The sequence below is a fragment of the Pseudopipra pipra genome, chromosome 2, assembly GCF_036250125.1.
Source record: "Pseudopipra pipra isolate bDixPip1 chromosome 2, bDixPip1.hap1, whole genome shotgun sequence".
Classification (NCBI taxonomy): domain Eukaryota; kingdom Metazoa; phylum Chordata; class Aves; order Passeriformes; family Pipridae; genus Pseudopipra; species Pseudopipra pipra.
The window spans coordinates 4,443,879-4,585,976 of NC_087550.1; the positions used below are offsets into that span (position 1 = coordinate 4,443,879).

At 47.1% G+C, this 142,098-nt stretch overlaps 4 protein-coding genes and 2 long non-coding RNA genes across 18 annotated transcripts in view; 2 read left to right on the forward strand and 4 right to left on the reverse strand.

Moving 5' to 3' along the window:
- The first annotated feature begins 248 nt into the window (after positions 1 to 248).
- On the forward strand, positions 249 to 9,218 carry LOC135406517 (uncharacterized). Its single transcript, XR_010426315.1, has 3 exons — positions 249 to 350; positions 2,700 to 2,913; positions 8,569 to 9,218. It is a non-coding gene; the product is annotated as an uncharacterized LOC135406517 (long non-coding RNA).
- Positions 9,219 to 19,956: 10,738 nt separating this feature from the next.
- On the reverse strand, positions 19,957 to 33,249 carry CD2 (CD2 molecule). The gene is made up of 5 exons (XM_064643398.1): positions 33,093 to 33,249; positions 29,988 to 30,284; positions 27,409 to 27,651; positions 24,000 to 24,119; positions 19,957 to 21,951 (listed from the first exon to the last, which is right to left on the reverse strand). Exons 1-5 carry the CDS (start codon positions 33,241 to 33,243, stop codon positions 21,743 to 21,745), a joined length of 1,020 nt encoding a protein of 339 aa, XP_064499468.1. The 5' UTR covers positions 33,244 to 33,249; the 3' UTR covers positions 19,957 to 21,742.
- Positions 33,250 to 43,787: 10,538 nt separating this feature from the next.
- On the reverse strand, positions 43,788 to 78,597 carry LOC135408226 (uncharacterized). 2 transcript variants are annotated; one of them, XM_064643506.1, is made up of 6 exons: positions 76,923 to 78,597; positions 54,014 to 54,292; positions 51,792 to 52,040; positions 48,436 to 48,573; positions 47,704 to 47,823; positions 43,788 to 46,343 (listed from the first exon to the last, which is right to left on the reverse strand). In XM_064643506.1, exons 2-6 carry the CDS (start codon positions 54,207 to 54,209, stop codon positions 46,183 to 46,185), a joined length of 864 nt encoding a protein of 287 aa, XP_064499576.1. In that variant the 5' UTR covers positions 54,210 to 54,292; positions 76,923 to 78,597; the 3' UTR covers positions 43,788 to 46,182. The 2 variants fall into 2 exon arrangements, with proteins under 2 accessions (XP_064499576.1, XP_064499574.1); XM_064643504.1 differs by lacking the exon at positions 76,923 to 78,597 and adding an exon at positions 55,133 to 55,255.
- Positions 78,598 to 89,036: 10,439 nt separating this feature from the next.
- On the reverse strand, positions 89,037 to 128,684 carry ILDR2 (immunoglobulin like domain containing receptor 2). Of its 5 annotated transcripts, none has more exons than XM_064643475.1 (10): positions 128,535 to 128,684; positions 119,255 to 119,587; positions 118,053 to 118,172; positions 107,547 to 107,603; positions 103,080 to 103,226; positions 102,159 to 102,335; positions 96,943 to 97,059; positions 95,377 to 95,587; positions 93,744 to 94,434; positions 89,037 to 92,916 (listed from the first exon to the last, which is right to left on the reverse strand). In XM_064643475.1, the coding sequence occupies exons 1-10, from the start codon at positions 128,578 to 128,580 to the stop codon at positions 92,881 to 92,883; spliced, it is 1,935 nt and encodes a 644-aa protein (XP_064499545.1). In that variant the 5' UTR covers positions 128,581 to 128,684; the 3' UTR covers positions 89,037 to 92,880. The 5 variants fall into 5 exon arrangements, with proteins under 5 accessions (XP_064499545.1, XP_064499542.1, XP_064499539.1 ...); XM_064643472.1 differs by lacking the exon at positions 128,535 to 128,684 and adding an exon at positions 126,445 to 126,556 and having other exon boundaries at positions 96,943 to 97,056; XM_064643469.1 differs by lacking the exon at positions 128,535 to 128,684 and adding an exon at positions 126,445 to 126,552.
- Positions 128,685 to 130,024: 1,340 nt separating this feature from the next.
- On the reverse strand, positions 130,025 to 139,844 carry LOC135408312 (uncharacterized). Of its 3 annotated transcripts, none has more exons than XR_010427498.1 (3): positions 137,703 to 139,844; positions 131,379 to 134,296; positions 130,025 to 130,494 (listed from the first exon to the last, which is right to left on the reverse strand). It is a non-coding gene; the product is annotated as an uncharacterized LOC135408312 (long non-coding RNA). The 3 variants fall into 3 exon arrangements; XR_010427493.1 differs by having other exon boundaries at positions 131,379 to 131,488; positions 134,196 to 139,844; XR_010427488.1 differs by having other exon boundaries at positions 131,379 to 139,844.
- The window catches only part of MAEL (maelstrom spermatogenic transposon silencer), a 23,092-nt gene continuing 11,442 nt past the window's right edge, over positions 130,449 to 142,098 (forward strand). For 2 of the 6 annotated variants that reach the window (XM_064643495.1, XM_064643496.1), the window contains exons 1-2: positions 139,624 to 139,770; positions 140,453 to 140,539. In XM_064643495.1, coding sequence (XP_064499565.1) covers positions 139,639 to 139,770; positions 140,453 to 140,539 — 219 coding nt within the window. In that variant the 5' untranslated portion in view covers positions 139,624 to 139,638. Of the gene's footprint in view, positions 130,470 to 139,528; positions 139,771 to 140,329; positions 140,360 to 140,452; positions 140,540 to 142,098 lie in introns of those variants that run through there. The other 4 variants (XM_064643498.1, XM_064643500.1, XM_064643503.1 and 1 more) reach the window with 4 other exon arrangements.

The following is a 142,098-nucleotide window of genomic DNA, read 5'->3' on the forward strand; positions in this document are numbered from 1 at the left end:
CTTTTTGCCCCCCGTTCTTCATCCACAATACTCATGGAACAAGATGATGCCTCCAGCCCATAATCCACCTGCTCCGCTTAGACGGCAGAGAGGTGGTATTTTCAGCAGGGTGGTTTGGTTTTTCTTTTTTTTTTTTTTTTAACCCTGTTCTTTATATAGCCAGCCATTTTGTTCTCTTTGGAGACGGCTGCTGCAGTCTGAGCAGATGTTCCCAGTGAACTGTGTGTGGTGACACCCAGCCTCCCCCCACGGCTGCGGTCGACTGAGGACCCAGCGAGGCGGCGGTGGCACGGACACAGCCTTCTCCACCGTGTTTGTCAACAGCCAGGCTCACCTGCCCCTCACCTTGGGTAAGTCCCACCGGGTGCCTGCGTGCTCTTTTCTATCCTGAATTATTTCATGCCATCTGCAAAAGTTGCTGCTTCACTGCTTCCCCCACTTTTCCAAGTCATTAATAAATATTAAGCACCAGCAGTGCACTCACAGCTCGCTGCCCAGCCTGCTCTCTCCAGCCCTGGAGGGAGAGAGCATCCCTACCTCCCTTGGCACCAATGAGACCCCCAGCATCACCTCCCATCCGTCCCCACCTGGGCTGCAAAGGGATCCAGCCCTCACACTGCAGTTTTGGTGGGCTGGAGGGGTGTTTTGGTCCCTGGTCAGCCAACGTTTCTGAAAGCAGAGCACAGGTTGCCCGACCTCAGCTGACTCACTCGGCTCCTCCACATTGCAAGGCACTCAATAATTCACAATGCTAAATGGCCCCTTTGGTTCAGGCTGAGCTTCCCATCCCATGGGACACCAGACACGGCACTGCCAGCCCCTGTTATCCGTACTGTCCTCCAGCCAGACCAGGAATGCAGCACATGGCAGAGGCCCCCAGACTGAGCTCCCAAAGGTCTCAAGGTACTACCCAGCCCCCTGAGGATGCTCTACTCCTTCCTATGGGGGAAGGAGAATGCATAGGGCTATGGAGGGAAGCAGTCAAGTGGTCCAAAAGTAATGGCTCTAGTAGGGATTTCTGTGCTGACTTCTTTGGAAGGAAAAAGAAGCAGCCTACCCTGGCTGTTGTGGGGCTCTGAAAGGGCCCCCACTTCCCCTCCCCACACACAAACAGACAAAGAGCAGGGTGGGTTTCTTTCTTCTACTCACTGCTCCCCTCCAGTTTCCCCCCTGTTTCTGGTCGTCCCCCCTTGTTGCACTCAGAAATCATTGTGTTGGGTTTGAGCCCCTTCCCCCCCTTTGCCTGGGGGGGCTGGGTGATGGCTGCATGCACAGAGCCTCTTTCTGTGGGGAGCTGGCATCTGACAGCCCATGGGACGCCTGTAGGCTTATAGATTTAATGCCAATAGAGGTGCTGACACACCAGCACTTGGCTTGCACAAAGAAAGATGGGTCTTTGGGGTGCTTTGCCCCTGCAGGGGCAGAGAAGGCAGCCTTGGGGAGATGGGCAGGATGAGAGCAAGGCACTGGGGTGCAGCCTTAGCCCAGCAGCACACCATGGCTCAGGCAAGTGGCTTCTGCCCCACGGCAGCCTCCACATCCAATCCTGCCTTCCATCTCAGAGAACGCACTCATCCCCTTCTGCATCCGTTTCTAGAGTTTTCCCTAGTTTGTGAGGAAGGGAAGGCTTGTTTTACTTTTGTCTCTAAAGAAAAACGGAAAGAAAATAGGAATTTTGTTCTGCAGGTCTCTGAAGCACTGCTGTCTACCAGAAGTAGCTGTTGACATCCTGTCTGTTTGCCCAAGGAGCAGAATATCCCACATGCTTTACCATCTCCCAGAGCTTTGGCTTTTATATCTCTTGTCTACCTCGTCCTACCTTTCACTACCTGAAGGGAGCCTACAAGAAAGATGGAGAGGGACATTTTGCAAGAACATGTAGTGACAGGACAAGGGGGAAGGGATTCAAACTAAAACAAGTAGGTTTAGATCAGATATTAGGAGGAAGTTCTTTGCTGTGAGGATGTTGAGTCACTGGAACAGGTCACGCAGAGAAGCTGTGGATGCCCCATCCCTGGAGGTGTTCACTGTCAGGCTGGATGGGGTTCTGAGCAACCTGGTCTACTGAAAAGTGTCCCAGCCCACAGCAGGGGGTTTGAAACTGGGGGATCTTTAAGGTCCCTTCCAACCCAAACTATTCTATGATTCCATGATTTTCCCTGAAAGGTCTAGGAGAAGAAGCCCTCCAGGACCACTAGCAGCTGTAGGGCTCCTAACACCCCAGGGAAGGGCATCTTCTCCAGCTGTCTTGCCAGCCAGTTCAGCAGCACACTCTTTGCCTTTAACAAGCACCAAGGAGCTGCAGCAAAGTGTCTTCTGCCCCGCTCCGAGCTTTGCAGGGGTTCAGGCCAGGGCTCTGTGTGCATTTTGCACAGCCCACAACACATTTAACCAGACTTGTCACTGTGCAGGGAAATTAGCCACTCATGCAGACTGCGAAGCCTTGTTCAGCTGCTCACTTTGAGAGCTTAGCCACACAAAAAAGTACTGTGCACGCATAGTACATGACTTTAAAGCAATCAAAATGTGCTCAAAAGAAAGTCAACTTTGCAGGCATAAGCTGAGAGAGCTCTTCATAGCAGAGGTTACTTCTCTGCCTAAATTCAGCCTTTCCTTCTTCTGGGTCTTGGCCAAAATACTGCTAAGAACATCACTGCTTCTTCCTAATTAGTCGAACTGCATTTCTTCCCATTTTCCAGAGAAAGCCACCTTTCTGCACGGACCCAGGCTGGAATACTGACTATTGTTTGAAAGGTGAACATTTCGAGCAACTGGGGAACAGGGGACTGGAGAGAAGACAAATGCCCTGGTTGCCCCTCAGCACCCTCCTGCTGCCACGTCCTCACAGCCTGCCTGTCCTGCAGCAGGGCACGTCTCTCCCTCTCCTTGGAAGAACTTTGGCTGCAAGCAATGGTAAAGCCTGTTTTCCTAAATAGAGAAGGGAAACAAAGGAGAGATTTCCCGGTCCCTCTTTCAGGCTCGTTTCTCCTAAAACTCTCTAAAGCAGTGCTACAAGCCCTTCTTTGATGTTTGCTTACATCCTCCTTTATCTGCTTCTGTGACATTTTTGTGGCTTTTCCTGCACAAAATGATACAGCTCCCTCCCTTACTCCACACTGGCCTCCTGTGCTTACACACTGTTACTCTCTTCTCTGGTCACACCTCTCCTGACCCACCGTTTGTACTGCCTGCAATTTGGATAGCAGCTCCTATCATTTCAGCTGTATATTTCATAAAGGGAATGTGTTCAGGGGTTTTTTTATATGTATCTTGAAAGAGAGTAGCTTTTAACAACAGCTCTTGCTGACCTCCCTGCTGCATCCAATTCATTTTCAAATAACTCAACTAGCAGGACTAAAATCTATATGAAATAATGCGTGCTACACATTCCTGAACATTTTTGCCTAAGGTTTTCTGTTGCTTTGAGGTTTTTTTCTCAGGTAGGGCCAGGAATGGAGCTGCCGAGAGGGGGTTTATAGATACTGTATTATTTGCATTATAACTACAAATCAAACAGGAAAAGAAAGAGAATGAGTGAGAACTTTTTCTTTTTTTTTTTTCCCTAAATCAGTTTGTAGTGAAAAGGTATTTATTATTCAGGATAATCTCCTTCTATTAGACATCACTATCTAGCTTTTCTTAGGCACATTTCTCCCCATTTGATTAATGTTCATCAGATTACTACAAATCTGATCACAGGCTTCATAGACTCCTTGAAGAAAGTCATGCTCCCACCCCATGATCCCCTCTTTTCTACTGGTGACAAGCTGATGCTGTACCTGAATACAATTGGTAATAGATGTGATGGTACCAGAATCTTCACAGCCTGCAAAACTATTCATGTTACAAAAAAAAAGAAAGAAAGAAAGAAAAAGAAAAAGGGTGACCAATCAACTCTTCAGGCAGCCAAAAAATTTCATTTCAGTATTGTCAAAATGAAGCATTTGGAACAATTTTTCATTTCTTTCTAAGCCAGAAGGTCTTAAATCCTCATGGATGGAATAAAGAAAGTGAAATACATGGCTTTTCCTCTTTGCTTTGCCATGTTTCAAGTTAGTTCATGTTTTCCTAATTTACTGTCCTGACAGGGTGTTGCCAGGAGTTGCCAGTTGCTGCATCCTGCCGAGTTTCCAGAGCAGAGGAATGAGTTGCTCACAGCTTCGCTACCCATGGGCTCTGCTGCAGCCCACACTGCCCCATCCAGGCAGCCCCCCGGCTTTCTACCAGTGTTTCTGCCCCAAAAGTGCCGTTCTTACTTTTCCACAGATCTTGTGCAGGGCAGCCCTTTAACCAGTGCTGTGCTGAACAAGAAAACTGTTTCCTCGGCGAGGGTATGAGCAATGTAAGCTCCTCTCCTGCATTTTACCAACAGGTTATTCCCACTGGAATGCTATTCTAGCCTAGTAGCTTCACTGGCCTTTCCTCCAGAAACACGGAGCAGTTTGTCAATATGGAGCTGGCTCTGGGATGCCTGAGACACACAGCACCATAGGGGCTGCCTGCAAACCCACCCTCCCTTGCCCACTGCAGCAGAGTCCTCCTCTGCCCCTCTCCATAGCCCATAATCACCAAGCACCACTGCCAGCATCTGAATTGTAAGTTTACAACCCGCCTAAATTGCTTTGCACTCCCCACAGATCTCATTCAGCATTTCCACCGTCACCCTCTCGCTGGGTATCTGTTTCAGATTAATTGCCAAGGATGGGGCAGCCTGCATTTGTCTGGATTGTTTCCTGCCCAAGCTGCTAACCTCAATAGATACAATTTTTTGAAAAGGAGTCCATTGGCAGACCATCAGAAAGGAAAACTCCCTGACGGTGCAATTATAGTTTAATGTGTAATAGCCATCTGGGAGACGCTGGGAAAGCCCAGGCATTTTGGGTGTGTGAAATGCAACTTGCTGCTACACATGGAAAAAACCGAAAAACCCACCAGAGAGGACTTTGCAACAGCCAGAGGTGAACAGATTGTGTGTGAACCAATAGCTCATGTCCATCTCCATCACTGATGCCGTGGGCAGGGAAGGCTCACAAAGAGAAATGTCGGCCAGTGCAAGAGAGGTGGGGACACCTGCGGGCAGGGAGAGCCCTTCCTCTTGGCGACGGGGCTGAGTGAGAAAATAACACCGACTTGCCCTGATCTTCGGTTCGGTGGCATTGATGGAGGGATTAATTCAAACTGATTGACCACAACTTCAGACTTCACGTCGCTGTCACATATGATTAAAGCTGATCAAATTGCTCAGTGCAGATAAATCCCCCGACAAGCGCAGCCCCGTTATCTGTCCCCGAATTATCAGCCGGCAGCCTGTCTGCTCGCGGGCGGGCTCGCTGCTCGAGCGGCTGTGACAAGCGGCTTGCGTGGAGGCATTTTAACATATGGCTTAGTTGGGGGCCTCTTGCTGAAAATATCCTACTCCTCACTCAGCATTTATATTGTGCCATTGGTCATGTAAGTCATCCTGTGTCGCTTCCAGTTAGGCACCGTGCTCCGTGCACGGGAGGAGCGTCCTCTCCTCATCGCGAGTTATTTGCAATCATACCGAATTGTTCCACGAGCCCATTATGCAACTGATAGGGTTCTTCAAGATGGCTTTGGGAACAACACCAGCCTGAGCATTCTGTTGTATTCATTCACATTACTCTAAAGGATAGCTTGCTTTCGTGAACATTTTTCTGGGTAGAAAATTTTTTTTTCAACAGAGTGTTTGGGAATAAAATGGGTCACAATCACTAAGGAAGACAGGCTGCATGTTTTATTCACAAGCACATTTTGTGAACGTTTATTGCTACATACACCCAGCTCTAGTGAAGATGGACATCCCTAGTTTTCCTTCTCCTTTGTTTCTTATTTTTGTCTCCGTGTATTATCTGCAACATATTGACATTTTCAGCTGCCAGCTAGAGGAGAAAAAAAAAAAGAAAAAAAAAAAGAGTTTCTGGGAAACTATGCAAAAGAAAAAGTTTTTTCCCTCCTAAACCTTTTCCTTAAATTCAATTATATCGCTCTCATCCGCAACAGTCTAATGGCCATTTACAGAGTCCATATCAGATGCAGCCACACAGTTTCTGCTGAGAGAAAATTTCTCTGGCAAAATGCCACTTCATTTACTGGTAAGTTGGTTTGCTCAGTGCATCTCAGCTTGAGAGATTTTCACCAGCTACCACACAGGATTGCCAGGATGAATCCCTGGCCCAGTCACAGTGCCGGCCCCATCCTTGATCCTCAGGGGAGTGCCAGGGACCCTCTTCTGTGCTATCAACCCTGGGAGCTCTCCCAGCCATTTGGCTTCCCTGGCCAGGTAGCAGCAGCTGGGTGTTTGTGGAAAATTTCTGTGCTGAGTTCTCACACTTCCAGGTTTCTGTCTTACCCAGCTCTCTTCTCTAAAGGCTGTTCTTTTCATCTTCCTCAGAAAGGTCAGTATGGAAAAGGAAAATTATTTTTTAAAAACAGCTCTAAGATAAAGATGAATTGGCAAAATAAAAAGTCTCACTTAAAAAAAAGGGGGGGAAAAGGAGGTGGAACAGGGAAAAAAATAAATGAATAGCCCCTTGGTTTTTATTTTACTACCCTGCCATCCAAACAGGCCACCCAGCATCTCCTTTCTACCAAGTGCAGGGGAAGAAGACAGACTGGCAATGCTCCTGCCATTGAAAACACAACACACTCCTGCTGCCCCTTCTAGATGAAGGTCTGTGAGCGTTATGGAAATCTTAATTTGTTAAGCAAGGCCCGCAGCTCTTCTTTGAGGTACCGAATTATTATTTCCATTTTACAGGCAGGGGAACAAGAACGGAGCCAGTGAGGGTGTTTGTGCGAGATCCCAGATGTTCTCCATTACGAACCCTTGCGCTTCCTGGCTGCAGCACGACCTGACTGAAGTGCTAAATAACATCCAGCATTTGTTCCTTTCATACATCCACACCAGCCAGTAGCAGGAAGCACAGTTGCAAACTCATGCAAACCTGGGAGGTCTGGGGAAGGGTTTGGGCTCATGAGCACATGTGCCCTGGGACCCAGAGAGCAGAAATGCCAGACAGATTAACCTGCTGTGCGACAAGACACACCTCCTGCCAAGGGGGGGGGCAAGGGCACGACTGCTTCTGGCTAGCAGGAGCATTTGCTTTGTAAAGAAGCAGGTTTCTAAGCACCTTGCTTTACTCCCCTGGCTGCAAAAGGGTGGGAGGAGAGGTGTGCAGGACACTGTCAGAAGAAGGGAGCAGCAGCAGAAAGGCAAAACCACCACCCACGTGAAGCCACAAACAGCAGTGGTGGCCTCCCCACAGCTTCCATGTGTGCTGCCTCACACCACATTCTCTACCACCCTTTCACCACAGGGTCCAAACAGTGTGTGGTGTTTATGCTTCTTTTACTGCACTGACATATAGTCACTGCAGAGGGGGAAAGAGGCAAATATTTACCCAGCCAAAGCAGGGAGAGCACAGCCATGATGACAGGCACAGAGCACACTCCCCCAGACAGATACAGCAGTGAATGATGAAGGTAGAAGAGTTATCCAAGACAAAGTGAGGAATCATGCTTGAAGCAGCACCACCACCCTTCTGGAGGGTGACGTGCACATACAAGAGTCTGTATGTGGTCTTTAAACAAACCAAACTCCTGACTCCTCTTAAATTACCACAAAAGTCCCACTGAACCCCCCAGTAAGCCAAGATTTATTTCCAAAGTTTCTCTACTCAGAAACATGACAATGCCTTGCAGTCTGCCTGTTTCATTTGGGGGTACACTGGGGATTGGAGTAGATGGCCTCCAGAGGGGGGTCCCTTTCAGCCTGAATTAAGCTTTGATCCTTCATTTCTCCAATTTTAAGGGAGATATCTGAGCCAAAGCACCACTCAAGCAACAACACTGGTCTTCACCACATAATCACTTTTATCCTCAGTGCATCTTTGAGGGAATTGTTCTTGGTTTCAGCTTGTAAAAACAACATCCCTGTGGAGATACAGCTGCAGCTGTGTTAATATAGCTGGTCACCCAGAAGCTTCTAAAGGGAAGCTGAACCATTTCAACTCACTTCACTAAGAGGATGCTGCCTCACCCTCTGCTTTTGGCCTCAGAGCCATGGCAGTGGTATGAAGGAGGGCTTTCAGTGTATGAGCCAGATTACCCCACACACACACATGCAGAGCCCAACTGGATTTCATAACAGGCTGAAAAGCTGTGGCCTCCCCATTAGCATCAACAAATCACCCTGCTTAACACACGGTATCTGTAATCACATCCAGTCCAGAGCACAGATTATGTTAGAAATGACCTTTTAAATCCAAATCACCTCCTCAAGATGCAAGGGGTTGTACAGAAGAGATTTTCTCTCCTTGGGTAGCTTGGATGCTTTCCTGTTACACAATGTCAGTCCAGAAGCAAAGGGAGGAGCTGTGCCTTGGGCAGCGTGTGCAGCTGCCCATTCACCAGGTTTTGTGCATGTAGAACTGCAGGTGACAGTAAGCTTGTGCAAAGACCCACCCAATGCTTACAAATAGCAACATGCTGCACTTATCAGGCTCCCGAAGCTGTGGGGTTTCCAACATCCTTTTCCTTTTCTTTCAGCTTGCCTTGGAGGTCACTCCAAAACGTCGCCGAGCACCATTCACCCACATCCAGCCCCAGCCACTCATCTTCTCGGCCACAGGACAAACAGTGTGCTCCAGCCTTGGCTTGCCTTTCCCCTCCACATCATCTGGGCTGACCTCTTGCCTTCCCACGCAGAACAGCTGGCTCCATCCGATCTGACATGTTTCCTGAGGACCTTCTGGGGGCTGCACCAGTTTTCCACTAACACTGTGCTTTGTTTATGCCCAGAGGTCTCCAGGTCAGGAGGCTGCTGGGGGTGGAGAGCCAGAGCCTTTGCTTTACTGTACACACAGGAGGAGAGGCAGAGCAAGACAAGCTGGAGATACTCCCCTCATCGTGGCAGCACCAGCTGCCATCCCCTGACGGAGCAGATGAGAGAGCTCGCTGAGAAAAAAAACAGCTTACACAAAACCTGGCTCTGTTAGACATACATATAACTGCTGTGACTCACCACAAGTTTGTGATGAAGGGATGAGAAGAGGGAAGCAAGTGGAAGTAGCACTGCTGTCACTGCTCTGAGGAGGCTGTCCTGGACCATGCAGGATGTGCAGTACATCTGCTGGACACTGCTTCCTACCTCATGCCTGTTCTGAACAGAAAAGAATAAATAAGAAAGGGGGAAAAAAGCAAAGAGCACATGCCCAGTTTAGGATCCTAACCCCAGTGAGAGACCCAGCAGACTGAGACCAGTAGTGGAGGAAATTGGGTTGGGTATCAAGGGGACTGCTGGCACAGCACTGCAGGGACAAGCCATGTCTTTGAACGTATTTCACTCAAAGGTTTTTTCCCTGCTATGGGGAAAACTCTCATGGCACAAAAATGGTGCTTAGTACAAGATGCTGCCACCCTCTGGGGCACTACAGATCCTGGCTATGTCAAAGACACATCCTCAAACTCAGCGTTCCCTTCCACACCACGTCACATCACACCACATCCCTTTCAGGCGAGTTGATATCCATTCATCCCGCTTCAGCAGAGCCTCCCATGACACATGGATGCATTTAGGGTCCATGAAGACAGGGAAGAGCACAAGTGCTTTTGCTGCATGTTGCCTGAGCATTAAGACAGGACACCACTAGCATTCGGGTATGCAAAGTCAAAAGCTGTTTTTGCACCAGGCAAGCCACTTACCTCCTCACAGCCCTGGTCTCTCAGTCTGAGGTGATTCACTTTGAGCAGCAGAAAGCTGTTATTTAAACACAGAACACAGCTGGGGAAGTACCTGAAATCTGGCAGGGGCTGAAGCCCTTGCCCCAGGGCTCGGGCCCTGCCCCTACGCAGAGGCTGGTGGCTCTGGGCAGGAACACCCCAGCACTTGCAAAAGCCCCAGCAAGGCTGATCCTCGAGAGCCCCAGGCAAACCAGGCAGCAGTCAGGTTTAAAAAAGCTCCCCAGGAATGGCTGGAGTGCAGTGCTTAACACTCAGCGTGGGGGTGAGGGGAGACCCTCATGATCTCCCCTTCCCTGATGCTGCAGCGCAGCACAGCCTGGCCTCTGCTCCCATTCCATCAACTGGGACCCCCTACTGCACGCTGTGCCCTCCCCAAAGCCACAAACCTTTGCTGATGCCGGCAAAGAGCCTCTCCTGTCCACTCAAGAACCCACATCACTCGCTGCTATCACTTGTTGCACCCCAGCTTTCCACTGCTCCCTCAGCTCTGGCATGGGAACAACCCACCCTACCCCCCAACAACTGGAGCAGGAGCACATCACCCAGGGCCAGGGTGTGCAGGTGAGCTGGATGTGGCCACCTGGTCCATCCTGGCAACAGCAGGGTGTTTGCAAGAGCAGTTGTCAGGGTTTTTGCTATTCCAAAGGGGATGGATACTGCACCTCCACCAGGGAAGGTCCAGTGCCTTGGCCCTTCATCACAGAGCATCCCACTGAAGGAAAATGTTTCATCAAAACGCTGCATTTTGTACCCTTAAAATGGAGTAGGGGGGCTCACTGAGGGAGCACACACAGAGCCCAGTTTAACAAGCCACACTTCACCCCAGGAAAACACCCTGGACTAACTTGATTTCGAGTGGCACATCTGCAGCACCTTGCAGCTCAGCTGACAGCCTGAACAAGCAGGAGAGACAGGCATTAAGGAAAACAGAGTCAGAAACAAGGGGGGAAAGAAAGACCAGAGGAGCAGAGACAGCCTGACAACAAAGGCTTGTCTGTTCCAGAGGAAGGAAAGTGTGTGCGTGTGTGCCTGTGCAAAGAAAACGAGTATTTTTTTACTTGAAGTTGTATGGACTATGTGAGAAAGGTGCCTGCATACACACAATCTGTAGTATGAATTTATTACAGAACAGTCAGTGTCTCTGTGCTTAATCATTGAAGATGAAGACGTAAGTGTGAGTTATATGTGCACTATCTGGGGACAGCTAGAGAGGATGAAATGTTTATTGCGTCATGCACTGACTAAGAGAGGGGGTGCTCACCTGAGGAAGGGAGTTGCAGGGTAGTGATGCAATTAGGGCGTAAGTTTATACAGCAAAGCCACACAGCAGAGCGTGTAAAAAGCATTTTCGGTAGAGATTTCATGCTTGACTCTGCAAGCACCCATGAGAAGTGAGGAGGAAACAGCCCATGTTTGGGGGCTGGGAGTGAAAAGAGTCCAACTCTGCACACGTGAAAGAGGGACAGACCATGGGATGCTCACAGTCCCAGAAGGGAAGCAAGGCAGGGATGCTGCAATATGACTGTATGTGTCAAAATTCACTCCAAACAGATGCCAGGAGCTTTATAATCTGGCTGATATTGGTGTTGCACCCAGCCTTCAGAAAACACGGCTTTTCAGGGAGCAACATTCAAGTATTAGCACAAAGAATAAGAGTCAGAGAATCATTTAGGTTGGAAAAGACCTCTAAGCTCATCGACTCCAGCCATTAACTCAGCGCTGCCAAGCCCACCACTAAACCATGTCCCTAAGTGTCACATCTACATATCTTTTAAACACCAGAGATGACGATTCAACTACTTCCCCGGGCAGCCTGTTCCAAAGAGGGCCAGGGTGTAGAGATGTCTCAGAAACACATCCAAGCCCGGCACTGCTTTCAGCCTGACGTTCTTGCTTGCTGAGGTGGGGTGTTTTCCTCCTTCCTGCAAGGTCTACCGTGGTTTGAACACAGGTGCTGTTTTACTGAACTCTGTATGTTTCAGGAAGCTTTTCAGAAAAACAAAACAAAACAAAGCAAAGAAAACAAACACCAAAACAAAAACAAACAAAAAACAAACAAAAACCATAAACAAAAACAAAACCAAACAACCAAAAAAAAAAAAAAAAAGAAAAAAAACCAGATAAGGTTTTGGCCCCTGAATGGCTGCGTGGTGACAAAACACTTGCATGTGCCCGTGTGTTTTATACATGAGCACATTGCTGGGGGCGCGCATGGGCATGTGCGCGGAGCGGGGGAGAGAATTTGGGGCAGGAGGGGAGGGGGACGGCGGCGGGATGCAGGCGGGAGAGGCGCCCTCGACTGCTGCCCGCACACCAAGCGGGGCTTTGTGCTCTCCTTCCATGGCACGAAGCTGCGAATTCCCAGGAAAATGAAAACGGCTTCCAGGGTTCATGCAAGAAAAACGGGGTTAGAGGAGGCGGGGGGGGGGGGGGGGGGGGAAGAAAGAAAGAAAGAAAAAAAAGGAGAGGCGAGAGCCCCACATCAGAAACAGGCACGGCCGTGCACGGAACAGTTGTTTCCAGGTGCCCTCTTCTGGCTTTGCGGGAGCTTCTCCTCGGGACCGCTCCGCCCGCAGCCGGCACGGCTCGGGGCACCGGGGCAGCCCCGTCCCGGGCATCGGGCACCTCCCGGGGGCTGGAGCGCTGAAACGGGGTGCTCTCGCTGACAACAGCCTTCCGCGGGCAAATACTCGGCACTGGTGAGGTCGCACCTCGAATCCTGTGTTCAGTTTTGGGCCCCGCACTCCAGGAAAGACACTGAGGTGCTGGAGCGTGTCCAGGGAAGGGCAGCGGAGCGGGGGAAGGGTCTGGAGCACAGGTCTGATGGGGAGCGGCTGAGGGAGCTGGGGAGGCTCAGCCTGAGGAAAAGGAGGCTCAGGGGTGACCTCATCACTCTCTACAACTCCCTGAAAGGAGGTTGTAGCCAGGTGGGGGTCAGCCTCTTCTCCCCAGATAACGGGTGACAGGATGAGAGGAAATGGCCTCACGTTGTGCCAGGGGAGGTTTAGATTGGATATTAGACAAAATTTCTTCACGGAAAGGATGATCAGGCATTGGAATAGGCAGCCCAGGGAAGTGGTAGCATCACCATCCCTGAAGGTATTTAAAAGATATGTAAATGTGGCACTTAGGGACATGGTTTAGTGGTGGGTTTGTGGTTGGACTCAATGATCTTAGAGGTCTTTCCAAACCTAAATGATTCTATGATTCTAAATGTGTTTGGGGCTTTTTTTTTTTCCTCTTTTTCCTAACCCCCATATCATCCCCACATGTGGAAACAGAATCTCACCAGGACCTTCCTCTACTCACCATCAGCTTGCATCACTGAACTTCTGTAGCCACCACAGTGGACACCATGGGCTGGAACCAGGGGGCAAGGAGTGATTTACACAGCAGAACAGAATAAGAGAAATAAAGTTATGAGTCCTTTAGAAACTAAACACTTAAATGTATTTATGCAGATGCAACCTGCAGGTTAATGTGCTTCCCAAAAAAAGACTAGGAGAGGGGCAAGAAGGAAGGGTAGAGACTAACAGCACATGGGTTGTTCTATGGTTCTATTTAAAATAGTGTTAGGAAATCCTTGCATCCTTAAAAACAAAAGCAAGCCAGTGCTGCTCATTTGAGAGAGTGCTTTCGGTTCCTTGTTGCCCCCTGCCTGTCTGGCGTCCCCGTTCCAGTTCCTCCACCAGAATTAGCAGTTTCAGATGTTCCAGCACCCCTGCTGTGTGAGGAACAAGGAAGCACATACAGGACAAACCCATCAGAAGCTGGGAAATACCTAAGACGAGCTGCAAGGCCCTACTCTCACCTCTGCCCTTCTGTTGCCACTCAGCCCCAAACATATCCTGAATGCTGAGTCTCTGACACTGGGTTTTGACTTTCAGAAAACAAGTTTTCTCAATGCACTCTCTGGGAAAATTCGAGGCAGCAGACAGGGAGGTTTGACACATGTTGTGGAAGTGGCAGGACACATCTGAGCAGCTGCAAGAGGAACAAAAACCTGATTCTGATTGTAGGGAAGATCACAGACAGAAAATAGCAACTCGTGTTGTGTTTCAAACACAAATAACAGAAATCAGGAGTTTAAGAGAAGTCTCTAGTAATGACCACTCTCCTTGGGGGCAAAACAAGGTCTAAATTAGATGGGCAGTTAACCATTATTCTATCTGTGCATTGGGCTGATCTCTTCTACAGTCACAAAATGCACTCTACTGGAGGAAAGTTCATGAGGGCCATCTGAGTTCATGAGTTTGAATGAGCTCCCTTTAAGCCTGTCCTGTGATAAACAAGCCTGACATAAACTATATATAAAGCCTGTAACAATAACAGCTTTTCCACTGCCTATTCTAGGGAAAAGCTTTATGGCCCCAAAATACTCCCAGGCCTATTAGTCGGGATGTAAATTAGTGCAAGGAAGGAGTAAAAGGCATGGGAGGAAGGGCACAGAGCCGTGGCTGAGCTGTGCTCATGTGGTCCCACTAGATGACAGCACCAACATGTTTTTGTCACCCCGTGCTCACACCAGCACCAAGCAGGCTGCTGCAGGCAGGACACCTGCTGCCTCCTCTCCTTGACCCTGGAGACAGTCGATAGCCCAGCTGAAGGAAGCATTTGGGCCAAATCTTCCCAGGCAGGGCATTGCACAGGAGCTGCTAGATAGTTCTGTGCTGTAAACTGTCTTCCCTGCCTAAAGGTGTGCACCAAAAGCTGACTAATAGGTGCTGTGTTCTGCATCCCTAAACTGTTGTCTTCATTGTATGGCCAGCCCACAAATTCCCCTTCTCCAGGGAGTCCAAGAAGCCATCAGTTCCCTGAGCAGCAAAGGTCTAGCTGCCCCTTGAGTGTGAGTCTGGCTTTGTGTCCCCTCCTCGAGCCACACTGTTCACCACCTGAGATAGAGACTTTAGCCCAAAACCACTGTAAAGGGGCAGCTCTGGGTGTAAAAATTTCCATGCTTCATGCACACAACTCACCTCAGGGAATGCCTTCAGCAGCATGTTTTAGGCAGGCATCCGTCCTGGCCTGCTCTGGGCTGTACCTGACCAAAAGGCTGACCCTAAAGTGATGGTAGCTCTTGCCAAAGCTGGTGAGAGACCCATGGCAGAGATCCATGGCCTGGGTTCCTGGCTGGCTGCCACACCATCTGCAGACAAGTTCCTGCTTCCAAGGCGCGACTGCCCCATGAGACCGTCCGCTCGCTCTTCACGCGCCCACGGGACACTCGGAGCTGGGACAAGGCGGGGAGCAGCCGTCCCACACTGGAGATGAGCCAAGTGCTCCAGGCTCAGACAGCTGTGCTCGTCCCCAGGCTCGGCCCACAGAGGGTCAGTGCCTGCAATGCATTCTGCAGAGCTGGGCTAAGCCTCACCTGTCCCACAGTGAAGTATCACCTATGTCATTTCTTTCATCCCACCTTCCTACAGGAGGGGTTTTTTTCCCAAAAGGATGAAGCATCTTCCTTTTATACCTTGGAGAAGCAGAGCTTTTGCTTCCCTTCTGGTCAATCTAGGCCTGTAAACCATTCTTCTATACTATTTCCTTCAGCAGCTCATGCCCTTTAAAACTCCAGGAGAAGGAGAGGGCCAGCAGTTCTCGCTGCTTAACATGTGTGTACATATGTTGAGTCAGTTGAGACAGCTGCTTTGGTGCCCGCCAGTAGTGGTGCACTTTTTCATCTCCAGATAAGATATCATGCCTGCATTTGCCTAAGGTGCTCTGTCACAGATGTTCTTCTCTGGCACAGATGCTTTGAGACAAAGGAGATTCACAGCTGCTTCTTTTACAGTTGTCTCTCCTCACATGTTGACATGCCCTCTAACCCTGGCGCCTGTGGCTCTTCAGAGATGCAATTTAGTGGTTTTCCAGTGTAAGAGAAATCCAGTTTTCCTGATGTGATGCTGCCAATATCAACAGAGATGTCTACTGCAGGTAACATTTGATATTCAGACACATAATATATCCAGCCTCTTTTCCCTAGAATATGCCAGATAAGCTGTACCTGTGGTACAGGGATGCCACAGAAGAGTGGTGGGATGGACAAGAACTAACCTGATAAGAGAGTGTAGTTTGGCAGCAGCAGTCAGGGACATATTTGCTGTTCTCAGCAGCATCAGACTAGGCAGCCCATATGTGGCCTAAATTTCTAGGCAAGATGAGATGTCTGATAAAGGAAAAGGGTGGGGACACCATTTATTTCCACCCCTTTTCCCTTATTAAGCAGACTTCCCTTTGGAAAACCTTGGATTCCTAGTAACTCCTCCAATAGTCAGTATTTAATTTCCACTGCAAGGCCTAAAGGCTCCTACAGGTTCACTTGCTGTGCAGACAAGTTTCCTTCCCGACAGCGCTTCTTTAAAAAACTCCATGTTACCCAGTTCCTCTTTTGCAGTGGCTAGCTTTAGGCTAAGCCTGTCTTTTTACAAATGGCTAAAAGAAAAACAGAGTCTATAGAAACCGTAAGCTCAGCAAAAGGGTTTCAGAGGTTTTGCTGGCTGAGCTTTGGGTTTGAGGTACAGGCTCTTCCCTTTTAGGGTAGGATCCACGTCCTCATTCTGCCATTCACTCACGATGGCCCTGGCTACTGAAATCACCGAAGCCAACTGAAACGGAAGGTTTGGCTGCTACGGTGACTGGTGTGTCTGCAGCACACCGGCCTTGCAGTCTCCCTTACCGTTTGTGCACAGCCATTCTCGGAGACACAGCTCCCTCAGGTGGTGCCTATAACAGCTGTAAAACCTCCAGAAAAGCAGAGATGGAAGAAAACAGCAGTGCCAGCATAAACATACAAGTACTCCCTTCTCATACAAGTGGAGAAATCAGCATCCCACTCCCAGCAGGAATATTAACAAGAGCATCACAGGAGCATCCCAGGCCTACAGACCATCCCTTGCTCTCCCACTTGCCAGGGCAGGGCGAGCCACCAAGGGACAGGCAAGACACACCATCATTGTGAGATGAGGGATCAGGAGTAAGAACAGAGCAGGGGCAGAGCAGGGCAGGCCCCCAGTACCCTGGCACAGAGTTTCTTTCTAGGGCAGGAGCTTAGTGAGTTTCTTCCCAGTAGGATCCTCCAGAAAACCTGCCAACAAACACAAGGGGCCTCTGGGGCACCCAGCCAAATGGGGAGTGGGCTGAAAAAGGCTTTGGGAAGAGCCCATCATGGAAGCACTTGAGGTGCATGCATGTTTCACTCCCTTATTTCATTCCCACTCTTCACAGGTGGTAAGGCTGGTGCATTAGGACGACTGGCCCCTGAAGAGCCACAGGATGAAACGTCCAGGACTGCTGCTGTTAGCAACTGGAGTTAGAAAACCCCCTCTTCTTCTGTTAAAGACAAAATGAGCTTTCCTGTGAAGAGTGGGAATGAAATAAGGGAGTTCTTGTTTGCCAACAAGTTCCTATGGAAGGGCGCCCTGGTCTCCAGCTTTTCTTTCATGAAACATGCATACACTGGTGTTCAGCCAGGGAGTGCCAAGCACAGGAATGCTGTTTTGGGATGCCTGCAGGCAGGTTTGTTTCAGAGCTGTGTCCCTGCAGGGGTTTGCAGTGGCCATGCCCAGCACATCTCTACTCACACCCCTCTGCTTTGCACCGTGCTCGCTCGCCTGCCCCACGCCACGGGAAAGGACTGGGAAGGAAAGCAGGTATTTGTGTGGGAGGCCAGGCAGCAGCCCGAAACACTTGCCTGCTGTTATTGTGTGGGCATAGAAAGCGTGTGGGAAATGCAACCAATGAGCATCTCTGTTGTGGGGTTATCTCTTCCTGTTATCTCAAAACTACATTTCGGATACACCGAAGGCAGAAACTGTCGAACAATGTCACCCACACCAAAGGCGGGTCAGGCAGCGGCTCCTCAGTGCTGCTGACACCAGGTGGGCAGGATAAACCTCCCCTCAGTCATTTGTCTGCCCTAGTCTTTGCTTTCTCCTTCCCTCTGCAGGTGTCAACTGGTAGATCACTCTGGTGATGCAGAGGCCAGGGAGGGAGAGCAGGGCCTGCCAGCACTGTGGGCTCTGGGCCGATGGTGCTCATCACATGCCCAGAGAGACTCAAAGAAGGGGGAGCTGGCATCAGCTGTGCACTCCCCATGCCAGAAGGCAGCAAAGAGGTGTAGTACCTCTGTCAGAGCCAGGGATCACTGACAGCGCTGGCAAAGGCTGCCAACAGCAAAGCAACCTGAAGCAGGGCTTCTTGGGGTAGGCACAATCACGAGGCATGATCATGATCATGCTTTGAAGCCATGAGGGCACCTTGGAAGTCCCCTCTCCTCCCTTAGGCTGACATGTGCATAGGTGGAGTCCTGAGGTGTTGTTTGAAGAGGAAAAATAAACTGCTCAGAGTGGGTGTTTTGTAGGAAAGGAAAGCTAGAACAGACAGTATTGCTGCAACGGTGCTGCCTGGGGAAGGGTAACAGGAGGTGAGAACAAGGCAGTTGGTCCTCAGATTAAAAAGGGAGGGGGAAGCAGGAGGCCCAGCAAGGCATGCAATGCATGCCCCTGCCCAAAGGGTAAATCCCAGTTCAGATGAGAGCTCTGCATGGAAAGACACATTCCAGGACTGCAAGTCAGTGTCTTTTCCCCATAGCATAATTTCAGCAAACATCCCAAAAAAGACATATGTACTAGCCATGGTTTCCTTCTTGACCTTTGACTGGCTCAGAGTTTTATTTTAGTTCAGCCTGGACAGGCTAATACCCAACTGACACACAAGCAGGTCTTGTCTGCTTTACTAGAAAGGCCAAGTTTGGGCAGCAAGTGCTGCTGATACCACGTGGACTAACACTGGGGTAGAAGATTTGTATCTTCTACAGAACCAACAATTTTTTTGTGTGTGCCTGCTCAGCCTGCCCATCTGGTGAGCACTGCAGAACCACAGCACGACTACAGACCTGCTTTGGGCACGGGGCTGCACTTCCCTCCCATTTCTTCAGCGCTGGCTCTGCAGCACACCACCAAGCAAAACTGTCCCCTGCTAATACCCAGGCAGCATGAACTGCATCTCTCTGAACAGGGAGGATGAGGCAGCACATGGATAAGGACAAGCCCAGCATGTCAGTCATCTTATCTCATCCCCCTTAAGAGAATGGGAAAAAACTCCTCACCTCCTGTGACTCACTTGTGGATGCATCTACGAAAGAAGAACCAAGAAATGCTACAGCAAGCACCACCAGAGCCAAGCACTTCCTGTTATTTCTTAGGTCCCAATGTCAGCTAATTTTCCAGAACTGAAACATCCTCTACAGCATAAAACCTGAGATTTGAATGCTCCATGACACGCATTTCAGAAAAATTGCTGACTTATCAAGGGTGCACCAAGTGGAATTCACACTGTACAAGTCTCACCCGCTGCAGCAGGTCAGGAACAAATATGAGGCATCACAAAAACAATGGTGGCTATCAAAGAAAAAGGCATCCATCAAAAATAAGTATTGCCCTGGTGAGTTTTCCATTGCACAGGCATACTCTGTGCTCATAGCACTTTCTTGCCTGACAAGGACTGTGTTTTGGTGTAAATTCAGCTCTTCTTTGTTTAGCTTTGAGCCTCTTGGCATGTAAGATGGAAACATTCAGCTGAAAAAAAGTCCCATAACCCAGAAGAGCCCTCAATGAGTTGGCTGAGGCTGGTTACAGCAACAGGGTGGAGGGCAGCATTAAGACACACCCCTCCACACTTCACTCATGCCCACTGCTGTGGCCTCTGTCCTGCCCTGTACTCAGGGTGCCCACTGGCAGCCCTGCTCCCCAGGGAGGTGAGCCAAGGGCAGCTCTTGGGTGTGCTCAGCCCTCCCGTGTCTTAAGCTGAGACAATAGAGGTTTCCACAGTTCATAGGGTTGTCTCAAGGCAGGTTTAGACCCAGTTTGTGACTTACAGTGGAAAAGCTTCTTGCCTCCCATTCCCACCCTGGGCATGACTTAGTTTTGTGCTGCAGTTCCTTGCTGGAAAATCAAGCACAGCTTTGTGCTGGGCCAGAGTCACCCTGACATCACCTCAGGCACATGCTGGTGCTCCCCCACAAGGAGCTGTGCTGGTGTCACCCCACCAGCCCCAGGCAGAGGAGGGTCCCACACTCAGGTGGCAGCCAGTACCTCCCAGGGATGATGTGAAACCTCCTGCAACCAGGATTCTGTGGCTCAGGGACCAAAACGGTTTTGTTGCCTCCTTTGTGTCAAAGTGAGATGACAGATACTAAAGTACCAACCAGCACAGGTGTGGACTAAGATCCTCTCCACCAGTCTTTATTTATTCGCTGCAGGGATATAGAGTATGGTATGTTACAAAATAAACCATGAAATGTTTACCAAGTGCAACTTTAACAAGTGAAAGCCCTAAAACAAGCTGCAGGAAGGCAAGAGCAAGTAACACTCCCAGGGCTGTGTCCAGTGTCAGAGTTCAAGAGAAGTGACTGAGTTCTGGAAGAGGCAGTGACCTCCTTCTCCTGACAAGGTACTTCCCTTCCCTTATACCAGAAGGGTATACCAGTCAGATTTCTGAGCAGAAACAAAGGATGGCTGGTTTATCTCCGCTGGAATGTGTAGGATAGTCAAGCCTGCAAGAAGTATTATGTGTTCTTCTGCCTGACACCAACAAACTAGCTGGATGTCTCATACTCTGTCTCTCACAGCTCTCTCCTCCTTCACCTGCGCTGCCTCTTACACCAGATGGGCCAGTGTACCCATTCAATCCTTGCTCTGAAAAAGGCCTGTCCTCTCTTGGCCCCTCAGCTGTAGAGAAGGTTTATGAACATCCCCAAGGACCAGAGGAGTGAGCAGTGTCCAGCACACAGAGGGTGATACAGCTACCATAGTTCAGCCTCTCCCTTTGAGAGGGAGGTCTCTCAGCAGCTCTCTGTCATCACCTTGTTGTATGTGAGGTGTTTCTCAGCAAAATGAAGAAAAACAGTCTCTTCACCCTGAGCAGGAGGACCTGTGACAGAAAGCCATGAGAATTCAGACAATGCCACCAGTGATCAGACTGCTTGACAGTTCATAATGCTTGTTTCATGAGCCAACAGGTACCAGAACTCTTCTAGGAGGAAAAAAAAATGTCTGGATAGCTAAACAGGCATGCTGAGAATAAAGGTTTGTTTTATTTGCCAACAAGTCACAGAAAACTGAGCTGAAACAGTCATTGGAAGGGCATTGTAGCATGTTCTCCTGGCCCTCAGCAGGACGAGGATGCCTCACAGACAGTTGTCTCATCCACCCTTTGAAACCCCCAGTGCTGGAGATCCTCTCCCAGAGGAAACGCTATTTCAGTGTTTCATCTAGAAAAAAAATATCCTGACCTAACTCTCCCTTGCTGCAGTTTAAGCCCATGGTTTCTTGTTCTAAACACAGTGGAGAAAGGGAAAAGCTCATTCCTTTCCCACTTGTGTTTTTCCCACGCAGGTGCTTCAAGGCTCTCATATGTCCTTTCAGTGTTTTCTTCTCTGCATTGGATGACACTGATTCTTTCAACTTCAGGCAAGCATTTAATTACAGACAGCTATTTTTTGGTCCAGGAGGTCATATATTTGCATTTGATGCTGAAGCCAGAGAGCTGTCCTAATGAGTGGCAGGAGGAATATACATGACAAAACCCTGTAAGATCCATGGGTCCATTTTTATCAAGAAGAGCTTTCGCTTCTTCTTGGTATCAATCACCCAAAAGGCACAAAGACAACAAAGTGCGGTAAAAACAAGTGAACCACGGAAAGACACAGGCTTCAAGGCTCAATGCTCCATACCCTAACATGGAGACACATGAAGAAAAATGGCCACAGGGATGAATGCCCATCACCTTGAATCTCCTCCACCGGGTCTCTTCATCTCCATTTGATGCTCTCTCTCTCTCTCTAATTTTCTGCAACAAAAGCTGTTGTTTCATAGCTGAGCATTACGCAAGGCTGGGCGGGAGGCGCTCCCGCCTTTTGGAAACTTCCTTTCCCCGGTGAACGGCGGAGCAGAGAGACGACCATCCCTCCTCCCGGGATGCACGTTTAAGGTCTTTCTTTCGGGTGGTTCGGAGTCCGGGGCTGAGTGCGGGGCCGGGGCCGCGGGGGCTGTGGCTGCTGCTGCCCCTGGGGCTGCGGCAGCGGCCGCTGCTGCACCCGCACCTGCTTCGGGGTGGGAGCGTAGGGCGTCGGGGGCAGCTCCCGCATCGCCCTGTCACACTCCGCCGGCAGGGTCTGCATCATCCGCTGCTCATCTGCAACGACAGAAGGACCCCGCGCTCAGGCACACGCTAAGAAGTCAAACAGCCAGGGAAATGTCCTTGGCCCCAAGCAGGAAAAGGCCAAGTGTCGATCTTAACCTGCCGCTCTCAAAGGTGTTCCTGCTATCCCAGTGAACAAGAAAAATCACCTCTCCCTGCCCATCTCGGGACAACGTGGAAGCTTTTTTTTTAATCTGCCTGGCGGAGATCAAGGTACCTGGAGCATTTGGGGCAGCTCTGCCCTGTCCATTGCGGGAATCAACTTTGTCAGGGAGACCCCAGTGGTCATCGATAGCCTGAGCTGCTCTGTCCTCTTTTGGAGGCTACTGAAGGGAAAGTGAGATGTAACACCAGGAAGCAACATCAAAGCACTCTGCCCTGCCATTATCCATGCTGGGATTTCCAGACACCTGGAAGCCAGAGATCCCTTTTCCCAGCATCAATTTTCTCACATACAGAAGAAGTAAATTCATGCCAGCTGACTTCTGATCACTGACTCATCATTCTGAAATGTCACTTAGCTTAATTTAGGGATTGAGGGATTTACCTCTTGGGAGGCTGAGTTGGCCTTAAGCACCACCAAACTGTTTCAAAGAGGCTGGTCACCCTCTTACAATAGTTCTCATTTTTCTAGATGTGTTTCAAAGAGGCTAGTCACCCTCTTACATTAGTTCTCGTTTTCCCAGACTCGTTTTCTTAATTCTTGCTGAATCCAGACCCAAGAATTGAGGATATGGTGTCACTGCACAACTGAAGGAGTAATCTATACCACTCAAATGGGAACAGCTATAATGTAAAATAACACTCAGATGGCTGAGCTCACACCAGCATTGCACTCACAAGGTATAGCAAAACTTCTGAGACAACATCCTGTGCTTGCACTGCTGTGAGCTCTCTCAGAAAATAGGAAAGCACTTGCCTGTTCTTCACAGTCATAGCTTTAGGGAAAGCAGGAGAGCCATGGAAAGTTACCTGTGCTCAGGTGTGGTGAGGTTGCTCTCACCTCAGCCATGGGACTGATCATGCTCACCCTTGTTGTCAGCCTGACCATTGGCATCTTTGAGGTACAGCTGAGGTTGCCTTCAGGAATTGCCCTCTTTATCTTGACAAAGGCTGCTGTGGTGTACAGAGCAGCTTCTACTCCCATTTTGTAACTCAAGAACTGACTGACACAGAGACTAGCTTTTTTTTGAGACCACACAGGAAGCCTCACACAGTGTGTGAGGGAAGAACTCAGAAAAAAGCCTTCAAACAGCCTCTGCCAGGGCAACCTGGCTGTAGCCTGCTGTTGCCTCCAGGTAGGCCAGATGACTCTTCCTGAGCAGGAGCCCAGTGTCCTCTGCCTACCCAAACCAGCAGTAATGCCCAGGCTGTGTGTAATTCAAAGCAACCTGTCTGTCAAGTCTGAGAGCCCACTCTCAGAGAGGACTCTGGCAGAGTATTTCCTGTGGTCTGAAAGAGGCATGAATTTTGGACAACAGATGAGACCTCTGCACACTCTGAAAACTTCAACACTTTAAAAGTGCCCCAAGTTGGACCTCCAGTGTTGACAGGCCTCCAAGGACATTGTTTGCAGAGGGGAAAAAGTGCTGTGAGATGCCTGAGGAAACACATAGAAAAGCTGAGCCCTTCTTGCCCCTGCTCACTATCTAGACTATTTCTGCATGTTACTAATGTTGTTAAGGATCTGAATTTTATACCACATAAATTTAACGAAAAAAAAATCTGCTGACAGACTATCTAAGTGTATATTTTAGCCCCATGGATGCTCCTGACTGGTGACCTTGGCCAAGTTTTAGAGGAGCAATTCTTCCCCCACAAATAAACAAAAGGGCTTGAGAACAAGAAGTCCTTTGTTCAAGGCATTTATCATAAAATGAGACTGGCAATGCCAGCTGATCTGCTCAGATTCACCATATGCTAAAATCAGGTTGTTGCTCATGACAAGGCAGAGAGCACACTCCTGACCACAGGAAAGTTCAGCGGGAAGCTCTAGGATTTTAGGTGTCTGGGTAGCAACATAAAGCCCCTTAAACACTTACCATCACCTTCACGCCTTTTTGCTTTCCTCCTCCTGATACAATAAATAAGCCAAATCACAAAGATGACAAAAACGAGTGCACCGCCCGCTATGCTTAAGATGAGATAAAGGTCCAGCTTGCCTAGTTAAGAGGATGAAAGAGGATGTTAGATGGAAGGAAATAACTTGCACAACATCTACTTAGAATTCTGTATTTTCTTCCATTGACTGTAAAGGCAGAGCATGCCTTTTCTGGAGAATTTTGATTGCTCCATAATGGATTCGAGTCCTGCAGAAAATTGAAACCAGAGCATTCATGTGTGCCAGCTCATCTTATTTAAATTACCACAAATGCCTGGTTCTTGCTAGCAATGGACCCATTTACGGACAATGAGCATCCAGGCAGTACTCAACAAAAATAAACTTCTTAAGTACTTTCTACTGAGCTGGAAACACTGAGACTAGCTTGCTTTCACAGTATTTTGGTACTTCCTCTTCAATTTTTGGCTGTACACAAATTAAAAAAAAAAAAAAAAAAACAGTAAAAAGGAAAAGAACATAACCAAATACATCACAGACTCAAAACGAGAGTTTGGTTTGCCTGTATGCAAAAATTTATATGAGTCTTCCTGTTCCTTCACCACAGAAGGTTTGCTGGATGCTGGCCTTCCTTCACCACCTCCTGCTCGGGCTGTCCTCCTGGCATTCAGTGATAACACTGGAGCACAGGTGCCATGGAGCTGAACCCAGCAGAAGTGCACCTTCCTTGGCTTATTAGGGCACAAAGCACCAAAGGGGAGACCACCACTGGTACCACCTTTATCATTCAGTGGGCGTGCACATGGAGAGCAAAGAGCAAGGACACAAATCTGAGATGTCTGCACTATAAAGATCACCATCAGCCTGGGCTGCCCCAGTGGAGAAAAAAAAAAGATGAGTACCCTCAGGGATGTGGTTATTCTCACCTGTTTTAGCTGCAAAAGACACCGAGGTGTATTTTGCCCTTTCTGTGCCTGTTTCTCCCAGCTGACTGTAAGAGGAGCCCAGGCAGATTCACATATTTTCATACACTTTTCATACACTTTTTATACACTTGTATGAAAAGTTAGCTGAGCTGAAACCCACCTGAAGCATGCCTTGCTTGCTAGAAGTCAAAATTCAGGGTGATTGGCTTTAATTGCAGGGCCAAGTGTTCAGAGAGGATAGCAGGGTTGGAAAGAGGTTTAACTGCAAGGTGAGGGATTTTTAATCCACTATGGATCTGGCAGACTCCTGCCACCACACAGAAAGGCTTGAGGGGTTTTTAGTTTGAGGGGGGAGGGTAGTGCTAACTGGGTTGAGAGGTTTTTTGGTGTCTGAGAAATGCCATATTTGTACCTTAAAGATCAGTGTGGCAAACCTTTCATTTCCCTGTTAATAATGTGAGAAAAAACAAACTCTCCCACCCAACTCACCTTGTGAAAGAAGAGCATTTTTCAAGGGTGAGAAGGAGTGAAATCTATGTTATCTAGCTGATGGCTAACGTCTGCCTATACCAGCAGTACAGGTGGGCCTGTTCTTGCCTGGCTTGTTCCTTGGCATAGCCGGCTTCTGCCAGCATTTCCTCATTAAGACAAGGTGTTGGGGATAGTTTGCCCTGCTGTAAACAGCCCTAATCCAGCAGCACACACTCATACCTCTCGTCCCTTCCCAATGCTAGCACTGTGCAGTCCATCAGGTCAGGCAGCTCATGCAGCAGCAAAAAACCCACCTTGTTCAGCTATATTAGACATCAGGAGGGTTTCTCAGGAGGCAAGGGCATCATGGGGGAGCAGAGACCACCCCGTCCCTCAGCTCTGTGCCCTTCAGTCAGCCTCAGCAGTAAAACCTATATACCTTAGGGCTTGTTCCCTCCCTCCTCACACCATGGGCTGACCTTCAGATTTGGACTTTCCCTAGATTCACTGTGGCAGAAATAGATGGATATTGGAAATACTGAGCCAGCTCTCTCAAGCCTGCCCCCCACCCCCCTCCACTAGCTCCAGCAGGAACCTGGAGCCAGGGAATGCTTCAAGCAAAGCCCTTGAGATTGGGTGGGATGAACCCAAGCCCAGCAAATTCAAGGACTTTTCCCCAGTTAAGCACTGGAATTCTGAACTTTGAACCACATCCAGTGTCCTACCAGTATAATTTGTCCTTTGTTTCTGCCTTAACTTTCAGAACTTTTACTGGGGGGAGGAGATGAATCACACAATGACTTCTTTTGCGTATTTAATAATTTTTCAGCATGACCCTGACCATTTAAAATGCAATCCCTTCAGTTCTTTTGCTGCACCTGTGATTTAGAAAGATGATACTTCAACTGAGTAAGAAAAACCATAGAAAGATCACACTTCACCTGAGTGAGAGAAACCATGGTACACTTGAGCCATCCTCACCTGAGCCATGCAACCCCAAAGCTTAGCTACATTCTCCATAACTTCTCTCCTGATTTCTAGGCCAAGCTGGAGAGTTCAAGCAGCTTATTTTTCCCCTTGTGAGAGCACCCTTCCACATCCACATGTGGCAGGCAACCACCACCTTCATAGACATGATTACGCAGAGGAGAAAACACACAGGTGATTTCTCAATTATGAGGATGTAAATCAAAAGCAAATCCTCTGAAATCAATGTTGTGGCTCCATATACACACGAGAAGATCCCAGGCCATATTTTCCAAAAATAAACTGTTAATTTATGTTGTGGTAGTTTGTGTAGTTTTATACTATATCACTGAAGACAACTCTTTGGCTCTGGACCACTTGAGTGAAGTCAACCTTTGGGAAGCACCATTAGTTTTAAAGGAATAAAGGAGGATAAAAAGTAAGAGGAAAGTGCTTTCTGCCTTTTGCAGACTGCTGTATGTCATTAACACACTTTCAGGCCCACTTCCCTGCTTTCTTCATCGGTCTATCTCTAGTGGTGGTCAACACCACTCAAGTCTATCAGGAAGCTGACACCAAAAATTCTGTTAGGGTACTTCTGGCAGCTTTTGGCAGAAGAGTCAGCAGTGATGGAGGGGAGGGAGAAAATGATGGGATAACCAAGGATCTCTCTCTGATTCGTTCACCCTGAGACAGCCTGATCTGTCTGGGAGGCTGAAGTTTCACTCAGAAAACTTCACCTCGAGTGGGAGCAGCACTGGAGTGGGTACTGGAGACCTCATTACCATCCACGAGGCTCTTGATTCCAGAAAAACCTGTCCCACTCTTCCTGCAACCCCCAGACCTCACTCACGTCCCGGCTACCACAGCAGCATCAGCTCCCAGTAACTGTGCCAACATTAGGCTCCCAGTACCGAGTACCCAGGACCATCAGTGCTCCTGGCACCTGGACCAGTCCTACGTGTATGGGCAACTGCATCAGGCTGTGTGGGTCCTCCCTAGCAGATTCTGACAAAAGAAAGCTCTTACCTGAGCACTTAATTGCTTTTTCAACCATTTTTTCACTGACTTGGTTCTTAACAGCACATCTGAATGTCCCAGAATGCCGTGTCTGCAATTCCAACATGGCTGCATTCTTTTGGATTTTTCTGCCATTAGGTTGAGTCAGTTCTATAGTAAATTCTTCACCTTTAGCCTTGTGGTCCACTTCACACTTGACAGATACAGTTTTATTCATGCATTCAGTGCTGAGGATTGGCTGAGGGACAGGCTCTGAAAAAGAAGAGAAGGGACAGGCACATCTGAGATGGTTTCTCCTTTTGAAAACCTCCATTATTAAGCAGAACAGAGAATTAACCCCAAATAACCAGATAATGAGAATGAACCTGCTAACAGAAGAATGAAGAGCAAATTAGGCCTCTACTGCAGAAGTAGCATGACCATAATAAAGAAAGTGCAGTGCAGTAGCCTACATATTTGGCCCAGCAAAGCAGAGCTGCACCACTGTGGCTGGGCTGCTTTCAGTCTCAGCCTGGCTCACAGCCAGCCAGGCAGGTGAAGGGAGGAAGCTGGGATTCCAGGGAGGCAGTGGATGGCAGGTGCTCAGAGCCACAGACCCCTCCAACTCCAGCCCCCGTGTCTTGGTGAAAATGAAGTTGGCCCTGCTCTGCCTGTGCCCATCGGGAGAGATTCTCTCTAAAGCAGGAAAAACAGCTGCTTATGATGCTCTGTGTACTACCAGCAGCACTCAGCCAGCTCAACAGCCACAGCATGAAAGCCCATCAAACCAGAATGGAAAACACAAAACAGACACCTCAGCTCTCAGTGAGGTTGTGACAGAGAAAACTGATTTCTGTCTTTTCTTACGCCCTGCAAACAACCAGTTACATTTTGGTTCCAGTTTCTCTATCACTGGTGGCATTGAAAGAGCCAGAAAAGCCTGTGGGGTTTTTCTCGACTAGGGGCAACTGGCAGGGACAGCCAGTTGGAAAGAAAAATATTTCACAGAATATTCTGAGTCGGAAGAGACCCACGAGGATCATCAAGTCCAACTCATAAGTGAATTGCCCCTACAGGGATCACACTCACAACCTTGGCATTGTTAGCACTGTGCTCTCATCAACTGAGCTAATCTCAGAGTCCACCTGTTAGACCAAGTAAATAAAAACCTGCCAGGGTCACCTTTAGTTACAGGCAGTGTAAGTTATGGAGATCATAAATTTTAAAGCCAGTGAGGGCTGTTCATGGCACATGCAGTTTGGGTTTACACATGACATCTGCAGCCACGCTTTCCCTGTTAAGTCCACTCCTCTTCTGCAAACTGTAACCAGTTATTCAGGGGAACATCCCTGTGTGAAACACTAGAGTCCAGGTGCTGGTGATGGAGTTGTGTTAGGATATCATTGAAACTGTGTTTTGTTTTTTTTTAACAACTGTTTGCCCAGCCCTAGTAACAAGGGGGTAACCTCACTGACAAATTACTCCAGCGCCCAAGAGTTACTACAGGACTTTACTTCCAAAAATGTGTGTCAGACGTTAGGCAACCTCTCTGCACAGTTCTGCTGGATAGTAGAGGAAATGATGCAGCACACAACTGGGTTGGAACATTAACCTTAACCTGAAACAAGGACACCCCAATGACAGTTCAGTGGCTTAAAACATGAGCAAACAGCATCAGGCCCTGATGACTTTCTGAATCTGTTTGCAATAATAGTTCTCAAAGTAATGAGACACCCTCACTGCTCAGCAGCCCCTTAGACACAGGGCTTCCCATTGCACAGAAACCCTGCTAAAACCATTCCAGCTGTCGTTGCTGCCTCATCAGGGTATAATTTCTGTAGTGCCAGCTGGTGCCCAGGAACTTGAGAGGTTGGCAAAGGTGTGCATGCTGGCTGAAGAAGGACAGAGCAAAACTATCTTCTTTTTGGGGGAAAAATACATGCTGTCCTACAGCTTAGAGGCCTGGAGAGGTGGCAGCAGCCATAAAGGAGCAGAATAACCATCCCCCATCTTCCTTGCTCATCTGAAAAACTTTGGGCTGCTACTGCTCTGATCCCTAAGGACAAGATTCAGCAAAGGCTGCCTTCGTGCTTTGAGCCTATGCAGCTGAAATCCCCAGGTGTGTGCTTAATTGTGCTTTGAACAGCATCCTGCTTCCAGAAACCTCTTGTGGGAACACAGCAGCCTACATGAGGTTTCTGGAAGCGGGATGCTGCTGGGAGCCCAGCCCCCCTCGCAGGGTGCTACCCCAGCCCAGGGTCCCAGCACCACTGGTGGTGCTGCAGTAGGGCCGACCACACCCACCCTGCTCTCAACACAAATCTGCTCACAGCTGCTTTCTTGGGCATGTGCAGAAATCTGGTGGCTGACAAGCAGGGGAGCCAGAAAGAAGGCAGGGGTCTCAGGCCGTCTATAAGAGCAGGAGAAGGGAGAAGAGAGGCAGACAGCTGTCAGTGGCGGGAGGAGGAAGGTATGTCTTACAGAAGTCCTCCTGCCCCCATATCAGAAAGGAGGGCAATCAATGAGTAGGAAAGGCTGCAGGAGAGAAAAAAAAGGACCAAATCTTATTCAGCTATGCTGAGAATGGTATGGGAAGAGCAAAAACTCACCCTGAACAAAGAAGCTTGTCTTTTCTTCTGCCTTCCATTTTCCATCCCGCTCATAAACAGTCACTGTGTAATTTCCACTGTCCCCTTTCACCACCTGACGTATTTGCAGAGTCCCATTTTGGAGTATCTTACACCTGCACTGGTCCTTGTTCACAAAGTACTTAACATCATTATCTTTGAGCTGAACCAGCCTCTGTCCATCTCTCTTCCATATGGCATGGTATATGCTCCCAGGAGCAGTGATGTTGAGAAGAGCCGTCTCATTCACTGCCTTGTAAAGCCGGTTGACGACAGAGCCTGTGAAGGGAAGCACAACCAGCCCATCAGTGGTCTCCAGCAGCCCTCGCTGCCATGCTCAGCAGCCACAGCAGTCACCCAAAAGGTTGTCATTTGCTCCTCCCCAGGTTGCCTGAGTGTCTCTGCATTACCGTTGCCATCTTCTTCCCCTGCTCCAAAGCACCTCTTGGTGCTAGATAAATGTCAGCATCCAGTTTAATTCTGAGAGGCAAGAAAGCTAGGAGTCCAGCTTTCAAAAGCTGACTTTTTATACCCTGGCTGACTTACTTGGAGTGACTCTGGATGCCAAGATTCATGGCTGCCTATGTATTTAACCCTGAACTTAACCCTTCCTGAAAATAAGGTCGCTTTGGTGTGTTTTGCACATGGCACATGCTGGTACCTAGAGCACCCACCACTGCAAACATTACTGCAGGCAGCAAGAACACAGACCAGCAGTGTCCCTGGACGTAGGATCTGTTCAGCAACAACAGTGATAACAATAATTATAACAACAGTGGCCTGTGTCAAGCAGTAGTGAGTGTAAGGCACTGAACGGAAGGCAGACCCACTGCAGTGCCCCCTCCTCAACCATTCCAGGCACCCTGCCCCACTGGAATGTATCCACTTGATTTTCCTAGCACTCGACCCTGGTGGGGCAAGTAAGGCAGGCAGAAACAAGCAGCCACTCACATCCTGTGAACTGACGGGGTGCTGGAAACATTACAAGATAAGCAAAGGTGAAAAAAACCCTTTTCTCTTTGCAGGTCTCCTTTGTTGACAGCTGCCTTCTCCAGAGCAGTTCAGAGTAGGAGCTTCCCAAAGGACTGGGAAGCACTTGAGCATGGGGTTGCCAAAGGGGATATTCAGGAAAGCCAAGGATGCTAAAAGTCTACACCAGAGGGGACAACAGGCCCTTCAGACCGTGCTCAGGCGTCCTGCCCTCTCCCCTCCAGGCTGCTTCACACATGGCCCTTGCAGGACCCACCCCACGCTTTCAGAGTGCAAAATTTGTTGGGAGGTCATTTCAAGTACTGTCCCCACCCCCGAGGCAGGTGGAAAATCTGCAGGAGGAGGTAGAAACCTGCGTGCAAGTGTCAGGTGGGATAAGCTCACCGGCAACCGACCGTGCACTCAGGGCCACGGATTGTTTCATTTCTCGTTTTCTGATGCTCATTCCTCCTCAATTTACGGGATGAAGCCAATCAGCAGGAAGAGCTGATTCTGCTCTAATTTTATATACTTTAAGCACTTTTTCTCCACAGAGAGAAAAACTATGCTTTTGCGTATTTTTTATTACAGTGCTTTATTCCTGGTATCTAGGAGAATGACAAACTGACCCACAGAGGGGAAACTGAAATCCAGCGGCTATTTCATTAAACCAACAATATTAGATATAATCAAAGAACTAAAATGCTGTGCCTCTGCAACAAGAACATTAATGCTGTAGTGCTTCTGGGCACATTCACCTAAATTCAGTCTAAAGAGAGGCTGTTCTTTCAGCATTGCCTTTCTTACAAAGTATTTGACATATCTACTGAAATATCCTGAAATCGAGCTATCAACTAAACAGCCTTGGAAACAGCTATGACCCACACAGGCGACACTGCAGATTATACCCAAATATTTGAATTCTGACATTTGTTTCTGCTCAGTCATGAACAACTATTTAGAGCTAGTAACAGGATTTCTTTGCACAACAGAGACTACTTATATTTTCTCTCTGAAAGTAAAGGAAAAAAGTAATCTGGGTTTTCAAAGATAATTCAATGGCACCTCTGTGAACAGACCACTGAGACACAACTATCTGATCCCCATAGTTTTGCTAGTGGAAAGCTGAGTATCCCACACATATACTAAAAATCTGTTTAGCTAATTAAATATTTCTGTTAAAAAAATGTCAACTGAAATGTGCTCCAAGGGGCAGAAAGATCTGAACTGAGAGCCCAGAGCTCACTCACGATCACAAGAAAGAGTTAGAAGTTCCCATAGTAGCTTTAGAGAAGGAAGTAAGTCTTTGAAACAAGTTTTCCATTCAAGGGAATAGTCATCATTTCTGCTGGGGAACGTTTCATAGATCATGTACATTAAAAAAAAAAAGAAAATCCTTATTTATCTATTAATTTTGTTCTGAAGGAAAAGCAAAGCATTAAAGAGCCATACATACAATCTGCATTGGAATGAAACAGAGAAAAAAAAAGTTATGCATGCTTGTGTTGTCTCCATCTCTTATAACCTTCTCTAATCTATGAGTTAACACCCTAATTAAGTTTTTAGATTAATATTTTAAAAAATAATGAGAACAATAATGTGCAAAATATATAAAAGATACATTTATTTGCTTGCTGTTTTCACATTTTAGACCTCAACTCCACTGAAGACACTGAAATACATCACTCTGTTAATATTTATGGAAGAATATAAATTACGCTTTCAAAAGATTTGCGCATCTTCGATAAGAAAAGGAAATTACATGCGATAATGCACAGCGAACAGAGGATCTCTAATGTAGTACAAGCTACCTTGAGGGCAGAAAGAAAACTGCATGCTGACATTTCTCATTATACATGTGTCAAATTAAGGCTCATTAACTTAAAACCAAAACTCTTTACAGCTTATTATTATAACTGGAATATGAAACTCAGGTCCTGCCCTCCCCCCGGCTGAAAATTAAATCAAATAATAATAGCAATAACTCAGATGTCTTCACTCACTGGAAAAGTGGAACTAGTGGTGTCTTATCAGTAACAGCCCACCAAGTTGTAAATGGCTTAAAATGCAATTTTAACGTTAGCCCAAAAGAGAAAAAAAAGGGTAAGAAAAACTCACATTTTACACTGGAAAATAAAAGCAGCAAGCACTTGACTAGGAAAATCCTCCCAAAGTTCATTTTCAGGGTCAAAAAAAAAAAAAATCCACTGTCTCCTTGTCTAATGACAGCTCCTGGCAGGTGAAAGGATTGTCTGCTGTGAGCAGTCATGGGACGTGTCAGTACAGCCCTTGTGCCCTCCTCCCCTCCTCCAGCTCTCACCCGGCACTTCTTGTTTCTAGCACAGACACACACACACACAAAAAAAAAAGGGGCAGAAATACCTCTCAAAGGAGGGCTTTGTCAGGATGGGGACAATGTGTAGCAACAAAGAAAATGTACATTCAAGGCAGGAACACCCCTGAGGTTTGCCCACCCAGCTGGAGGGTCAGCTGAGCCCTTGTCCTCTTCAGCAATTACCCAAAGAGTTCAGCTCCAGCATCCACGTGTCACCATCCTCAAGAGATGGATGCAGTTTTTGGGTGGGGTAACGATGGAAATCCTTCTTCTCCCCTGTAGTCTTAGCAGCAAGGGGACAGCAAGCCCAGGACCCCCCGTGAGGACCAGGTGCCTGCTGGCTGTCGGACAACGTTTGCAAAGGAGACACACTTCTCTTGGAAACCATCAGGAATCAGCTTCACATCAACACCTGATCCATGAGGGGCTTGCCAGTGCCACAAAGGCATCCTGCAGTCAGGGCCAGCATCTGGGCAAGCTGTGAGAGACGGATGAGCATGGAAGGGGATGAGAACACAGCCTTGGATGTAGCCATGAACCATCCCTGAAGCTGGCTGGTGTGGGAAGGAGCACGAGGAAAGAAGCCGTGAGGAGGCAGGGGAGCTAGGTGCAAAAACACATGAGAAGATAATAAAATCTTTATTCCTGATTCCAATATGAAACAGATGGAGTGGTGAGGATTTTGAATCTTACCCTCCTCAGCACAATTCCTCTGGCTACAGTGGCCACTGAAATCTTTCAGCTTTTTATCACAGGTGTAGACCAAGAAAGAAGACAGAAGAACACCTGTGGTACAATATTAGATAAATCTTTCTTGTTCATTCATGCCATTCTTCTTCCTTGAAGTTAAAGGAAGGTCTTGTGAGACACCTCCTCTTCTTCAGCTTCATCATTTTTTAACCGCTACTAATGAGGTAAAAAACACCTCTTTTTGCAAAAAAGGAGAAAAATTTATCTAAGGTAAAGTGCACTAAAGTCACAGTATTGCTGCCTCTGAACCAAGCTTTTCTTCCTTCTTTCTGTTATTATTTCCTCACAAAGAACGCACAACAGAGGTACACACAAGAGGAGAGAGGAAACAACAGGAATGAGATGACATTTCTGTGCCTGACCTCCATCCTCTGTGGCAAAAAGCAAGCTGAGGGCAGGGGCTGCCATGCCCAGGTATCTCCCCAGCTAAGAAGGTTGTGTCGACCTCTTGGACACATCTGCTTCCAGCCCAAGTGCTTAAATGACTTTGGGCAAAAGGCAGTAACACCAATCTCTCCTGCCTTTTTTTTTGTTTTCTTCTTTTTTTTTTTTTTTTGCTGTGTCCATCAAGCAGAGTGGAGGGAGGCCCCCAGCATGCTGAAACCACTGCCACACTTTGCTCAGCTCCTTTCTTCCTCAGGGAAACATCCCTCAAAGCCACCACCAGCTTCCAGTGTCCCCCCTGCATGTTGTCAGTTTGTCACATGCTCGTATTGTGAACATGCTGGGGCAGGGTCTGTCCTTCTGCTCTGAGCACACACAGCCTGCTCAGTGCCATCCTGCTCACAACAAGCTGCCTGCTGTGGAGATGCAGGCAGAAACTGGGACTGGTACAAATCAAACACAAATGGAAAGATACGTGTGTGCGTGAAAAGTGAGGTAAAGCTCCATGGCAGTAGGACAAGGTGTAAAAGGATTCCCTGTATTAACAATGAAGGCCATGACTTCCAGTGAGTCAGTTTGTCAGGCCCACTCATGCTCTTGCAAAATGACAGCTGAAATGAGTCAGACTGAAAGCCCCTGTGCTCCAGCAGACCAGTTACAGCACACCAAACATCCTTGTTTCTATTACAGCAACAAGTAGATTGGAGCGGGAAACCTGAAGGGTCTGTTCAAAAATGTGCACAAGGGCACACCTCTCATCTGCAGCAAGGATTCCCTGGGAGATCCTGGCGTGTGCATGGTCCATCCCACCAAGCATCAGAAACCTCCTGCACCATCAGACCCAGCTGGACAAGGAGAAAGCAGCCCATGTCTCTAATCTCAGTCTTCCTGCCAGATGAGAAGTGGGGAAATGGCAATATCCTGCCAGCTTTACCCTCCCTCCCTTGAGGAGCAAGACAGTGCCATGCTGCAGTCCTGACTGGGCTTTAATTCCAATTTTAGAAGAAGGAAGGGATTTTCTGGACGTTACTGGGAAGGAAACACTGTAAGTCCATGCACTGATGTCTCTGTTTCCCCCCAAGGGAAGGCATTAAGAAGAAGGTGTCTGTGGGTATCTCTGGAAAGCATAGCAGCTTTGGGCTACTGCCAAAAAGGAGCTCTGGAAGCCAGTGTGGACTTTCAGTAATGTGGCACAGGATGCACATCCTGAAAAAACCTCTACAGCAGAGACCACTGGCAGAGCAGCCTCCCACAGCAGCTGGTGATCACCCCCAAGGCAGAGGGACAGGCATGGAGAGAGCTGTGGCCTGAATCTGTGTGTGGCCACAGCCCAGACACTGCTCCAGGCTGTGCTGGGCAGGATGAGGCGAGGTCTGCCAGGAGGTGAGGTCTGCCAGGCCTGTGGATAACTGTGCTCTTACACTCTTCTGCTCGCTGCAGACGCCCTCTCTCCCACCCCTCACACAGGAAGTAACACCACTGGGCTAAACAAGTGCCAGCTGCAAAACCAGGGCACTGATACAAAAGTAGATGTCTCCCAGTGCACTGGTGCTGGACCTGCCTTTAGTTAGACCTGTCAGCTGAGGATGCTTGACCCCTGTTTACCCCACTGCTTTGCTAGAGACCTCCACCTTCTGACACACAGAAGAGCAGAGGGCCAAACACAGCCTTGACAGTGGGCTGGTACTTTGCAGGCACTGTGAGCTCTGTGGTATGGTTTCCACTGCAAAAGCCACAAAGCATTGTAGTCATATACAGTTGCTTCTGTGGCTTGCTCTCTCTCTTTTACTCTTCTGTTCTTTGTAATACACTACACAGTTTCCTCACAGGGAATGTAAGTTATCATACTTACATTTCCACGTAAAAGTGACAGACTCCCACACATCTGAAGGCAACATCTCAAGAGACAACATGCAGTTGTTCCCAACTCTTAAGTCTTCAACTTAGTGATGAGCCAATAAACATTCATGCCTGAGGCTTATTTAAAAAAAAAAAAAAGGAGAAAGAAAAAAAGATTGTTATTTGATCTGCTAGAAAAGGAAGACTACAAATACACTTAGCATGTTCTGAGAGTTTGCAGCATCTCCTCTGGTATGAAGCTTAGGTCGTAATAAATGGCATTTGCACAGGAGTTAGACACCTTGCACTCACCATGACCACCCAGGACCTTCACCATGAAAAGTGACAGGAATGTTGTAAATTCAAACTTCTAAATTTCTCACGAGGACAGGCCTTTGGTGAGGCACAGTGTGTGAGGAGAAGAGCGAATGTGATCCTCATTGGAATGCTGGACGGGACATATATGGAGGGGAAGCTTTGGGTTAGGGTAACCTTACTCTTGGGAGCTCTCCTGGCTTTGCATCCCAGCCTGCAAGACTAACAGCTGAGCCCTGGCTGGGTTGCCCTGACTGGTAGCTGAGGGTTTCACAATGGTAGCTTTTTCCAGTACAGGGGGAGTTGCAGGCAGTGGCTGGAGTGGGGAAGAAGTAAAGTCAGTCCTAGCAAGGGGAGTTGCCCCTGCACTATGACATGCCAAGGAACTGCTGGCTTCCACAGACAGTTTCAGCCATTTAGCTGATGAAGGACACATACTCCCTCCTCTTCACTTCTGCCTTGTGCAGGGGCAAGAAAGGAAAAACTCCAGCTTGAATGAAGTGGTGCAAATATGAATATCATGAACTCAAAATAGAGCTCTGGCCAAGGTTTTGGCAGGGATGCTGACTCAGAGCCTGTTACGTGGAAACTGATAGCACTGATTTGCCTGTGTGCAATGGAAATATCCCCGAAATAGTGACACGCAATACCAACATTGAAACAGTTGCCTGCACAAACGGTTTTATCCTTCTCTAAAGAAATGTAAATGGAAGCTTTCAAACCACGAGTCGTGCAGAATAGTCTTCAGGTGGTTATTTGAAGAGAAATGGCTCCCTTGTGATGTCCATATTCCCACGTAGAATCATAGAATATCCTGCGTTGGAAGGGACCCACAAGGAACATTGAGTGCAACTCCTGGACCTGCACAGAACCACCCCAAGAATCACACCGTGTGCCTGAGACCATTGCCCAAACACTTCTAGAACTCTGACAGGCTCAATGCCATGGCCACTTCCCCAGAAAGCCTGTTCCAACACCCAACCACCCTCTGGGAGGGCTTTTTTTCCAAATATATAACCTAAACCTTCCCTTATACAGCCTCATGCCGTTAAAGCATTAGCCCCAGGTGTTCTCTCTCAGAGTCATTTTCTTTATTTCCACCTGTAAGCATGTGTCAACAGCCAAACCTCACAAAAGATACCCTCTTTAATTCTGGTCTGAAGGAATGTAACCCCCACAGACCAAGCAGTCTGGCAATCTGTGGTTCACAACAACGACTGAGGCTAGAGCAGATGTCAGCATCCCATCAGTTGTTCCTGCAGATGGTGCTTTTCAGTCTTGCTGATGATTTCCATCATCTATAATGATCCTAGATTTAGGATCTAACTTTCAGCACCTTGTTCCAGTAATTTCAGTGACATAAGTACTGCTGCAAAGCAGTCCAAGCACGTTTTCTGGCATGATGCAATCAATCTGTTTTATACAAGAAGCCAGATAAATGAACAGAAGAGCCTCTTCCAGTCTTAGCAGTGGTAAATACACAAAGACCTGTATTAACTACAATATGCTTCTTCACCACAAGAGAGTGGAGAGTGCAGCTACTGAAGAAAAATATTAGAAGAACAGCTGCTCTTAGAAATATATTCAGGAAAGACAACTTCTTACTACCATCTAAGTAATCTTTTGCTCAAGATCTGACACTCTCCAGAAATCATCAGCTTAAAAAATTCATGTATAATCAATATTTTGTACAATGTTTTATTCTATTATAGTATTATTAATGCAGAGAGGGGTGAGGGACAGTCCAAAATGGGTAGGTGGGAGGATTAGAAGTGATCCAGGAGACTGAGCACAAACCACTGGATAATACATTTCAGTACTAAAGGCATTTATTCCCAGGAGTGGCCCTGAATAGCCTTTATGCAGTTCCCACACAAAAAGGAAGATCTTCACCTCAAATGCAAGACATTGTTGGCACATGTATGCAGGCATAAAATGTCCTTTCTCCTAGAAGACCTGGATAAGCCTGTCTGAAGCATCACGGTGGATCTCAAAATTGCTATGAGCTGTGCCTGTAGTTTATTTAGAAGACAGTGGACCTGTGATGGCATATAAAGGCTCACTGTGTGGCCTCATACATACATATAAGGAGGTTTGGCCCTTATCACCAGGAAATTAAGAAGTAAACTTCTCAGAAACATCCCAGTGACCTGTCACCACAGTCTTGCTGCTGCACACTGAAGTGAGAAAAAGAGTGTTCTGGTGTCTTTCACATCACTTGTACAGATGCTCTTTGCACCATGTACGTCTGGAGCCACGAGATCCAGCACAGCACACACTTTTCCTGCTCAGTGCGGATCCCGACTTAGCAGCTCAGTTTCCCCTGCTCCTCCTCTGGTCCCACAAGCTTCCTGCGCTCTGTGAACCTGGGTTTGGCCTCTCTGATGTTTGTCTGTACCTACACACAGCCGTTTCGATGCACCACCCCGCCTCGTCCTGCCAGCTAGCCAGCCTCGCCGTGCAGGGGCAGCAGGGCGGCAGGATGGGCTCATCCCCATCCCAGCCAGGCTCGGCTCTGCTGCCAACACACCACACCTGCTTCTGCACAGGAAGCGTGGGGCAGCTGCAGTGGGGTGTTGGCAGAGAGCAGGCCTTTCCCACAGCAGGGGAAGGGACAGGCCCGGGTTTCTAAACATTTCCACCCCACAGCTGCCGTTGTCAGCCAGGAGTAGTAATGGCTAAGGTGCTGTGTCACTGCGCTTCCGAGAATTGCTGGGTTTTAAAACCTCAATGAGGCAGGCACGGGATGTTCTGTGCAGCACACGTGGGCACCGGGCCATTGGAAGGAGGCTGCGGCTTTCCACGGTGTTTCTACCAGGGCAGTACTTGCAATCCAGCTCCTTCTGTTGCACTCCTGGCAGTCAGAAGGAAATCCCACAAGTTAGCAAGGTTAACCAGAGGCAGCATCCACTGGAATATCTTTTGTAAACCTCCTTCCTCCCGTCCTGGGCAGTCAGACATCCTGTGGCAGCTGGAGCACAGTGCTCACTGCAGCCCGTATGGACCCTGGCACCCTGTGGGCATTCCCAGCCCACAGCCATGCCCACACACAGGTACAAGGTGCTGCTGTGGATCAGCCAGGATTGAGCCCATCTTACAGAGCAGGCCTAGGTGATCACCCCAGGATTACAGGTGGGGAAATGAGGCAGAGGAGGTTGATGTGGCTTGCTGAGGTCATCCCGCCAGTCCAAAGAAAGCCAATAACTGGAACCAGGTGAGTCCTGGCTCCCAACCACCTGTCTACAAAGCACCGTTTTAAAAGCACCTTCCCTTCAGAGCACCTTTTGTTGCAAGCAGATTCACAGTGGTCAGGCTCAGGATGTTGTCACCATTATTTTCAGCTGCCTCTTTTCCATCATGGAAGAGTGGCCTTTTTGTTGACTACCTGTCTCTCATGTTGCCTACATACACCACTTTCAGGAGCTCAGAAAGGATTTGCTGAACTTCAGTGGGCGCTGTGTAGAGCTGCAAGTTTACAATGCAGCCCCAATGGAAAGTTACTGTGCATGCCTTGTGCCCACACGGGTAAGATGCACTGGGCTGGAACTACAGCTGCCATGGTTACTTGTGTTATCTTGGATGTTCCTTTAACCTCTGCAGCATCACTAATTTGACATAAACACAGGCATCTACCTCCCTCTTATGCTGAGACTGTTTAACCATTGGGGTTTTTTAAGATAGGTGAGATAAAATTCACAGCAGTGTTGACTCCTACTGATCTTCTCTCCAGCAAAGAGGAACCTCTCCATCTACATCTGGTTCTCCAGAGAAAGCTATAAACAGGTCTTTGTATTGGCCAAATAGCAAAGCTTTAAGCTCTCTCAAGAAAGGCAAGAAAACAAAACTCCTTATCAGAAACTAAATCATCTGAAGAAAAAGAGCCTCAAGCCCTCAACAGCTGGGCAGCAATATGTACAAACAGAAGCTGAAGTTGCACAGCTTTCACAGTGGCCTCCTCTGGCAGCAAGAGAAATCCTGATCCAGCTTGTGCACCGGAAAGAAAGGGAACTGGCCTGTTCTCACCTCTATTCAGGGCATCTAAAAAGCTGGCTGGGGTCCCACCTTCCCATCACCCTTCTCCCATCTCATCTGGCAAAGCCCATGCCAGAAAGTCACATCAGAAGAAAAATCCTGACAAGTGTTGGCTAGAATGAGAGGAGATGGGGGAGAAGAAAAGGTTATTTCCTATTTGCTGCTATCAGAAGATTTGTGTTTTCTCCCCTTCATGGGCTTATCAAAACTAGAGCAGCGCATTCCCTGCAAATTGCTCATCATGAGAAAGACAGGGAGGACTAAGAAGTCCCTGATGCCCCAGGCAGAGCATTGCCTGAGGGGCTCAGGGGAGCTGGGATCTACCATCAGCAGGGAACTGCATCTGCCTAGGGAACAGGATTCGTGCCAAATGTCAGGGAGAGTAGATGTGAGGAGGAAGAACAGCAGCTACAGCTTTCTGGAGGACAACATTTTATACTGCAGGATGATGGAAGACAGACCCTGCAGCCTCCCCACCTAATCAAGGGAAGGATCAGCATCTACTTCTGCCATTACTCCCCACCACTTCTGTACCCTCAGTCACTAAGCCTGCACCCTTTCTTACCCTTGGATCCTCCACAGCAGTCACGCTATCTCATCGTTATCCTCCCTCTCTCTCTGTCCTGCTGTCACAGTTCATCCTGACAGGACGGACACAGAAGCAGCAGAGGCTGTCCCACCCAGCAGGTAGCTCCTGCTCCAGGCTCCATGTGCCACCTTGGCAAAGCCTCCACCCTCCCCCCCTCTCCCCCCCCACCGTGGTCTGCTCGAGGTGAATTGAGGCTGACTGCCAAGCAGTTGACTCCTCACTCACACACATCTCTGAATCCCACCCCTGCTGTCCCAAATTCCCTCACTGTAGGTTTATCTGTTGTTTCAGAGGAGAAAGCTGAGGCCTACTGCTCTGTGACTGAAAGCTTTCATGTTCTTCGCTCCAAGTCATGCAGTTGATGTCACTGCCGCAGTTCTCTTCACACAGACAAAAACAGCATCACAACAACTTTTTCTTTCATTTCTTTGTTTGTTTGAAGGTATCTTGCTACGTGACTTTTGTTATCAAAGAAAGCTTTTAAAACAGCTTCACTCCTTAAGTTTTGGAAAAATGTGTTTTGCCCTCAAAGAGGAACTTTTATAAACCAAGACAGCGATGCTGGCTAGAGGATAGACACTTAGCTGCATTTCTTTATTCCATTTGCATACGATATGGGAGAAGACAATAATTCTCTCTAATGTACCACATTTGCAATTCCAAAAGATTTGCTGAAAATTGTGCCTCCAAGTAACTCTTGGTCTGTAACACATCTAGTTTCCATAGCGTTAGACAATACTAAAACTACCACTAGCAGTCATCAGTTCAGGTGAGTTTTAAAAATCCTGCATAGAATTTCCAATATTAACTATATTTATATTAACTGTAAAATACACACTTTATACTACAGCCTCTGCCAGCAAGGACATGTAGTGATAGCACAAGGTGTAATGGCTTCAAACTGAAAAAAGAATAGGTTTAGATTAGATATCAGGAAGAAATTCTTTACTGTAAGGATGGTGAGGCTCTGGAACAGGTTGCCCAGAGAAGTTGCAGATGCCCCATCCCTGGAAGTAGGCCAGGTTGGACAGGGCTCTGAGAAACTGGGTCTAGTGAAAAATGTCCCTGCCTACTGCAGGGCAGTTGGAATTAAATGATCTTTAAGGTCCCTTCCAACCCAAACCATTCTAAGATTTTGTGACTTGCTTGCTGGAAAAACACAAATATTCAGAAGGGCTTTGTCTAAGGGCCTTATAGGTTCTCAGTGAAGACTCCCCTGCTGCCTCCAGCCACATCCCCTGCCTGATGAGAGATGAGTCATGCAATCTTGCAGAAAGGAACTGCAGCGTTTATTGTGAACAAAACCAATGCGGGACGCGGTCGGGGGTTGTCAAAGTTCGCAGGGTCCACACTGGGTGATCATGTTGCTGCTTCCCAGCCTGCTTTACACCACAGAACCAGAGGAGAGCATTTTGTATGCTCAGGGTGGTGAAGTACAGGCAGGGCTTGATTGCACCCAGGCACTGAGCAGCCTGGCAGAAGGCACAAGCAATATCCAAATGCTAATCCAAGCTTCTGCGGTGACACACCACCAAGTCTGCTTCCACCTCAGACAGAAATTGGTGATGCTGCCTTTCTTGCCCTCTTCTGTCACCAGCGTTTACCTATGGAAATCTGTGGGGCATCTCACCTCTGCCCGCCTGGTGTTAGTAATACCTGCACTTTAGATCTTACAGCACCACCAGAATTTGTTGGGTCATGTTAAGGAAATGGTTTTAAAGATATCTATCTGTGACACTGCCTTCTATAGCTGAGTTACACACAAACTTCTTGTTTGCTTGTTTTGAAATGAGCTGCAATAATTCATAAAAAGTGCCACGAACTTACCATGCACATGCCTAAAATATAGAAGGTTTTTTTAACCATGACTTATCTGTCAGACAGCCCCAGCCTAGAAAGTGTCCCAGCTATTGCCTGGGTGATGCAGCGCCATAGTCAGGCTGGAAAACAACTGCAAACTCATGCGTGTGGCTTCTCAGAGTGCTGGGTTCATAGGCTGCAGGACAGGATCACCCATGTCCAGTCACACCACTGTTCCAGGGATAACCCTGTAATGGCACAGTCAAGGGATTTGATATCACCAATGATTCTGCGAGTCTGTGACATTGGTTTTACCCACCATCGGGGACCACTTCTCTAAAGGTGAGCATGAGCCACCTCCTCCTTGCAGAAAGTGCTATGCAGTTTGGCATCCTCTCTCACACCTAAGGTGGCTTAGGTGTCACAAAAAAATTATAGATGGATAAAGATAGGCAAACCCTCATTTCCCTTCCCTGCACCTCACAGTTCAGGCAAGACACCAGAGCAGGGCTTGGTGAGCTAATGATGCACACAAATGTACTTGCACATTAACACCCACATTCCAGCAGGGACTAGTTATATACCATTGTCCTACAGCTTCTTCTGGGCTGACTCTGTTCCCTAGACTGCCCAAGTCAGCTCTAGTCAGCAGTAACTTGTTATCAACTTTCCTTTGTTTGGCTGTGCAAAAACTTGAAAATCAGCCTGTACTTGCAGTGAAAACCAGAAAGAAACAATTATTAAATAACAAAACTTTAACATTTCCAAAACAAGTTAGAAAACACATTTATTTTTTTTGGGGGGGGGGGGAACAAAACCATGGCAAGGAAAGGGAGGGGAACCACTAGAAAGGAACAATAGCTAGGCACAAACACATACAGTTAAAGGAAGAGCACAGGCTGCAACACTTCTGACCCCAAAGTTACAAAACTTTTGCCCCATTGCTGAATGGCAGCTTCAGTGGGAAAGGACAGAGAACCAGCCATGTCCCATCTGCCTAATAAAGACCTCTCACATCTCAGACTCCCATCTCAATGGGAAAAATCCTTCCCAGACTGGGGTTACTCTAGTGGTGGTGTTAACAGCCTCCAGGCACCCCCAGCCCTCCCAGGGCTCACAGCGGGAAGGCGGCACTGGGGTGAATTGGACCCGGGATGCACCAGCCCGGCAGGACAAGGCTGGCCCAGCTCTCTCCCCCTCAGCACCTAAACACTGCCACCTTCCCCAGTGCACCTCAGAGCACCCTTCAGCCTTTGAAGCATATGCTGGAGTCGACTGTCCCCTACCTGCCCCTGCCAGAATGTGCAGAAGTAAAGCAAAGCTGCCTCTGCCCCCCCCCGTTTTGGTGACACTGACCCACTGACAGTCTCCACCCAGCTGCTCCTGTGCTGCCTGCGGGCAGCTGCCACCCCAAGCACTCAGCCTCACATGTTTGTCACTCAACTCATAGCCTTTGAGGAATGTTTGTACTGAAAGGAGACAGTGCAGCACCATAAGGAAAAGAATTATCATCTCACTCCTACCGTGTAAAATCCGATTCCTGTGGCAGCCTTAAAAAACGGAGACAGGCTGAGTCACCACCAACACAGCTCACAAGATCCAAAAATCTTCTAAAGAGAATCACAGGACAAGGAAACAACAAGAACAACCACCTATGATTGGGTGTCACTGATGCAGAGCCTTGACACGAACACAGAGATAAAGGACTCCCAGGGAAGCGTGCAGCCATCCCACCAGCTCCCTCACCTGGAAAAGAAGCGTTCAGTTTACCCTGCATTTTGCTGGGGTACTCACAGACCTCGTTGGATGGTATTTACAAGGCACATCTTAAATCTGTTTCCGAGGGATTCACAGCACAACGTCAGCGCGGTATAAAACAGGGGCGAAATGACAAGGGAAGAGAGGGATGCAACATACACCTCCCCATCCCTTTTGATCCCAATATGTGCCATATGCAAAATATGTTACTCTACCATGCATTTCTAGCTCATTGGGCTAGTTTAACATCAACATGCCTCACTTCTGACTGTCAAAGTTGTCTTATGTGGTAAATACCTTGCTCCTGCAGCGCTACCTGCAGCCCCAGGGCAGCTGTGCCAGGGACTCAGCTACCTGCTGCCAGGGACAGAGCCCTTGCCCTCTCCTCACCTCATCCTTCCTCCCTGCAGGTCTACCCCAGCTGCTCCACGTGCAAACCTCCCCTGAGCAGAACAGGACATGCGTAGCAGCAAGACTTGCCTAAGAGATGCTATAAATTGCTGCTGTCTGTGCAAACAGCACAGCACCAAACAAGCCCACGTGCACAGGCAGATGGCCAGCTTCAGCTTGCAGTAGCTAAACCATTACACTGAAGGCACTAATGCTTGCACTGATAAACAATCTCAGCACTATAATCAATGTTTCTGCCAAAGTCGTACACCCAGGCCCCAGGCACCCCCCTGCTGCAGGAGGCCAGCTGGTGATGGTGCTGGTTTAGCTTGGTAATCCAAGCAGGACCCTGGTGAAAGGGCACCAAAAGGGGAGCAAAGCCAGTTATCACCCTACAGCCCCCACCACTGTCCTGGCCCCAGGCAACAAGCAGTAAGGGCCAGATCACAGAGGGTGTGGAGCTCGGATAAACACCCTGCACACAGATCCCCGGCTGAAACCTCCACTGAGTTTCTTCTGCAGGGCCTGTGAAAAAATGCCTTGAAATCTCCTAAGAGGAGATTTTTTTTCTTTCTCAGGAAATTTCTGGCAGGTCCTTAGTTTATGTCTGGGACTGGCAGGCCACCACAATCCCCCTGTCATGCCTGTCCTTGGCTGGCAAAGACATGGCAAAGACATTGGGTGGGCAGGGAGCAGGAGGAACTGCTCAGCTTGTTTCAGGCTGTCACCTGGGGCTCCACAGTTTAGCTGCAGCTCTGTTATCAGGCAAAGCATCAAGGAGCTGCCCAGTTTTGTTTGTTAGTGAACCTGTCAGCTCGTGGCAGTGCGGCCTTGAAGCCACGGGTGTGCTTTTCCTTATATTTTCTTTTTTCCTTTTTAAATGAGGTTAGAAGGTCTGACACCTCATGTCTTTTCCCTGCTAAAATTTGCCAGACCGATTCTTACACACAAATGAGACTATGGGATGCAAAGGACAAGTGTCACAGGCTTCAGGGTGGAACAGCAAGCATGTCAGGTCAGTCATCAGTTGGATCCGGGAAACAGTCCGAGGCATCTTCCTGGCTTTCTGCATCAACTATGACCTCAGGGTCTGGCAGTTCCTCAGCTTCTATCTGCACTGCTAAGTTTTCTTCTGCCAGTGGCTGGGGCTCAACGCCTTGACCAGTCTGGGCAGCATCTGGAAAAAGGAGAAATGGTTTATATTATTGCCCACGCCATGGTTCGCCGTCCTGGGACTATTCATTTACTGAGCTGTCCATCGTGTCTCCAGACTCTTGGGCACTGAAGGTCTCTGGCCTCTTAGTACTGAAGTACTTTAGTACTTCTAGTACCAAACCTTTAGTACCAAAAAAGCCAAATCTATTCACTTACATCTGAATAATTAAAGGTGGCTAACAGCACACATTTAATACATTCTCACCTACTTTCCACACGCACCTCCACTTTTTACTTAATTGTAAAAAATTTAAATATGGGCTACTTTTTTAGTCAAACTGACAATGTGTTAATTTTTTTTTTAAAAGATCTACACTTGAATATATTAATATTAAACAGTGACCTGAAAGGCTTTTTTTTTTTCCTTTCTTTCTTGCTCTATGTTCATGAGTAGCTTTTAATATTTTGAAAGCAGAGTAAAGCAGCATCCAAGGTTAGACATAAAGCACAGCGGAGCTGCTGGAGGCTGTGCACGGTACAGTGAAGGACATCAGAAGTGGAGACAGCAGTGCTGAGACCAGGCTATGACCTATGTAATATTGCTCCAGTTCACGATGTCTCTGCTAAACCTACTTCAGCTCATGACGGTGCATTAGTAGGGAAGGTGTTGCCAGCATTTTTGTTTGTGAAACAAAAATCGTGGGAAACATAATGCAAAAAGTGGGAGTATTAATATCAAGCACTTACAGAACAGGAGATTTCTGAAGGGTTTTTATCGCTGCGCTCTCTTGACTGTATTGTGCTAAAGCTGTAGGGGGTTTATGCTCGGTTTCTTTGAAGAATTAAAAATATTCCCACTTTAGTCTCAATTTAAGGAAATACACAAGCCTCTGGCTCTGATGGGATTTAGCTGTGTTTATAGCTCAGCATTTTTGGTTCATGCTGTCTTGAAGATGAGTGCTTACAAAAACAATGCTGATTTTTATAAAATGTTACTGATGAGAAGGGGAGAGGGGCGATAAAATTGCAGGAAAACTGCTAAATTTCGAGGGGTTGCTGTTTTTGAGATATGTGTTTTAGCACAGGTGATACTGGGATAGTTACTGGCAGTCCCCTCTATGGGATGCTTATGGGATGGCTGCTGGTACATCTCAGAGCTGAGTGGGGGTGAGAGTTACCCCTGTGCAGGAGCTGAGCAAGAGTAAGGTGCTGATAAATGACTTGCTGCGGCTTCTGTCATCCGGACAAGATGCAGCACCTTCCTTGTGCCCCAGACTCCTCTCTACAGTCACCTCCACCCCCACCACCCACAAACATACACTGTGTCCTTCATCCTCCTAAACAGGGTATCTGCCCCACTTCAGAAAAGTCGCTGGACGCACCAGGCTTTGGAGGGCGGTCAGCTTGGGCAGCTTGAGCCTCGACGTGGTCTCCATTGGGGGGGCTCTTCACACCTTCACTGGACACCACTGACATGGTTAGTCCGTCATCCTTCTCCTCCTCTGTAAAGCCAAAACTGCAGACTTGAAGGAAAGAGGCCCCCCCCAGCCCTCCAGCCTCAGCATGTCCCTTGCAATGCCAGACCACCAACACCTTTGTGCCTCCTCCTCACGCAGCACTGGCTCCCTTCCCAGAGCAGACAGATGCCAAGGACAGAGGGACATTGCCAACCTGTCACAGACCAGCTTGGCCATGCTGGCAGCTTCACAGCTTGAGGTGGCCTCACAGGGATGGGCAGATTGCACTCAGGGACTGGTGCTGACAGAGGACTGCCATCAGAAACCTTCGGGTCATTCCAGGATCAGACCAGAATGAGGTTCAGTTTTCTTGCCCATAGAAAAGGTTTTGCTGTGGGTTTTGTCTGGCCAGGAGCGCATGGCGGCAAGTGTGAGGTGAATAAAGGGAAAGGAAGGTTTGGTTCAAGATCCCCCTGGCCATAACAGTTGCCTATCAGCAAGCAGATTACTGCTCCACCAGGTCGAGGAAGGACGGGCTGGAGGACAAGCAGCCACCCAGCAGAGAGCAGTTTATTCTGAGGCTGTGTCAACCCCAGCCTGCATAAACACAGACCTCTCTGAGACTCATCCCAGGGGGTCACAGCACTCTCCACTCACCTGAGGGCACAGGGATGAACTTGTGTTTCCTCTTCACGCAGCAACATATGACTGAGGGCACAACCACCAGCAGGATAAGCACACCCACTGCACACCCTGCCAGGATGTAAATGAACCATGGGTACTGCAGCAGGTCTCCTGCAAGAAGGACATGGCATTGTTAGGCACCAGAGTGGACAAGTTTCTTTCTTCCAGGGGGAGAAACCCTGCAGCTGGATTAAAGCATGTGGGCAGCACTGTTGCTCTGGGTTGGATCAGGGAAGCTGGTACAGTGAACTGTGGCAGAGCATGAGTTACATCACAGTGTTTAAGTATGGTGTGGAACTTTTCATTAGGAGAACAGGCCTGTGTGACTATGCTGTGTGCCTTATTTCTGCCTGCTCTGATCAGCAACATCTGAGATAATTTCTAAGTTTTAATCAAGATTAAGAGGGAAGGTAGTGGTTTAAAAGACAGTACATTTCAACAAGTGTTATGGAAACAAGCAGCTGAGAAGAGGAGGGAGACCTAGGGAGTCATCTCCTGCTGAAGGAAAAGCTGCAGTCCACCCTCAGAGCTTATATTAGGCCCAGAGAATCCGCTCAGGACAGCCACGAAAGGACTGCTCCAACCTCAGAGCAGGTCTGAGCAGAGCCTGCACTCCTCAGGCACCAAAGGCTGCAGCCACCAGAGCCAGAGCTGTAGGAAACCGACTCCACTGCTGCTCAGAGAAGGATTTCTCTCTGTTCCCCTGCCCAGCCGAGATGATGCAAAGCCCCCAGCAGGAGGCGAGGGCTGCAGATGGCTCAGCAGAAGGCCACGCACAAGTCAGTGGTAATTATTACCCAGCTCAGCGTCCCTTGCTCAGGGTTGCTTTGACGGGTCAGACCTGCACGTTCGCTGCTGCTGAGCAGGGGAGCTGGTAGGGGGCATCACACACTTGCAGGAAAGAGAAACTCATCCAGACTTGCTCCTTCACCGAGACAATTTGCTCCAACCGGGGGCAGCCAGGAGGAAAACTCTCCTTCTCATACGAAAAAACCCCATGCAATTCCACTATTGCTGCAATATAAATTCCTTAAAACTCCTTAGGTAAGCCTATGCCATCCTTTTCCAAATCATTTAACTTGTTTTCAGCTGCACACATGCCTACATAGCACAGCACAGCACTGCAGCAACCAACAGGATCATTTGGAGCTTATTTTCAAGCCCTCCAAAGCACAAATTGCTCCATATCTCCAGAGGCTGGGAAGGATTTCAAATGTTCCAAGTCATACTACACGCTGTCATAGTCAACACAACTCACCAGGACAGTAAAAACAACAGTGTGTGCTCCTGTGTGTGAAACCACATGTACTCATGGTATTTTCAGAGTCCTTTTTCCAGTCTCTTTTGCCAAGTTAAAAAAAAAAACATACTCAAGAGAAAACTTTAAGCAAAACAGAAATAATTTCCTTAATAATTTTATTTCCTTTTTGATAAAAGCTTAGGGAAAATTATCAAAGGCATGAATATTAGTTGGATTTTTTTCCTGAATTTTTTTCCTAAAAATTTGCCATTCGTTGGAAAGGTCTTTTTGAGATAAAATATTGTGTTAAAAATAAGCAATAAACAAGTAATGAATCAATAAATGTCTTTTATATATGTTGACTTGTTAAGTTCTGAACCCTCTTCTTTAGATCTCGAGTGTTCAGAGCCCTTTGATGCCTGGAAAGTTCACAGCATTTCTGCCAAATTGTTTTATAGTAACGATTATTCAAAATCAGTCATCAGTCAACAGGCTGCCCAAATAAGTGTTTTTACATAGATCTTCCACCTACAGTGGAAAAACTAAATTCAGCCCTTGGCCTGGAAGAAATAATAACCCACAAAAATAATGACTTAGTCATTAATTAATTTACGCAAACTCATTTCTCCATTCTTTTTACTAGTATTTAGAATTGCTTTAGTTCACATTTTACAAATGTGGTTGCATTTGGTGACTAAAGTAGAATCACCATTGCTTTCTTTCTCTCAGAGCCTTCCAAATACACGTTCATGAGCGCGTCCATCCCAACAGAGCCACCGCTGAGTTCCCCTGGGGGCTCTTCAAGAGGAAATGGGGAACTGATATCGCACCCAGGGGACTGGGCAGCCACCCAGAACCAACGATGGCAACTGTCAGCACTCACATGGTTTGTCACAGGGCTCGACTGAACAGCTCACGGGCGTTCACATCCTTGTTCCCCAGTGCCGTGGCCAACTCGGGTCCGGCTGCGCCGAGCGGCCTCCGGCCAATTTCACCGGACAAAACCGGGCTCGCTGCTCCACAACCACAAACGCCAAACCTGCACAGACTGGCCAGCGGTGCCAGTGTGACCAGGCACAAACAGCCCATGGCGTTTCTGCTGGATGCCAGCATGCTGGATTGGGGTTTGGGCCAGTAAGTTTGCTTTCACACTGACTGTATGCCAACCACAGAAGAAAAGACAGTATCTGCTGCAGTGCTGGAGTGTCTCTGACAATTTCTAAAATGCTGGGTGCTATTAGAGAGTACAATTTCTCTAGCAGCAGGTAATTAAATTAATTACGGCTAAATTAGTCAAAAACCTTGTGGTTAAATTATGCATGTAGCTCTGATGTAACTCTTGATAACCATCTTTGCTGCCACAGAGCAGAATAACCTTCTCTACTGCAGGTGCAAATGAAATTATACCCAAGGATCCAAATTTTCTGTCTCATTAAACTATGGCCCCACTCAAGCATTTATGAATAGTTTGCAAATGGATAAAGTCCCAGCCTTCTCGCAGTGCTACATATCTGAGCAGGGACATTCCATAAGTAAAAATGACTTGTGTCTCTACCCACTTCTGATGGTGTGGGGTTGATGGAGAAACATTTGCACAGACTCACAAATCTTTTTGTTTCTGACCTAGATAGGCAAAACACCTTAGCTGAGTCCAGGAGCAACAGGGCTGAACTAGCAGAGGTGTTTTTATAAGGATGCATAGAAACTGGAAGGCCATCAGGGTCATGGATGAATGTCAGAGTAGAAAGCAGCATGTGTTTCTAAACTGGCACTGAGAATCAGTGCACAGAAGGGTGCAAGGTCTCTATCACTGGGAAGCAGGAAAACAGACAGATAGAGATTCATCCTTGCTGCAGAGCTGGGTAAAAGGACCTCCTGAACAAACTTTCATCCCATCAGTGATTTTAGGTTGTGTCAGTCCAAGACACAGGAGGGAGAAGGAAGTCAAGAGGTCACTTTCTGAAGGCAGGATGTGCTAAGTCTGGAAGGCAGCTGCCAGGGGACAGAAGAGTTCAGCATTTTGAGGACACCGACAACTCCTCAGTTTGCTGCTGGAAGAGACCAAGAGGCAGATTTTCTGGTTACTCACCGTAGCTACAAGACAGTGCAACAGGCCTGGTCCTCGTGACGCTGCTCCCGTGGGACACCACGCACACAAATTCCCCGGGCACGGTTTTGTCCAGGCGGACCTTCCTCCCACCGTCCGTAACACAAGCCCCGGGGGCGCTCAGCTCTTTGCCGCTCAGCTGCCACCGGAAGGTCATGCTCTCGGTGCTGGTCGCGTTGCAGGACAACTCTGCAGTCCCATTAGGGAAGCACTGGATCCCAATGGTCGGCTCTGGTCACACACAGCATGGGACAATGTGAGCGGGGAGGAAAGAGAGAGGTGAGGCGCGGACTCAGCAGCGAACATGAGCTGAACAGGAGGTTCTCTTACCAGCAGTCTCAGTGCCACTGCATTTACTGTAGCCAGGAAGCACAAAAGTAGGTAACCAGACCCTTCAGTGCCTGCACTCAACCCTGAAATGCTTAACAGTGCCCTCTCCCCAACCCTGCTAGGGACTCTTTGGTCCCTCTTTTGGGGATGCGACAAAAATCTGGCATCTCTTCATTTTCCTTACTGACACTGAAAAAAACCTCCAAAAATAAAAGCCCCTGATCTGAGAGAATTGTGGAACTATCCAGAGACTTTGCCAGCCAGAGGCTTTCTCTGAAATCAGCAGATAACCATAGCTTCAGAGCAGACTCAGCCCTTTCCTCCACCAGAAGTTTGTACTTTTGATATCACTCTGCCTCTTCTTCCATTGTAGAGAGGAACTAGTGCAAATCATGCCCAACATGGGAACCAACACCAGATAACTGCGGTGAGAAAGGATACCCAGACTATGACTTCTTAAAATGAAGCAATGCACCATTGCTCTTACTACATTTCCCTGAATTTCTCTCTTTCAGTCTATTACAAGGAGCAAACCTATTTCCTACATTTGTCACTTTGCAAATACAAACTAAACAGAGAAGTGGTGTGGTTTTTTGACAGCAGGAGTAAAATTAGAGAACATCCATCCGTGCAAATAAGCTCAGAAATCACTTTCTTCAACTGGGACATCATCTTCAGTTAAAACTCATGCCAAGGAACACCTTTGCTGTGAAATTGTTTCCCTGCCTTAGGTGTGCCAACAGAACACAAGGAGGAAACAAAAGCCCCAAAAGCAAATCCACTGAAAGGGAGGTTAAACCCAGGACTTCTGTAGTCTTTGCCTACTTCCAGTCTAAGCTCCTGATCTTCGTGCCAAGGAGTCACATCTTTGACCTGCTCTCCACCGCGGTTCTGCCTGTTTGCACCCAAAAGGGGTGAGCGTTCATTTGTCTTCACTGAGATCAGTTTGCTCAGACATTTTCATTACAGTTTCATACGCTTCAATTTGTCTTGGAAGCTTGTGTAAGTGAAAGCCCTGCAAAAGAACCGGTGGAGATGAGGACCGGAGCAATGGTCGCTGGCTGCCTGGACCATCATTCAGCAGGGGGACAAACCCATTTAAGCCTTCTCCTTATTACCCCAAGCAATGAGCTGGATCCTGTACAGAAGAGACTTTTTTTCTGTCTTCACACCCTGCAAGTGGATGAGCAGGCACACAAAAGGGAGCAGGAATTCTGAGGCCACAAGGAGAACAGTGGGGAGGCTGGCATGGGTGAGGGCTCTGGACAGACCCAGAAGATGCTGACCTCCCAGCTGCTCAGGGGTAGCTAAGAATCACTCATAGATGCCTTTAGCATTTTTCCTCAGCTGCATGAAGCAGGGGGAAACCCCAGCACACCTCAACCCAGACCTGCACAGAAGTCCAGTCCCACTTTCAGAGCCAAGTCAGGCAGGGTTAACTCCTTAGGGAAGCGTGTCCACAGGCAGCAAAATGCTGTTGGTCAGTGGGAGCTTTTGTGGGAGCCATCAGGAATAGCACTCTGGAAACAGACTGAAATCTCCAGCTACATGTCTACATAGCATAAGCTCAACTTTACAAACACTTCATGCTGCTGCCTCTTACATCATGGAAAATAGCCCAGAACTCAATTGACTGGCTACTTCAAGGAAGGATCAACAGACAGGAGAGACAAAGAGGATGCAAAGAGCAAGTCTTAGTTTACACTGACTATTACTGCTCTCTGAGTGTGCCAGAAGCTTTAAAAAAAGCTTCTTCCAGAGGCATCTATAGCTCCTGCAGGCTCAAGCAATTCCTTCAGAGGAATTTCAGGGCACCAAGCTTCCAACCAGGCTCACAAGTTCAAAAGCTATTTGTTGCTAAAAAGGCCACTTACCAAATACTTCCAGTGCAAAATAACTGGTGGCGTTGGGAAAAACAAATTCGTATTTTCCTTCGTCCTCTTTCTCCACACTCTTCAGCTCTAGGGAGCCATTCAGCCAGTTCAGGCACCTACTGGCAGAATTGCCGCACTTGGCCAACAAAGCATCATTTAAGACAGTTGTCGAGCACACCCCATCCCCCTTGCTCATTCTGGAGAGGGTCTGCAGGCTTTGATTTCCCACAGAAAAGACTGCTGAGCCGCCGCTGAGCACACTGATCTGGGTGGCAGAGCCTGAAAGGAGAGGCACAGAGCGTGGGCAGCAAGCTTGCCATGTCCATCCATCCCCTCTCAGCTGCCTCCCAAAAAGGCAAATGCCCAGGTGAGACGTAAGAGGCACAGACCCAACCCTAGTGACAGGTTGGATCACCAGTGATTGAAAATCAGAGGAGTGGGAAGCCTTCTGTAAGGGTCAGCTTCCCCCCACCTGAATAACACAGGAATGGTGTGCACAAAAAGGGAAACAAAAGGCTGAACAGCCGATCCTTTCTCTCCCCAGATTTAACATGACCATCTACCACCCCCCATCAGAGATGAGAGACTGTGCAAAGAAAGATCCTCAAGGCATCAATGCCATGGATCCTGTACAGAGGGTAGCAGAAACAACAGCTGCCTGCACAGCTGCTTCTTCCCAAAGAGTAAGGTCGCAGCTTTAGCTGGAACAAGTCTCACAGTCCCCTGACACATTATTAAGTTGCTGTCTGCAACTTAAAATTCAAAAGATGGCAGGGCAAGAGCAGCTCAGGGACTAACCCAAGGTCACACCAAGAATTAGGAGCAGGACCACATTGCTCTCCAGCCACCCCCGTGTTGTACAAGGACTTTACATTCTCCGCTGAAATGCTCTCACGGATGCAGTACACCCGGGAAGTACAATTCCGTTAGTTATCGTTCGTTTACCAAAAAAATAATCTGTCTTACTTTGGTCTGACTGCCCCGTTCATGCATTAGCGGTTACACTGTTTGATGTCTCCCCAAACCTGGTGGAGTCCTTAAAAGATCTTGGAGCAAAATTAAGGCATCTGCTCATCTAGACGAATCCGTGCCAACTCCATAAAGAGAAATCCCACTTACCATGAGTAACAGTTATTATCACCAGCAAGCACTGCAGAGCAAAAGGAGAGCCGAAATCCATTTTAAAGAGCGCCTTGCATCATATGCTGAGAGGACGATCTGGCTACAGAGCTCAGTGAATATAGTGTTCAGGAAATGATGTCAGAAGCAAGAGTGGGGGGAAAAAAAAAGAAAAGAAACTCCATGGTGGACAGATTGAATGATGGTTCAAAATAGACCTGCAAGGTTTTGGGTGACTGAGCTCGGGCTGAACCAACACAAGCCACAGTGTGCTCTGCAAAGTCCCGCAGACTGGAGATAACTGCGTGTGTGAGAATAGGGCTGAGTGGAGAGGAGAGACGAAAATATCTCCTGGTCAGCTCACCCCACTTAGGAAGATGCTAATGCCAAGACCTGGCAAAGGTGAAAAAAACCCTTTTCTTTCATCCTTTTCTGGTTTATCGAAGTACAGCATCCCCATCCAGGGAAGAGAAATCAGTGCAGTCAGATAAAGCACTGCACATGCAGACCAGCTGGTTTTCTGAAATACTAGCAACACTCACTCATGGAGGGTCTCACCAGCAGAGAGGAGGTGTGGGACAAGGCTTACCCTCTGTTCCCAAAGAATATGTTGCCAGCCTGAACTTTGCTGGGCTCTTCTGGTGACCAAATGGTACCTGACACACAGGAAAGAGCTCCATGCAGCCACCCCAGGCAAAGAATAAAGGTTATGGGAACTTAATTGCATTGCAAAACTAAACTGAATGCAGCCTGAAAGACACCCCAGCTCTGTTGGGAGTGTAGATACCAGAGTCGAGATTGAAAAGCCAGTCCTGAAGAACCCCTGTAAACCAGTTATCTACAGGGACTGGTAGGGCCAGATAGATTGTTTGCATCCTTTGAGGTGGCTTAAAGCACACTGGTGTGTTGCACCAAGTGCCAAGGTGTGCTACACAAGCAACACAGCACAAAATGTCTCGCTCACTGGAGAAAGGAAACTGCTAAAGCATTGGAGCCAACACCTGGATTTTGTTTAGATGCACTCAGCAGATGTGCTGAGGAGTAACTAAAACATCAGCTGAGGATGCAACTGGGAACCCTATACTTCTGTGCTGTTTCTCTGGGCACAGACAAGGACACAGCCCATTAAGGGAGCTCCACATGGTGGAATCACATGTACACACTCATATCTGAGAAATGGGTAAACCCATTATCTTGTGATCTGCCCTGTTTTTCCAACAATTTGGCTATGCTCGATAAATTTCACGTTTCAGCCACTGGTTCGGCCCCTCTGACTTCTTATCCATGACAATCACATCTTACCTCTTGCTCCCCGTGTCCCAAACTTGCAAGTTTGTTCAAGGCTATCACAGCAACATCCTGTCTCTATCATATGTGCATAGGACAGGCCTAAATTGATCTGAGACAGAAATAGACTTCTCTGAGAAAAGCAGTGAAGTGAGTCTTCAGATACTCACAGCAGTGCAGAGGAAGGGGGAGAGAAAAAAGTATTTACAGTAAGAAACACTTTCATTTCCTTCTGTGCTGCTGAAGTAACATGAAGAAAATGTCTCTCAAATACCCCTGCAAGACTGAGGCTTGCCATCTGCCTCAGATGTGCACATTCAACCTCTGTTCACCTTCATGCTTGAGGGGCAGGCTGGTAGAGCTTAGGGTTGCAGTGCTGTGCTGGAGACACGAGACAGAACAGACAGCATGTGCAGCATTGCTCCAAAATAGCACCCCAAAATGTTCAGAATGTCAGGGGAAAAAAAAAAACCAAGATGCAAAAGGGGTCTGCACACAGACTAATCCAGCAAAAGTTCACCTTCTCCTCCAGCCAATGAGAGCAGCCTCAGAGAGCTCATTTACAGATTTGCAGTAAAATACAAGGAAAATACGGCCCTTTTGCTGTCACTCTGTTGTTACAGAGGTGACTCTGCATGACTGTGACATTGCGGTGTCCTGTATTTAGTCTCCCTCTCAGTGACTCCAGGGCAAATGAGTACATTTATGAGTTCAATATTTCTGTGTTCAAGTGCCCCATACATCACCCAGTATATGAAGTCCCATTAGGCTTCTTCTGTCCCTCACATCCTCACTAGCTAAAAGAAAAAAAAAAAAACAAAAAGGAATCACAGCCAGGATAAAGATGACAGCACACACACAATCTGTGTTGTCATCAATCAGCAGCCTCTTTTAAGAGCAACTCTCTCAAGTTTCACATATAATGAAGTTTTTAGATGAGATTAGGCACTAATTTCTGGCACTGGCTAATAAATGCTCACAAGAGCCATGGCTTGCCAGAGAATTCACTTCCCCTTTTTATATAATGACACAGAGATTTGTGTGATTGGGTTGCTGCGGACAAAAAACACCTTGTGAGGCTTAACAGAAAACATGAGTAGAAAAAGGGAGAAAAAGAGAAAACAGATCAAAAAACCCACAAGAATTTGTAGCTGGAAGATGAACTAAAACCTTTTTGACTTGGTGAGGTGCAAGCTCACGGGGCCATTTTGCCCTTTCAGCCTGAAGGCATCATGAAAGGAGAATGGAGATTCACTCCTTACGTGACATGAGGCATTGATGGAGCGTGGGAGATTGGAAAACCTGAGTCAGCAAGTAAAGAAGGAAATAACCCGTGGAATATTACGAAGAAATCTGTACATATCCACTCTGCACATCTTCCTTTCCATAGGCTGGTCAGCAGTGCACCTATTTTTACTGTCATTAATGTATGTCAGCACTCACCGGGGAAACACACGGGCCCAGTTTCATTTGGAGGGAGCTGACAGAGCCAAATGCCAGAAACTCAGCAGAAACAGAAAATAAGCCTGCAGCTCCAGCAATGCACAGCTGCAGTCATCCTTCTGTCCATCCATCCCCTGTGGTGGAGCAGCATGGTTACACCACAGGCTGCCAGAGCAGGTACAACCAGGACTGGACAGCACTGGAAGGAGGGAGAGGTTTGCAACCTGTCCAATCCACACCTACAGCTATTTATGCATGAGACATTTTCTTTGAAACAGGCTTTGAGTGGCTCTCAGGAGAGTTTACCTGTGCAGCCACAAAGCAGGAATGGGGGGCACACCTGAGAGATGCCTCTGTGTGGGGCAGCAGGACCCCAGAAGCTGATGAAGATTCATATTCATATGAATTCTTTCTTTGTCAAATTAAACTCTCCAGAGAGCTATGCTTGAACTCTGAACTCTTGCTCGATCAAAGAAGTAGCAAAAGCAACCAAAACGGCAGCAAATGCTAATGTCAGAGCCTCAAGTACAGGTGACAGGATGTCTCCCTGTGACAGGGACATTTAAAGTAGCCCACAAATTAAAAAAAGGACATTGCAGAAACATGATGACATCAGGAACTGCTACAGAAAGGCTCTGAGCCTGATTATGGTCAAGGTACACATGGTTTTCTCCAGACTGTGGTACCTCCGGGGAAGATACAGTCCAACACTTGCAAGAGTGAGGGCCAGGATTTCTGGAGCTCCCGGAATGCCCCCATGGGGACTGTCAGATCTCTGGTGAGAGGGGCCAATGGAGACACACTCTCTTCTTCAGAGTATCTCTGGGTATTTTCAGCTTTCTCTTGCCAAGAGGTGGAAGGAATCTCCAAGGTCCTGCAAACACAGATGAGGACTTTGTTGTGTTAGGGGCTTAGCAACCAGGCTGAAAAAAGGAAAACCTGTACAGATACCCATTGTGATGCACAAAGACAAACCTGGGAGACCTCCCTGAAGCAGGTCTGCTGCGCCTCAGGCACCTCTGGTGAGTCACACACTGCTGGTCCTGGTCTCACACTTCCTGCCACAGCCTTTGCTTTTGCTGTTTGATGCTGAGGTTACCTGGGACCCAGAGAACCAGATGCTGCTGTTCTGACTAAAAGGTACAGCATAAGTAACAATGCGTGGCAGGGAGGATCCTGAAGGGACAGAGAAGATGATGAGACTCTGCACAGGACCCAGAAGCAAACAGGGGATCCAATCTGCAGAAGATCTCTGCTCAAAGTAACCTAAGCAGAAAAGCTTGCAGAAGCACCTTGATGTCATGCACTTGGTGCCCCCCTGCCTCATGCTCTGAGACAGCCCTGTAATGCACAGCAGAGCAGTCCCATGCCTTAAGAATACAGAAACAACAAGCAGGACAGAGGTCTTCTTCATCTCCCATTTCTGACAAATTAAAACCCAGGTGCTTATCACAGATCCCATAGTTCATGCACAAGCTCCCCTCTCCCAGCTCTCTCTCAGATGCTAAACAAGACCAGCCAGGATTACAGCAGTTGATTCAGATTTCTGCTCATCAGCAAGTTGCTGTCACCCTCAGGATTTCTCTTCTTCCTCCTGCTGTATCTATGGGGGCTTCTCCCTCTGTCCCCAGCACCAGGGAGTTCAGGGGGAAAGTCATGAATTCACTCCCAACTCCACCACTGCTCAGCAGCTGTGGGGGAGAGATCCAGACAGGTCCCCAAAAAGAGCAGAGATGTGGAGTAGGTGCTGTGCTACGTTGTCATCCCATCTTGGCACTCATCAACCACCCCACTGCAAGGTGAGATGAACGAGAACACAAGGATCCCAGCTGTCCAGGTCAAGCACACCAACCACATACAGTTTCTCTGACATGGCTCTCCTAGTTTGGTCCATGATGACAAGTGAAAAAGAAGAGCCCATATATGGAATAACTGCTAGAAACTACCCAATTTATATTTAGCATCACTGTGTGCAGGGGGAAATGCTTTGCATTTGCTTGAAAAAAAACCAAACCCAAAAGCCCTTGCAGAGCTATTCAGACACATGGATTCAATTACTCTGCTACATGAGGGACAGCAGGCACAGCACCACAGCCTATGAGCTTTGGCCAGTTTGGCTGGAGTTGGAGGAAAATCTGTTTCTGTGAATGGACAACAAAGGCCGGTTAGGATACAACCTGCCACAGATTGGTGCAGGACAACTGTGCTTTTTTGCTGTCATCTCTAATGAATGACTCTCTTGCTCATATTCTCCTGTTTCTCCTTGCTTCATTTTGGTGAGGGGAAAACAGACTTTGCTAAATCCCAACTCGGAAGGCGAACTTTGGAATTTGCACGAACGTTGCCATCTTCAAACTAATCATATAAGGATTGTTTACAAAGGCAAAGAGATTTCATAAATTAAAATTCCCTGCAGGATTCGCTTAACAGTGTTTGAGCAATACATCTGCTGTGGTTATGAGGTTAATGCCAGACTCATTTAAGAAAATCTTTCAATATGGCACAGAATGGGGACAAAAGCCACCAGAACAGCTTTACAACCACAAGATTGCAGGTGGTTATGACAGGGATTCCCTATCTTGTCACACTCCAGCACATGAATAACCTAATGTGACAGTCAAAAGACTTGAAAAAGCAACAAGAAACACAGTCTGTGCCTTTTCCTGAAGCTTTGCTACCAGACACAAGAAACTGCAACCCCTGGTACCTGCAGCAAATGAAAGCATTCATGAGCTTTAAAAAGCAGCACAGACACATTCTTTGATTAAACAAACAAACAAACCAACCAATCCCAGGTCGTTTAACTTTGTATTGCTTACTAGAAGTGCTTAGCCAAGGAGACATTTAGGATAAGAGCTGTCTTATCAGCAGACTGAAATTCATTGTATAGGGACCAGCGGTGCCACAGAGAAAAAGAATTAAGGAGTTCACAAACTGAAAGAGGATGAAAAATACTGTTTTATAGGATCAAAGCTGGAAGCACAGCTTCAGCAAGACAATTAGAACTTAAAAGGCAGATTGCAAAGTCCTTGGTCATGACTGTCTTTAACAAGGTAGCTTTGCTGGGGCCAAGGTAGCAAAGAAATGAGGCCCTTCCAGACTAGATTAAATTCCTGCACACCCTGAAACACTGAAATGAGTAAGATTTTCAGAAAGTGCAAGCCCCCATGAAGGAAATTTCTGACAATGTTCTAAAAGTAGCCCCTGGACCCTGAGTAGTGTACAGATCCAGCTGATACTCACCCTGGTTCTTTATTCTAGAGCTCTTCCTCATACACATTTCTCTTTATCTCCTTGGAGACTGAAATCTGGCAGTATTTACTAGAATTTTGGAGCTGGGGGTCTCTCCAGGAACAGAAGTCATAAAAAAAGGCAACAGACTGGAAAGACTAGTTTTCACAGCCATGATTGTGTTCGGAACCTGAATATTTCTGCCAAATAACACTCCTGCTGGGTTAATCTCAGTTTATTTGGCCTTCACAGTTCAGGGGGAATGGAAGGAGTGACAGAGACAAGGGGAGGGAAAGGAAACAGAGACACATCTACAGCAGTTGCCTGAGTTTGCATGATTAGCAGTGACTAAGGAGATGCCTTGGGTTTGTTCTCATTCTTTACCTTACTCTTATAAGACTGGCTTGTCTAATTGCCAGTAGGTCTATCACATCACCAATTATCCCAAACATACCAAAAATCAATTTGACCTGGGAAAAGGTCTTCCTTATTAGCTTTAAAATGTAGTCAAAATTAAAACTGCCCACTGATGGCCACTTTTGGTCTCTAGTCCCAAAAGCGGTCACAGCCAGACAGGGAGTTTGACACGAATCTACAGCCCTTTTTCTTGACAACCCATGGGTTCCCAACAATTTCGCTCCAATTATTCCAGATTTCCAATAATGAAGTACCTTTCACTTAACTTTGTCCCGTTTCCAAAGGGAGTGAATTATGTAGAATTAGAGAGATTCAACTCGCCACCACCTCCCCTCACTTTTGCCCTCTCCCATCACACTCGGGACCTTTGCAGGGTTCTCAGACACGCGGTCCTGCGGTGCCTCTGCCGCCCGGTGGCTGATGCAGGAACTTCTGAGCCCCTTTGCCTGGGGACTGGGACTCTCAGGAGGGCAGGGACTCGCTACAGGATGCTCTGTAAGGAATTACGGGAAAGCTGAGCTGAGAGACATCCTCCATGAGGAAGGATCTTGTTTAAAGCAGAAAGCAAACAGAAATGTCTGCTCACAGCTGAAGCCAAGTTTCTACAGTTATTAGATTCGTATATTTACTGAAAACTCAGAAAAAGTGTAAATTGAAGTCATGCCTCTCAAGGAGAACATCTGAGTTTCATTTCGCTTTACCCACTGCCCCCATCACTTCCTACAACTACAAAACACAGCAGGAAAGGAGCCCAGGGGGACACATCTGTTGCCTGAACCAGCCAGTTCACACATGATGCTCCAGTGTTGCAGTGCTCAGCACCCAAATGCAGGAATCATTCCTGTCCACGGATCTTCATATACAGATATCCCATCTCCGTCATTTGCTGCTGTGAAGCACCTGCCAGTGTCATGTTCCTGGATCCTGTCTAGTCTGAGACAGACTAGAACAGTCTCAGAACTGTTCACATATTCCTCGTGGTACCAAAACCATGAACCATTTGTCCAAGCCATTTCTGTGTTTTCTTCCCCCCTCCCCCCCGAGTGTTTCAGCTTTGTCTCTGTTAGATTCAATAATTTGGATTCATCAAGAAGTTCTGTGATTTCTTTAAATGCTTACACTCCTGAGGGGAGAAAAAAAAAAATCTGCTCATTATTGGGATAATTTACATTCTACAGAGAGTGACCACAATCAGGGATATTCCTTGTATCCCTTGTTACTTGGAAATATTCTTCCTTTACTGTAGTTACTTGAAACACCAGCCTGAAACCAATACAGAGAGATTCACTATAAGAGTGGTTGAATATATTTACTTGTAATACAAGAGCTTGTTTTCATTTTAATAGTGTTTCTTCCATTCCACGTGCTTACGCAGATTTTCTTTGCTGCAAGACGTGCCCAGGGTGGGTAAGCAAAAGTTTATTGGAACTCCATGCAGCCTTACACACTCATTGATGCTGACTGCCCAGGATACGTGTAAATTCCTACACTTCTACTTTTCCCCTTGCTGGCAAGTAAACCACAAGCATGGCCTGGTACAGGGGGAAGTGAACCTCTATTGGTTCACCATCTTGTTGGAATTCAGAAGCCAGAACACAGACCCTGGACAAGGAAACCTGCCAGAGTAGCTCACACCACCCAAGTGTTGTGTTCGGGACTTGCCAAACAAACAAGTGCATCTCCTTATCCCGCCACCCCCAGCCAAACTAAACTCCTAGACTTCAATCCTTCAAAACAGCTACCCTCAGAGAATGGAAGGGAAGAAATGTGGGAATTTTCCTCTGGATGCTTCATACCTGGACAATGCTCTCAGGAACATGGTGGGATTCTTGGAGATGTCCTGTGCAGAGCCAGGAGTTGGACCCCATGATCCTTGCGGGTGCCTTACAACTCAGAATATTCTGTATGATTGCATGTGTGATTTACTTAAAGGATGTACAGGAGATCACATGTATCTGCTTCCTGAAATCTCCTACTACCTCGGAAGCATTGTCACACAGGTTTACAAATTATCTACTGAGAACCTACATGCAGTCAGAGCTTGCTTTTGAGAAGGCAGCAGGTAACAAATGAAGCCCCTGAACAGTTTCCCCACCATGAGAAGGTCCATTTCCTTGTCATGCTGAGGAAGTATTGTACTTGGATTTGATTTAGGAAGAGAGAATCCTACTGGGAAGTCACAAGTCACAGCAAGAGTGTATTTGGAATCAGCATCCATCATAACTACTAATGCCTAGGGACACATCTAGAAGATTGTCTTTGACACTGTGAAAAGCTCAAACAGTAATTTTTAACAGTTTCCATACAAAACTGGATCCTGACATTTGCAACAGCTGCTATTGCAGAATTGGAAACTAACTCTAGGCCTTTTGTCATAAGAGGAATTTGGCATGTCTGAGTTACAAAATTACTGTAGTCTGAACGAAAATAACTCCCCTACAAATGATAATTGCTTGCTACTAAGAAGCTAACTGCTTCTGGGCAAAGACTCTTTTGTCCTGGCAAGTAAAGATCCTGCCCACATTGAAACCGCCTGCCATAACATAGCTGAGTCCCCCAGCTGTCTCAAAATAACGACAGGACACATCTCAAACAGCCTAAACCCCTCCTGGTCTCTCTGTTCTGTCTTCCCAGATAAGGTAGAAGGAAAAAGATTTCTCCAGTTCCTACATCCAGGAAACAGAGGGAGGGCACTAAGGGGCACAAAAACCAAGTCACTCCATGCAGTGGGGTCATCAGAACCCATTTTCTATCTCACGTTCCTGTGTTGTTCTGGCTTGAGTCGGAGGCAGCAAGTTCAAGCCACTGAAGCACGAAACATGAAACTGGCTTCGACATCCAGGGCTATCAGGAGGACAGGGCAGCTGGAGTGCCCTGCTGGGCACTGACAATATCAAGTGAGCAGTGGAAGGAGCAAAGTCATTCCCATCCTCTACTCCTGGCTGTGAAATGCAGGAACTAGAGGGAAAGGCAGCAGGGAAGACAAGGAGTCCCTAGGAAGTACTTATTTTTGTGGGCCCTCCAGCAGCCCTGAAAGCACAAGCAGAGGGGGTTGCTAAGACTGAGGGAAGCAGGAGGGCAGAACAACGCATCATTCTCAATCTCCTGTGCCATAGTATTCCTGAAAAACTCTAACATCTTGATGGTCAGGATGCTCAGAATTGGGAGGAGAGTCCTAATCAGTATTTTATAAGTCCCAAAACCTCCACATTATTCCACTGCGGGTCAGACTTCACGAAGGTTAAGGCAGCTTTCAGTAAACCTTGCTGGACTGGGTTGACCTCAATATCTATGTTAATACCTATTTCAAAATAAAGATCTAATTTTTCTAGCTGGCAAATTCAAGCACTGGATAGAGACAAAAAAAACCCCAAGATGTGAAACAGTCTAAAATTAGCACCCAATAACTAAACAAGGAAGCTCAATAAGAGCTTGGCACATTTAGGAGCTTAAATGGTTGGGTTTAAAAGTCTTAACTGTAACATCTTGTTTTTAGACTTGTAGCAGAAGCATAGATGATAATTGCAAGTGTAACAAACCTTAAATATAACATGCAAGTGTTCTGATTTAGATTATCACATGAGCTCAAAACGAACTCAGATGAAATTTTGCCATGAGAGGTTCACATTAGATATTAGAAAAAAAAACAAATTCACTGAAGGAGTGGTTAGGCATTCGAATAAGTTGCCCAGGGAGGTGGTGGAGTCGCTGTGCCTGGAAGCGTTCAAGGGGCATCTGGATGTGGCACTTGGGACATGGTTTAGGGGTGGTTATGGTGGTGCTGGATTGGTGGTTGGACCACACGATCTTGGTAAGGTCTCTTCCAACTTCGATGATTTTGTGAAAAGCAGAGGCAGAAGCTGCCACCATTGGATATGTAATATATACATCCTAACATAAACTAGTGTCTGATCCCTGCAGAGATCGAGACACGGACTTTAAAGTGAGAATTTACACCCGCCATACGCACCTATCTGAAATCCTCTTTGGTACAGACAGTGCTGAGAGAGCTGTTGCACACCAGGGCCGCGTGCTGTCCTGCATCCTCCTTCCCCACCACACAGAGCCCCAGCCTCTGTGTCCAGAAAAACTTGAATATTCCGACCATGCCCAGTGTTGCTGTGCTGTGAGGACCTACATCCCTGGTGCCAGCTGATCCAAAAAGGCTGCTCTAACAGGGGATAGTCAAGGTCAAAAATAACAGTCATACACTCTCCCATCTGTCACAGACATACCACTGTGAGCTGAGGACACAGCACACAGAAAAAAAGTCACCAACAAACAGTTCAACATGATTGCAGCCATCAGGCTGAAACTCTGGCAATGAAAACATCTGGGCTTGAAAACATCACCTGGGGGTTGGGATTGAAGACTGGAAATTGGGATTCGCTTCCAAATCCAGCTACTGAAGTGTATGATCTTTAACTAATCACTAAACCCCAGCTTGTCCAAGTGCCACAGATGGTTTTGTACTGGCCTTCCTCCTTAGCAGTTTCATGAAGCTTAAGTGAGAAATTTCTTTGAACGTCTGTAAAAGATTTTTTTTTTTTATGAAATAAAGCCACAAATGGCATAAGCTGACACTTGTTAAAAAGCATTGCTGACAGCTAATGAACCAGCCATTTTTATTCTCTGTAAATACTAAGACACAACTCTCGACTCATGCTCAATTAATAATATATAATAAGCCAACTCTGTCAAATTATATTTGTTTTATTAGTATTATCTTGCTAGAGTTTATTACAGCGCTCCTTCAAACATTAAATCTTTAAGAGGAAGCTGCAAGCTTAATTAATTAATATTCTATTTTTAATTGCTTGCCTTTTTCATATTCCAAATGCACTGACGTAATTCCATTAGCTGAGGTCTTTTATTTCCCAGTGGAATTAATTTCAAGCAGAAGCTACTTAACAACAGCCAGTGCAGCATGCTAAAACACTTTGGGAACATAATTTTGTTTCAACCCAACACTCAAATGTTATCCTGGTCCTAAGGCTAATAAACCCAGAGCCTAAACCTCTAAGAACACTTCCATACCAAAGCAGATATTCCATCCCAGATTAGCATAAAATCATGCTGCAGCTAGGGAATTACTAAGAATTAAATCAATTTTCTTACGATCAAGAACAACAAGTGCACACAATGGAGGCTGTAATAAATAATATTTAATATTTACAATAATTGCTATAAAACAGGAGTAATTCTAAAATAATTCTGCAATAGGAAAAATAGGTAACACTTCAGAAGTGACCTTTTCTTTGCTATTATCTATACACTTCTTCATGGGCTTGTTCACCAGGAAACCTTTAAATCCCATTATCATTAGTGAATGATATGGCTTGAAGCTAAGTGAGGAGAAACATTTAAACTCCTCTTGCATGCTAATCATTTCCTTACTGAACCTGAGCAGAGAAATTTTAGATATAATGGCTATTTTATTTTTTAAAAAAATCCTGTATTTCAATGACCATCAGAGCAGTATCTGCTAAGAATTTGTGGGTAAGTTTCCTTTTTGCCGTGCCACAGGTGTGACAGTGGGGGCTGCCACCACCAGAAAATTTCTCACAGCAAAAAGAAATCCAAAGGTGTAGCTGCAGATCAGTCAAGGAAGATGAATTGATGGAGAGGGACTTGCATGTCTGGACTCATGACTTCTCCTCTGGCCCTCGGCAAAAAATACTCCACCACTGTGAAAGCTCCTGTTTGTGTCTGGTAAGGTGCATAACTTCATCATCAGAAGTGCGAGGATGTCTCCCAAAAAGAGCTGCAGCACAGTTACCTGCAGCATCAGATCCTTCCCCAAGGAAACAAAATGTATGTAGAACAGTGCGGCACCGTGCAGCAACCCAAAGACTTCAAGTCCCTAGAGAAGCCTCTCTGCCAGCTGAATAGTCACCTCAGAGGGTAAGCTTATTTCTGGAGTTCACAGAATCTGACTTCCCAGCCTGACAGGCAGCCCATAAATTAGGGTGAAGTTTCCCTTTGCAGCACAAGCACTGCACCGAGGCTGCAACTTGAGCAGCAGATTATGGATTGAACCTGTTCTTTGCTGCCTCCCATTTTCCCACAAATCACTACCTCTACTTCAACAAAGAACAAGGAAAACTGCACACAGTGCAGAGCTGACATCCAGGATAAGAAACAAAATGGACATAACTTCTGGGGAGGAGAACAGGCTGCCTCCTGGCTTGTCAAGCAACGCCTTGGACCCCAATTCTGCAAGTACAGGGTCAGAGAAGAACATGCATCCAAGAGCCTTAAAATGAAACAAATGTCAGCTGACTCACAGTGACTATCCCAAATAACTACTTGCTGTTGTTTACAGTCCTATAGAAATGAGAGAGAAATCTCAGAGGCAAACATCTGAAAGATCTTAGCCTAACTAAAAATATATGTTGCCATACAATCAACAAGTCAAGCACTTGCACAGAGTGTGCAAACTTTACCAGAGCCTCCTTAATTTTCACATTGCTACCTTATTTGACAACAAAATACACTTTTGTGTGTCATCTTTAATGCCTGATTTCAGCAAATATTAAAATAGCAAGAAACAAGTCCAAATCCCAAAACTGAATACGGATGAAGACTTCTCCCAGACAAAAGGTGTCATCACAGAAAGCTCTTGCTGCCCATGGAGTGCCCAGGTTGGCTCACCAACTGTACCTGAAACCCAAAGGTTACAGGCTTTCTTTCCTGGGGGAAAGGGCTGTCGTTCACTTTTCAGAGCCCTGCACTGCAATTGCCACTGAAAAAAGCCAGCAAATGCATGAAATCTAAACCATGTGCAGTCCTGCAGCAAGTCAGAGATCTTAAACAACAGGGTGATTTAATGAAACCAGAAAAATAGCTGCATGACTGTCAGTGCTATTGGCAGCAAATGTCATTCAGGTTCAAAAGATCTCCGAAGGAGAGCAGCTACACCAATAATTAACATATTTTGCTGTAACAAAGGTGGACAGAGGCTGTCTCGGCTGTGCCTTCCCCAGTATCAATCCTTGCACCGTAGTCTACACACAGATTCATTAAGTGACCTCCACAGGCACTGCAGATGCCCAGAAGCCTCCATCCATCCAACCCCTTGCAGATATGCCAGGAATGGCACAGGTCCTCTGCGTCCCTGCCACACTAAACTGGTGATGTTCCTCATCACATGGAAAAGTGGCAGCACGTTTATCAGGTAGCCAGTAAGTGGCTGGGTCTTTGCACAGCCCAAAGCAGAAGCAAGATTTGATAAATAGAGGTAAGTCAGCATTTTAGCTATAGCTTTATCCTGAGTTCAAAGTGGAAAGATGTCGACCTCCACCAGCAGACTCACTGGTCTTGTTAACATCAGCGTGCCCTTCATTGTTCTCGTGCTGTGAAGGCGTGTGTGCAGGTGTGCACGTAACTGTGCACATATTTATGTGCTGCTCCATTTCAGCTTTTTGTTTTGAGCTTTGTCCTGCTTGGATCCTCAGGCAGTCATTGTAATTAGGGAAGGCTCAGGAGAATGACTTCAGCCTCCCTCTGACAGGCTTGCCATGCAGAACCTGCACGGAGTACTAGCCCTCCAGTAGCCTCATAATCATTGTTAATAATTTCTTCCCAGCACCCACACACCACTGGAGCCCAAATAATTTGCATATGGCATTACCTTTGGGCAGATAAGGCTCGTGCCTGCAATTCCAGGTACACAGATTCACTCAGAGCTTGTCAGCAGATCAGTTCCAATCGAAATGAAGCTGCGATGGGACCCGAGGCTGCGACCATTTACTTTGCATAACACGATTACCCTGATGGGGCTGGCAAAATACATATTTAAACAAATAGCCATGTTAATGTGGTTTAACTCCTGGATCAGCCATCACCTAAAATGAGGTAATTCAACAACAGACTGCCTGAGGGAAAAAGCGGGGAAAGACTGACCCCTTCAGTACACAAATGTCTCATTCCCCAGATATCTGAGAGCAAAATGCAGCTTTCTTAGCACACCCTGAGACATTTATGTAATTTTAAAAATTAACAAAGTGGAGCAAAGGCTATAAAAAACAAGTCACAAGTTCTCTCTGGTGAAAAGCAAGCTTTCAAAAACAGGTAATTATCACCTCATTCATACTTCTCCTTCCAGTTCTCCCACAGTTGTACAAGATGCTTCACTTCATCCATTCTGGTCGTCTTCCCAATGCTGTTCCCCATACACAGGGCTGCATCAGCAGCACCTTGCCACTTTCCCAGAAAACTGCTGGAAAAATGAATGCATATGCCTAACTTCTGCTGCCCTGTATGATCTTTTTGTGTGTTTGTTTTTTTTCCCAAAGAGTTAATCAATGCTCCGACACAGACTCTCCGCCCCAAGTGAAACTGATCTCCTAATTCACTCTGCTGAACGCAAACAGAAGAGAATGAGAGGGCTGACTCACAAATCACCAAGTGTGATGTTGAAATCTATCTGGGTATTACAAACTCAGTGGCAGACAACAGCAGGTTCCATCAATGCCAGACTCCAAGCACTACTGCAGGCCGTGATCTACGACGTTCGCTTTTTTCTTGAGAGTGTTTCATCCATGATGCATAAACAAGCCTTTTTTTCCTCCCACAGGCAAGCATCAATTAAGCAAGGGAGACTGCATTATACTTCAAGCAGTCTGAAACACCCCAGTGAAAGACATGAGGAACGAATTACAGTGTTTTGCTGCAAAACTTGTGCATTTTAAGGGCACTTGCCCTTATATATGTATGTAGAGTTCTTCCTCTAGACCTCTAAGATTGTATCCTGAACTTAATACTGAAAAATCAGTAGGTAATACTTCTTGCAGACACAGAAAACTCAGGAGAGTAAGATGTTTACTAGAATATCGTGTTCAGATATCTGCAAGTAAAACACTATTGAATAAAACCCTGTAAAACTGTGAAGTAAATCACAGTGTAGGCTAGAACACAGATAGTACTGCTGCTGCAGCTATATGATTGTAAAGCTGTGGGTACAACCTTTGGGCAAAGTAGTCAGGGCACAAGTAAGCTTGACTTGGAAGTGTCTCACAGAGGAAGCATCACTCTGTGCTTGCCTTTCTTACAGGCAGGGCCTTTACCTTCAGGTGGATCTTCAGTGTGATTCAGTATGGCAGTCCTTCCAGTGCCTGGCCACCCTCTCAGTGAAGAAGCGTTTCCTAATATCCAATCTAAACCTGTCCTGGCGCAACCTGAGGCCATTTCCTCTTGTACTATCACTTGCTATTTGGGAGAAGAGGCCAACCCCCACCTGGCTACAACCTCCTTTCAGGTAGAGAGCAAGAGGGACACACCCCCCCCCAGCCTCCTTTTCCCCAGGTTAAACACCCCCAGCTGCTCCTCATCAGACTTGTGCTCCAGACCCTTCCCCAGCTCCACTGCCCTTCTCTGGACACACTCCAGCACCTCAATGTCTTTCTCGGGGAGAGAGGCCCAGACTTGGATACAGGATTTGAGGTGTGGCCTCACCAGTGCCGAGTGCAGGGGGACAGTCACTGCCCTGGTCCTGCTGGCCACACTACTGCTGCCACAAAATGCAAGAGATGCTGTGCCCTCTCCCCTGCTGCTCCTTGAAGCCTCACACACGCCCACACGCTCCCTGCAGCCACACTCCCTCACCTAGCAGCCTCTTCCCACAACAAGCTCTCAGCCTCTCTGCACTGCTTCTTCCCTGCATCGCCCCCTTTCCTTCCAGATCTTTCCCACCCTTCCCCACGTCTTGGCCCCAACAACCACCGTGGTACCAAGGCACAGGGATTCCCACTGGGCCAGCTCCCTCTCTTAGGTGCACATGCACATCCTCCTCCAGTCTCCCTTTCCCTTCATATGAGGAAACAGGCTTCGCAGGAAAGCAAAAATATCTAGCCTATTTAACCAGCAAACTGTTTAAATCCTGTCTGTCTCCAAAAGATGTGACAAAACTGAGCAGCTGTTGAAGGAACTTCTCAGCACAGCTTCCCAGTTGCTTTTCAGGGTTTCTCCAGCTTTCAGCCCTTATCTGGTTTTTATAAGAGCATAGCCAAAGCCATAAATCCAGGTAATGGGTAATTGGGCAATCAGCAACTGAGATAAGTCACTCCTGTAACTGGCAAGCTATTTTGGGGATATAAACACAGCCTCCATTGACAAGCTTACACCAGTCTGTGGGCCAGGTGCCCCGGGAGCCTTGGGAGCTTGGGGGCCAGCTCTGATAAACTCACACAGGTGTGTTCACTTGTTCTTTGTTCTAGTCTTCTCTTGAATTTATTTTTTTTCCAGTTACTCAGTGCTGGGAATGCCTCTGTTTACCCACTGGTTGATTCTCCTCCCCCAGCTGTTACACTCCTTTATCTCTGGAAGTGTTTTTTTCTTTCTGTTTTACTCAGAGAGTCTTAAAAATCACACAACGCCAGCAACTCCTCTTTCTGGGTGAGGGAAGGGTCCGTCACAGGTTCCTCACAATAACCTTCACACATATCAGCTACAGGCTGATGGTCTACAAGTGTGTTCATATGCAAACCTCAAGGATTACTGTACTGCTTTACAGGGGAGGTTAAACATCAAATACAGCAAATCTCCTCAACCACATGTGACTTGCCAAAGTGGTGAACCAGGTGCACAAAATGTAACTTTGATTTTGCATTTCATGTCTAATTGGCCAAACGCACTGAGGCTGATTTCTACAAAAAGGGAGAGTGTATCATCATCTGTAAACAAAACAGCAGATCCATGGATATGCACACATTTATTTTTTTTTTATTTGGAAAATCTGCAATTTATCCAGTAAGCTTGAACCAAACCTAGCAAGAAGTTTGTGGCAACGAAGGGTTGCCCTGATCGTGCGTTTGTCATAGCTCTGATGGCCATTTTAGTTCCAGGAAGTCACAGATGTCCTTGAGTCTCCTGACAGAAAGCATTTCTTTCTGCATCCATTTTTAAGGCTGCTAGCAGATACAATTCAGTGCAAGAAGCTCAAAGCAGCAGTTATTACCCAGACACAATATGAATACCTTAAGATGGAATCCCCTCAGATTACTGGCACATACTGTAGGCTGAAGAATGTGTATCTCCTTGGAACACAACAGAGTTGGCCTGAACGATTAAGAAATGGAACATGACATGGTGATGCAGCCCAGCTTTTGGCAGTTTGCTTGTTTGCCTGTTTTTTTCCACAAGCACATGCCTAGATTGGGGCAGTCACATTTTAGCACTGACACAGGAACTGCTTCCTTTCCAATTTTTCAATCAATCTGGTGTTAGCACTTCATGCACTTTTCCCCCCCCCCCCCTGCAATGCAATGGAGATGTGCAAATACTCAGAACTCAACTGGACATGGCCTTCAGCAGCCTGCTCTGGCTGACCCTGCTTGAGCAGGGGGTTTGACTAAGTGATCTCCGGGGGTGCCTTCCAACCTCAACCACTCTGTGATTCCGTAATTCCCGTACCAGAAACTACTGGGAGAGGGGGAAGATTTAATACTTCACATCTAAACCAAGGGCTGTCATTGTCTTCTTGGAAAGCACTTAACTTTTTGCAGTGTTAACAAGCAATCTTACGCAGGCTATGGAAAACTGCATGTGTTGATGGAGCTGAAATACTTGGAATAGAGTTTCCTGTCAAATGGGCTTGAAGAAGAGTGAGATAGCAAAATGTTCTTGTTTATTTCTCTTTTAGCAGCACTTCAGAGTGTTGGTGCTCTCTGCCTATAAGTGATTGATACGTCCCTCCTCAGCAAAAGTTCTTTCAGTGCAGATGAAAATGGTTGATCAATACCTAAGTTTAAGAAACAATCTTCAGTGGGCAGCCACAATCCTTCAAATGTCTTTTTTAAGCTTACTTCCTTCTATTCAGATGGCAGTTTTGCTCAGTGTAAATGAATTACTGTAAAGGCTGTTGGGTAGGAAGGGCATTCCTTACAGAGACCTGTAAAGGTGAAGGCCAGCTAGAGCTTACTGCAAATTGGAAAAACAGTTTAGTACTTCTCCTTATCTACTTTTATTCTCACCAAGGTTTTTTCATTGCTTTTCTCCAACAAGCTCTTCATTCGACATGGGGGGGGGGGGGGGTTTGGTCATTTCAACTATTTAAGTACTGTGGACTTTTTAAAGACAAAATACTTCTAACACTAAAAGCACAGAGCCTTTCAAAACTGATATATCATCCATGTCAAAACAGAAAAAAAAAAGGAAAGGTGACTCCTAAATCACTAGCCAGCTGAAGTTCAAGGTCATCAAACACTGAAATTGCTCTGATACAGTAAAAAATGGAGCCAAGGCTTGACATGATGGTGTTTATGAACTGTTACAGGTATCTTGAAATGCAAGAGCTTTTTCAATAGCATCAGTCTAGATTCAGGCAGTTCTATTTTAATAGCGATCTAATAAATGCTGGCTTGCCATTTATATTGACCTGGAGACACTTTGCTACTTTTCCTTTTCCTTGAAATATGGTCACATTACCCATTTTGTGCACTTTATTGCTTTATACATTTTCAAGACAGCCAAATCTTTTTATGACGATTTCTCCCAAATTACCAACTTTTAATTATTGAACTGACTGCGGGATGCAGCCTGTATGGCAACCCATAATTGCCCAAATGTGGGTCACAAAAAAATCACAGAACTGATTGGAACCGAGACTTCTGGAATCCAACCTCCTGCTCAAAGCAAAACTATCACCAGCACCAGATCAGGTCAGGCAGGGCTTTGTCTGGCCACGTTTCAAAAACCTCCAGTGATGGAGATCCAGCAAGCAGCCAGTTTTCTCTTTCATTCTTTTGCATACATTAATAGTCTGACTGTGAACATAGTGATCTTCAACCCTCCACAATTCTAAGCAAATGTGCTGTATGGTAGGAGCACAACAAAGATGCACCAACTGTGCCTGTCAGTTGTACTGTTTTGTAAATTGGTGGGGCTGTGTTTTCCCTTTCATTCTACTTCAGTATTCCCATCTTATTTTGTTGGCAACCATTTCTCCATCTGTACACAGCCTGTGAAATTGCAGGCTGCGAGCCTAATGAGCCTGTATCAGTCACCACTTCTCCAACAGAAAAACTCTTTAATGCAAATTGATGTTTTAACCTTAACAAACAAAGCCTCCACGTGACAACACTGTACCCTGTTCGTTTGTCTCTTGCTGCCATTCCCATACAGTTCAGGGTACACAGTGACTAAGGTTTCTGGCTAATTCAGGTCACTTGTGCCCTGCTAACAATAGCTTGGAGTGAAAAGGGAATCTGGAGGCTGAGTATTTTTCATTTCCTTAGCAGGAAAGGTTTTCAGATTCCTGGATAAACCTCTCATTTCTTTGCCCTCATTTGGGTACTCATCTCATGTCCAGCCTGTCTTGTACCACTGCTAAGCACACACTATGTATTTGGATGTTTTAGCTCCTATAAAGGCCAGGTAATTTTCTGTATTATCACCTAGAAACAAGTGGTGGCTTGAAAAAACCATCACCCGTAAAGACAGTGTATTTATCTGTTGGGAAACAGTGGCCAAGGTGAAAAGCAACATATTTTTTACGGCCTCATGAAGTCTTTCTGCTGCCTCCTGCCTGTGGCCACAGGGTGGCTTCCTCCGTCTTCAAACCCGCTCCCGGTCCTCTGGTAAGGTAGCAGGAAAACCCAGGTGATCACCGTGGAAAGAAAACGGCAAACTACGGCAAGAAAAGCCCTCCAACATCAGAGAGGGAAGAATTCAAGCACAAAGCCAAGCTCTCGCATTTCCCACGACATTTCATGAAATCACACGGTTATCTACCTTTTTTCCCTTCAGGTATGAGACACCTGGAGAAATTAAGAGCAGGTGCCGTGTTGTAAAACCACGTGTACATTTCATTCCACTGGGGAAACTCCAAATAAAGGAAGTAATTCCAGAACAGTGACTTCCTGTCTCTTCTCCAACTTTGCATAGCACGGTGCCCTCAGAGGGAGCTGCTGGGGGCTTTTGTGTGCCCTGCTTTGTACCACTGACAAGTACTATGCACCCCACTTCAGCTGCTTCCCCTCTGCCCTGAATTTGGGCCTGATAGTGTGATCTTACAGCACCTGTGTCGTGGTTTAAGCCCAGCTGGAAAATAAGCATCACACAGCCCCTCGCTTAACCTCCCTCTCTTGCCCCCCACACTGCTGGAATGGGGAGGAGAAAAAACAGTAAAACTTGCAGGTTGAGGTAAGAACAGTTTAATAGTTGAAAACAAAGTAAAATACAATAATAATGGTAAATAATAATGATAATAAAAAGAGAAAGGAAAAAAATCCAAACAAGTGATGCACAATACAATCAGTCACCACTTGTTGACCGACGCCAGACCTCTTTCCCAAACCCGGATCAGCCCACCTCCTGGGTAACTCCCCCCAGTTCATATGCTGGGGAATATCCAGTGGAATATCCCTTTGGGCAGCTTGGGTCACCTGTCCCACCTACGCTCCCTCACAGTTTCCTTTTGTGCACCTTCTCTCTGGCAGTGTATGAGACAGACAGACAGACACACACACACACACAAAACACTGAATTACAATAAACCACGACTTATCAAAAGCCAAGAACATCAGCGCGTTACCAACGCTATTTCTCATTCTGAACCCAAAAGACAGCACCGTGCCAGCTACTGAGAAGAAATGAACTGCATCCAGCCGAAAGCAGGACACAAGGGGAAGCGCTCCAGCACATGAAACAACCCATGTGCGGGCCACAAACCCACAGCGCTGCATCGAACCCCTGGGATGGGCAAGGACCCGCCCTTTGGGCAACACCCTGGGACAGGTTCCAGGCTTAAGGCTCCTGAAGAGGGGCAGCTCCAAAGGCGAACAGCCCATCCCTGCTCCCGGCGGTCCCGGTGCCCCGGGAGGGGCTCCCGCACGGGGGGCACGAGGAGGGCTGCCGGGGGGGAAAGGGGTATCCCGGGAGTATCCCGGCAGCATCCCAGCTCGCTGCCCCGCCCAGGAAGCGCCCTTTGCCCGCGGATCGGGAAGCCGGGAGGCCGGGCGGGAGCGGCGCCCGCAGGTAGGAGCGGGGACTGACACCTCCTCTGACCGCAGGGCCTTCGTGTGCCGGCCCTGCCGAGGATGGAGCCGGAGGAGGACAGGACAGGACAGGACAGGACGCAGCTCGGAGCAAGGGGAGGGCCGGCGTGTCCCTTTTGCTGCCGTCCCTGTGCGCTCGCATCCCTTACTGACGATGCCGGAATAGAGTTTCCCCCCTCCCGCCCCTTCCCACCTGCGGCAGAGCGGGTCCCTCCCTCGCCCCGGCTCCCACCCGCTGCCTCCGGTCGCGCCACCTTCGCACCCCTGCCCCGTGCCAATCCCTTGTTGCCTGAAGCCGCCTCGCGCTCGCCCCCTCCTGCATTCCCCCTCCTCGGTGTCCTCCCCGTCCCGTCCCCCCGCGCCCCAGCCGGGCACGGAGCCGCGCAGGAAGGCGGGCGTCGTGTTCAGGAACAAACCTGGCAGCGATGGGGGGCTCCCATCGCGCCCCAGAGAAATGCGGGCAGCCGCGTGGTGAACGGCTTTCTGTGATTTAAAAAAAAAAAAAAAAGAGTCTTCACCTTTTGGCTTTGCCGCGAGCGTTATCTATCCCCGCCCAAAAAAATAGCTGGGGAGAGGAAGGTTTGAGCGCTGCCTTCTGAATTTGGAGTTGGTGCTGTTGTTGCGCCCGGAGAGCGCTCGGCTGCTGGAAGCGCGTCAGGAGCACGAGAAGCTGGAAGGATGGAGCTCCCATAACCCCCACACCTCAGTACCAGCCATGGGGGGAAAGCAGAGCTGAGTGTTCGGAAGGGAAAACGAGTAGCCGAGGCAAAGAACGTACATTGTAGGATCCAGCTACAAAAATAAGCTATCACAATGCTAAAGCTGAGGCCCCAGGAACAGTGTGGTGTGGTTGCAAAGCCCCTGTTGGAGGTCCAAATTGGGTATCCTTCATGTCTCATTTTAGTAAAGCTGTGGATGTTGCCTGCAGTAAATCCACACGTCCCTGTTTCGGTTTCCACATTCAAGCAATAACCCCATACGCCCAAGGCTGTGCCTTTGCTAGTAACAGATGAAATCCCTGATGGAAGTTCCCCTCTGTTGATGAGGTTTGTCCCCTCCTTTCACAGAGACATGACTGTGATCATGGGAATCTTTCTCCAGACTACCCTGTTGATTGTACAAAGGTTATCTGCTTTCTGCTGAGCTGCCATAGCAAATCTGAGCATAGCAGCAGTGTGTCAGTGGCAACCCAAGCTCGGAAGTTTTTGCAGGGTCAGAAGGAAACTCTTCTTTCTACTTTGTCTGCCTGCTTAGATGTTTCCCGGGGTGGTGATTGTTGGGCATTTGTCAGGTGCTGGTACCACCTCTGAAATGCTGGTGGATTTGCTCCTCCAAAGTTCCTGTTTGTTGACAGCTTCCCGAGCAAAACCCTTCTGTTTGTGGAGAGTTGCCTGGGGGAAAGGTGTGTGTGTGTGGACATGGTTCTGACTCCTCCTGCTCTGGAGCGGGGGTGGCCCATCTGGTACACATTGCAGCATGTAAATAGCTTGGTTGGGTTGTTCTGCCAGACTGTTGCAGCAGAAATTCTCGGTAGTGGCAAAATCCTGAGAGCTGCAGGGCTGCAGAAAGCAGCCTCCCTTTGTCTATTGCCTTGGAAACAACCCATCTGCAGGGGTGGTCCACTCCAGCATTCAGCAGATATTTTAAGTAGGGCCTGATATTATTAACTTTGAAGGTTTGGAGGGTTTTTTCTTGGGGTTTTTTTGGGTGGGTTGGGGGGGGTTGTTTTGTTTGGGGTTTTTTTGATAAGGCTTCTTTTTTGCTTATCTGATTATTTTTTTCTTCATGGTTCTTCAGGTCAAGACTGCAGTCTGTCTCGTTTGCTTGCTCGCTTTCTTTCTGTCCGGCTTTGGCACATAGCATAAAAGACTTCAGGACTGGTGGTTTTGTGGTCTCTGGCATTCAGGGTCCAAAACTGTTCCATTCATCTGAGCTGTCTCCTTGATTCTGACACAATCCAATCCCTTATTACCCACTGTTAAATAACTGGTTTCGGTGGATGAAGCAGTCCAGGACCAGGCACCCATCAGTTTGCTGTGTTTATTTGCACCAGCACTCATCTGTCCAGTTCAGTCAATGCCATCTGGAGCTTGACTAGTTGTCCAGAGGTATTGGTTGTCCAGAGAGATTGGTAGCTTCAAGCAGAGTACAGCATCTTTGAAGTGATTCAAACTGGTAGTGAGTATCTATAAAGAGGGGGGAAAGAAAGTAATGTCTTAAATGCTTTAAAAATATTCCTGTATGTGATCTCAGCTTTACCCAGGGTGCACGTGGCTCTCTGGTTATAGATTCATCCCTGTGGTATCCCTTCCCTGCCATCTTTGATTCGTACTTTTTAAAATAAAGTGGGATTTTTCTTACCATTGTATTTTCCCTGTTCTTCTGCTTTTTTTTCCTGCAGCAACTGCTAACTGCTGTTGCTTACTGTTTGTCTGGTTTTGGCCTCAAAATAGTAAATAGTGATGGAAAAATTCTTGTCTTGGGTGCTGATGGCATTCGTAAGAGCACTCTGCCTGAGAGTTGCATTCCTGGTGGTTGTTGGAGCTCAGCAGGGATGCCAGGCTGGCAACTGAGAGAATCCAGCCAGAGTAGACAAGACATCAAATTGCTTTTTTGTTGAGTCTTTCTGCCCAAGCCTGAAAATCTTAGAGGAGAAAGAAGAGGTGAGGTAGCAAGTAAGAAAATCAGGTTCTGGTGTCTAAAAAGTAATTTCGTATTTAAAATACTCTTAGGAGAATAATAAGTCTTTTGGCTGTCATTATTAAAGAAGTGTAAGTATGGCTGGGTTTTTCTCTTTGCTTACACTTGCATCTGTGATTGCTGTCGACCAACTGTGAGTCCAACACGTCTGGTCCATGTCCTAATGTGTATCAGTTATTAGAAAAGGGGCAGCCCTGAATCCCCTTTAAGGAAAATATCTGACACCAGATACCTCAGTAGTGCACAGGATGTCCATAAATGTTTGGTGCTTAGTTGACTCCATTCTTTTATGGAACCACTCTGCTGGATCCCAATATTCAGCAGGGGCAGTAGATTTTAAGACATATGACAATCTCCTGCTGAATATTCAACTAATATTGCTTTTGTTTGCTCCTGTAAGAAAGGTTCCTGATTGATGAACCTGACGTAAACTGCACAGATGGACCAAGAAGAAGAACAAGACCATGAGGCCTTGGAGGAGACACACATGGGTGAGGAACAAGTTATGCAAGTTTATAAACACAGAGCAAGTGAAATGCTCTTTGAGATGCCTCAGTGCTATTTAAGCCACTTTATTTCGTGCAGCTCACATTGAGACTTGCTGTTTCCCCCTGGGGTCAGGCAGCCTGCTTGCCTTTGCCAGCCTGTGGTTAAGGGTGTGTTTAGGAAGAGAGAATATTAAGAAGACAATGTGTGAAGAGTTCTTGGGGACAAGGAGACTCCAGTAGCATTGCCCTTGGCTCTGCTGTGCATGGCACCTCTGCTCTGATGCATGGCAAGGTCATGGAGCCTTTCCTGAAGTTGGGTTTCTATTTGCTCCCGGTCTTCCCTTTACTGCTTCTCCTCCACAGTGCAGACCAGGCTCCCCAGGATAACAGCTTGCCCATTCTCTGCTGTGCCACTTCCCAGCAGGAGTCACTGAGTCATACTTTTTTTCCAGGTGGTGACCTAGGGCCCCTTCCAGATCCCCTTGCAAGCGCATATCTGCAGGATGTACTGGCAGTGGGGACCAGAGGAGGAGAGGAACGGTTTGGGGACAGCCATGGAAGTCAGCATGGTTCCCCAGAGGCTCAGCAAGGCGGATATGAGGAGGAAGAGGAGGTTGAGCTGACTTGTTCTGGTATCACCCTGGTGAAAAGGCAGGAGAGAAGGGTGGTGGCAGCAGCAGCATCACGGCGAGTCCCTCATGTGGAGCATCCCACCATCTGCCCTGAGTGTGGCAAGGGCTTCGCTCGGAGCATCCACCTCGTCCAGCACCAGTGGACACACAGCGGGGAGCGCCCCTTCCTCTTCAGGGACTGCGGCAGGGGCTTCAGCCAGAGCTCCCACCTCATCCAGCTCCGGCGAGTCCACACCGGGCTCAAGCCGTACACCTCAAGTGCTGTGTCCAGTTTTGGTTCCCTCAGTTCAGGAAGGATATGGAGGTCCTGGAGCAGGTCCAGAGGAGAGCAACTAGGCTGGTGAAGGGACTGGAGCACAAGTCCTATGAGGAGAGGCTGAGGGAGATGGGGCTGTTCAGCCTGGAGAAGAGGAGGCTCAGGGGAGACCTCCTCACTCTCTGCAACTCCCTGACAGGAGGGGGGAGCCAGGTGGGGGTTGGTCTCTTCTCCCAGGCAACTCTCAGCAAGACAAGAGGGCTTGGTCTTAAGCTGTGCCAGGGGAGGTTTAGGTTAGATATTAGAAAGAATTTCTTTACAGAGAGGGTAATTTGGAATGGGCTGCCCAGGGAAGTGGTGGATTCTCCGTCCCTGGAGGTTTTTAAGAAGAGACTGGATGTGGCATCAATGCCATGGGCTGGGAACCGCAGCGGGGTTGGATTAAGGGTTGGACTTGATGATCTTGGAGGTCCCTTCCAACCCAGCTGATTCTATGATTCTATGAAGGTGTAAAGCTGCTCCCTGGACATCTCGTACGGGGTGCGAATTCTGGGGGAGAGAACCCTCGGGGCCTGTCCCCTGTGCTTCTGGATAAATCCATTTGTGAGCAGTGAGCACTGCCCAGAGGCTCAAGTGAAGAACTTGTGCATGTTCATTGTGGTGTTGGTGGTTGTCCTGAAGCCCCTCTTTTGGAGGTGAGGAACAGAAAGGTACTTACATGGTATGGTGTGTTCAAGGCCATTCAAGGAGAACACAGAGACATTCCAAGGATCAGTCCCTCTTTCTGCTGTTTCTAGTGGGGAGTATTTTTTATCCCAGTCAACCCCACCTATAGTTTGTGCCATTTTTTCTGTACAAACCAGCTGGGTTTTCCCTCACAGTAAGGCCACAGCCTGGAATGACTGCTTCCCACAGAACTTACATCTCCCACTTGCTGCTAAACTTGGTTTTAGATGGTGTTAGGATTTATTTATTTGAAACCCCCACAACACTGTGCTGGGTGCCTCTGTTTACGTGTTGTGGGCCCAGCTGATGCTGTTTTGGGGCCACATCTATGGAATGGGGTTGCTGGGTTGTATCATTGTTAAATTACACTGCCGTCTGACGGCTTAGTCCTCAGCAGCAATTAAGTAAATTAACATCCTAATTACGTATTTCTCTCAAATTCTTGTTTAGGTGCTTTTGTGGGTGGCACTTTATGAATGTTTTTATAAGGCTTTTAAAAGTATGTACAATGACTTTTTTAATTGTGATCTTTCAATTGTCAGGATGACATTTGAAAAATAGGCTATGTCAAACTTGGATTTTATATCAAATGTTAAACATTTTTTCTTGCATAAAACTTTTTAATTTGAACGCTGTGGTTAAGAGTTGTTCATGCTCACAAAGAGGTAATCATGAAACTGATTTCTAGAATTTCTGTGATATTTTTATGAGGGGTTTTGACAATTTTAATAATGACTTTCTAAGGAATATGAGGGAGGCAGGATTCTGAGAAAGCAGAAGGAACTGACCTCTGAAGAGATCTTCCCCACTTTGATGAGGAGAACACTACTACTGGGAGTCTGTCCTTAAAAGGAATTTCTAGCTCAGGCGACCGCTTGGTACGGGGGAGGAGAGAACTGGCAGTAATAACAAAGATGTTAATATCTCTAGCAGGAAGAACTCCCTGTAATGAACGTGGCAGTGTATACTGAAATGCCTGTTCCACCCACAGAGACAAACGGGAAGAAACCACAGTGTGCCTCAGGGAAGAAAACGGAGAGATCAAATCTGTTGTGCTGCGGGGTTTTTATTTTCAGCACCTCACATAAGGCCTGGTGGTAACAATGAGCTCTCACACTGAGGTGAGCTCTCAAATGGGGGAGATCACTTAGGGCAAGGAGAATGCCCAGCATGAAGAACACGGGATCCCAGGGAAGCGAGCAGGCTATGACCAGAATATGACTGGAATTGCTGGCTGAGCAATGTGGATACATCCACACCTCCCCTGGCCACCAACTGCTACCACAAAGGGCACAGCTTTGTGCTCCATTGGCAGTAGATCTGGTTTCAGTCACTTGTTCTCACTCTACTGCCACCTTCTCCCCAAGAGTCTGAATTAATACAGCTGTGCTGAGTGTTCTCATGCTCCAGGATCCTTAAGGGGATCCACGCTTCTGAAATGACAGACTTCATTTTAAAATCTGTTAGTCCAGTCTAGACCACAGCCTTACAAGGAGCAGGGTATGTACCACTGAGAGCTTGGAGTCAGAGAACAGACTGTCCAAAAAAAAAGAATGAAATAATGTGGCCAGTATTGCTGTTAGTTCCCAAGAAACACATCACTTCAGATGTTTGTTGCTTTTCCTTCTTCAATTTTTTTTTTTTATGTTTCTAGGAAGGGCTAGACCTGGAAAAGCCTGACATAGCCTAGAGGTACTAATCAGCTGAGTGAGATGATCAATATTCCTGCAGCACTTTTGTGTTGCCACTTGATGTGTTAAAAGCACACCAGCATGTTCCCCTTCACTTTGCTCCTGTGCTTGAATTTAGTGCTTATCTGCAGGCAGCTGTTTTCCTTTTCTCCTCCCAGGCTCTCCCTACCAGCTGCTTCACAAACACCGGTGGCCTCGCTCATTAACCTAAACTGTTTTTCCAATATTGTGACTGTGGGTTCTTTTTGGTTTCCCCATTAATCTGAACAAGCTTAATCATGAAATCGGTGTAATTGAGATGCTCAAATGGGAAATCACTTAAGCTTGGCTGCAAGGGCTGCTTCTTAATTGATTTGCTTGCAAGTGAAGTTGAGCTTTTCACAGAAGTGTGTGGATCTCAGATCTCCACAGCAATACTTGGGATGCTATCCATACTCTGCCTTTCAAAGGTCTTTGAAGTAGTACAAAACTATGCTTCTGCTCTTCAAACACATTTTGAGATGTGTTCTCTGCATGCTGAACATGTTCAAGTGTTGAATTGTTAGACTTATAATTCTCTTGAAATCCTCTAAAGCCCCTTGTTGTTGGGAGCTTTTTAACTCCAGGCTCATTGATGTGATGAGGGAAGTTGGGACACTTAGGAATTGTTTCAGCTACAATGCAGCATCTTTGCTTAATTAAGAAGTGTTTCTCATCAGGATGACTGACTGTCCATGGAGACATCTTGATTACAGAGCTCTGCTGCAGAAGCTTTCCTTTTACAACTATTCACAAGAACCAGCCTAGGTTGCATTTTACTGAAACTGGGGAGTGAAATTTTGCACTCAGGCACCATACTGACTTGAGCAGAAGGCAGCCCTAGATCTCTCTTCTGAGAAGCAAGGACAAAAACTTATATAGATATGAAAATATATTTCTATCTAAAGGGGGGAAAAAAGAAAAAAAAATTAACAAAAAAACCCCAAACACATTTCACCATTTCACTCCCCCAGTACTATTTAAAACATACCTTAGGCTCAGAGCTTGCTACCCACACAAGTTCTGTCACTCTGTCCATCAGGTGAAGGCCTATTTATGCATGAGACCAAGTGCTCTCCAAGCCTTGGCAGCTTGGTTCTGCAAAGATGCAGGTTCCAAGTAGCATCAGGTGGTTCTGGCTGTCAGGGATGCACACTGCAGTCTCTGTAAAGCAGCTGCACTAGACTGCATGTGCACTGTGGGTTTACTAATTTAAGTAGTTGTACTTTCTCAGGAATCCTGAGCACTTGGCTGGGCTAGTGGTTCCACCTCAAGGAGCTGGGACTCCGAGGTCTAAAGAAAACTGTTCTAGGTACCAGCCCCACACATCCTTTCTGATCTCCACCTTACTGGATGTCAAAGCCCTTGCCAAAACTTGTGATTCCAAGGTGAGCAGGACTGAGGCCTGTAGCAACACACGCTCTGGCTTTGCCAGGAAGCAGGGAACTTTGAGAGACTGAATTAATTAATCATTTAGCAGGCTCTTGAGTGCAAAATGCGACCAGTTTGAGCTCTGCCTCTCCCTACTCTGGAGTACCTATTCAGAGACAAGTGCACCGAGTGATCTGTTGCTCAAAGAGAAGATGTGATAACTGGGACATGAAAATCACCCACACCTGCTCTGGAGAGGCTGATGGAAACTAACTTGACATGTAAGCAGAAAGGATTTCTGTCACACAGTGAGGACTAAACGAAAACACCACACCTGCTGTAATTAAGTGGTCTTGTGCCACTTCAGGCAATTTTTTCAGGCTCGTTTCTCTAATTCAGAAATGGCCCTGAAATCACAAACCTGTATCTACAGCCAAGAGCTCTGGACCAGCTGTGTCTGGGCACAGAAGAGCCTTACCTGTGTGAGGGGTAACCAGGAGCTTACAGTGGGAGCTGCAGGGGCACCTCTGGCTTCTGCCTTGCTGGCACAAACACCTCCCCAGCCAGAAGTGCTCTCCCACAGAGTTCTGAGCTGGGTGACCTCTCAGTACCTCTGTTGTCAGGTCTTTCTCATGCCCATTAGTCTTCAAGGTACAGGTGGGCACCTTTCCTGCTCCACGTTGGAGATTCCTGTGGGAGCAGGGGGGGAGCGTTGAGGGACGGAGGAGGAATAAAGCTGGCCAAAGGAACACTGAGCACGTTCACATGGGGTCAAATAAAGGATGACAGACAATTTTCAGATACAAGTGTTAAGCTTAGAGGCCTTTACCACCACCCTCCCCACTGCACCAGCCTCTTGCCAGCCCTCTGCCTCCCACCACCCCGGCAGGAGCTCCTCTCACCCACCCCCAGGAGCAGCCAAAACATGGCCAGGTGGTCAGCTCTGGGCCCCCAAAATAAGAAGGATCTGGATCTGTTGGAATGAGTCCAGAGGAAGAGACAAAGATGATCAGAGGGCTGATCATGTCTCCTATGAAGATGGGCTGAGAGAGTTGGGGCTGTTAGACCAAAGAAGAGAAGGCTCTGGGGAGACCTCATTGCAGCCTTCCAGTATTTGAAGGGGGCCTAGAGAAAGATGGGGACAATCTTTTTAGCAGGGCCTTTGTGATAGGACAAGAAGTAATGGTATAAACTGAAGAAAGGTTGATTCAGATTAGATATAAGGAAGATTTTTTACAATGTGGGTGGAGAAACACTGGAACAGGCTTCCCAGAGAGGTGGCTGATGCCCAGTCCCTGAAAACATTTAAGGTCAGGCTGGATAGGGCTCTGAGCAACCTGATCTAGTTGAAGATTCCCCTGCTGATTGCACAGGGATTGGATTAGATGACCTTTAAAGATCCCTTTTCACACAAACTATTGTACTATTTGGGAGAGGCAGCCAGAGAGGGGCTGAGCTTGCTCAGCCTGACTGGCATTGTCCAAGGAAACAGGTGTCCCTGGATAGCTTCCCTTTCCAGTGAGGAAACTGGAGAGCCAAGGAATTTCCCTTGCACAGGGAAATACAGAGCAGAGCTGTGTGCACTTCTCACCTGAGTGCTGGTAACACCTATCAGACATGGATCTAAACATGTAAATGCTGTTCAGATTACACACAAACAGTGTGAGTCTGAATCCATTATTTATAACGTGGAGACGGGATCTGAATGAAGTTGCTTGTTTATGAGAGTCAAAAACATCAGTCAAGAGTACTGCAGGCTCCAGGACAGTGAGGTCATACTGCCAAAAGCAAATAAGATTTCTACAGGAAAAAGATAGAAGTTTCCCTCTAAAATCCACAGGAAAAAAGCTTTTAGGTCTGCAAAACCAGGGGAGAGTTTGTCCTTTCTGTGAAGTAATGTGACTCCACAGGGTACTTGCAGGGATTTCTTGAATGAAAGGAGGATGGGAAAAATGGGTTCGTATATGTTATCCTGTGAATGGTATGAAATTTATGAAGGGTCTCCTGCTCCACTTGAAAATGTTTGGTTTATTGTCCTTTAATCGAAAAATGGGTCGAAAACCACTCGTGTAAACTTCTCATTTCTTAGCAAAAAGTGGGAAAATTGTTTGCCTGCAGGATAATAAAAAGGCAGATTGGTGGTAGCTTTTCCTGCATTTATTCTCCATGGTGACAACTCAAAGACAACAACTTAGATACTGCAAGCATGGCAAATGTATAATGCTTGGTAATTGGGGATGAGGATGTGTCTCAAGAAGCTATAAAACTATTACATTTTCATTATAGAGTATTGTTATGTCCTTCTTCCCCTCACACTGAAAATAAGTTCATTACAGAGGAGAAGGAAAATATAAGTAAAATAATGACAGCCAAGTACAGCACAGAAATCCACTCACTGTGTGATGGCTGGAAAATGGCTGTGGCAGGCAGCAACAGCAGCAGGGAGAAAGCCCAGCTTGTTGGTAAACAGCAAGAGAACTGTACCTCTGAGCTGGGGCTCAAGTTTCCTTGGACTGAATTTTGCTTTTAAACTGAGCCTGTCGACTTTTAGTCCACACTTCTAACTCACACGTAACTGGGAGCATCTTGGAACTCCACTTGCCTTCTGACTCATTACGTGCTGCTTCTCTCTGCCACTGCTCTCACCAAGGACAGTGAAACCTGAGTGCATTTGCTCCTGCTGTTTGCACTTCAGAGCTCTGACTGCAGCTGCCCTGGGGCTGAAAACAATTCTTACTCTTCTTGAAATTATGTTCAGCTTTAATTTTTAAAATGTTTCCGGTAACATCCCTGCTTGGGCTTGAGAGAATATCTGGAGGGCTGGGGCTTTTGTTGTGGGTGTTCTGTAATTTTTGCTTTTATAGGGGGTAAAAATGTCTTTTTACAAAATGCCACTCATTCGACATCTGAACTGATCCGGAGCCCAAGGCACAATGCTGAAGGTTGACTGGAAACAGCCAAAGGAAAGCAGAGGGGTCACAGAGGCCCTACAAGCACGACAAAAAATGACAGGCAAAAGGGAGAGGAGGTGATGGGCTCCCTGGCAAAGGCCCCCCTGCAGGCAGGGGGAAATGTCAAAAAGCAATTATAAAGGTCACAAGAGAATTCATATGGGAATCGTGGCAAGTTCCTTCCTTTAGTATTAGCCAAGTTTATTCTTCAGATTTTTTCTGCTTCTAATGCTGGTAATCCAGCTGGCATTTCTGAGATCATATCAGAATGGTACCTGTTCTGTCACATCATGTAATGGATCCCTTTTCTGATCTTCCAGGAAATGGGAAAGGGACTTTAAGAGCCCCAGGTGATGATGAAGGTGGTTTCAGCATCACAGCTGTTGTAGAAAGCACGTACAGCCAGTGGAGCCCAATGGAGATGCTGCACCACAGGGATTTCAGGAATCATAGGGTCAAATCTGCAGCACCTGGTTTATGCCAAGGGTATCCTTGCTCCTGGACCCAGACAAAAAACGAGCTAAAGCCCCTTTAGCTTTTATTTCCTTGTGTCCTAAAGCTTGTACTTAGTGACAAAGAACAGATTCTCACCCACGTTTTTGTGTGAAAGCTCCCTAGAGAAAAAGGAAGACAGCTCCATGTGGTTTCTCAACAATCTCCACGTCATTACAATTATTTTCAGAATAGCCCAGGCATCATAAACACTGTGGTGTTGTGTTTATGTACCTGTAACAGTTTGTGGCAAGGTCTGACTTCTGAAATATTTTGTGACTGTTCCTTCTCATGGATCTGTATTTGTACAGCCCAGTGGCTGTCCTGTATCTCTCAGAGAAGCAGCTTGGGGAGGAACCTTGGTACTCAAAGAGACAGGAGTCCTCTTCCACTTCAAGAGTATGGAGAGTTCCAGTTGATTTGCTCAAGACAACCCAGACCTGCAGGAGCAACTTGACCAAGGAAAGGTCTTCTAAGCAATGTCAGATCACTGTTATTGGAGGAAGCTGGTCCCAGTCCAGTAGTGGCATCCATGTGTGGTTAACCCTCCTGACACTCCCTGAAAAAAAAGCTCTGAAACCCCTTCTCTCTTCCCTGCCAAGGGCCACTTCCATCTTACAGTGCCCAATACTTACTTTACACACAAATTTATATGGCCAGTTTAAGGTAAATCTGGAGAGGACTGGAATGTAAAAGCGGTGACTTGCAAAACCACTTGTCTTATGTTGGAGGTGAACTGGTGCTGCCCACCTGGAAGAGTAACTGCTGATCTGTGGCCAGCAGGGACCCAAAGTCACAAGCCAGAATGAAAACCACAATTCAGTGAGCTGTAGAAGGACATCTGAGCAGAAGTTGGGACCCCACAGGGAAACCTGGCACACAGAGCTGCCAGTGGTGGCTGCAGGGGAGGAGAGGTGAGCCTGGGGGACAGGGCTGATGGCCATCTCTGACCTGACTGCAGGAACAAAGGCAGGGATGCCCAACAGTGCCCTGTATTACATGCCAGCACAAAGACCTGAATCATTCTGGCTTGCTGTTTCAGGTTATAAATGTTGGAGTTTCTCAGAAGTTTAAAATATTCAAAGTGCTAGTTTTGTTAATTTTCCATCTCAGTGGAAATGGAGTGTTCTGAGGATATTCACATTGAAGCCACCCACTGGAACTTTTACAATGTGCTCTAAAGGAATAATGGGATTGATGAGAAGTCATTACCACTGGTATTTATTTTCCCATTCCATTATGTCAAAACTTTTTTTTCACTAGCCAAGATCACTTTTCTTGACAGCACAGCCAAATCTACCACTGATGCTTGATCCTGCTGTTGCTCTAAGGGCTCTTTTATTTTTAAAGGATTCGTTAATCACCTCAGTTGTCTTCTTAGCAAGCCACTGTTGTGTTGTTGTGACTTCAAGATCACAAAACTATCTGTGTCCTTGACATGACCCAGACATCCATATCTGGTACGAAAAGGATTTTAATTTTATGCCAGCAATAAAAACCGATAACTGGAAAACTTATAATAATTTGAGACCACATAATAACCAGGCTCGTTCTTTTCCAGTGCCAGCATTCTGCAGGTGTTCTGAAGGATGGTGCAGACACAAACCATTGCTTCTCTCCTGAAACATGAGGCTCCTCTCGGGCTCTCCAGCAGCCTCTGGCCCCCTGCTCCCCCGTTCAGGAGTCACGGGTCATTAGGGTTGTGTAGCTGTACAAATACTCTACGTCACCCCTCACTTCTTGATTTGGTCCATTTGCTCCTGCTGCTGCTGCAGACACATTTCTAATTGGAAAAATAAAAGATGGCCTGAGCACAGATACTATCAGTAAATGGAAACCATGAAAATGCCTTCAGATCTGTACGGGGAGATATGAAATCTGAAATTTTAGAGCAAGGTGCTGCCCAGATCTGACTTCAGGGAATTAAGACCTGCTCTTTTTTTTTTTTTTTTAAGGCTGAAATTCTTATCATCTGGTAAAACTTCTGGAATCACTAGTTATAAAATCTTCAATACTTTTCCAGCTACTTGGATTCAAGAGATGTGGAGGAGTTCTTACAAACAGTTGTTTATATAATTAAGAGTTCTCCTAAGAGAATTAGTTTGTAACTACTTATTTATAAGCTAGATACACAAATGGCAACTTCTTACACACAGTGTACAGAAGCCCTAAAGTACCAGCACTGAGCAAACAAAACCAACTCAAATAAATGAGGGGAAGGCTTGTATTTTTAATACACACAACTCATTGCTGAGGGCTTGATCAAATAAACTGCAGTGACTGAGATAAGGGACAGAACCGATATGAAAAGGAGATTGTGATGCTCAGGCTTTCAGTGTGATTAAAAGATAGAGGTATTCAGAGACTGTAAAATCAGTTTTTTGGCCCCTTTCTGACATGGTCATTGTTGCAGATGCACTTTCAAATCTCTATGTAAACTGAGTCTTCTGGATGTCTCATGGAAAGGATAGAAGGCTGAGCTCCCTTGAAATTCATGGCATAGGGGTTCCCAAGGTTTTCAGACTAACAAAACATCAACATGCCAGTACCATCATATGTCAGGGATGAACTGTTAATTTAAAACAGCATGTAGTGTGGCTCCGTAGACTCCTCAAGGCCCCAGGGGTCTCAGATGGCAGCCACCTCCCTACGTCTTGTTAACTGTACTGGGATTTTCCTAGGAACACACATCAGTGATGAGAAGAGATGAAAATACTCAGCATTTAGACTCTCCAACCACAATACAAGCACGTAGCTGGCAAACGCAGTTGCTAAGCTGCTCTCCCTATTTGAAAAGTCATGGCAGTCAGGTTCCCCGTGGCTGGTAAAAGGGAAACATCACACTCATTTTTAAGAGGGGTAAAAAAAAGAGAACCCTAGGATCACTCAGCCTCACCTCTAGGATCATGGAAGAGATCCTCCTGGAAGCTATGTCAAGGCGTACGATGGCAGGGAAGTGATGAGAGACAGCCAGCATGACTCCACCAAGGGCAAATCATGCCTGCTCCCTTGGAGGTCTTCTGTGATTTCCTTATTCCCCAGACTGCACTGGGGAATAAGGAAAGTGAATCTGATGTCATCCATCTTGACTTTTTACCCTCAATGGAGAGGGGCACTGACTTGCAACTAAAAGACGGTAATTTAGGAGATACAAGAGAGAAATTCTTTACTATTAGGGTGGTGAGGCACTGGAACAGGCTGCCCAGAGAAGCTGCAGATGTACCATCACTGGAAGTGTTCAAGGTCCAGCTGGACAGGGCTTTGAGCAACCTGATACAGTGGAAGATGTCCCTACCCATGGCAGAGGGTTGGAACTAGATGTTCTTTAACAACTACTTCCTGCACAAACAGTTCTGTGGTTCCATGATTTTATGTCCCTGCAGGCTAATGCTTCTCTGCCAGGAAGACGCAGGACTATGATTTCCAAAACTACAGAGGAATATGGGAATAAGGAAGAAAGCCATCCTTTCACCAATTCACCTTCTCACATGAAAACTGCGCTGTCATCAGACCTATGGAGATTATTCTTTCTCTCCCCTGACCATTCCTGGTGGGTGAACTGACCTGGCAAAGGAGTAATACAGAAATTAATCTATCATTTTTTATGGAGAACTGCAGTGATTTAATACACCTTGTGTTCAAAACAGTACTACCAGTATCAGCACCTGAGGCCAGACAGGTTCCCAAATTCCCAGAGTAACAACAAAGATGTAATTTCAGAGGCTGACAATGTCCATAACACAACAGGGCACTAAGTTGTTTCTAGGCATAATAAGGGGCAAGATACTGGCCCTTGAAATAATCCCATCATCTTCCTTCACATGATGATTTTGACAGCTAAATGACTGCATAATACCCTATGAAAAAAAGAATGTCAGGCTTCCAAATGGTGTGAAGCACTCACTTCTAAATTCAGCTGTTCCTGAGACAACAGCCACTAAAACCCCATCCCAGTCAAGGTGACTGAAATGGTTTTAAGTGAAAAGGGTGACTTTCAAAGCTTGTGTCCATCCACAGAGCTTAATTCTTTTTCCACTGCTGTTACTGCTCTCTTCAGTGTCTGGAAACAATTCCCAGAATGGAGAGATACCAGTAGCACGGACTGAAGGTCTGCAGCTGCCTTCTCACTGAGACTGTCCCCTTTTTGCTTCTTTAAAACAAAAAGGCCACTCACTCTGCAGGGATGCCTGGTGGTGCTGGAAGCAGAACACCAGCAAGGCTAGAGCACTGCTTATGGTACAGTGGAGTAGGTACTCTAGCTTGAAGCTCTACAGGGTCATAGCTCAGCTGCAAGGAAATGCAGCTGCATCAAAACAAAACACAGTTGTGGACAGGGGGGAAACACATCATGCTCTCATCACAATAAAAGCTACTTTGACCCACTTTCAAAACAATACATCAATCTCACCTGAAACTCTCATCAAACAATGAACAGAACTAAATATTGAACAAACCAGCTCATAATTGTCTTTCTCCATTCAGCCCTTATCAAAGTTAACACCTCATCAGTCCTTTTCTTAGAGGATGTGAGTTTTCTTTCCCATTTAGGGCCCCATCAGCTGGAGGCAGTCTGCAGCTGTAAGAACAAGGCCTCCTCCCATCATGGGGATGACACAGATGGCTCTAAGTATGGATGACAATTTTGATCCAGAGAACTGAGGAGGCAGACAGCAAGAGGTATGCACAGGCCTCCCTTTGCATGTGAGACAGGGCAGGAGGCACAAAGCCATCCCCACTTGTAGTTCAGGGTTGCAGGGACAGTAGGGATGTGACTGCCTTCCAGTGCAGAATGGAGGGCACTGGGAAACAGGGTGCCAAAGAGAGCCCTGGCCTCATTTTCTTGGCAGATTCCCAGAGCCTCTGAGACCGAGTGCTGTTCATGGGCGTCTGTCTCATACAAAAGGCTCTGCTCCCCTGATGAAACAAACAATTGAAACAGTCCACAGGTGATGGCTGCAAAGGGTCACAGAGTCTTGCTTGTTGCTCTGTATCTTCTCCACTGCAGTCACCTCGTGATATCCAGCCCATCAACATGAGATGTCCACAACTTCAAACCACAAGGGACATCCTCGTTGGGAAATCATTCTGAGAAGAGAGGGAGAAGACAGAAGTCAACGAAAGATTGAAGTCAACAGGAAAGCACCCATAGAACAAATAGATAGACAAAGCTTTGACAGAGACACAACAAAACAGCAACAGCTTTGTCCACTCACAACCCATTCCTCTCTCACACATGCCACTTAAGCTCAGGCCTAACAGCCAAGCTACTCTAGTGACAAGGTCTCCTTCATGGAGCAGACTTCAGCCAGATCCCTATCTCCACCAGCCATGAACTCATCAGTCCTCACTAGCTGGGACTGTGGAAGGATGTTTTGCATTTGCTGGTAGCCTGGGTGAGGAATGCCTTTGGCATAGAAGGCCCTACACAAGCCCAGAGGAGTGGGTCAACAGTCACCCCTTTCAGAAAGATGTCTCTTACACCATACCTTGCTACCAGCCCTGTCCCAGTCTGAAGAACAAGAGTCTCTTAACCCTTCCTTAACAAGGATCAATGCCAAAGCCCTGTAATTTCTGTAAGCCCCAGGTTACTTCCCTATCGTGATCCTTCTAAACTCCAGATAAACTCCCACCATCTTGGATCACCAGCCTACAGATGCCAAAGACATCCCTTACCTCCCTAGTCCCAGGCACATCTGGCTTTCCCCTCCATTATGAACTTCCATTTAGGAGCTATTTCCCATTCTGGTCCCCTACACCCACAGTGACCTCCCCCTTCCCACAGGCAGTCACACCCAGACCCCAAGCTCTACCCTCCTGGAAAACCCCCTTGCCCATCAACCCTGGTTAGTAACCCCTGCCTGGTGACTCTCCGCTCAGCCTATTTGGACCAGGACCACCAGACATGGCCTCACTGTTTTCTTGGGGTCCTTTTTCCTCTTCTTGTCAGAGGCATTGAGGTAGGCCTGTTCCCTGGCCCTGTACGAGGGGCCCCGGCTCAGCTCCCTCTCGCTGTAGGGGGGCAGGCTGTCCTCCTCCTCATCCTCCTCTTGGGACGACGGCGGCTGCTGCGGCTGCTGCTGCGACTTCTCGGCTTTGTAGGTGGAGGGTGGTGACCAGGCATAGTATGTTCCCCCTCCTCTCTGGCTGGGCTGCGAGCTCAGCTTCGAGGGGGTGGCACAATGGTCACCGCTCTCATCGTAGCTCCGGGATTTCCTCTCCAAGACGCTGCTGAGGTAGGAGTGGTCGTATTTCTGGCTCCCTCCGGGCGTCCGGCTCACCAGCCTGGGAAGGTGCTTCTCCTCGTGGGCCCGTCTCCGGGGTGGGGTGTACGACCAGCCCCGATCCGAGTCCGTCAGCGGCTCCCTATTCCCTCTGCTGCGCTTGGAGTAGTACTCCTCCATGGAGCTGTCCTGGTGGGGCAGCCCCCCGCTGCGGCCGCCGTGCGACTCCGACCGCTCGAAGCGCCGCGTCTCCTGGCTGTCTGCCCGCCGGGGCCGCTGGCTGTAGGACTCTGCAAAGGCTGCCAGCTCGTCCATGGAGACAGCCGGCACTCCCACGGAGAAGCTCTTACGGGACAGCATCTCGGACTTGGATCTCTGCTGGCTGCAGGAGGGAAGAGGTAGAGTTAGAGGGCAAGATCCGGCTGCGCTTGTCCCCCTGGGCTGCCTGCACAGACAATGGAGGGAAACAGGCACTCCTGGGAGCATGAATCATCTGGACTGTTTCCATCATCTTCCATAGGAAGAGATGTGTCACATCCTTGAGACCCAGGTTCTCTCTGCTGACTGTAAAGGTAACTCGGTGTAGACAGCTCAGGCTCTGCATATCTAAGGTTACCCGAGATTAACCCCAGAGTGCACCTCCCTTGACCTCCAGTGTGCAGGGCTGGACTTGCTTCTTCTTGGCCCCAGAGCTTGTAGGTTTATGTCCTGCTGGGAAAACCCAAGAACCCAGCCTCAGAAGCTCACAGTAAGGCAATTTTTAAGCAGTGAACTGGCAAGATGGCACAGTACTGAAGGAAGGAAATCCCTGCCATTGCTTTTGGGAGACTGGGCTGTTGGTATGTGCGGGAAGGATGTACTATCTCTCTTCCAGGTACCAGAGTGCCAGTCCTTTAGGCCTGGAGTAGAAGTCTTGCTGCACCAAAGCACCAGGGTGCAACTCTGAATAAAGTGAACCAGCACTGGGAAGCGCTGGAGGTATCAGGTGCAAATCTCAGGAGAGAGATTTGTACCTGTACCTTCCCACTTTAGGAAGGGTGGCTTGGTTCCCTATTAATCTCACTTTTATATCCCACTGGGAATGGGGCTGGTACCTAGCCTTACCCAGCTGGGTAGGCTTCAGCAGGCGTGTGGGAACCAGATTCATTCTGACCTCATCTAACGACACGTCCAGATTTCCTATTTCTGTCTAACCCCCCTCTCCCGCTAAGCAGAACCAGAGCAGCAGGAAACGGGGAAGAGCTACCAGTCAGTCCATCTGTCCCTTCTCCTCTCTTTACCACTTTGCCAGATATAGCTGCCTCCCAACATGGTGATTCCTCACCTGTGCCAGTAACTGTCCCTCTCATCTCTGTAATCAGAGACAGCCTGAGACCTGGACGTGCTGCCCCCGCCGATGACTCCCGCCCAGTATTCCGCGTCCCCGTCCATGTCCCCCGCGGGAGGCAGGGGTTTCCTCCGCGACTGCCGGTAGGGCTGGCGGAAGTTCAGGTCCTCCTCGTGCAACGAGCTGAGCTCAGACACGGTGTTGTTATCTGCAGAAAAGAAATGAGATGGGCATCCTCGCCTGACAGCATGTGGGAGAGGGGAGGAGAGGACAGGCTGTGATGCACTCAGCTGCAGCTTTCTCAGCAGAAAAGCTGAGCTGCCCTCTGGTAAAAAACAATCAAAATGGAATGAGAGGCCTTCACACCCTTGAACAATCCTGCCCAGCACTGCTGGAGCTCTGTCTGGACACAAGAGCTGCTGTTAGACCTAAAGGTCTTCTGAACTTGTTGCTGGCAGCCAGGTGGGATATTCCAAGGATACCGCAAATGGCATGAGGTTCCTGCATTCCAGAAATTCCCCTCAGCCCTGCTTCAGTAACACATGTGAGCTCCCTGCCTTGGGAGGTGGGCACTGAGTGTGGTGGGACATCAGCACAGCACAGCAGTTGTGCCACCTCCCCCTTTCCTGGTGAGAGACAGGCTGGCTCTGGATTTGCCCTGACTTGCCCATCTAAAACAAAAGCAACACCCACAAAAAAAGATTAAGAGAAAAGTAAGTGTCTGTCTGAATTACTGTCAGTCTCTACCCCATCAAGCGCACTGACATCTGGAGGCCTGACATACCAATCTGCAGAGGTCTTTTTATAGTAAAGTTTGTGGGTGGAGAAGACAGCGTGCTCAGCAACGACTGTTTAAGAAGAATATATCATTTGTTCGTTATGCCTAATCTGTACAAGAGCTTTGATGTAGTGTCATTCCCATTGCCTTACCTTCATTGATTTGCAGCATCCCACATGTCTCTTTTAAATGAGTCTCTATCGGTGCCTAACATGGGTTAGCTCAGTGTCACAATATCTGGCTTCTTGAATGTCTCTTGTAGTCCCTGCTCCTTCTGCAGCAGCCACTCCAAACAAACCTTCTGCACCCTTCAAACCACACTGTGGTCACTGCAGCCCACAAAACTTGTTTTCAGTAAAACCATCCCTCTCCTATTTTGCCATGCTGGGAATTTACAGACTGTAATTTACACTGTAAGACGTATAGAAATTGTGAAAACAATATCCCAGCTATTATCACACCACAGGATGTAGAAGGTGTAAGTAGCATAAGGTGCTGATGATCCAAAAGTTTAATTACCTGAGTGAACAATTTTCATGAGCTTTTCAGTATCCCTCACTTTGTCTGCTCTAATTAAGAATGATTAGGTAAGCATCAGATCTTCAAAATCAGAACGTACCTGTAGATACCTAAAATCTAGGCTTTATCTGCCCCATTTACCATATCCTGGACATCATACCTTAAAGGCTGACCCTGAGGCAAAGACAGCCAGCTCTGAACTATGAATTTGCAGTCTTTTTCCAGTCAGTGGGAAGGAAAAAAAACAAACCATGCTTCTTTCTTACATCGTTCTCGCATCCTCCTGGCTGGGTCAAACTGAGCCAGTTCTTTCTCGACATAGTACAGCACCTTCATGGAGTCCCTGTCCTTGTCAGTCTGGATCCTGTACCCTTTGCGCACTGCTACGGAGAAAGAAAAAAAGCACAGGAGGAAAACACACATTTAAGATTTTGAAACAATTTAAGAACAAGACATTCCAGCAACATTGCTTCTGTAATTGAGCTCATGTCTGCAGGCAGGTAGGCTGCGTCAAAACAGACTGAGTCAGTCACTGCTTCAGAGGAAATTCGTCTAAAATGTGGGATGTGAAGCTGTAGCAGTTGCATCACTCTGAAAGTTTGTAGTTAACAGCAAAAATGGTTTTGGAAATGCCCAATTTGTACAGCCAAATGCATCAAGTGGTGTCACTGCCACGGAGCGATTCCAACTCCCACAGATGATTGCGAGGAGAAAAGCAGAACTCCTTTCTCCTTCCTCAGCACCACAAAAAGGATTCGTCATGGTACAGGAGAAGCAGTCCCAGAAGACCAGGCTTCCCCTATGCAGCGGGGGCCGTAAGCTCCCAGTCTGCAGGAGCAGCAGGTGGCTGAGCATTTGGGAGCTGTCACTCTGCAGGACCACTCCACCCTCCCGGCACCACGAATTCTGCTGACACAGGTTGAAGAGCCTGTGGCAGCAGAAGCTCCAGAGAATACAGAAGGGAACACCAAATCCCACCAAGCACATCACACTTTTTTTAAGATTTATACCCAATCCCATGATGAGGCCACTGGTAGCTGTGAAACTGCCTGCTCTGGCATTCTTTATGTGCTTCACTCTACAGAAAAGGTACGTCTTACACATACATTAAGTGCTTGACTCCTGGGATTACTCCATTTACAGGGGAAGTCTGGACAGCTTTTTTGAGGGTTTTCCACACTCCTGTGTGCAGAAAAGAAGCCCCTACACATCTGGAGCCACAGCAGCTTTAACTCTGGGAGGCTGGGTCCATGCACACCTTACCTGCTAACAACAGCTATGAACAGCCTGACTACCCCAAGTCAGCAAGCAGAGAACTCCACCTGTCAGGGCTTTGAAGAAAATAAGACTTTTATAGCAGATCATTTAAGAAAGGTCTCAGCCTGGGACTATTTCAGGCCCAACACAAACTCAGGTCTAGGTACAAAAGAGGACTACAACCCTCAAATTCAGCCTCACTACAGAACTGTGATAAGGACAATTCACTTAGCACTATAGAATGGAACCTGTCTGCCTTGCATGGGGTTAATATGTTCCCTTGTGTGAATACTGCAGTGGTGCATGAGTGCTCCTCTTGTGGAACAATTTAAACACTTGGAGAGTGGTTTTGAGCCAACCTGTTCCTTCTGTTTTATCCCTCACTGCAATATATCAAGCTACTAACATATGGGTTTGGTAGTACGTTGCATACTAGGCACTGTGTGGGCTGAGCAAGGACTTGGCAGAGGTATTCTTAGGCACCTTCTGTCCAACACAGCTGTGCCTGTGTCTGTGCACTATCAAATTACCATGCTCTGCTTCAGGAATGGCTGTGCCATAGAAATGGGTAGAACAATCCCTGTCACAATCCCACAGGTTGCTTCAGGAGCAAAGTGCTTTACTGTGGGTTTTCACTGCGCACATGTAAGTTAAGTGACTACATCTTGAAATAACCTTGTGTGTCTGCACTTGGGAAAGGTATTAGATGTAAAAACACAGTATGGGTCTATCAGGGTCCTTCTTTTAATGTGGCTCCAGATAGCTTAGCTGACTGCAGTCTAGAGTTCTGCTGTGCTTTATTATCCCCATGAGTGTGTGCACAATGGCTGCAAAATGCACACAGTGGTTTACAGAACCCTGGGAAGGAACCCTGTCTCTGCCTTCCAAAATGAGCAGCACAGCACATCTCCTCAAGTGAGATTTCTACTATAATGAGGGGCTGGACTGAGTGGCCTCAGAAGAGACAGCTCCTGCTGCACTGCACGAGCAGCAAGGCCAGTTCTGCACCTCCCCATCACGGCAGGCCTCTGCCTGGTACCTTGCCAGGAAAGAGGCCTCTCACTATTCTTTCTTCTAATGTCTCTACCAGGAGCTCAGCTAAGCTGCCACCTCATTTACACACAGGCCAGCAAACAACCATCAGCTGGAAATGACTCTGACCTACTAATAACCTTTGGGGAACTCCAACAGGCAGCTTCCAGGCTGTCTCCCTGGAGCCACTACTCACGCTGAAGCTGCGCCAAATATCTATTTGGGCAACATCTATAGCTCCTGGAACTGATGGAGAATTAGCTAGGCTTCATGCTTGACTTGCAATTGCAGCTGTGTATCAAAAGGCAAATGAATTTCTTGGTTAATTCTGCAAGCATCTAGAAATTAATTTTGGATTTAAATCTGCAAAGATGACTGTGAACTGCTCATAAAAAGTATTTTCCATTACCGATGAAGCATTTTTTGTCTCTATGTTTATTTATTAAAAACTTCTCATAATGATATTAATAATGTTCAACTTATTAAATCTCTTCACTATCCCTTCATCTGAGAACCAAAGATATTACTGCTTCCTCCTCAAACCTTTCTTCATCTGTAATTGCCATAATCATTTAATCAGGTCTGAATACTTTTAGGCCCATCTTAATCATAAGAAAATAAAGATGCAGAGATGTTGACCACATGTCCAGAACCATTCACTGAAGTCAAAGAGAAGAGAATGTTCTTCCCTGTTAGACCATATTTTTTTCTCCGGAACAGTTCACAGATTTCTAATGTTTAAATTGTGTTTAACTAGACATTATTTTTATTCTTCTGTGGGTGGAACCAAGTCAGCCAAAACTGTAAGCTGTTTCCCTCCCCAGAAAGGACAGCACTACTATTTTTTTCAGACAAGTATGGTTAGGAAATAAATGATGCCTCATCCTTAAACACTTTAAATGTTAAAGGTCTGCAGCCCAGCTCTAGGATCAAGAGCTTCCCTGTGTGCAGGGTTTAAGGGATATATGCAAGAGTCTCCAGGTAACCTCTGGATTTAAAATAGAGCATGAATTCTAAACTATGTGTTGCCAACACTTCTAAATAAGAGAGCTAAAGGTTTTGGGATTTTTTTTCCTTATTCAGCCCTAAGTTTAGGATGGAGTTCCTAGGCTTAATCAGAGCTTTGTCATATGGCTTTTATATAACCCTGGACAAATTTTGTAAACATCCTCATGCCTGAGTTTGCTCACTAGATCCCCTCACAGGGGTCATTTTTAAGCACAGAATCTATCTAGGGCAAAGGCTGTAGTTTTTAACCTTTTTAGGCTCCATCCTCTGTCCCCCAGCACTTCTGATCCTGCTTTTCTAAACGGACTTGACAGAAAGGTTGAACTCTCAAAGATAAAAGGTTTCACATCAGACCTACACTGGCTGTGTGGAGGACACAAAGACCATGATTACTGCTCCTTCTGAGAAAAGGTCCTTACTATAAACTCAACCATCACCTGTTTTGTTTAGCTTGCTGTCTGGCCAACCAGCAAATAAGTAGCATGGAAAAGCCACATAATGTTTTCTCTTCCACAGCCTGTCATTAGGGGATATTCTGGCTTTGTGAAGGAACTTAAGGGACAAGGAACAGGATACATGCTATAACCCTTCCTTAGCTCCACAGTTCAAGGAACAAGAGGTGCATGATCAAGACTAAGGGTTCGTCCACATTCTTGCAAAATAAATTAATTAAAATAATAATAATAAAAAAGAAATTAAGAACCTCTGTTGTCTTGCCACAAAGGTTAAAATTCTGTGGTAATGTTTTTATTTGCAATGCATAGTATTTCACGTCAAGTCCTGAGGTGAGGGATTGAGTCCAGACACCTGATTTGGATTATATAATAAATGCATCCTTCTGTGTAATCATCATGCAAATTTAAGAGCTATTCTGTTTGGTTACCAAACACATCCACAGTTTTTCATTCTGCACTTGTGCTCTGTTAGCAGAGAAAAGACTGGGGCTGTGATCTGACTCTTAAAAAATCCCTCGAGTTCCCACAGCCACCACCACGCTCTACATGCAGTGACATTTTTCACAGGAGAAAAAAAATTAAGCACTGCGGTGTCATTCATCATTTTCTGACAAAGGTTTTTGAATCAGATACATTCTGCTTTGGATCAATGATTGATTTATTTCCTATTTTAAAGTGCTCCATTCCAGAGCTGTTTTGATTTCAGTGGCAAAATAAATTATGATTGTTGAAGGAAAATACTTTTCGTAATTCTAGAAAGGTTAATATACTGACTGGGGCAGCAGAAGGACATGTAGAGTTGTTCCAAAAACTTAATTAATTGATTATGCTACTTAATCTTGTCTTTTCATATGTTTTATCAACACACTGTCACGAGCAAATTTGACAATTGATAATTAGTGTGGTGCTTTGAAATCAGACATGTAGCTGGATCAGTGGTGACTCTACATGGGTAAAACCCATTTCTGCAGCAGCTTGTTTGACTTTAGACCACCACTCCGATCCTGAAATGTGTGTGGCTAAATAGCTGCCCTCTTTTTCCTTGATGGCAGCAGAAGTGACCCTCAACGAGACAGAGTCATCATAGTGACAGTCTGTGTCTGACACTGATGCACAACTCCTTTCTAGTTAGAAGCCTTTCATCTCTCACACTGCACAAATGCAAAGGCTGAAGAAAAAAGTGCCCTACTGACTTCTGTAAGGCAAAGGACGGGGTCCAGCCCCAAATGCTCTTGGGCAGAAAACACCAAGGGAGTAGGTTCCTTTGCCCAAAAGGCCATGGGAACAGTAAAACATGCTGCAGCAAAAACTGCTACCAAGCAGTGCCCTACAGAGGGTAGGAAGAAGAGTTTACAAAGAGAAAGCAGCTTGCAAGGCATCAGCTCTAAGGGGAAAATGGCCACTGCCTCTGTTCCCCTGAAATCATCCTTTTGTCCTCTGCAAGTAAATAGCAGCAGCAGTAACGAGAGGGGTCCTGTACAGGAACTTGGCCTCCCATTCCCTGCTGATGTAACTGGGGATCCACAGACTGACACTGTGCTGATGGCACTAGAAAAGTTGGACCGTGTGGCCCTGAGGGATGCAAATGTCATTGTCAGAGACAAGATTAAAATGCAGTTTCTCTGTGTTTCTTCCGTTCACACCACTCGACCAGTGACAATCATTCTTCCTTTTCCCAGCCCTGCTCCCAGTAAAGGGCACTGAATGCTGTGCCTGGCACTGCAAATTACCATTCTGGCTTCCTCCACTGGCGTCACTTGGGGCTAAGGGAGGGGGGTGCGACTTATCCATCAGCACAGCAGGCGATGGGACACCAGCTACAGGAACACTGGGGATGTAGTATGGACCTGGCATGGCAGAGACTGGAGGAGGGTACCCAGCTTTTGCTGCTTTGCCTGCTACATACACTGAAAAAGAAAAAGAACAAGAGTCAGTGTCACAGCAGCCCCCACAGACCCTCACAGCACGTGGCCGAAACCTGCACACATCACAGGTGACAACACAGCAGGAGACAACCAGACAAATGCATTTAAAAAGAACCAACCTGAATTTCTCTGAGCCTCAAAGGGCATTGAGGGGAGTTTAAAAAAGTCACACAGCAGGTTGAACGAGCACTGCGAGATGCCCAGAAAGACACTCAAGAGTGTTACAGCCACCACTACCACTGCCACGATTTAGTGGCAGTTCAGCTTTAAAAACAGCTGATGACCTAAGCAGCAGGGATGAGGCTCATGGAACTTGACAGATCTGACTGAGTCTGACCAGGAACCTTGCTGGGTTGCAAGGATTTTGCACTGTTGTAGAGGGCAGCTGCTTTGCATTGCCAGGAGGAAGCCTCCCAGGATGCTCTTAGCTCTGACCCACAACATTCACTGACACAACAACAACTTTGGAATGGGAGCATGACACTTTGGAGAAGCAGGCACAGCTGCCAAGGCAAGGAGGGCTTGGGGAATTACATTTGTAATTAACTTTGAGCGCTCAAGCATTGAGTAATAGGTCAGATGGTTCACTCCCTAAGAACGAGTTCTTTAGCCAAGCAAAGTGCTCAGGGCAAGGGAAGCATTATTAGCAGATTCTCCTCCTGTTCTGCCATGGAGCTGAAGCAGTACAGCAGAAGATTTGCACCAGGCTTGGGCAGGGTCACTCACGTGCCCGGGGACAGCAGCAGGACTCAGGACAGCAGGGGCAGCGGACGTAACAGCAGCAGCTGTGTGGGCAGCACTGGCACCAGCAGATCCCCACCAGGAGGAAGAACAGGAACGCCCCCAGGATCACCAGGCCCACAAAGACCCACTCTGGAAAACAAGGGGAGAAAAGAAGATACTTACAGGATTGCACACTGCTGTGGAAGGGAGGTCAGCAACATCCTCCCAACGGAGAGCACGGGGACAAAACAGACAGGTGAATAGCAGAAGTGGACTGGCTCCCTGGGGATCCAGGACTAGGTCCTCCTCTGTGTCCAAATGGCACATGACAGTGAGAAATGGAGCTACAGAAATGTGGTCCCTTCTGGCACCACCTCTGGCTGGCTGAGAAACAAGCAGCACAGAGGCAGGAGCTACCCTTCCCCAGCCCAGAAACCCGTCACCCCTCAGCAGACTCATGAGAATGCCACAGGACGTGCTCCATTAGCATTTGGATCTCATCAAAGACTCATTCTTCTCGGCCATGTTCATGCCCTGCTTATGTGTTTGTTCCCTACCCACATTCTGGTTTTAATGGGACAAACTAGATGGTGAAAAGCACGCTATAAATAGCCCAGTAAATGAGCCAGGCCTGCCCCTTTGCAGCAAGGCCCACGCATGCAATTATTCTTTTGAATGCGCCGAGCGAACATCCTATTCAGGCGCTGCAGCCAGCCAGGAAACACAACAACCACTTTTTTTTCCCCCCCACTGAAGCCTCAGATGATGTCTGAGCCAAGCCCCAAAAGGGAGCAGCTGAAAAACACCCTACAAATGAAAGCACAGAAGAGCTGGTCCACAAAAACCAGGATGGGGTTGGAAGAGGAGCCCAGCCTGTGCCAGGGCAGCTCCCAGCTCTGCATCTGAACACTGCACTTTGCAGGGGATTGCGAGCACAGGGCTGCACCTACTTCCATGTGGGAATTCCACAGACTAAGGGAATGATCAGTGAACACATCTGGGCTGAGAAATTTCAAGATTCTGAACATACAGGAAGCCTAGAGTTGGTTTTATGTCAGAGAGATACACAGACCTATCCAGAAGCCAGATCACTGGTGGGGAAAGACTCCAGGTGTTATTCAACCACCTTGGAGAAATGGTAAAAAAAACAGATAAAGACGTGGTGGGGCTGCTTTGCAGTGGGGTAGGGTTTATCTCCACCCCAGACAAAAAAAGCAGCAGACCACTATTTCCAAAAGATGTCCAGAGCTCTCTAAAGGATCTCCTGGCACATCACTATCCAAGATGAAGAAGTATTGATACAAGGATTGCAACGTGCACACAGAATCACACTGGAAAAACAGTGCACCCCTCACCTGCACGCCTAGGCTGACAAGTCAAGGAGAAATGTTCCACTTGGACCAATCAAAACAGAATTTTTTCTAGTTCTTAATAAAACACAAAAATAAGAAGGAGACGTTTTTGATCCATCCACAGAATTGTGTTTGAACAAAAGTACGTTTCTTTGCTTAGTTGGAGTTTTCCTTAACTCTTTTACAAAGAATTCCTCTTTTTTTAATGCCATTTTAAATCTAGAATTTAAAATTTCCTTTAAAAAATGTCAGTCAAAGATCTGGCATCTACAAGTCAAAACACTTCATTTCAGATGTGTGAAGTGAAATGTTTTCTATTTTTTTTGAATATTTTATTTCTTTTTTGGCTGAAACAGACAAATTTCATTTAACTTTGCAGTTAATTTTGGTCTCCGTGGAATTATTTTTTTTTCAGTGCACTTACTACATGCTGAGAATAATTCTGCTAACGAGTAAGAGAAGAGAAGCATTCATGAATGGAAAAGCAGGAGCTGAGAGATTACTGACACAGTTCCTCAAGCGCTGGTTCTTGCAGCTATTTTTCTTAATATTTTCATTATTTACCTTGACACAGAATATAAGAATATGTTAATATATCTTGACAGGAAGTAGTAGGGATGCATTGTCAATAAAAATGAAGACTGGGATGTGCTACAGAAAGGGCCAGTTGTCCTGGGACCTACAATAAGAAATGTGAAATGCAGCAATATCCTGAATTTCAAGGTACGCAGCAATACTTTCAAGGTCAGAGGTTCAAAGATTAAGAACAACTTCTGTTCTGATCAGGACATCACTAGCTGAAAACAACCAAAAAACAAGAGAAATGATCCAGTATACTATTCCATCACAAGAGAACTGCCACCAGTTATGCAATACAGCCACAAAAAATGGCAGACACAATCCTATGCCCAATAAGGGAGGAATTTCCAGTAGCATTAAGGAAATATTAATGCCATCACACAAGGTCTCCCCTCCATGTAACTTCATCTGAAGTTGTATAGTACAGCTCTGGTCATCTTTGTAGAAGAAAAGATGAATTTGAGTTGGAGCTGATGCCAAGCAGGGATCTGAGGGGATGAAGGGACTCGGGAGCCTGCCTTGCAGCAGGGGAGCTGGAGCTCCCTGAGTTAGTCCATTTAAAAGAAGGCTGAGGGCAGACGTGGCTGCTGCCCATAAATATGCTAGGAGGACAAATGCAGGAGGAAAAGCAGGAATTATAGTTAAAGGTCTTACAGAAATGGGCACGAACAGGCTATCAGGAATGTAGAGAGAAGCTGAAAGAAGCACATCAAAGAAAGCGATCCAATGGGAAAGGCCAAACCCAGACTACCCGGCTAAGCTTATGGAAAAGATGAAATTACATGGCTGGCAAGCAAGACAGCAAGCCAGACTATGCTTTCCAGTCCTGTACTTCCTAACCTATGCCAATCTGAGCAGGGCAACAGCTCAGTGGTTTTTTCTTTTGTCGTGTTCTCATCTTGTCCTCTACAACCATCGTGGGTACAGAGAAGGTGGCGAAACAGAAGGTGGCATGACACAAGTGGCCAGCCACAGCTACGCAATGAAGCTCAGATGTCAGATCTCCAGAGCTGTTAGTGAACAGTTCACAACCACTCCATAAAGGATAAAAGCCCAGCAGAAGAAAAAAAACAGACACATCAAGTCCATTGCAAGAGTATCTGTGGTCTGCCTGAAGACATCCTGAGAGTACCAAAGGGCGTCGGGTTACTGTGTACCTTGCACAGTGCCAGATACTCAGCACCAGAAGTGGATGTTTGAAATCAGTGTCACAACCACTGGGACCTAGGAGTCAGCAGCAATTTTACTCCATAGGAAGTCAGACCTTTTGCTTCTCTGACGACGTTAAGAAAACAGCAGAAGAGCCTGCTGGCTCCTCCTGCATGCACAAAACTGGGGTTCAACCAGTTCCTGACACAACTGTGCAACGCTGGGATTCAAATGACCACCAAGCTGAAGTGCTGTGTGTCCTTGCTGCCTGGAAACTACTGGTTTGTGCTTGCAGAAGTATCTGCTTTTGTTTGTTCAGGTAACAGGCAATGCTAACAGCTGAAAAGTGTTTTGCTCCTGCATCTTACACTTTCTTGTTTACCCGTGCAGTAGGGGTATCAGAAAACTACCTGGCTAACACACAAGAATTTTATACCCATTCAATAAAATTGTAAATAATGGCGGAAAAAGTGTTAGGCAATAGAGAATCAACTGCTGTCTATGCTGAAAAGACCAATCCCTCTTCTGCTATGCAGAAATTCTAGGGAGGTTTGGGTTACACTGGAGGTGGGTGAGTGTCTGCCTTCTCTCCGTTTGCATCTCTGGGACAGACTCGAAAATAGCTTCACACATTTCTGTGAAGTCGCATTTTTGCCCAAACGTGTGAAAGAAATGCTCCTTGGGCACCATCAGGGAATGATCAGATGACTCAAGGGCTAAATGTTCTCACAGCTTTTCCCTTTCAAGGACAATCTGTTGCACAGTCTCTGTTTCCTCTGCAAGCAGTGCCAGAACTGGTGGCCCTCGCTAGTTTGGCTAACAAGGGATCCATCGCGGGCACGGAGCTCTCACGTCTGCTCCAACCACCTGGTGTTACCAAGATGGTGCCCTGGCCATGCAGCACAAGGGAGGCTGTGCCACTGATGGGCTGCTAGCCAGTGTTCTATTTCTAGCACCTCCTGTGCCACCAACTGTGGCAATGGCTGTGGCAGTGCCACAAGCCAGGGTCTGGGGAGCTGAGGTTACTGCACAGGAGTAGCTGAGGGGTAGAGCTGCACGGGGCTGTCGAGGTCTCGTGGGCTGGAGCAGCGTTACCTTTGTGCTGGGGGAGGGCAGAGAGCCTGACACAAAACGTCCCCAAAACAGCACTGGCATTTCTGTTCTCACACTGATCCTGGCATGACATCAACCATCTCTGTACTGGCTCCCAGCACGGCCCAGCATCAGCTCTCTCAGATCTGAACCCAACACACTTTCCCACTAAGTGACAGGTTTTTCTCTCTTTATCCCCACACATATGAGTGAAATGTACACACATAAAGATGCTGCAGGAGGATAAACAGACAAGGTGACAGAGGAATGGGTATTGAAGGGTGAAATGACTGAATACCTGGCATAATCTCCACAGCAAAACTGGGCAAGAGATCAGCAAGCAGCCCTGTCCTGCCTAGAAAAGACAGAAGGAGGAGAACAAGGAGAGAGGTTACTGCAAGAAAAACACACTCCCCAGCCCCTGCCTTAGCCTCCAGTTCCCTTCCTCATCAGCCCACTTGCACTCTTGTGTTATGTGAATTCCTATCAACCAGAGATGTCATCCTGCTCGATGCCTGGTGTCTGCCTCTGCACTTCTGCCATTTCTGTGTCCTTGCATTTTATCTTTATCAGCAGAGCTGGGGGGAAAGAATCTGGAACAGAGCTTCTCCAATCTAGGCACAAAATGACAAGAAAAAGGAGTCCCTTTAGCATGGTTACATGGTGACATCTTTCTGGAGATATGCTCTATGCATGCAAAAAGCTCCTGGAAATACACAACAGTCCTCAAACAGAAGGACTTTGTTTACTTTTGAAATGCACTGATGTAGTTTCTGTGGATGTGAAACATCTTTAGCCCAAGGCCATTGATAAATCAGACACATGCATCCAAAACCCGTGGGTGGTGCTCTCCGTGTGGGGCTCTGCAAGTGCACAGACAGCTCCACGAAATGAGGTTTGAAGCATGACTGTGCCTATGTGCTAATTATTTGGAGATGCACGAGGAACTTGGTGAGACTATGTCATAAAGCCCAGCTCCCAAGCGAAGCAAACCAGCCAGGGGAGGATTTCTGTGGAAATTTGTGTGGAGTCATTTTGCAAAAGGGGGAAAAAAAAACCCACAAAGGCAAGTCAACTTCAAAATTTAAAGCCAAATACAAACAAACAAAATCCAAGCCCAAGGGCAGCCTGGTGCCTATTTGTTTTGGCACTGAATGTCTGGGATATTTCCAACGCACAGCAAACATCCTGCCCAGTGTTCAGCTATAATTTACACACACCTGCATGGGCAGAACGGCCGTGCAGCTGTGCTGTGAACTCTTCTACAGGGCACCAGGATCATGCTGGGATTTTTAAAGACATGCACAAGGCAGGAGAGCTGCACTCTGAGGAGGGACACACACCTGTGGGTGTAACATAACAGGCGCAGCTAAGGGTAAGCCAATGCAAAAGTGGTAGAAAGCTACCTTTAACCTCCCCACAGGCCCTGCAGGTCCTGTACTAAGCAGCACTCAGACACAATGATTGATGAAGTGGATCCCAAATTCCTTGGCCTCTAGTCTGTCCTTGAAGCACATTACAATCAAATTCCCAGTCTGTTTCTTTCTCAGTGCTTCAGCAGAGGCTCTGTAGAGATCAAAAATCCACAAGGAAGCCTGCTGGAGCCATAATGAACATACTCTTGAGTGCAGGCAGTGCTTTGCAGCCAGTTGCAACTCATCAAAGCTGACTAGTACTCACAGTAACGCCCATCATGATGAGGTGGTCCTGAACTCTTAGCAAAAGACAGCATGGTGATGTTTCACATAATTGTTCCCCATTTACCACTTTGAGGGAGGGCTCTTGCCATCAGTCCACTGCAACGTTTTCATCTACATTTACAAAGAGTTTCATGATGTTCTTTGCAGTCCATTTTCTGTGTCCAAACCACCCATGACTAGTGTGTTGTGGGAACGTGCTCCTGTATGCCTTCTGCTCACAAAACATATGGACACGTATACAACATATGTGTGGCTTAAATCTTGGGTGCCACAGGTGGGATCCAGACACGTGCACCAAATGCATGCCTTGTATGACAGTGTCCTAGATTTACAGTATGTTCCACATGCACATTAAATATATTCCTTATTTTCACAAAAAAAACCCCAAGCAGTCCTTTCACAGGCCTCTGTGCGTGTGTGTGTATGCAAAGAGCACACGCATGAACCACATGCATGCAGAACATATGGGCAGACATGAGCATGTAGCTTGCCTCCCATGTGTTATCATCTCTGCACAAGCTCACATGCAGCCCCAGTTTGAGAGTAGATGTCAATGGATAAACAGCTGGAGGTAAACAGCTAATTTAGGGCTTGAATCCATGTTAACAAAGGTAAAGGAGTGACACCTATAAGGAGCAAAAACTCCATCTCAAATGGCCATCACCAAATAGGTGCCTGCTTTATTTTGAACCTACCTGAAGAGCCTTGAACCCTGCTAGTGCTGGGTCTTATGGTACCTTCTGATCCCCAAGAGGAACTACACGACCAAGGGGCAGAAGCATCCCTCAAAAAAACAGTGCCTGAGAACTTGCTAAGTCATTACAAAGACAACCAAAGTGGTTCCTCTGTGCTACCTACAAGCAGTCAAGTATTTCCCTGCTCGTGCAGCCCGACTTGGTTCATCAGAGCATTGCCTGGGGAATTTGGATCCCTGCCCTGGCAGCAGGGCTCACACAGCCCTGGGGGCCCCAGAGCCACCAGCAGGGATGCACAAAGCCTGGGAGGACCTGAGGCAGCAGCAAACACCACCATAGCTCAGCCTGAGCTCTGCTGCCTCGACTACCCCAGCTGATAGTCAGCGAGCACAATGCTGCCTCTGGACTGCGTGCCCCCAGCAGCCTTCCACAGCTCCGACCCCTCCCCACCCTGGGCTGAACTAATTCTCTGATAAACCTTCCCCACACTATTCGTTCAGGGAAGCCAACAGGCCGAGGCCACCCGTGGTTGCCTCAGCAACGGGAGGCTCCTGCCATTGTCCCTCACTGAAGGCAGCTTTCCTCACTCTGCTGCTGCTGCTGCCGCCAGCAACAAGTGGAGCAAAACCCCCACCCCGGCTGCCAGCAGGCACAGGGACAGGGCAGCACCAAGGGGCAAGGGCTGCCAGTGGCTCTTGCCTCCTGGCCTGTGCAAGCCTGGCCTACACATGGGCACACCCCAGAGCCAGGCAGTGGCCAGCAGAGGGGATCCTGGGACAGCACCCCAGTGGGTTGCACAGTGCCCAAAATACAGGGAGCAGGGTCTCCTTTTGGACCCATAGCTGTAAAACCAGCCAGGACATGGTCACAGCACTCATCCAGCTCTCCGTGCCAAGGATGCTCCTTCCATGGGTGTTAAGCTCACCTCACTTCTCTCATTTTTTTTAAGGAAACTTTAAGGTGGAGGCTGGGGCTAAACAGCAACTGGTGGGGAGGAAACAATTTAGTAGAAGGTCCTGCCAAGAGACCACCTGGCCACACCACATCTGCACAGCAGCTCTGCCCAGCTGAGTAAAGGCTGCAGGCACTCCAAGACATGGCTGGGCACAGCTGCTGAGTCACAGCTCTGTGCTCCCACCCACAAGAGCTACGTGTCCTCTGTGCAAGCTCCCACCACCTCGACAGTCCCGGCAGAAAAGAGTGAATAGAAAACGGCCCCGTTTACCAGGGTTGTCCCAGGTGACTGTGTCAGAGCTAGGAGCTTGTCCTCATTCCAGAAAGGATCTGGGACACGTGCCATCTCTATTCCCACCACGCTGCTGTGGGGCTTTACCTGCCCAAAGTGACCTCTCACCAGGCACCTCACACGCCCCAGGCCCCAGCCAGCCTTGAAGTGCCAGGGAGCCCATGAGCCCCCCGTCTGCTCTGTGCAAGCACAGCAGTAGAGCACAGGAGGAGGAATGGGAGAGGAAAAGCTGAGGGGATGACGCAGAGCAGCTCCAGGAGGTGCAGAGACACAGCGGAGGCGAGCGAGGACAGGAGTTAATACACAGGAGGCAGGCAGGCGACAGAGCGGGAGAGCAAATAGCAGCAGATCAGGGAAGACCTGGAGTCAAGCAGACAATTAGCAGAGAGTCTGCAGAGAAGAGACACAAAAATAATTAGGGTAAGTGGTGCAGCTGAAAAGAAATGATGGCATGAATAAAGTAGGCGCAGGTGCAGTCAGGAACACGGCAATTGGGTAAATATGGGAACGGCAACTGGGTAAATGCTGGCAATTGCATAAATGTGATAAATATTGGGTAACTATGGGAATAACTTTTGAGCTGTTTTCCTCTTTGAAGGCTGCTTCTGCAGCCCTACCTGCTGCAGTGGAACCACGGGATGCAGCAGCTACAGAGAGAACTATTTCCTTCTCAGTGGTGGAAAAATGTGCCAAGCCATGCCACAGCAAGAGGCCCCTGGCATGGGACACTGCCCTGAGGGGAGGCTGGAAAGCATAAGATAGGAAGTGCGGCCCTTGTAAATCAGACACTTTTCCAAGGAGGCTGCTGTGAGATTTATTGGGAGAGCATGGCTCTGCAATGAGTTCCTCTGTGCTCCCTCTGCTCGGAGTAAACTTTATCCTTTCTTCCCATCCTTCACTTCAATTGGAGGGAGAAACAGCAGCAGCCCCTTTTGGAGATCAAAGTTTTAGCAGGCAACAAAGACCTCCAAGGAGGCTGTTGCCATGGCTACCTTAGTAACAGAGGTCTTTTAATCACACCAGTCTCCTTTGTGAGCAGCGTGCGGCTGTCGCTGACAAATAAGGAGGAAAAGAGGGGTAAAAAACCTTGGCAACAAGTAGCACTTCTAAACGGTGTGAAACAACTAACTAGGAGTAGGCTGGGCTAGGGGTCCTGGAACCAGATCACAAAGACAGCAGCACAGTGGTCTGGGGCAGTGCCCAATGAGGACAGGATGAGCACTCTGGGGGTAGGAGGGCACAAGCAGCCTTCCTGGCATCAGCAACTTTCCTGGATTTTTAAGTGGAAGGCTCCTGTGCCAATCACTTCCTTTGCCTGCTGGCACCACCCACCTTTGGTCCCGAAAGTGCAGCTCAAGGTCGACAAAGCCCTCTCCGTTGAAGTTCCTTACAGGCATCTCCCCGGCTGAGATCTGGCCCTCTCATCCCCAGTACGTATCTCTGCCAGCTCCTGTGACCGAGCACTGGCTCAGATGCTACTGGCAGTTTTTCAGCAAATCAGAGCACAATCCTAAAACCAACGTCTTGTAAGGGAGAGTTTTGCCAAGAACTTTTCAATCTCCAAAATCATGTCGACTTTTATAATACAGTCCCTCCTGGCACAGAAGAGACTCCAAACCTGGCTATATTTATACCAGCTTTTGAGTCACTTTGCTGAGTAAGAACTGCCTTATTAGCATTGCACATCGTACACACGTGTCCCAGTAGAGATTTGTCCTCTCTGAAAGCCAACACATGTCTCTATTAGTACGTTAATTACAGCACAATTTGCTGTGTATGTATGTATCTACATTCTTTCCTACCTATAGGTGTTAAGACACTGATAAATTTTGGGGTTAGCCTGTATAGATATTGGCTGGTAATACAAACTACCGAAGTTGGCAGTTTACCCTTGTTAAGTGCCCTCTTCGGAAACCAACAAAAACCTCAAGTGCTAATTGTTGTTGTTTAAAGGACAACAATGGGAGAAGCTGAAGGTTCTAAAAGGTTTATCTGGGGAACTGATAAAAAAACTGATAAACTGTCAGCCTGACCTTGGTGGGTGGACATGGCAGTCACAGGACAACCAGAGGATCAGATCCGGCCAGCACGGATTTACAAAAACCCAGGCAGGTCCTGTCTGACCAACCTTATCACCTTCTACCACCAGGTGACCCACTTGGGAGGATGAGGGTAAGGCTGTACCCTAGCTGGACTTCAGCAAAGCCTTTGATACTGTCTCCCACAGCATCCTCCCAGAGAAGCTGGCAGCCCACAGCTTGGACAGGGGCACTATCTGCTGGGTTAAGAACTGGCTGGATGGTCCAGCCCAGAGAGTGTCCACTTCTGGGCCCCTCACTACAAGGAAGACATTGAGGTGCTGGAGCAAGTCCAGAGAGGGGCAACAGAGCTGGGGAAGGGTCTGGAGCACAAGTGTTAGGAGGAGTGGCTGAGGGAGCTGGAGCTGTTCAGTTTGGAGAAAAGGAGGCTCAGAGGTGACCTTACCACTCTCTTCAACTACCTGAAAGGAGGTTGTAGACAGGAAGCCTCTCCTCGCAGGCAACTAGTGACAGGACAAGAGGCAATGGCCTCAAACTGCACCAAAGGAGGTTCGGGTTGGACATCAGGAAGAATTTATTCACTGAAAGGATGGTCAGGCATTAGAATAGGCCACCCAGGGAAGTGATGGAGTCAACATCTCTGCAGGTGTTCAAGAAATGACTGGATGTGACACTTGCTGATGTAGTTTGGTTGACAAGGTGATGATTGGTCAAAGGTTGGACTTGATTTTTTTTCTGACCTTAATGATTCTGTGATTAATTATAAAGTAGTATTTCACTAATATATAGTTTATATAGTATTTGCTGCCCAAATGAAGGGGAAAAGAGCACAGGCAATGGCTGTCTAGCAAAGCATAGGGATCACTACCCAAAGTATCAAACCAACAACTGGGATTAGTGGAGCCCTTTCCTGCCTCTTCCAAGAACTTGACAGGTCCTTGGAAATGAAGCCACTGTTTCATGAAGCATGTCTAAGCTACGTAAACTCTCAGAATGCAAACACTGCTGAGCCTGCACAGACCTACACATCTCAGGGTACCCAGCTGAGCTGAGCTGTACCTACAGCCACTGCTCTACAGCTGCACCAGCCCGGCAAGGAGCTCCCACAGGACCCTGCACCTGGTTAGTAAATTCTGGCTCTTGGGAAGGCTTACTGGGTTATGCACAATCCCATGCAACTAAGCTGGACAGCCTCCTGATGTGAGAAGATCACATGAAGAATGGGGTATCCCCTGACACTGCCCTGTACTTCCAGTGTGAAGGGTACTGCAGGCAGGCACCCTGTACCCACTGCACTGGTACATGTGCAGTTCCTTCAGAAAGGCTGCAATGAATTACTTTACTGAAGCCCACTGACATTCTCATATAAAAAGCAGTACACAGCGGCTAGGAACAACAACATGATTAATAGCACTGTGTTTCAAGAAGCAGGACACTAGCTGATAGCTACTATGACAGAAACGCACTTTTTAAACTGTTGCATTCAGCCTTTTAGATTCAATCGCATTAGTTCTAAAAAATAAAAACATACAAAGTTGCAAATGGATTCACTAGCCCAGCTATAATGTCAGCAAAGGTTCTACATTTCTAGTAAAGCACATGAGTGCAGAGAGCATCACTTGGCTCGTGCTGTGGAATTGCTAAGCTCTGTCCAGTCCTGCTGCAGCAGAAGCAGAGCTCATACAGCTTCCAGCACACTACACTCCATCTGGAGATTCCAAAGACCATCAAAATACACATATATCAGAGAATCACAGAATCATTTAGGTTGGAAAAGAACTCTTGAGACCGTTAAGTCCAACCTGTGACCGAACACCACCAGGTCAACCAGACCATGGCACTGAGTGCCACATCCAGTCTTTACTTCAACACCTGCAGGAATGGTGACTCCACCACCTCCCTGGGCAGCCCATTCCAATATTTAACAACCCTTTCTGTGAAGAAATTCCTTCTGATGTCCAACCTGAACCCCCCAGGCACAGCTTGAGGCCACGTCCTCTTGTCCCGTCACTTGTTGCCTGAGAGAAGAGACCGACCTCCACCTTGCTACAACCTCCTTTCAGGTAGTTTTAGAAAGCAATAAGGTCTAAAATATGTATTTTATATATAATAAGTGTGTAATAGTACTTTTTATTTAAATTCTTCCCTCACTCTACAGGAAGTTCACTACCGGTCAATCTCCTCTTGTGGAGGCGCAGAGGTTACTCTCCCTCTTCCCTCACCTGCACTGCTTCCATCAGAGAGAGTAAAGACCCTGACTAAGCAAAAAGACACTGGTCTTCTCAGCAAAGCACATAATAAGCATATGCTTAACATCAGGTATGCTTTACAAATCCTATCAGCTTTGCTGAGCACAAATGGATATAAATAAATGCTTTTATGCTCTTCTGAAATAGGCCTGAAATGAAGGCAGCACAAGGGATTCTCTGATGCTACGCAGAGCTGACCAGCAGCTCTGTGTGCCAACACGACACATCCAGGTGACAAAACCCAACATGCAAACCCATCATGGCTCAGGCTGACTGGCTTAAGAGTTCACTGGTAGTCTCAGTGATTGCTTCCCTAAGAAAAAAGAAATGCTGTAACTTGCTCAGGTTTTGGATTTTGCTCCAATTTGTGATAAAGCAGCTTTTGACCGATTTTTAAAGGTGTGATTCACTGTATAAAAGCAGGACCCTCCACTTTTGGCTAAACAAACTTCCATTAATTTATTAGTGCTATTAGGTATCTACCATTTTTGCCTCTCACACCTTTCATGGTTCCTACATGCTGTAAAACTGCCCTGTCCACCAGTATCTCTCTCTAACTTAAACGTTCTGGTTTTCCTATCACCCCAAATGATAACATGACAATGCCCTAGTCAAAATTCTAATTTAAGCTTAAATCATGCAGCAACCCCAAAATAAGCAATGTAAATTATATCTGAAAGCCCAGTCTCAGCAGGGAGCAAACAGCAATGTGCTGTGGGAATCATAGTGTCTCTCACACACCATCCCTCCAGTGCTCCAAGCTAACAGGGAATCTGGGTTCCACCCAAAGAGCAGAAACCAGAAAAACAGCAAACAAAACCCTTTTACCACATTTCCTAGGACTGCAGAATTGCTCCAATCTACATCTGTACCCAGTGTCTCCCTCCAAGCAGTGGCATGGAATAAAAAATGCCCCAGAAGATGCCAGAGTATTAAGAAATGGTATTTTCACCGCTGGCTGCTTTATCATTTAGCCATCAAAGGGGAGAGATAAAGGAAAAAGAAGGAAAAGTAACGGCAAAGGCAGAAGGAAAAGGACAAGGTGGGAAGGGGGAGGGAGGCAGGGAGGGAAGTAACCCTGGAATTGCACCAAAAGCTGGAATGTTGCCTCCGTACACACTACCCAGGAAAAGAAATATTCACAAGCTGCGCCTAACAGCATGAGGCAGAACAAAGTATGCCCACAACAAGTCTGCTTCATGCTGCTGCCAAACTTGGCACGAGTGCTGCACACAGCGCAAGGTCAGACCCACAAGCTGAACAGAAAAGCAGATGTGGCCGAGGGTAACACAAAGCTACGTGTTTCCTCCCAACATAACCACAACAAACTGGGAACAGGGACACCAAGCCAGCTCCAGAGGAGGGGATTTCTATGTTTTCTCCCCACATAATCTTCTGTACACACCAAAAACCAGATTCTTCCTGTTACCATGGCACTGTTTCATCACTGGTGTCTGAGCACAGTTGTAGACACAAGAGGAAGACACCAAATCCTGAACAGGAAGGTGGAGAAAGGACAAAAATTCAGCAGCTCATCACCACACAGCCCCAGACAGGTCCTCTGGAGAGGGTATGTAACAGCTATCATTGCCATCTGGCAGATATAATGTCACCTGAGCCCACACAGGTCAGTCCTGGGCCTCTTATTAACCGGCATATGATACACAGTCACACCGTGGGTTTGGAAAGGCAAATGACACTTTTCTGGAGGGACCAGGCTGACCTTCCACCTTCTGACCTTCCAATTGTCCATTGCTTGACCATCCTATGAAGGGCTGAGGAGAGGTGGTGGTACTGTTACAGTGCCTCACCCATTCAACCTGGTTTACTTTGTGATGATAACTACAGCTCCAAATACAAATGTCGATTAAACTCTGGCCTTAGGCAGAAGGGCAAGGGCACTTGACAGACTTGTTCTATCATGCTTCCACATATCACCTAGATGCTATTGGCCCAAGCTTTTTAACATTTCCTTCCCAGGATGTACAGTACCTGTACACCCAAGAACCATGCTGACTAGACAAATGTTGCTATCAGCAGGTCTTAAGGAGAGTTGGGAAAAACTCATCTGAGGCATCTAGGGTTCAACTACTACAGCTGGCTCAAGGCACATCAACGAATGTCCCTGAAAGGCCCATTCCACTCTGCTTTTCTCCTCTAGCTGGGATGGGTCCTTTTCTGACCTTTACAGTGAGCTGGATCATGGAAGCCATCACTGAAAACTAACCCTGCAAATAGGAAAGAAACTGCTCACCACACTGCTCAGGGGAGCTTAAGCCAAGCATGCAGACCACACAGAGGGTATAGCTCCTTTCAGTGGCAGCACCAGCTCAGACCTGACTGGGGTGACTATGAAACTGCACCTCTAACTGGACAAGTAGCATTAGGCAGACAAAATAACCTCCCAAACTGACACACCTAACACAGTACTTCTTGACATCCTCACAGGTCAGAAGAGCGGGACGAAGGGCATGTTAAAAAGACAGTAAAAATCGTAAGATTTGCTGTCTTCTGGGTGTCTATTTTTAAAAGACTCTGTCTCAAGTGTTCATTTTGCCGCAAGTTTATTGTTTTGCACCTTAAAAACAAGGGTTCTGACTTTCCACAGCCCTGCACTCTCTGCAGTCACTGACGCCCGTGTAACGTGTGAGCGGTGTGGGTGTAAACACTCCTATTCTGGTTTGGTAGCATTTGCCACCCACTTTGCCAAGGTGTGAATGACTGCACAAGGTGCAAGGCAATGGTGAAGGTGCTGTTTTACACAGCTCCTACACCCCATAGTAATATGGTGCACAGATATGTGGAGAGAGCGAGAGAGCAGAAGGAAAGGTGCATCAGGTATCTGCTGAAAAAGCAATCTGACAAGAGGGCTCACCCAGCACAAGCAGCTCCACTGATTCTTCATTCTTGCCCTCCACGTCATCTGGTGTGATAATAAGGCAGTAGTAGAGCCCACTGTCTCCCCACATCAACTTCCCAATCTGCAGGTCTGCATCTGGAAGGCAAAAAAGAAAAGTCAAGCTTCCCCTCCAACACCTAAAGGAAGAATGAAGCGTTGAATGCACTGTGTCCACCTCTGTGTCCCAAATCCACTTCATTTCCTTACTAAGAAGAGGGGTTAATCTTATCCTGAACATCACAGTATTCACAAAAAAACCAATAGGCTCGGGACTTGGAGCTGCAGGTGGGAAGACAGATAATGCTGCAGAGGCAACTCTGCAAGTGCCAAGAGCAGAAGGGGTAACTAATGTCATTTTCTATCCTCCTCCATGGTCTGGGGACCCAAAATATTTACATCATTAAAGAAGGGTTTAGACATTGTCTCCCCTACAGCACCTCAGTCATCTGCCAGAGGTTACAGGGAGACAAAGGAAAACACTCCTCCTTGCTGAGGCTGATCACACACTCTCCACTCCAAGGAGTCTCCACTTCTGGCGAGGAGGTGTCTTGAGCCAAGCAGAAACCTTTTACTTTGGAGGGACAGGTTTCTCACACAGCCTTCCAGAAAAAGATGTATCAGGACCCTGACACCCCTCATCTCCACCCAACAGGACTTCGCCCCACAGAAATCTCTTCTCACTGCCCAAGGCTGTGTGGCTTTAGATTCATTATAGCTAAAGTCCAGGGCTGAGCAAACATAAGGTGTGGGATAATCTGAGGATTTTGGAACTGGGAAAAAAATCAGTGGGATTTGTAAGGAAGAAAAACCTAGCTGGCAGAGGCTGAATTCATATCTCTCTTGCTGGAAATCTAGATTTCCTTTGTTAAGGAAAATCTATATACAGAGCAATATGCAGAAGCCAGGAATGAAAACATTCCACTTCACTGAAAGGAAAAAAAGAATTCTGTATCTGGGTTGGAGACCTACATGGAGACAAATAAAAGGAAGAGCCAAAGGAAATTACGTTTGGGTCTAGGGTTGGTTGGCTGGCTGAATCCTGAATGTCTGACATACAATCCCATCCCACAGCCCTTTCTAAGGGAGTTAACCAGACAATTACTGCCAGACTCCAGTATCCCAAATTGCTAAGGGTCCATTCCAGCCCCCACCAAGCATGACTGGGGTAGGAGAGTTACCGTGGACAATGCTGACATCTCTTTCCTTATAGAAGTCCCCTATAGTGATGGCAGATCCCTGTTTGGAGGCCACGACACGGACTGTCCTTCTGCTGTCCACACAGTCCAGGTAGGGATCCCAGTCCAGGTTCCTCTTGCTCATTGTTTGTAACCCAGAGGTCACCATTCCCAAAGCTTCTCCCATCCGGTCCTGGCAGTAAGATTTGTACCTCCACTGCACCACAGCTGGTTGGGTGGAGGAAGTAGAGAAATGGCAGCGAAGCAGAGCAGGCTGAAACAGCATGGCCACCTTCTTCTTCTCAGGCACAGTGACCTGCAACCCTTCCACCTCAGCTAAAAGACAAAAACATGAGTATCATATGCCTTGGCACTGCTTGAAGAGGGACCTACTGCATTTTATCACAGCATCATTCTCCCCCCACACATAAAACTGTCCCTCTGTTTCAGGTGCTAGGGTGCAATATTCCTCAATGTATGCTGTAAGGACGGATGTTGGCAGCAGAAGTAAGTTTGCTTTTTTCCTAGCCCACAGCCACAAATAAAAATACACCATGATGGGGCTGAAGGCTCAGATGTAGCACCCTTATGCTGCACAGGCCCTAACACAGTGGTGTGATGATTCACAGCTTCTGTGGCAGGTTCACAGATAAGGAAGAGGTATTTTAGGGATGGCCATGCTGCACTTCTACAGCAGGTCAGCCAAGGGGTCAGATCCCAAGTTCCTAACAACCCTACTGCAGAATAAGTCCTCCTCCTCCCAATTTCAGTGGCATCCCACTTCCTCTTTGTAAGCCAAGCAACACACAGCGCCTGGCCCAGCCTGTTGTGCACTGGTGCCCAGTTAGTGCTGCTTGCTCTGCCAACCTCTAGAGATGCATGAAGGAGTGGATCCAAATCAGACAGCTCATCCCAGGGCTGGCAAGTAGCGCTGAGAGAAATTGCTCCATGTGGGAGGTGTGGAGAAAAATGGCCCAAACACTCAAGTTTTTCACATTCCCAGGGAGGAGAGGGATCTCAATATGTAATGTTTATCTACCAGCTGACAGGAGAGCTGCAGCCTGGAGCTCTGATGTATTAAGGCCCCAGAGAAGACCCATGGGACTGCTGCCACATCCTTATGTAGCTTAGGGAGAAGAGAGAGTCAGTGAGCAGTGTCAGCAGAGCCCTTGGGAGAGTGAGGTACTCCATCTACCCACAGGGGAAAGGCCAAAACCTTCCCCGCACGCCCCTCACTGCTTCCCTCCTTGTGCTGCAGGCAGCAATGCCTGAGAGCACTTACACAACACTGGAGAAAAAGGAATCAGAGTCAGTATTGAAAATATTGGTGATGACTCCCTACTCACAGTTTACACACATCCCAGAGCAGTGCACGATGAAAAAGAGGACAAGACACAAAAGACATTCAAGAGAATAGAGCAGAAGAGAAAGTTTACACAACATCTGGAGAATGGACTGATGGACTTAGGGAAGCTTAGGGAGGAACAAAAGACTGAGGACAAATAAAGGTTTCCTGATGTCAAGAAGCAGCAGAAGAGAAGGGAAAACGCCAAGAAAGAAGAACACAGACAGAGTAAGGATAGAGTATCAGGGTAAGTATAGGAAGCAGAAGGATAAGCAGGATGACAATCATGGAAGCTTACATTCAGCTGGAAGAAACTGAAGAAGGTGTCTCAGCCCAGGTCAAAATAATTTCAAAGGACTGGAGTTGCAGGAGATTAAGAAACGATGTAGAGAAGAGAGGAAAAGGAGTCAGCAAAAATAACCCACCCACTCCAGAAAGTGGAGATGAAAAGGAGATGGAAGCTGGCCAAAGAAAATGAAATGACAGGAGGTATCTTTAGAATGGGGGGAAAAAAGGCATAGACTAAAGCACTGGAGCTTGAAGCAGACAGAGAGCAATAAACGCATCAACAGTATGACAACAGCAGGCATGAAGAGACAAGGTCGAGTTGGAGACAGCTGCAGACCTGAAAAGCAAAAGCAAGGAGAGATTGCACAACCAGGATTCAGAACCAAAGGAAAGTGAAGAGGTTGGAACAACAGTGAATATTAAATTCAACATGTTATCTATGTCCAAACTACTAATCACAACCAAGCCTACAAATACCACTCAGAGGATAAAAAGACTGCATGGACAGAGCCTAGGGGAAAGCTTATTTCAGACAGGCAAGATGGTCCCTGACACTAAAAAAAGAGTTACTGATCTAGGCAGGACTTGACGCTGGGGACTATTGTGTGAAGGCCTGAAGTGCACAGGGGTGCTGTGGCATTTGCACATAAATGCCATATTATGAATAAAACAAATGCATGACATCATGGATATAATGCTTGTACCACATGGAAGCTGCACAAGAGATATTAGTCCTGAGAGAAGCGCTTGGACACAAATCCAAACGCCGAAGTGTGGGTGATCTCCAGAGCACCACCAAACATAGCTGAGGTCTCCCACAGGAGGGGCAGGGCCATGAGGCCCTTCCTGTACTTTCCCAAGGCACAGGCAACGAGACAATTCAGGAAGCAGCCACTGGGACGTTTCTGCCAGGCCTCCTTTTCCCAGCGACCAAACGAAGGGGCCACAGGGGCCCCGTGCGGCACTAAGGGAACGACAGCACTTGCTTCTCAAGGTGAACCGAGCGGCGATGTCTTATTCTCTCCTCTCCAGAGATTTGTGCTTTCTGGGTTGCATCTGGATGCAACAGACATGACAAACACCTTGAAAAACAAATGGGTCCAGGTCAGACTTGCGTCTGGCAACTCTGTGCCTGACCGCTCACAGTCTGAGGCCAAAGCCAGCATGTGACATGAGCTGATCAAGTGACTCATCACGTTACCTCAGCTTCAGGGATAAAACAGTGACACACTGAATATTTAAATCTTTCCCTTGTGAACCAAGTACTCTGCTTAGTAAACACTGTGCTTTCAGCTAACCATGCACTGTAGCCCTCCTTTCCTGTTAATGAGATTAATGAGTTTGGCAAGCCAGGGACTGCTTTAATAAATGATTAGCTGAGCTTTAGCAAATTCTCATCTGACTAACTTTCCCCACCATACCCCCATGTGAATGTCTATATCAAGAAAAGAAACACAGCTTTTGGGAACACATAGGAATTTTTTTTTCTAGATTATTCTTTTTCTAACTTTTTGGAGATGTGCAGAAAATTATCTGGCATTTTCTATATCCTATCCCAAGCTCTTTATTAACTTCTGAAGTATTATTTTTGGATTCTTTCCAGGAATAGCATTTAAGAGCAACACAGTGCCTCAGACTGAGAGACTGGAGCAGTGGAAACTTTAGATCTATTTAAGTCAAATTATATATAATTATATATGGTTGAACTGGGAAATTATACACCTGTTATTTCCTCTGACAGAAAAAAAAAAAAAAAGGCTGGAATTGATTCATGTAGCACGTCACTGCTGTAACAGTGTCCATCAAAAAGGCCAACAGGATGTCTGACAGCCTGAAGACAAGATGGTAGCTTTTACACGGATCAGTTATGTCCATGCACAGGAATTACAGTGGTCTGCTTAGGACCTCCTCACCTTCAAGAAGAAACCGTGACCTCAAAAAACTTCAAGAGACTAGCCAAGATAAGAAAAGCCTCAGATGTATCACAGGGCAGAACTCTGGGTTGTTAATGTAGCAGAGAAAAAACTTGAAATACGTGAAAAACAATGACAAGCCAAGTGACAGCACCACAGTAGCTTTGTCTAGTTCAATACAAGCAGGACTAAAAAGAAACTGAGTTGTGTTGTGTTATGTTTTGATTAATGCAGACAGAGCAAGATTAGCCTTTACTTCAAAATCATCATAGAAGTGCAATTCCTGCACTCCAGAGAAGCAACCTGTTCATTGTGAATTTCACAACGTTTGAAGTTTCACAAGAAAAAAAAAATCTAGCTCGTGGGAGTACTCTAACCATTTTGCTTTTCATCCTTCTTGTTCTCATAAACCCTCAGAAAAAGGTCTGAAAATATTAATCAAGTGCACCTTAAAAAAACAGATATCCTTAGTCTTAGAAAATAAAAAGAATCCATGGTTTCGTGTGCCTGTACATGTGTATATACACAGTCCCAGAGAAAAAGCTTAAAAATAATCACACTTCAGAAATATGATTGTATGGGGTCTGTCTGCTTCAACTGGCAATGTGCATTCCTCTCCTCTCTCTGTTTCTTTTCCTAAACTATCCTCAGATTATGCATTCAAACTATGCAATCAACACTACACACAAGCCATCACTAATACATTTCACTGGTGATTAAAGCAAATTCCAGGAAGTGATTATAGAGGGGATATTTGTAAGGGCGCCTTTGAGCCTTGTGAGTCTGATCTCCATAAGCGCCTTCCTTGAGCAAGAGAAAGCAATTGAGGGGTGATAACTGAGCCTTTTGCTTTGCCCTTGCCCTCCAGAGAAGTCTATGCCTCCCTGAGGTGAAATGAATCCCAGGAAGATTTACCTCCACCACACAGCCTTAAGTTAGCCTCTAATAATAGAATCACAGAATGGTTTGGGTTGGGGGGGACCTCAAAGATCATCTAGTCAGAATAAAATTGATCTAAAGCACCAATCCCCGTAATGGCAAAGCCACACAGTGTAGTTCAGCCTAATGGGTCTCAGGCTGCATCCTTCTGGCACACAAGATTTGAATCCAAGAGAAGGCAGGACACATTATTCTTCAGGTCAGCATGAGTCTCCCTACCTGTGCATGCATCTCATCTCTTTCTTTGCTATTATTTGGCTCACACTACCACTTGCCCGAGGTAGCACAGCTGATGCTATAAAGCTACAAAAATTACATCCTCCCAGTTTTACATACCTTTATTGACAGAAGTTGTTGCACACACTTGGGCCCTGAAACAGGCACCTCAGGAAAACTACTCCCAGACTATACCTAAGGGCTTCAGCAGAAAAGCATACACTCATTGGTAAGAGACAGTGCCCTTAGGGCATAGTTTATAACACCTCTCTGAACAAAATAAACTGTTGGGCAAAAGGATCTTTGTTTATTGCACCTTGGCTACTACGCATCATTTAGAAGTGTCCTTTCCCCCTCTGCTGAATACTGGCACACCATCCACTCTCAAATGTGGATCAAGCCTGAATCAGGAAGTGCAAGACCTGGACTTTGAGGTCAGAAAGTTAGAGGTGATAAACAGATGTGTAAACTGATGAATGGAGAGCCAGTGGGATCACTAGGATTGTGTTGTAGATTCTTGCCTACTCATGCTGGACTAAATCCAATCCATGCAATTTATCAGCAAAAGCCATCACCATCAGATTGCATTGAGTGCCTTTTGGGAAATGAATTGGATGGCTTGGCCTGGTTCCTATCAGACTTGTGTTCTTAGCTACGTGACCACTAATTGTCAGCTTTTTCAGAAGCAAGAAACCAACTCCTGAACAGGTCAGGTGCAACTGAGGTGAAAGCATGGATCTGATTTTTTGCAGCTCCATAGCAAAACCAAGAATTTCAGCTCTCTGACTGTTTAACCTGGAAAGGGGAAAGCCCACAGCAGCTGCAGAAAACCATGGCCTTGCACACCCAGCACAGTACCTCAATAAAAGAAAAAACAATCCATGTAGGACAGCCCAGGCTGTGCAAACAGACTGGACTATTCCATGCTCTTCCCCATTCTCTGTGGTGCTGTTCCCTCTGCTCCTGACTTCGGTCTCTCTTCATCACTTTCCCCATGCTCCTTACACTCCCTTATGACCTGCCCCTTTCACATATAGACAAAAGTCACCCCAGACGTTCTCAGGCACATTATCTCAGCTCTGGCCACCAGATCAAATCCACCCTGTCTTATTACTGTCTGAAAGTTGTTACGATTGTCAGATGCCTCATGATTTACAGTATTGGTTCAGCATCCTAGAATTCATGCTCAGAACTATCACTCAGCAACTGATCACCACCACACCTGAGAACAAAGGAAAATAAATGGGAAGAGTCTCCCCGACCTTTATAACACCAAGCATTAACACCTGTCCTTGGGATAGCATTGGGATTTCCACTGGTGCCAGTCCCACTCAAGGTGACCTCGCAGGACTAGAAAGTAAGAAAAAATGTGAGATTTCTTCCCAGTTATGCTGCACGTATGCTCTGTGAAGCCAGGCAAGGGAAGTCAGATGAACATTTTGTGTCAAGACAGATGAGACAGTCCATCCATTTCCCTGCCTTCCCAAGAAGCGTGCTCAGTTGGCCGGGAGGCAGCAAAGCACAGCTGTGCTCCAGCATGCCCCCCTCAGCCTGCTCTCCTGAACTGTGGCTGGGGAAGCTGAGGTAGTAAATACACCCACCTCTCTACTACACTATTGCACTGCAGTGGCTCTTCTGCATAGGGAGAATAAACAGGGACCAAGCCCTAAATTAGTGGTAAAAAATTACTTAGGAGGGAGAAAAGACCCCATTTCAACATGGGCAGTCTTCTAATTGTAATCTTTCCAAGCTTAGTCCAAGTTGTGAGGCAGAAAAATATTGCTCTGCTTCTTCTGTGCGTAAAACTGGAGCTCAGCCTCCAGTACAACACTTCTCTCTAGTTTTAATTGCATTACAAATTACAGCACTATTAAGAATAATGGTAAGCACGAGGAGAGGATTCATTCCAGAATCAAGCTGCACTTGGTAGTTTACAAAAACCAGCTTTACACAGTGACTTAAGAATACTTGGCAAATTGTATCTTCTTTCTATAGAATGAGAACACAGTCCCACACATATCTTAACCTGTGTGACCTCACAGGAAGGAATAAAGGATGACCTGTTCTTCATCCATTTGCTGTTGTTATTAAAACACTAGCTTTAGAAACGTGGGAGAGCAGGATAGGAGGAGAAGCCAAACCAAACCCTTTGTACCTCACACAGGATTTTTTGAAATTGCAGTAAGAACTCACAATGCGCAAAACCAAACAAAAGATAAATGCAAGAGCCAAAAATTAAAGACAAACAAAGGACAGAGAGGAATTACTGCTGGGAGGAAAGGAACTGCAAGTGCTGATTAGAAATTTCTAATCGAGGAGGGAGGAGGGGAGAGAAAGGGACGAGAGCCTTCTTTTTCGTGCTCCCTTTTGTCTCCTTGCTTCCTCCCCCCCATCTTGCACTCTGCCTCCTACCCTGGCCCCTCCACCTCCCAGCCCCCACTTCTCTTTCAGAGAGCAGAGTGCACCACTCAGGCTGGATTAGGGCTGCTTACCTTGATGCAGACCTTTCATTCCTTCGCACAGCCACTGGGGAGAGGAAAATCTTGAATCCATGTTTGCTAGCCTCTCCTCCCTTTCTGTGCACACACACGCTCACAGTCACACACCTTGGCTTATTTGCTTTCTCTCGGCCATGAAAAAGGACAGCAGCACCTGATTTATTGCTGGGCAGCAGCGGCCAGAGGCTGGAGGGGAGCGGGCGGGCTCCATCTCTCAGCACGCAGCTGTGGATAACCTGTTGCCTCCGGAAGCCTGTGCCCACTGGCTCTCGACTAGCACCAGCAGCACGCAGTCCTGCCTCAAAACCCCGGGGCTAGAGGAAACGGGAAGGTCTTCCTACTACTGCGGCACCTCTCTCTCTCTGCATTGACCCTGCATGCTCCGAACAGCGGTCGCTGCCAGGAATCCTGAACTACCTTCGGTGGAGGGAGGAAAGTGTCAGCAGCCCAGTCTTTTAGCCTGATGGAAAAGTCCTGATCTATCCGCACATGTCCAGATAACGGAGCTCTTTAAAAAGAGGGAGGAATGTAATGTCACGTTTATCTGCACCCCGTACTCCTTTCCCAGTCCCTGGATGCTGTTTTATCAGCTCATTACTATGGCTATTGGGAAAGGAGCGGTAGTTGTGGGTGCGCTGGCACTCCAGACCAACTCGGTGAGGCAGGATACATTTGGAAGCAGCCAAATGGCAGGGAGGGAGGGAGGATGAGCTGGAAGCTGCTGAAGCCCCAGATGAAGCCGTGAAACCCTGGAAGGGAGCAGTAGGCAGGCACCGGTGTTGAAGATGACTCAGAGCGAAAAAGCAAGGAAAGGGGTGGGTGGGTAGTGGGAGAGAAGTGTTATGACTAAAAGCCGAATTTACTGCTTGTGAATCCTAAATCTGAATAGGAAGAGGGAAGAGGCTGAGGTCTTCTTTGTGGGATACATCGGTGGCGATGGGAAATATGTGCCACTTAAACCAAGTGTGTCTGTTTCTTTCAGCCTGTAACCAGCCTGCCTGGCTAAGTCATCCTGCTGCAGCTTTTCCTAAAGCCTGCTGCTCCTGCCTGTGCCTGGCTGCTGCACCGGCTCACAGGAGCCAGATCTTGTCCCTCAGAGAGGGCTCCCTCTTTCCTCCCTGATTCCCGGCTGCCCCGCCGTTCTCATTCTGTTTTAATCCTTCTCTTTTCCTCGCTGTCCAGCTCTCAGACCCAGCCCCTTTTCAGCTTGTTCCCCCTGCCCTTTCCCCCTCTCCGCTCTCCTCTCCGGCTCCCCTCCCCCTGGCTTAGGGAGGGAGGGCTCGCCCGACGGGCAAGAGGTGGTGGGCGAGCTGGGCTGGGGGGGGGAGGCAATCCCCTCCTGCGGTCACAAAGGCCTGGGCACAACTACACCGTCACTGAGAAGGCCCCCCTGGAGGCCGGGGCAGAGGCAGGGCAGCCCCCTCCTCTCACACCTCTGTTAGGACGGCGTGTGCGGTCAGGACACCGGGTAAAGGAGAAGTTCCCGCGATTGTTCCCGGCCTGGCACGGGCGGGCGACGGGGAGCCGAGGGTTTGTCGCCATCCCTCCCGCACCGTGGCCAAGGACACTCCAGCTCCCCCGCTTTCCAGCTGCCTTCCCGGGCCGGCTCCCACCTTCCCCGCCGCCGGCGCGCTTCTCTCCCGCCGGCCCCGCGGCGAACAAGCGGCCCCAGCGCCCTGCGGGCCACGCGGAGCGAAGCGCCAGGAACCCCTTAAACCTGCCCCCGGGGACCCCTCGGACCTGCCCCCCGGGGGCCCCTCGGACCTGCCCCCGGGGGCCCCTCGGACCTGCCCCCGGGGGCCCCTCGGACCTGCCCCCGGGGGCCCCGGGCGGGCAGGAGGCGCCGCTTCCCCCCCCGTCCCCAGCCCCTCTCCGCGAAGTCTCCGCAAACTGCACCGCGGGACGCCCCGCAGCAGCCCTCACCCCACGCCGGCTCCCTCCGCCGCTGCCCTCCCGCAGCATCTCCCCAAACCCCCCCATTTTCTCCCTAAAGAGAGCCGCGGAGCCTGGCGGGCTGGGCACGGCACGGGCACGGCACGGGCACGTCGGGGCCGCCGGGGCCGCCGGGGCGCCCGTGGCCCTACCTGCGAGCCACAGCAGGACGATCCATCCCAGGACGTGCCCATCCATCTTTCCCAGTGGTCCAGGCGGCGCGGGGCGGGAGGGAGGGAGGGCGGGAGAGGCGCGGGGGCGGCCCCGCTCAGGCAGCCGCCTCCCCGCAGCGCCGGCCGGGCTGGCGGAGCGGCCGCGCCGTGTGACTCCGCTCCTGCTCCTGCTCCGCTCCTCCCCCGCCGCCGGTGCCCGCGGCCGCCCCCGCGGCTGTCCGGGCGCGGGAGGGGGATGCGGCTTCCCGAAACGGCTTCCCGAAACTGCTTCCCTGCCTCCCTCCCTCCGGCGAAGGCGCGTTTCGGTTGCCAGGTGCCGCTCCTCAGCCTACGGGCACCCCGGCACGTTCCTCCGCAAATCCTTCATCCCCCACCCCGGCATCCCTCCGCTTCTTAGCGGGGTTCTTACAACTTCTAGTAAGCGCTTAAAAATGTCCCCGCCGATCGTCTGTCCTCCCCAAATTAACCTTAACGTGTACCTTGGGAAATAAGTGTAGACGGTTCCTGTTCGAAATTTCCCCGGGGTTTCCACTTCCAGCATGGGCACTGCAACTAATTACTGTAATTTTTAGATGAAGAAGGGATATAATTTTAGATGGAATATAATTTTAGATGAGGAAGAGGTGTTCTGGCTGTTAGCAACGGGCAGATGAGTCGTGGGGTGTTAAGTTGTTGTGCAAACGTGATACTGGGAGGGGATGGAAATTTTTTTGTGAGGAAGGGGACAGCCAACTAGATATACAGCTAAAAATGACATTTTAGAATATGGACGTTGCTTGGAAATTAAATGGTCCTGGCCACAGTGAAGCCACATGGATACACACTCACTGTACTTAAAACTTTTACAGTTTCTGTGAAAACTTAATAAGTCAGTGGAATTATTCATAGGCCTAGAGCTGGCTAAAATAGCATCATGCTTCCTTTGGTGGCTCAGCACCTTCCAACATGGCACTCACCACTCACAGCATCCAGCACAGCTCCCCTTTGCACATTTGTTGTTAACCCTCAGGCATTTTTCTTGCAGGGGCTTGGCTGGTCTTTGTAGCCAAAGCTGGGATGATGCAGATATCAGTGATACACATGGGAGATGGGAGTAGTCTTCATCTCATCTGGAATCTGCCAAAGAACACGAACAATTCTGATTTTCCTAACGCAAAGCACTGCTAAAAGAGTGCACAGGGGTGCCTGCAATAAAACTGTACAAGCTATTTTCTTTCTAGCAGGTATTTTCCAGGTGCTTGTAGATCCCTCATCATTTTGCCTTTCAGACTGAACTTCTCTACAGGCAAGATAAGCTTATTTTAACAAGTGTGAATGGAAGAAGATCAATAATTTCTGAGTGAAAAAGCATGTTTGCTGTGATAAAAGGTGTGTTGAAACATCCTTGGCTGTTTTTAAACAGATGTAGTCCCTCTGTTAGCATAGTTAAAGTAGAATTAAGCAAGGAGACAATCCCTAGGCAGCCAATCTGTTTTTAAGTGTTTTATTCAGAGCTATTCAATGTTATTGAAAAATATTTTTCACATGGAAGCTTATTTTTATTCAACATTGCATTAAAAAAAAAATACACACCCACCCTAATCACTGTTCTGATGTTCCTCTGACCTGATACCTTATGAATTTAACTGTTTTGCAGTACTAGCTAAAAGTCACTATTAAGAAGTAAGCCTCTGTTAACACTAAATGATGTATATATGCAACAGCCCACAGTGGTGTTCTCCTTTAGCACACAAAAATTTGACACCCCACTGCCTTTGTCCATACTTGCAGGTGGAAGACAAAGTAGAAACTCTCACTCGGGCCACTTCAGCCTCCAGAAATACCTGTGGATCCAGAAAACTCAGGTGGATACTCTGCATCAGCTGAGGGCCTGCCTCGCCATTGTTATATATCTGTAGGATACGATCCATGAAGGTCTGTATGGGCTGAATTAAGACTCCTAAAACGTGAATATAACACGTTATTTTTCTCTCCCTCCCTTGGCCATTTTTCCTGATAACCCTCAAAATCTGATTTGTGACTTAATTGGCCGGGAGTCTGATCCAGAGTTTCCTGAGACAATGTTGATGTTGATATTATCTCATCTGTTTAACACTGGGAGCAGTACAATCCCTTATGGGTCACTATTGTTAGCTACTCCTAGGGGGTTTTTTGCTGCTTTGTTGGTTTTTTTTTTTTAATCCCCTCCAGCTTTTGCAAATAAGTTTGGCATACATCAGTTGTGCTAAACTTTTGACTCACGACAAAGGAAGGAAAGATTTTCAATACACGGAAGCACCATTGTTTTGCATGTAACGTTGGATTTATATCTGCTTTGAAATTCTCATAAACTCACTGTACGGTCCCTTTTCATTTAATGTGAGCTGTCATTTGTATACATCCACGTGTGATGGATGCCCAAGCCCGGAATAGACGTTCCAGATCTCTGTAGACCTTTGATCTGAGTATTGCAACATCTGAGCTGGCTTAATAGTTAATGTTGGGATGTTGTCCTTCCTTTTAGCCGGGTCTTGGAGACAGAAGGCTGTATGACTGCAGTTAGCCCCAGTTCACCCTCAAACGGTGGGGAAATTCCTATGCAATTAGCCAGATGGCTTCGAGCCACGGCCCAGCAGGGATTCTCAGTCCCTTGAAAAACAACATACCGGTAGACTTAAACCTTCATCTCCCTCAGTAACTTCTCCCTGCTTGTCCTGCATAATTTAGCCCCAGATTGAATCTGAAGAATACCACACCTCAACACTGTTTGACATCGAAGGAGTTCTCTAAGCAATGGGATCGGGAACAAATTCGGTTGAACAATAGGGAAACAAACAAACTCACTTTTTTATTCATGCTGTAGGAGCTGCTGGCTTTTTTCTCTCCTTGCCAAGTACTTCATTCCTCCCTCCCTCCTTTCATCTTCCAGTACCAGTCTTTTGTGGTCATTTCCTCTGTTGATAAGTAGAGTCAGCTTTTTAAATTACCAGCACGTGGAATGATTTACACCAGCACCTCACTCAGAATGACCCATCTCGGAAACATCCCTGAAAACCCACTGTGCTGCATGAAGATTTTCTTGCCATTCAGCCCCCTGGATTTCCCCTGTAGAAATTTCCATAGAAACAGCGATTTCAGCAGCTTTCTGGGATGTCATACTACATTCAGCCAGTAGACACTGCTTTTCTTGATTCAGTACTGAGACCAGCACACTACAGAAGTTATTAGGTGACACACCATCAATTCACAGCATTTAGTGAGTCTCTTCAGCATAGCTACTAACTAAAACTTTTCCTCGTTTGCTTTGTCACACTGGAATCTCTTTTTAATCGTTGATAGCTTCACAGCAAGACATCACTGAAATATATGCACTCAGGATATGTTGGGGTTTTTTTCGAGCTGCCTTGCCACATTTGATAGCACAGTAATACAGAGCTTTTACTTCCCGTTAACGTCAGGAGTGAGGGATATGGATATACAAACTGCTTTTGTTTTTAACCATGGTGTTTGTACCAAGAAGTGTTTAGAATATTTAATGGAGAAATTTGACTTTCTCATTGCAATGAGCCTTCAGTTCTGTAATACAAATTCAGCATTAGAAAGAAACCAGGAGAACAGCATCTTTCTATAGTATTTACTTCTCTGTCTAAATTTCCTGTGTTGCTCCTGATCCTTTTTTTTTAGATACCAAAAATCACAGCATAACTTTCCTACACTTCAGGGCGAACCTGAAATTTTCATTTAAGTCAAACACTAAGGACATGTCAGCAATAATGTTTTGTGAAGTTGTTATATAGGCACACCACGATCACAAGTGAATCATCCCAGCTCACAATCCTGTGTGTCACTATAAGCAAAAATACACAGTATAGGAATAAGAAAACTCTGCTTGCGAATCTACAGATAACCAAGGAGATAACAAGTTGTTAAACCCTCTAAGGTTTTGGCTGTAGAGAAACCGTGGGCAGCAAAAATACCTTCAGGGACCTGGAGTTCATAACCCAGACTGCTGTGACTCTCTAATCCAGCTTTTTTAATAAAACAGGCCACATCACTTTGCCACGCTACATCCATGTAGTTTGAACTGCACCCTGTTTTGTTACAAAAAGAATCACAGATTACTTTTGGATGGAAGGGACCTCACCCTGCCCCTAATTTTATCTAACTTCACCTTCTAGTACTGCCAAGCTCAAAGACAGGGCACTCTTAAGGCAATTTCTGAACAGAGGTAATGACAGACTATGATCAAAGCACTCTTAACATCCTCTCTGGAAGTTCAACAGACTGTTATTTTGCTATATTCTTGAGCTAACACCAGAAATAGAGAGACCATCTCAGGCTCAGTTGCTAAAAGGATGAAAGCAGAAGTACTACAGCATCATCATCCCTGCTTAATATTTCTTTGTTTCTCCTTCCAAGGATCATGCTGTTTGTTAGTCCTCTTGACACAGCATCACACAGGGATCTCCTCTTTGGTGGGGATCCCACTGTATCACCTACGTTATTCACTATTCCCTCAGTCTTTGTATTATTTGCAAGTAACTGTGATGACTGTATGTTTCCTTCAAAGGTACCAACAAACATTTAGTAGTATGCAGCCAAGAAATGACCTAAGAAAGATCTCGTGAAAAAGTGTGATTGCAATTCCTCATTTAAAATTACATTTTGAGACATCCTAAGCTAATGCATTATCTGGAGACTGGATGGTCTCTGTATCATAAATCTGTATCCTTGATTCAATGTTGTGTGGTCAAGTCACATGCCTCACGTGTCTGAATGCATTACCTTTAGTAACCACACTTAGTATCTTTTTGATGCAATTACAGACCAATGTGACAGAATCTATTTGCTGCAAACCCACGTTGATTGGCATTAATTACGTTACTTTTCTTTAATTCATTATTGAAGCAACTCCTGTGTCAGCGGTTCCATTCTTTTGCCTGGGATCCCTGTCACTCTGACAGGTCTGTAATTACTCAGGGCATCCTACTTGGGGCCAGATCTAAAACAAGACTTTGGAAAAATTTTGGTACCTAACATTTAGAACTGCAATCTAAAAAAACCCTCACTGAGAAGCAGTTTGAGAATGAAAGCACACATGTACTGTCAAAGTACACGCTTACAGTTCTCCTTCTCTGCATACCCAGATAGTACTGAGCACACAGATGTCTAACAAACACTCAAGCCAAGGCTTACATATATTTGGGTTGTCGAAGCCAGTTCCTTCTCTTATCAGATATTAAGGATTTCCCAGTATTTGTCCAGGATACTGGAACAATGTGATGGTTTCCCTGGAGGCATGGCTTTAAGGATATTTGAAATTTATGGCATGGAGGGGATGCAGCTGTACCACACCTGGGCAGCTGGTTACCCTGTGGCTTGTATCAGCTTCAGTGGTTCTGGAAGGTGGTGCTCAGCAGGGTCACAGCACTCACCCAGCAAGTCCCATGCATCCCACAACTCCATGACCTGCTGCACTGCAGCTCCCAGCACAAATCCTTCTGTTTCTGGAGAGCAGACAGAAGCATATCAGCTCTCACTAGAGTTCCCTGCGAAACCTGGAGAAAAGATGCTGATACCATGTCTGAGGCCTGGTCCAGGACATTCACAGTGGGTCTAACACTCAGCAAAGCCCTGCAAAGACAGGGTGATATGGCTTACCTTTTGTGAGAAGGCCTCCTGACTCCTAGTTGATCTAAGTTACATCCTTAAGCACATAGCTGAGGTGTAAGGCACCCTGAAGTCCTTTTGCAGTTGTGGCACTGTTAAAAAAAAGAAACCCAAGATTCAAAGATTCACTAGGTCAAAGGGAGTGGGACTAAGAGAAAGCTGGCAGCTGCAGCATACTGGTTAAATCATTCACCTGGGGAAGGGGAAACCTGCAGATTCTGATCCCTGAAATGTCTATGCATTACATATGAAACAATATAGTTACTGGATCAGAGAGGCAAAGTTTCCACTTTGTTTCACTCTCCAAAGAGACAAATTCTTTTAAACCTACAAATTCTTCTGTAGATTTAAAACCTCCATAACCAGGCTGAGAAAGACATCAGCTGTGACAAAAACTTGTCTTCACACACAGAAAGGAGTGCAGAGAGACAATGCCATGGGGGTAGCCCAGCAAACACCCTGCCTTGGCTCCTCCCACACCTGTCTCAAAAGCCCATCAACAGCCCATTTCCACAAGTCCAAAGGCCACAGGGACACAATGGCGGACGAGAAAGAACGCTCAGATAGGAACTCAGAATAAAGGAAAACCTGTCCAAGCCCCTCCCAGGGCTGTCCCAGGGAAGCCTCAGCTCCAGGATGCAGACTTGAAGCCTATCAAGATGAGTCAACAGCACAGCAACTTTAGGTTGCAGCATACGGATATAGGACTTGTTACAGGATGCAAGGGAAGAGCATTTCAGAATAGCATAGGGCTTCTTATGGGATGCTTAGGGGAGGAATCAAAGGCAAAGAAAGAGAGATGTAGATGATTTGGGAAGGAACAAGTAACAGAAAGAAATGGATAAGGGGATAGAAAGACCTAGTTGTGTGTGTGAAGAGTTTGCTGGGCAATGTGCTTATCTGTCATGCACAGCCCATTCCCTTCTTCTTATTGAATTCCTTTATAACTTTTTTTCTGAGAGAAGGACTCCCTATTTTGCATGTATGCATGTGTGGGGGCGTCTGTGCCAGCCTCTAGTCAAGCCATGGCTTGGAGAGTCCACGTGCCTGGGTGACAGTGGCTGGAGAGACAGGAGGAGGTCCTGACTTAAATGTCATCAGCTGTACTAGGTGAGAGGGTGGTGTGCCCTGAGGGCCAGGGAGAGGGGAGTGGATGGTTCATCCCTAATGGCAAAACAACAGGAGGAGCTGGGTTAGGCTGGGATTACATACTTGACCTCCCTTTGGTTGGACCTGGGAGGGTGGAGTTGCACTCGCCTCGCCTCTCTTGGGCTGATGGATCTGGCCTGACTCCTCTAACATAAACACCAAATATTTCACTCTGTGGGAGGGTGACATGGCCCCAGACCAGCAGGCAAGTGGGTAAGAACAGATGTGGTCACTGCAGTGTTTTTTTGGAATAACTTTGCTCATTCTTTCTGACAAACAACTGCAAGACATACCTTGGAAAGATTATAGCCGTGAATCCTGAATGAATGAATATACATTACTGGCAGAAAAGCTCCAGATAGTTCTTCTGCCAACAAAGTACTAGGGTACACAGACCCTATTTTGAGATACCTGTGGCAAACTCCATGCACTGATGGAAAAGCACAGGCTGGCAAATGAGTTCTCTGGACCATTTACAGTGATTTTGTAAATTCTGGAGCTGTGTTTCCAAGGCCAGGTACCTAGGACCTGAAGTGTTGGCACATTACTTAATTGAATTAAGTGCCAAAAAAAAAAAAAAAAGCAATATATAAATACTGGCACAACACTTGCTGTCATCTGCTGGAATGGCCTCAGTGCTACAAATTAGTTATTTACAAATCAGTGTAAATGGTCCACAGAGCTCCTTTGCCAGCTAAGTTAAACAGCAGACAACTGAAGAGTTAAAACATGAGTTTCATCAGAGGCACTGGGCTCTCCTCAGGGCTCTGGGGGAGAATACTGATGACATGGTGCTCTGGAGATGATCTGTTCCCTGTTCTTTTCTCTGTCCCCACAACCCACATAGGAAAATCCTTTCTCTCTCTGCTGCTTATGAATTTTATTTTCCAACCACACCTCTAGCCCTAGGAGAGCTATTACTGGAGCCTTGTGTTTTTCAAACAGTTGATGAACCCATTATCTGAATTTCTTTAAAAGGAAGGGCTGCTAAAGGGTGGGTCCCAAAGCTGCACACGAGAGAAAAGAAAATGATGCAAAGAAAAAGAAAACACAAGTGCACAGATGCACTCCTAGCAACAACTCTTACAGTAATATAACAGTAAATACTTGCCTTTCCGCCTGAAAAAAAATAGACTCTGTGCAGATGTTTATATTTACAAGATACAAGTCATTTCTTGCAGTCTCTCCTCAGAGCTTTACCATTTAATGTAGCCAGAACTAGACATGAATATAAATTATTTCCACAGCAGTAAAAGTAACTCTAAAAATGCTTACCTGTTTTCATCGAGGTTACATCACAATTTTATACGTTTCTAGCTATGTGACTGACTCCTTCTGTATGTTTAAGAGCAAATTTAGCAAGCGGTTCACAAACATAAACCAAACTGTTTTCACTAGATTTGAGCCTCCAGAAGATTAAACTGTGCCAGCATTTTTTAACCCTCTGAGAAACCAGACACCAGGGAGATGCAGGAGCAATTTAATCTGACCTTACCTGACAGCAGTTCCACCACTGACAAACATAATCAGCTAAGCCAAATATTTAAACCTAAACAAGAGCTACCTCCTTTGGAGCTGAACAGCCTTACATTACCTAACCAGAGGATGAAAAAAGTAGCGAGACTGAGGAAAAGAAGCAATGTTTTCCAGCGATTTGGAAATGCATGGAGGTGTTTCATCGCTGTTTTTATCCTCATGTCTAAGTTTAGAGCAGATTTAACAGGACTGTCAGATAGAGAATTGCAAAGAATCTTTCAAGTCAGGGCTACACCGTTTATTTTTATCGAGATTGTCCAGACAACTCCACTGAAGATGGCTGCACAAGAAGCAGCATGATGGCTCTTGTTCTGCTGCACTACTTGTGCTCTGCAGGAACTGCAACTACATGCTGAAGGAGATCCCCCAAAAGACATGGGAACAGTGAGGAATGTGGGAGACATCACATGCCTTGGACAAGGAAAACCAGGCCAGTGAAGATCATTTGGGCTTTGAGAGAGATCAATAGAAAGCTTGAGGTCAGAAGCAAATCTGTGCTACTCATCAAGATGATACAGATCAGATTATTTCCAAACTTTATTTTATCTGAACTGTGCAAACTTTCAGTGAAGGAAGTGTCAGTTATGTCAATGAAATAGATGGCAGGAAAAAAAACCAACAACCACAAAAAAAACAAACCAAAAAACAACCCAAACCCACAAAAAGACAATCTGAGCAGCAGCCTCAGTTTTGTATAACATGAACTCCCAAATTATTTTTAATAAGCAAGTTTGCCTTTCCAAGCACACGCATGCCCTCTCACATCCTCCACTTTTCTGTCATATATCTGAAAACCAAACCCAGGGTTCTCACCTGAAGTTGGTCTCCACTTCTTCCTCCACTCCTTCCTGTATGTCCTGGGCTACTACCCCCATGATTTGTTGGCCCCTATTCTCACCCAGGCCCCCATGTCCTGGCAGCATTTTGAATGCTACTGGAAGCACCAGAAAAGGCACATCACCGTGATCATCTTGTCTTACAGAGCTGTCAGGGAGCAGCAGGAGCCAGGCTGCTCCAGGAGGAGATGAAACAATGGGAGCCAAGGGGGTTCATGCAGATATCAGGGCAGGCATCCTGCCAGCCAGTGCCCAGCCCTACAGTGAGAGGCAGGAGGAGGTCTGTTTTGGCCCAGATGAACTACAGAATCATAGAATCATTTAGTTTGGAAAAGGCCTCTAAGATCATCGAGTCCAACCATTAACCCAGCACCACCCTGTTCACCACTAAACCACGTCCCCAAATGCCACATCCACATGCCTTTTGAACACTTCCAGGGATCATGAGTCAACCACTTCCCCGGGCCGCCTGTTCCAATGCCTGACCACACTTTCAGTGAAGAAATTTTTGCTAATATCTAATCTAAATCTCCCCTGAGATAACTTGAGGCCATTTCCTCTTGTCTTGTCACTTCTTCCCTGAGAGAAGAGACCTGGCTACAACCTCCTTTCAGGGAGCTGTAGAGAGTGATCAGGTCACCCCTGAGCCTCCTTTTCTCCTAAAAACTCCCAGCTCCCTCAGCTGCTCCTCATAACACTTGTGCTCCAGACCCTTCCCCAGCTCCACTGCCCTTCTCTGGACACGCTCCAGCGCCTCAATGTCTTTCCTGGAGTGAGGGCCCAGAACTGGACACGAAGAGGGGAAATTTATGTTAGATATTAGGAAGAAGTTCTTTATTGTGAGGGTGGTGAGGCACTGGAACAGGTTGCCCAGGGAGGTCGTGGATACCCCATCCCTGCAAGTGTTCAAGGCCAGGTTGGATGGAACTCTGAGCAACCTGGGATAGTGGAAGGTGTCCCTGCCCATGGCGGGGAGTTGGAACTGGATGATGTTTATGGTCCTTTCCAACCCCCTCATCATGGCTGGGCTTTGTGAACGAAGATTTGGGGAGGGCTCTACCCACGTTTGACACAAGCATGCTGGTGGCTAAAAAGGCCAATACGAGATAGACATATCCGGTTGCAAAAGGCACAGCAGAAAGACTCCTTAGGTGGTATATTCTGCAAGGCACGATTCTTTCTGCATTGTCTTTTCTCCTCAAGGGTGATCCTGTGTGCTTTCTCAAAGGCATCAGCAGCGTTATAGATGGTGTGAGTCCAGGCCTCCCGACTGGAGGCCAGAGCAGACCAGTTATGATGATCAATATGGCCAAGGCTGAGATGTTGTTTCAGGGAGTCCTTGTATCTTCTCTTTGGGGCTCCTCTCTTGCAGCAGCCGGTGGCAAGTTCACCATAAAGTAAGATCTTAGGGAGGGGGTGGTTGGTCCTTCATCCTGGAGACGTGCCCTGCCCAGCACAACTGTGTTCTCAGCAACATGGCCTCAATACTTGTGACTGCTGCTTGCTCTAGAACAGATGTATTGGTCACATAATCTGACCAGTGGATGTTTAGGATTGTACGGAGGCAGCGCTGATGGAAGCGTTCTAGGAGACGCAGGTGGTGGCGGTAGATGACCCACGATTCAGATCTGTATAAGAGAGTAGACAGCATTCTGTGATTCTGTGATCCTTAGAGCTTGTTGGCCGCTATCTGTCGCATTGATTAAGTCTTCTTTCTAGGAGAACGGGCCTAGGCCGATCCTGACTCAGGACCGCTCTGACAGCCCAGGTTCGCAGCAGGGCGGGGGCGCCGCCCCTGCGGCCATGTCGGGTCATGGCGGCCCCGCCCTTGCCGCCAAAACCGTGAGGGCACCGCCCCGGCGGCCGCTCGGGAAGGGACGCGCTGCCCCACCGCGGCGAGAGCGGCCGGAGCCATGTCACGGCGCAGAGGCTCCGTCAGCCCCTTTTTCTGCTTCGTGCGGGACCAGCTGCCCGAGCTGCGGCGGCGGGGGCTGCCCGTGGCCCGCGTGGTGGACGCCATCCCCCACTGCCACCAGGCGTGGGCGGTGAGGGGGCGGCGAGCGGCGCGGGGAGGGCGGCGAGGGGGGCACGGTGTCAGTGCGGGCTCTCCGGAGGGTCGGGTCGGTGTCAGTGTGTTTAGCATTTCGGGTGGGCACCCTGAGCGGCCTCAGGTGGGTCTCGCTGTGCCGCCCTCCCCCTCGGCTGGCGGGGCGGCCCCTGGCTCGTGTGCCCTGGAGAGTGGCATCCCTGGCTGGCAGGAGTAGTTCCAGGGGATCCCTAGTTTGTGGTAGCTCCAGAGGATCCCTAGTTTGTGGTAGTTCCAGAGGATCCCTAGTTTGTGGTAGTTCCAGGGGATCCCTAGTTTGTGGTAGTTCCAGGAGATCCCTAGTTTGTGGTAGCTCCAGAGGATCCCTAGTTTGTGGTAGTTCCAGGAGATCCCTAGTTTGTGGTAGCTCCAGAGGATCCCTAGTTTGTGGTGTGGCATGGCTGGCGTGCCCTCACCTGGAGATCCTTCCAAAGCACGTGCTCGCTTGGGTGTTTGGAATCCAAGCTTACTGTGTCCTTAGGGAAAAAAAAGCTACTGGGAGTGTTTTGAGTCAGGCTTGGCACCCGTCGATAATGTCCTTTGGAAATGTAAGAGTAATTTTTTTACAACATGGAGTTTGTGGGGCCACAAGCAGAAGGGAGAGGTAGAAACCTTTTTATAACAGTTCCTTTTCCTTCAAGTCGCTGACAGAGGAAGAAAAGGCGACATACCTGGAGAAGGCTCGTAAGTGGAATGGAAAGAATCGCTCTCAGAAAACTGAGAAAGAGGTAAGAGCTGAGAATGGGACACCCTTCAGTAGCTAAACCAGGAGGGCGGAGTAAGTGGGGTTGGGGTTTGGTCAGCTCGGCTGCTGTGGAAGGTCCCCTGCTCTCCATAGCCTCCAGCCTCTGGAGGTTATGGCTGCTGTAGTAGTTCATACCATTATGAAGGTTGTCCAGATAGTTGTTCTGGCTTGAATTGAAGGGTAGAATGCTCCATACCTTTTTAAACCAGCACGGCTCGTTCCTTTGGGCTCTTTTACCCAGTAAAATGTGTTTCTCTAACATCCTACTTTGATGTTTAGCAGTGTTTTCCAGTGCCTGACTTTACAGTATTTTCTTTTTTTAATTTATAATACTGCAAAATGATATGACTTCTGGTCATAGGTTCGTGTAGCTTTTGAGTGTCATTAATTCAGGTGTTTCTTGCCTGATGGCCTGAGAGCACATCTTACAGGCGGCTGATTTGTTGTTCTCCAGTGGCTGTGTGGTGAACCAGGTCAATGAAATGTTGCAGCCTGTTCACAAATAGAATAATTGCACTTTGCCATTATTTCTAGGTTGGTTTGGTTATGAAGAGACTGGTAATGCTGTGGTGGAGGACAATATAAAGTAAGCAGTTAGGTTAAGATGAATGTGGTTGTGGTTGGAAATAGTGGTAAACACATCACCGCTTCTGCTGTTTACTGTCTTGAAAAGGTGTGTGTATCCCTTTTGTTTGTTTCTGTCTGTCTCTTTTCCTCTCCCAGTAGTTCCCTGAAGCAGAGTTTGGTTTAGAGTTTGAATTATGTGAGGTGTCAGAAAACTTAATTTTATTCCAGTCTTGGCTGGCATTGTAAAAACTTTTGTGTCAAAGGCAAGAGCTTGACTGAGTAAATGGATAGTACTGCATTTACTTCTTCATGCTCTATTACTAGATAATGACTGTGAACTATGAATTAGTGGTGAGGATAAATTTCAGGACTTTAAAACACTTCTGTGATGCTAGAGAATGGCAGAACTGGTAAATCTGGATTAGTTAAATTGGTCAGTCTAGACTAGTAGGGGGATGTTAGGCAGTGTTTTCTGATTTTTGGGGGCCTGCCTGTTAGGGAAGAAGCTGTTTAAAATATGATGATCATCATGTTATTTAGCAGGCTGAAAGTATGTGATTAATCAAACTCCATTTCTATATATCATAGAAAACTAAGTGCAAGTCATAAATGGAGGCTTCTCTATTTCATTCCACAAGTTGTAGCATTTTAGAAGTCTGTAATCAGCAAAAGGAATAGTTGCTTTACCAAAATAAAGAGCACCATTGTTACTGCTTGTCAGTGCAAAGAGGGAAATGTGTGTATATGAGATGCTGTGTGATCTCAGTTTATTTATCACAGCCCTATACACAGACAGCTATTTTGTGTAATGAAAGGTTGTGTTCACCTTTTGGAGAAGACCAAAGCTTACTTAGATGGGAATCATTCCTCATTTTGTTTTAAATAATTCAAACTGATAACCAGTTAACTTTGGCTGAGATGTTTGTCTGGAATCAGTGCACCTGAATGTGGATGTTATTCCCAATTTGGGTCTTG

Excerpts from the sequence above, each read along its gene's own strand:
- CD2 (XM_064643398.1), bottom strand. The coding sequence starts at position 33,243 with ATGACTGCTCACAGCAGACAATCCTTTCACCTGCCAGGAGCTGTCATT. Across the intron at positions 30,285-33,092 it reads TTTATTTTCCAGTGTAAAAT|GCTCTGTCGTCAACCGGCTT; the intron begins GTGAGTTTTTCT and ends TTCCCTTCACAG. Across the intron at positions 24,120-27,408 it reads AAAAGCAATTAAGTGCTCAG|GCAAGCTGGACCTTTATCTC; the intron begins GTAAGAGCTTTC and ends CCTCTTAACTAG.
- LOC135408226 (XM_064643504.1), bottom strand. The coding sequence starts at position 55,193 with ATGGATTTCGGCTCTCCTTTTGCTCTGCAGTGCTTGCTGGTGATAATA. Across the intron at positions 54,293-55,132 it reads GATAATAACTGTTACTCATG|GCTCTGCCACCCAGATCAGT; the intron begins GTAAGTGGGATT and ends CTCTCCTTTCAG. Across the intron at positions 46,344-47,703 it reads TGACCGCCCTCCAAAGCCTG|ATGCTGCCCAGACTGGTCAA; the intron begins GTGCGTCCAGCG and ends TCCTTTTTCCAG.
- ILDR2 (XM_064643469.1), bottom strand. The coding sequence starts at position 126,505 with ATGGATTCAAGATTTTCCTCTCCCCAGTGGCTGTGCGAAGGAATGAAA. Across the intron at positions 102,336-103,079 it reads CTGCTGCTGTCCCCGGGCAC|TGTATGTAGCAGGCAAAGCA; the intron begins GTGAGTGACCCT and ends TTTCTTTTTCAG. Across the intron at positions 97,060-102,158 it reads CAGTGGAGGAAGCCAGAATG|CAGTGCGCAAAGGGTACAGG; the intron begins GTAATTTGCAGT and ends CTTTCTCCGTAG.